The sequence below is a fragment of the Pleurodeles waltl genome, chromosome 8, assembly GCF_031143425.1.
Source record: "Pleurodeles waltl isolate 20211129_DDA chromosome 8, aPleWal1.hap1.20221129, whole genome shotgun sequence".
Taxonomy (NCBI): domain Eukaryota; kingdom Metazoa; phylum Chordata; class Amphibia; order Caudata; family Salamandridae; genus Pleurodeles; species Pleurodeles waltl.
In genome coordinates this window covers 1123522989-1123667167 of record NC_090447.1, presented here as the reverse complement: position 1 = coordinate 1123667167, position 144179 = coordinate 1123522989, and the positions used below count along the sequence as shown (strand labels likewise).

At 43.9% G+C, this 144179-nt stretch overlaps 1 protein-coding gene across 1 annotated transcript; it reads left to right on the top strand.

The window, feature by feature from the left end:
• The first annotated feature begins 50047 nt into the window (after positions 1-50047).
• On the top strand, positions 50048-141211 carry OLFM4 (olfactomedin 4). Its single transcript, XM_069205317.1, has 6 exons — positions 50048-50152; positions 74225-74281; positions 92902-93054; positions 96860-97072; positions 110826-110979; positions 139161-141211. The coding sequence occupies exons 1-6, from the start codon at positions 50069-50071 to the stop codon at positions 139961-139963; spliced, it is 1464 nt and encodes a 487-aa protein (XP_069061418.1). The 5' UTR covers positions 50048-50068; the 3' UTR covers positions 139964-141211.
• Positions 141212-144179: the final 2968 nt, after the last annotated feature.

Genomic DNA, 144179 nt, shown 5'->3' with positions numbered 1-144179 from the left:
ATAAACGAAAGTCTAAAATGAAAAATCTGAACAGGTGTAAATAAATCTGTTAAGGGAAACCATTAACTATATCTTGGAATCACTTCACGTGGCCATAAAAATCTGGAACATGCCAAGAATGTTTTTTTTTTTAATTTGTTTGGTAGGCTAGGGTGGAAGAACTCAGGAAAGAAAAAAGGAGTGAAGTTCTAAGAGGTGACGGGAAACACACCTTGTGTGTTCAGTTTGCAATGCATTGAAAACGTTGTAAATGCCACATTAACTGAAGCAGACCCACATTGCACAGCCAACACTGCACTTGCAAATTGAACGATACTGTAATTCTTAGGTCATTGGTGCTGAAATGCCATGGGCAGGGAGAGGTTTGATGCATGATGATAGGTGAGATACATATCTGCCTCGCTTAACAAATACAGTGAATCATGGGATTAGAGCACAAATTAAAATGCTCCCATTTTGAACGATTGCTTTGATAACTATAAAACAAAGTAAGCAAAGTATGTGAGCAGATCCCTTTCTTCAGAAGAGCTATCTTGATTATTCATGAAAGCAATTATTCAATCATCCTTTCATTCTTCCAACTATATTCATCTATAGCCACCATTATTTAAGCTTTACTTTCTCTTATACAGTCTTTAACCTAAATTCCCAATACATTATTTGTCCATTCATTATCCACTATCCACCCTTTCTTTCAATCATCCTTTCACCCATCCATCCATGTACCGAATCCTCACTCACTCACCCTTTCACCCACCCACATATCCTTTCCTTTCACTCATTTCATCTATCCTTTATTTTAACATTCTGTTCATACCTCTTTACATCAAGTCATAATTTTTAGCGTACATTTGTGTGCTTTTGCTGAGTAGCAGATAGAAGATCCCATAAACCAACCATCACTGTAGCTGGTAACATGGGGAGTTCATGATCACGACACCGCCCTTGTAGCTAGTGAGTATAACAGCAATTGTCAATAAGCATGCAATGTGACTTACCACCACCTGCCCCTGCTGCTGCTTCTCCCCCTACATTATCTCCTCCTGCAGCGGCACTTGAGCCAGTGCCACTGCTGGTCAGTGTGACTAAATAAAAACATTATACAGCTTTTAGATGTCAGGTACACCTCACCTCAATTTGTCTATCAAGAAAATGCAACCACAATACATCGTTACAGTTCATTTAGCACTGCAACATCTTCTATCAAAAATATCCCTCTGGTTATTTTGTTGGTTCATAATGTTAGAAAAGCCAGGTAGTCAAGCCAACCAAAACCTTTCTATAACGGAGGGGCAAAGCTAAAGTCTATGATGATGATGATGATTCAGAATCATTGAAGTGCAACGAAGGGGTGGATCAACATGATCAATGAAAAAAAGATAATGCAGAGATAACAGGAATTAAACAAAAAGTAGATAAAGGATTTGGAATAAAAGCACACAGTATAAAAAAAAAATCAGGGCAAAATTATAAGTAGTGTAATAGTGGACAAAGAGAAAAGTTAGGAAAATAGTAGTAATATTAATAATAATCATCATCATAATAATAATAATGCATAATAAAAGGACTTACTAGAATGAGCAGAGCCCTCATCTTTGGCTTTAATGGTCGGCACCTCCTCCCCAGCTCTTGACGGACCCACCTCTGTGCTGCCTCTCTTCTTGCCCTTGAGTGCTGATTTGAGAAATAAAAAAGATAAAATACTAGATTAGTGGCATAGTTAATCTCCACAAAATTATTATAACAGGCAAACGCAGTAAGATTGTATTTATCTAAATCAGATCGCCTATAGTACTAGTATGATCGACTATGGTTGAGTTGGCTATACTCCTAAAATCCCTATTGAAAAATTGCCTTGCCAAAAACTACATTTGGAACTAATGTACTGCAATGAATGAACTTTCATTCTATTCTAATTTCTCAACCCCCTTGATGGACCAACTAAGTCTCCCTTTTTTGCAATGCATAGAAGGATACTAGTAGTATTACACATCACTGTAAAACTGTTTGGGATTGTACGAGCTACATAGATAAAAGTCACAGAGAATGCTAATTCACTGATATCATTAATTCACTATTGGTACAGGAGGACAGAGGAGTCTCGATTGCAATGGCTTCTTTAGTATTCAGCCAAAGCGAGCACAGGTGACTATGATGAGGTAGCACCTAGCTCTTACTGGATCACATAATAATATCCTTATAGTAAACTAAAGATAACTTACCTCTAGTGTGAGCAACAGGCTGTTGGGAAAAAATAGCATTGTAGAACACAAACACAATAATCTAGTTGATGCTCAGAGAGCCCAGAAATCTCTATGCATAGCAGGACCTGCTCGCGATCGATAATATCTGCCCAGCGGTGCGCCAGCTGTTTGGTGGAGCGCTGCATCTATCTGGTGCTCAGCACACGCTGACGCACCCTCCACCAACGCAGCCAATGTTCCTGCAGTGGGTACCCGATGCCAGGCATGCTGCCTGCTGCCAGCATGGAGGGGCGGTGACACTGCACATAAAAAATAAGTGCTGCCACCTCTACCTCTCATGGACTGGGGCTGCACCCATTGGAACCAGTGCCACCCACGATGTAGGTGGCTCCTGCCTCTGGCTGCTTGGGTTGCTTGGCACCACCACTCCCCTGCTTTGACATGGCACTGGCCTGGGTGGGGTAAAGAAAATGAAAAACAACAGGGGAAGGAAGGAAGGAAAGAAGGAAGGAAGGGAGGAAGGAATTAAAATAAAATAAAGAAGTAAAGGGAAAATTAATAAAAAAACAAAGTCACAAAGCACGAACATTTTTAAAAAGAAATGTAAAATACACAGATGCAAAAATACACACTAATAATATATTAATTATGGGGATGGTGGATTGAAAAGATAATAGAAGGATTCAAACTCGGCCCAGCACCATGAACAGAGTAAGGAAAAGAAAATGGCCACACCCATGTGCAATTTTCATTTTGAATGAGAGAATGTACTTCACATTGCGTTTGACATAACCACAATGTGAACGGGTGTGACAGGGAACTCTACCCACCCACAAAAGTCTGCATAATTCAGTAGGGTTTTTGGGCCATTTCATGGAGTTCCATGTAGCACGACTCTTCACCCTCTGCCCAGGTATACTTCACACAAGGGGCTCATTTACCCCATACTCACTGTCTGTACCCAGGGCTGGGATGAAAGGGATCGAGGAACACTTCGAAGGGTTCCTTTGAAGTCACCTCTTCATCAAAGTATTTTTTGAGTATAAGTACTGGTTCTTTGACCACATGTTGGCTGAAGCACTTTTGGATCTGGAACTCAACCTCATTCAGAAGGTGTAAATTAAACAGAGTGCAGCAAGCTCATAGGGAGACGCATCAATCCCTAATAGTTTCCAAGTAATCACACTGAACGCCAACAGTGTTGAAAGAGAGAATATAGTGTGCACCTCCACCAAAGTTCCTGCTGCACCAAGGAACCACAGGGGTGCAAAACACACCCCAATTGTTAAAGAAGAAAAAAATGGGTGGTGCACCACTTAGGTTGTAGACATATTATTTGTATAGAGAAATCCCAAATAATTAGACAGGTGATAATACACGGTTTCTGTTCTTTTTTCTTCCAAAAGTTCTTTTTATTTGATCAAAAATGCTTTGATGAGAACAAGCAGCCAACGCGTTTCGCCCTATACAATTGGGCTTCTTCAGGGCTGCAAGAGTAACATATAACCATAAAAGAATTGAAATGACAGTGATGTTCCTAATGTCATACAATGTGTAAGACCAGACAAGAGATTTTACACAAAATACATAGTGCAAAGTATACAACAATATCTATATACAAGTGTGAAATGTATTCACCATAATTCTATGCATGAGTCAACCTCAGGTTGTAAATATAGAGTAGAACCGACAAGGAAAAAAGTAAGGAAAAAGAGGAACAGGAGGACGAGGGAAGGAAAGGAAAATAATAGGTAACAATAAGTGATGGGTAACAAAGATTTAACTAAAAATGAAATAGAATAAAAGAGGAAGAAGGAATATTGACACAATATCAGAACGCCACCAGTGATTTGGTGAACACTAAATAAAATAGCATCAGCATTACCATACCAGTCTCACTTTGGTCACACTACGAATAATTTCACTTTTCAGCTCCCATCAAGGGCTTCTTATTATTGCTTGCTAAGGATACTTTCTATATACACTGGTATGGTAATGCTGATGCTATTTTATTTAGTGTTCACCAAATCACTGGTGGCGTTCTGATATTGTGTCAATATTCCTTCTTCCTCTTTTATTCTATTTCATTTTTAGTTAAATCTTTGTTACCCATCACTTATTGTTACCTATTATTTTCCTTTCCTTCCCTCGTCCTCCTGTTCCTCTTTTTCCTTACTTTTTTCCTTGTCGGTTCTACTCTATATTTACAACCTGAGGTTGACTCATGCATAGAATTATGGTGAATACATTTCACACTTGTATATAGATATTGTTGTATACTTTGCACTATGTATTTTGTGTAAAATCTCTTGTCTGGTCTTACACATTGTATGACATTAGGAACATCACTGTCATTTCAATTCTTTTATGGTTATATGTTACTCTTGCAGCCCTGAAGAAGCCCAATTGTATAGGGCGAAACGCGTTGGCTGCTTGTTCTCATCAAAGCATTTTTGATCAAATAAAAAGAACTTTTGGAAGAAAAAAGAACAGAAACCGTGTATTATCACCTGTCTAATTATTTGGGATTTCTCTATACAAATAATATGTCTACAACCTAAGTGGTGCACCACCCATTTTTTTCTCATTCAGAAGGTCTGCAACACTGCTTAAAGGATTCATATGAACTGCTTTTCTGCTTGTTGCCCTGCTACCTGTTAACTGCTGTGCTTCTTAAAGAACTCAACTGGCCTGCTTTCTGCTTCTTGCCCTGCTGCCTGCTGCTTCCTGAATCTGGTCTAACCAGACACTACATGGGACTTGTAACCAGACACTTCTGACTCTACATGCTGCACATTGCCAGAGGACTGCTGTGTTGTCAAGAGGAACATCAATTGGGACTGTTGTTTGCTGTGTTAGCCTACAGGCTCTGACTGCTGGCCTGCAGGAGGGACTACAACTTTGCATCTTGCTTTATGTGCTAGCCTGCTGCTCACTTACTTGCATGGTGTGTCCCAATGCTCCCCATGGGTGGGATGGCTTATCCCCTTCCTGTTCTTGTAGTGGTTTCAGGGATTCATAAGTCTTCCATTAACCAAACTGGGAAATCGCCCATTGGACTTGTGAGTCCAGCCATCATAAACATTTCATTCAGTGCAGGGTGAACACATTATTGTCCAGGGATCTATTTGTCCCTGCCACACTTGTTTCCTTGGCTAAGCAACTCAGGTTTGGGCTGATTCACCTCTCGGGCACCCAGGCTCTCAGCCTCTTGCTGGTGGCTGCTAACAAGGTGCGTAGCCTCAGGAGGACTTCCCTGCTCCTCCGCACCCCCAGAGAGTCATCTGGCTGGTCACTGGCACTGCAGTCCCTGCTGCAGAACCCGCTGATGCTCAGAGGGATGAGTGACCAGTGAGGATCCACCTCTGATGGCTGACGCCCTGGTCGAAAGCAACCGCGGAGGCACCCAGGCTGAGAGATGCTGCACTTTACTTTCGGCAGCTGCATTGCATAGTCATAGGCAGCAGCATTGGGCTATGTTGGACACAGGGGACCCAGCAAGGATTCTACAGTGGGTGCCTCTCCCACCTCATGCTCTCCGTGCCAGGGAGATGAGTTTACAGAGCGGCTGTGACTGGATCCATCAAACAAGTCTCTGCCTGGAGGTTAGACCTGTGAGGACAGTATATCTTTAAAAAACAACAACAATGCGCTATGGTCAGGGGAAGTCGTACATCTGTCCCGCACCCCTCCATTCCCTTGGCAGGAGGGGGCCTCTGACGAGTCTACTGCTGGGGGACATTGGTTTATCCCTGATTCAGCCACCATCCCTGTGATGCCAGCAGTTGTCCTGCATGCTTGCCAGCAGCTGCATTTGGCAAATCTACATGCAGGTGGACCAAGCAAGGTCTCCACACTGGATACTACAGTCTGTGCCCCCAACCCCTTTTGAGACATAACCTGGGAGCCCTACCTCTGTGGAAGTACTGCAGGGCAGAACCTCAACCGAGGTCCCAGACACGGCCCGATCCAAGGATCCAATTACCGCATTTTAGGTAGTATACACGGAGGTGCTGCTGTGCCCTACATGTTATTGATAAGTGCACTTGTTTCAGTTAGGCCATAGTGATTACCGTAACCCTGCTAGTAGGAGTGCAGGTGTACCTAGATCCATGGTTACTTACTGATGTGCTTTTCTGCTGCATTTCCTTCACTACAGTAATAATATCTGTTGTTTTTGCCCTGCATTGACCAGGATAACAAGTAAAATCTGAGTGATTGCATTACGTGCACAGTATTTATGATCCATGTTGTTTTTTGTCTGCTTTTATGTACAATATACTATATATTGTTGTTATATAATCGCAGGTGGAGTCTCTTTTGTGGTGCGTTCATTATATTTCTTTGTGTTTTGCACAACCGCTTAACACGTTGCCTCTGATGATAAGCCTGTTCTGTGTCAGGCTACCAGAGGGTGAGGACAGGGTATCTTTGGTGTGTAACTTATTTGCCCTGACTGAAGTGGTGGTTTCTGCCTGGCTTAGGTGCATACCCCAGCCAACCAGAAACACAATTTCTAACAAATTAGATATACTATAACATTGATGTTCCCTTGAGAATTTCAGGGCCTCTTGTAATTGCTTTGACAGCTGCATTATGTGGCCTAATGATTGTAAAACACCACCACCACTCTGACAGTGTTGACTGTTGATGACAAACCTCCTTTCATTTGTTAATGTGGTGATCCTTTAACAAAGCCCACATTCTTGCCATATCCATTGATGTGGTCACTCTTTGACAAAGCCAGTAGGCTTGCATGCACTGCATAATGATGTGATCACCCTTTGACAAAGCCAATAGGCTGGTCTTCATATAATGATGTGGTGACCGCTTGACAAAGCCAATAGGCTTGCCAATCACATTGATGTGTTCTCATCTTCACAGAGCTATTAGGACAGCCTTTTATGTTTTGATGTGGTGACCACTTGAGCAAGACAGTAGATACATATTACTTAAAATGATACACCTTTATATTCTAATGAACACTCTGATTGGCTGGTTGTGTTGGAGGGGTGATTGGTTGTCTCCTGTTGCGGTTCGGTACATGGCTTGTCTGCCACAGACCAGTGAGGTTATTATAAGAAACGGTAGTAAGATCAAGCTCTGCATTTTAAGAACCTAGCCATTCTCTAAAAAAAATATTAAAGTGATGTTATAATTATGTTTGGTAATAATATCTTATTTTACATTACCAAAAACCTTACAAATTCACTGAAAAAAAGGGTTAAAGTGACATTATAGTTAGGTCTGTCAGTAACATCTTACTTTATGTTAACAAAACAAAGCCTTAGAATTTCACTGAAAAAACACGAGTTTAAAGTGACATCATAATTAGGTGAAAATGTTATTTAAAACACACCATTTAAAATGTTTCCAGCTATAGTTATCTAAGCTAACTATAGTGTGTGCCCTTGCTATGACTGCTTGTGACCTCACACATTACATCACTCATGAGATGCTCAATGGCATCATTAACAACATCACTGATACGTCATTAGTGACGCCATCTATCAAGCTGCTGTTGAATTTACTGTACAAACCAATACCACCTTTGAGATATGTAAATAAGTACAAAATGGGACAGAATCCTATAAAGCATAAATTAGATAAACACATCTCAATCAACCAGTCAATCAATCAATCAATCAGGATTTTTAAAGCACATCTAATCACCCGATAGGGTAACCAGGCACTTGCAGGTCCGGGAGTCTTATTCGAACAGCCAAGTCTTGAGGGCCATTTTAACTCCGGGAGCGAGGTGATGGTCCAGAGGTGTATGGGGAGGCTGTTCCAGGTTTTTGCTGCAATTTGAGAGAAGGAGCACCTGCTAATTCTGTTATGGTAGACGCAGGAAGTATGGAGAAGGGAAACGGAGGCAGAGCATAGTCTTCTCGACGATTGGTGGACGTTCAGGTCGTGGCTAATGTATGTGGATCCTTGGTTGTGTAGAGTCTTGTTTTCATGGGTCAGCAGCTTGAATTAGCATCTCTTCTGTACGGGGAGCCAGTGGAGTTACCTCAGGTGGGGTATGATGTGAGTTTGTCAGGGAATGCCGAGGATGGGTCTGGCTGGATGTTCTGTATTGTATGAAGTCTCTGTAGGTGGTGTGCAGTAATTCCTATATAGAGGGTGTTGCTGTAGTCCATTCAGCTGGTGATGAGGGCCTGTGTCATGGTGTGTCTCGTGTGTAGGGGTAGTCACTTGAAGATCTTACGCAGCATGAGCAAACTGAGGAAGCAAGTGGAGGAGACGTTGTTGATCTGTGATTTCATGGTGAACTTGTTGTCAATGACGATTCTGAGGTTTCTGGCATTGTCGGAGGGACTGGGTGCGGGTCTTAGGACTGATGGCCACCAGGAGTCATTACATGTGTTGCTGCTATTGCCAAAGATCAGTACTTCCCGATTCTCGGTGTTCAGCTGCAGGCAGTTGTTCTTCATTCAGTCAGCAATGCTTGTCATGCATCTGTGGAAGTTGGTTCTGGGGGTGGAGGGGTCATCAGTGAGTGAGAGGATGAGTTGGGTTCATCTGTGTAGGAAATTATGTTGAGACGTGGGATCTTGCAAAGCTGGCCAGCAGAGTCATATATGTGTTAAAGAAAGTGGAGTTGAGGGGTGTGCACTGGGGACACCACAGGTGACCTCCTTGGATTCAAATGTGAAAGGTGGGATGTGGATCCTCTGGGTTCTTCTGTTGAGGAAGGAGGTGATCCATCTCAACACGACCCCTTGGATGCCAATGTGGTGGAGTCTTTTGATCAGCATGTGGTGGGATTCGGTGTCGAAGGCTGCGGAGAGGCCGAGGAGGATCAAAGCTGGTGTTTCTCTTGGTAAAGGAGAGTTTCAGTGTCATCGGTGGCTGGGATTAGGGCAGTTTTGGTGCTGTGATTGCTGCAGAGTCCAGATTGAGAGGCAATGAGTAGCTGGTTCTCCTCCAGGCATGGCACGAGTTGCTTGTTGATGATCTTTTTCAGTATCTTCACTGGGAATCAGAGCAGGGAGATTGGCCTGTGGTTTTTAGGTTCACCGGTGTCAGCGCAGGAATTTTTGAGTAGTGGTCTGTCTTCAGCATGTTTCCAGGCATCAGAAAATGTTGCAGAGGTGATATAAATGTTAAGCAGGGTGGTGAGTTCCTGGCCGATCCTTTGATACCCAAGATTGAAGATGTGGTAATGGCATCGGCACGTAGGAGCTCCTGAATGGATGAATTTCATGGTGGGGGTGATGACCTGGTTGGAGAGAATGTTCCAGATGGTCAGTGTGTGGTTTGTGTCATTTACTGTGGTGGCATACCTGTCGTGAATGTCCACAGCTGTGGGTCCAGGTTCTAGATTTCTGTATATGGTTGCGATCTTGTCGTGGGAGAAATGGGCAAGGTTTGTCACAAAGCTCCTGTGAGTGAAGTTGTTTTTGCTAGCAGCTGGGTTGGAGAATTTCTTAATGATGCTGAAAAGTTCCTTGGTGTTGTTGGTGTTGGTTGCGATGCATGTGGCAAGGGCTGTCTTCTGCGTTGCCCTCAGCAGATGGTGGTAGAGGTTGAGAGGGGTCTTGAAGGCTGCTCTGTTGGAGGCATCTATGCTGGCACGCCTTCTCCTCTTCAGCTGTTTGCTGTCTAGTTTTGCTGTTCTGAGTTCTTGGGTGTACCAGCTGGCCTTTTTGGAGTATTTTCTCTGGTTGTTGCTTTCAATGGGGATAATACTTTTGGCACAATTGGTGATCCAGCTTTTGACGTTTTTCACTCCCTATTCGAGTTTGATAGCGGTAGTAGGGTTGGAGCTGCTAGGGGCGTTCCACCTTCTGTGGGGTGGCGCTGGTCATCTTGGAGGTGGAGGTGCGGGAGCTGGAGATGCTAAAGTGAATGATGGAGTGATTGGTCTATGTGAGTTCTGTGACATGGCTGTATTTGATGCAATTATTGGAGGTGAAAATGGGGTCTATTGTGTATCCTGTGGTGTGTGGGGTTGTGGATGATCTGGGTCAATTTGAGGCTGCTCATACTGTTGAGGATGTGTGCAGTGTTGTTGTTGAGGTTGGTGATGTGGATATTTATGACGCTAAGAAAGATGTACCTGTTGAAGTCTGTGATGATGTTGCAGAAGCTGGAGCGCAGGCCTGGTGGCCATATGCAAGGGTGTCTCTGATGTTTGTTTTATCCTCTGTCTAGAGCTTGAAATTGAGATGTTCCATGGTGTTGTTGGTGGTTGTGCACTGTATGATCTCTTTGTGGATGATGGCTGTTCCTCCTCCAGCCTTTTTGGTGCAGTCCTGGTGAGTAATTTTATATCCGTCATGGATTGCTGTGGCAATATCTGGGGGAGATGTGAGTTCCTTGGTGAGGAAGACAATGTCCATTGCGAGGGTGGCAATGAGGTCCCATAATTCAGTGGAATGCTTGCGTAGTGAGTGTATGCCGAGAAGAGTGCACGTGAGTTGGTGTTTTTGTTCAGGTGGTGTCTGTGGTGTGTTTGGGGTGGGAATGGTTGGTGGGCTTGTGTGCGTACAGTGTCAGGTGAAATGGCAATGGGTGCAGGTGAAAGGTCCTAACATGGAGCGTGGGTCGGCACGATGGTAGTGCTTGTTAGGAGTCGGGGTTGAGTGTGTGGAGCTCAGCGATGGTGTATCTTTGGGGGAGGGGAGATCAGTGGTTGTGGTGCTGGGCATGGTCCAGGCGTTGTCGTAGTTTGGACTCTTGCCCTGGGCAAGACTGCTGGTTTGGGGATGACAGTACTTATGTTTGTAGGTGACTATGCCTGTCCTACAACAAGTCGCCACTGTAGTCCCAACCCTTCCAGCTCACTAGAAGTGCCTCACCAACAACCTAAACAGTCAAAGTTGATTTGTGGCAGACTTTACGCATGGACTCAGAAGTATGACATCTCAGGGAATGTCGTGGTTAAACAGAGATTACCCCTTTCTCACAGATATATTATATCTCAACCAAACACAGGCAATAATAAAAGATGCAGTAATGTTTCAATAGTTTTTAGTCAACATAATGCGGTAAATCATATTTGCTGCAATGATTAGAATAATGAACAGTACAAGAGATAAGACTGTAAAGACGAGGGTCATGATTATGAATAGACCCACCATCTTGTAATAGCATAGGATGACATGAAACGTATCATGTGTCCGTGTACCCTATTATAACAGGCCTAACCTTCTACCTAGAAGAGAGCTGGTATGTTAAACCTAATCTGCCAATGCCAGGTCCCTGGAATAAGCCCCCACTCTGGTTACCTTGAATGGGGTCTCGAGCTCAGACTTCGGCAGAACGCAAACTCCGGGTCAGCGTCAAGGCGCCATGCAGCATCGATAACAGCAATGGTATCTGGTCGGAATCCCTCTGATTATCTGTCTAAAGTGTGATGTATTTACACAGATCTAATTGTACCCCTGACGTAGGTTGTTCCAAAACAATAGATCACGCTGCATGCTTGGGACGGTAATTTCTAATGTGAGCCCCTATACCTTGTTTGTCTTTGTTGTATGAGTTGACGCCTTAGCGAGGTGACACTGATAACATAACTCTAAATAAAAGAGGCCAACTATAAACACGACAACCATCTTAAGAAATGTAGTTAAATAAATGGTCTAAGACAGAGCAAGCTAAGTAGGTTAAAAGTCACTAGGTTACGTGTGCACGAGTCTGCAAGCGAAAGCTAAGCTAACTCCCATTATCCCATTAAAACAAACTAGGATTCTCTACACCCTCCCCATTGCCATAACAAGTATGACGCCAGTAGTGGCCACCACCGAAGGTGCAGTAATCCAAAGAGCTTAAAAAGCTGCTCTGAACTAAAAGCAAAGCGTAAAAACCAACGTTAAAAACATAGTTAAAAAATTGAACGTTTAAAACATACTACAGAGACTTAAAGTCAACCATGACAAGCACAGCAGGCCAAAGTATAACATTGTGGCGTGGAACTATAGTAATGATCTTGAAGACTAGCTCCGAAGTCATCTTGCAAAAAATCATCAAAAAATGAGGCCAAATAGTCTGATGTGAGATCGATCACTTGGGTGGGTGGATTCACTGAGCAAAAGTGTGCAATAGTCTCAAGTGCGGGTCTGCCTGTGTCAGTGCCATTGTCCATAGATGGTAGAACCAACTCTGAGCGTTCATAAGTGGCCTCGCGGATCAACCTCAGTCTCATGTGACACGACCTTGTATGAACCCTCATCGGGTACATCAGCAGTTCTGGGTCCACAGGAGAGACTGGCAGGACGGCAAGACACACAGTTGGCAAATGTTCGAAGAGGTGCCAAACGCAGCGAAAGACCGGCTGCACGCACCAGAGGAGTGGTTGAAATGACAATGACCAATTCCACTGTAGTTCCTCCAGCAAGGAAACATCGAAGATCTGAACCATGCGTTCACGGCACAGTTGTGCTGGTGGCAGTTGCTCCATTGCTATGTGTAGCTGTAAAGAGACAACCACTGCGAATCTGAAAAAACAGCAGCAGTATTCCGCCAAACAATACCAAAATTATAGGAAAGCCACCAAACACACTTGAAAAGAGTGAATGGATTGCCGATGGGATGACTTCGAAGATAGCCTGGAAGATGGATATAAATCCAGACCCGACAGCCTTAAAGAAGTGGACAATCCCAGTAGTGCTTGAAGCATTGAATATTCTGGATGCCAGCTCACCAAAGTGCTTGGAGAAGTTGGAATTTAATAGGCATTGTACCTCGGCTGATGATCTCACAATCTGGAGAGCATACGTCTCTCTAGTTGATGTCAACGTGACCTGTTTCTGAAACAGTAGCACCTTTAGCCTACTCAACTTGTCATAATTTACATTAATGGTATCAGTGTGAGGTCACATTTCTGATACTTTTATCTCTTGTGTGGGAGGAAATAAAACATGTCCACAACACGTAACGACCTTCATGACCGAAATTGTGTAGGCAATGCCCTGTCGCATACTGCAACAGCTTTGATCACTCAGCATCACATAACTGCCATTGATAAGTACATGAAATGGTGGTCGAATCAAAGAAATGGGAGTACCCTTAAGAAAACAGGCCAAGTTCATGACCTCCGCATTGCAGTGGCCGTGAAGGGACACCTGCTTGCAGATCAGAGAATGACTAACAGTGGTCTCACAGTTGCTGCCGATAAGAAAGACTTCTGTTTCGTTGTTCAGACATTTGTAATTAAAAGGCAACTCCCGCTCTTCCTTAATATAGCTATCACCCAAATGCTCATACCTGCTCACGGCAAGATGTTTCAAGCACTGTGAAAAACGAAAGGTAGATATGGGCAGATTAATAATACCATATATAAGCCAGACAGTCGAAGGACTCTCAGCTATAGTAAAAAGCAACTTTTGCAACTTCTCTAAACGAAGCATGGTGAAGCTTCTTCCCTTTTAGCAATTGTCAGTTGTTTCTCAAAGAGATTAAGAGCAGCAAACAGTTCACTACCGTTAATGTACTGCCATGGAACACGGCCATTTTTCAATGTTTGTAACGTCCAACCAAGCTGCATGATTGAACGCAGCTGACTTTGTCCATGGTATAAACGGGACATATCTGACTGAATAATATCAATCGTAGATGACACTATATTCGTGAGCGAATAAATTCTGTTGGACAGTGTGTTCATGCCATCATCGACAACTGCCAAAGTTCTTTCCAAGTTTTCCTTATCTATCAGCCTTAAGCGAGCAGCGGCTTCTATCTGAGAAAGTTTCCATATTTCATTGTACATCTCATATACAAATCTTTTAGTGCGCTGTTTCCTAGGACCTAACAGGAAGTCCTGCCAGTCTATATTTTCAGAAAGTGTGTTAAGGTGTTCTTTATCTGCGGCTTACGTGTTAGACTGTACCCATTGTTGACACAGTTTACCCACACTGTACATAGTCACTATTCCCGTGTGTTGACCCGAGATAAAGTGAGGATCCGGCTGGCTAATCTTAAAACCCCCTGAGGAATTTAAAAAACGAGCCTGACATCAATTGGTGTCTGTTGGCCAAACTAACCACCCGTCGGGACGGGAAAGTGAAGAATTATAGGTACCAGTCTGAACCTTTGCATCTAGCTCTTCTTCGGTGTTATTAAAAAATAATTGGCAACCATTAAATTTAGCCGGTGTGGGGATACTGGGCATGTTCATTTCTTTTATTTTTGCTAACCCAAGGCAGGATGTCTGTTGTACAGTGTCATTAAAAAAAAAAAAATGTTCAGGAATCAGGCATGCCCGATACAAGGCCTCCCTATCCTGCTTTTGCCAATCCTGTGTCCCCATACACTCTTTAAATCAATATTGTTCTTCCAGTGATAGTAACCTTCAAATGTAAGACGGGAAACAAAGGCCTCTGAATATATCCGTTTTGTATCAGTTAGCAAAATGTTCCTAATTTTTTAAAGAGGCAGTTAAAAAAAATATAGCTCAGAGTTTCTTGTATCATGCCCAGTAAAGTAAGTAACTTTGTCTAAATAAATTTTAGGACTCCCCACTGGTGGTGTGGAACAATGTTCCTATTGTGTGCAATTAAGAACTGGTCTATGTCTAGTTGCACAGGGTGCAGGTAGTAATGTCCCAAATTGTTGTAGCAGAACATTTCCCCATAATTCAATGTATTTACATGTGCATCATCACTTTCAAATACCAAGTAGTCCTTCATTTCAGTTAACATATTATCAACTGTCTGGACATCCCAATCATCAGAAACAACACCGGGTGTAATTACAGCTGTCATTGATATTTTAAATACATATGGAATTTGAATGATCTCAGTAGGCCTGTATATTTCTAAAGGAACTTAGTCCCACACAATCCCATCAGAAATGGGTACTGCTGAAATGTTCACCGGGGACAAGTCTCTGCGGACCTTGTGTGAGGAATGGTGTGGAGTCGAAACTTAATCTATTAGTGTTATAGTTGCACGTTCAGGGATGTAATGACCCTTTATAAGCAAGAAAAAAACAGTCACAAATCCAATACAAAAAGATAAAGTAATGAATGTCGAGCAGAACCAAAAATAGTTCCATGGATATATCAAGTAGCTCTTTGTAAGCCATTGATAGAGCTTGTGCGTCCTTCAATCAGTATCAATCGTATGAGTCGATGAGTCCGAAGAAATGTCATCAGTGTTGACAACGTACCCAGAGCCACTCTCTGCAAAAACAGGAGCAAGTCCAGTACTTGTAGATGTGTTGTATTCTCGTGGGGGCTCATGGTAAATTGTACCATCAGTCTGTGTTGTATTGGTGTATAAAACAGCCAACCCTTGACTAGAAGTTGTCATGGAATTGTTGACTGGAACCAGCAGCAGCTCATTCTTCGCCCTCCCCATGGTCGAGGAGGGACTCATAGCATTGTTGGCCATTATAACATAATCCAGAGTACCATTTGTTACGCGAGTCTGAAGAGGAATGTCCTGTTGGGTAGTGAGAGGGGATCGGGAACCACCCAAGGGACCTCTAGGTCTACTGTGGAGGATCGGCCACATTGTGTAATTTGACATTGTCAATTGAAACAAATCTGTTTCCTTGGGAGCCTGGCAACGGTGGCAAGATTACTGTTCTGGTACCTTGTATTCCCAAGACTGAGACTGGTGCTCTGTAGGATGGACCGAATTCCTTCTTCACAACAATCTTTTCACAAACCAGATCCCCTACTTTAGGAATCCAGCCAGTGGAAGTTGATGGAATATCCCTTATTCCTAAAGTGGCCGCACCAGTAGATGATTTTTCATCTTGAAATTGTTGAAGCTCCCGCAAGATAGTGAGGCGTTTATTTATGTCAAAAGGTGTTTCTGCTGCCACCATACCAGAACCATCAAGATCTGGGACATACATAGATATCCCAAAGAGAACCTCCTAGGGATTTCATCCCCCCAAGGACCGTCTTGGCAGATTATTCAGTGCTCTCTCAACCCCATATAGGTGATGAAGCCAGCTGTAGCCAGAACCTAATACTCCAGCCGTTAAGGACTGCTTTAGATCACAGTTCCGACTCTCCACAACCGAATTTCCCTCTGGATGGTAAGGTGAGGAGTAATGGAGTTCAACACCCATCGTTCCCATGGTGTCTCTGAATGCCTTAGAGGCAAATGCAGGGCCCTGGTCCGAATGGAATTCTGCAACCGCATCTGTATAAATAAAGATTAGCAAGTCTTTTATAACAGTCCGAGCGTCAGCCGACCGCTGCGGGCATACCCACAGGAATCTAGAACAAGAATCTACAGTGACTAAGATATATGTGTATGCACCATCAGGTTGAAGTGGACCACAATGGTCCAGGTACACACATTGTAATGGCCTACTGGACACTACAAGGGATGTCTGTGGTGGTTGTTTGATATTGGAGCCCTTAATTTGCTGGCAAATGTCCCAACAGAGAACGTATTGTTTTGTCCGTCTGCATAGACCAGGCCACCAGAAGCGTTTCTGTAAGAGAGTTATTATGGCCGAAATACCAGCATGAGCAGAAGCAACACCCTCATGCTCTGCTTTCACTAGATCTAACCTCTGGTCTTTGTTGGGGATCACCCAATCTCCAACCCCAGGAATTGTTGCGTAGGCAACATTCTGTGCACTGATGTGGTGAGAATAGTTTGTCGGGTACCCTTTCGGGAGAGACTTGCCCTCAGCTGAAGCTTTTACGGCAGTCAAAATTTCGTTATCCAACCTCGTATGGGAACGAGTCACTGCAGCCACAGAAGACGTAGCCACTGCAGATTTTGCTGCTTCATCAGCCAAAGTGTTACCGATAAAGTGTTCTCCTACACGTTGGTGGCCCAATGTATGTACTACATAGACACACAGTAGCTTCTCCTTAAGATCAGCCACCCTCCCCCACAATGTTTTGTATTTTATGGTGTTCCTTTTAGAATCTCTGAACCCATTCAGTTTCCAATGAGTAAGATAATCATTGTAGCACTGAACGCAATATTATGAATCACAGACTATCAAAGTCAGTCTTCCTGTCTCAGTTTTTTCTAATACTAAAATAAGGGCTTTAAGTTCAGCCAACTGAGCTGTGCAGTCCCCTAGGGTCTGTGTATAGATTTGTGAGGGTGGAAAATCCCATCCTTCATCACTCCACTCACGGCTGTGCAAGCGGCTGAGTATTGACGTTTTGTACCTACAGCTGGTTGGGCTGAGCTATCAGTATAAATGACAGTATCATAGTTGTCCAAAGGTAAAAGATGAAGAGGAGCGGGGCACTCTTGTTCATTTTGGAGAAATTCTTGTTTCTGAAGTTTGGGATCAAAAATATAATCCACATCGGTAGCTGTCAGAGAAGTCGCCCACTGAATTCAGCGTGGATGTAATGCTTTTGCGTTAGGAACGCTCGCTTTGGAGACTGCTTCAAGTGCCTGCACCGGGGTAACGACAATGATGCGTTTCCCCTGGGAAAGTGGCCTCTCTTTTATGACAGCTATCTAAACTGCAGTTAGAATCATTTCTATGGGCGCAAAGCGTTGCTCTGAATTCTAGTGTAGATGAGATTTATTTTCTATGGGCACCGTGTCATCCTCATTAAAGGTGAGATACGTGAACCCAAGGGCACCAGCAATTATTCTGATGACCAAATTCTTCCTGTTGTCGTGGGTGTGTAAGTGTTTAGCTTCCAGGATATACTGTTGCAAATCCCTAAGGATGCGTGTATGTTCAATTGTCCAGTGTCTGCTAGAAAAGTCTGTGTGTATTAAGTCATATATCGGCTTAATGCATTGTGCATCGTCAGGAATGTAAATTCTGCCAAAATTAAAGAAACCAAGCAGAGACTGTAGTTTCGTTAGCATATTCGGTGGGTGCAGTTGCGCACATTTTTCTAGGAAGTGTGGGGCCAGGCTCTTTCCTTCGTTCGATAGCTCATATCCCAGAAACAGTCCACTGAGAAAGGCGATCTTAGTTTTCTTAAAATTGAATTTATAACTGACTTTTGCAAACCCCAAAATTATGCGATCGACCCTTATAAGATGAACGTTCAGGTCGTCGTCCGTGAGGTAAATGTCATCCACACAGGATAACGCCTCAGAATCAATGTCATGTAATATTGACGTTACTCGGGCTGAAAAAAAACCTGGACTATTCTTATAGCCGTGGTTTAAACGGCAAAAGCGTTTTTGTGAGCCAAATGATAATGCACTCAGGTCCCTACTTTCTTCCGCCAAATTCTGACAGAAGAACCCATTGGATATATCCAACGTTGTTTTATATTTTTTCCTCACTATGTTATTTATTAGTGCTGTGCTTTGGGAGTTTTGTATAGCATATGTACGGGTATGGCTTTTTAAATGTCTGTAATCTAAGACTATCCTATAGGAATCTGGCTTCGCAACTGGGAATAACAGGTTATTCATTGCAGAGGCACAGGGCTCAACTACCCCGTGATATTCCAGCTGAGTGAGGATTTCCCTCACTGAAGCTTTGGCCTCGTGTTTGACTGGATATTGTGGCTGAGTCTGGGGTGTAGACCTGATAGGTATTAAATGACACAGAGAATCCCTGTTCCAACCTACATGATTGCAGTATAATGCAGGTGCCTGTGCGAGAGCCCAACTGACAGCGTAGGCCTCCTTTTTAGCCGCTGGAACAAGATTGGAGAAACAAGGCAAAATTACATTTTCCCCATGTGGGAGCTTACGGACGTGTTTGGGCGGCCAGTCTCTTTCGGCTAACAGGATGTCTCAATTAAGTTCATCCCAAAAGATCACACCAATGGTGCTTTCCACATCTCCCTCAATTTGGATCTTTAGGTCATAAAGTCTATCTGGCGGGAGTACACGCCCGTCTGTCATTTCAACTACAACAAAATCACTAGTTGCTGTCTCATCCAGATGTCCTTTCAGACTCTGGCGACATATCGTGACCTCTGCTGCGCTTTCTAGCAGTGTCACTGCCCATGTCTTGCTCTTCAGCAAAGTTCTCAAGTGTATTGGCATTTTTAAGCGATAGTGCTGCCACCTCTTTCTTTTTAAACTGTGGCTTTTGTTGCAAAGTCTGTTCTTCTTTATTTACTGTAGACTGTGGTGAGTCTTTCTTTTGTTTCATGTAGTCCGGACGTCGATCAGGTTGGCCCCCTTTCTCGCTAAGCCTATCCGGAACGAGAGGGACGTGAATCAGTATATCTATCAGGAGTTCTACTATTCTCCCTATTTCTGAGAGTATATCTCCTTTCGGAGTTCTCTGGATGTGGAGAATCTGCTCTCTTATTTTGTCTTTCTTTTAATTGTTTAGGCTTCTCCCAGCTCTTTTTTTAACTTTCTTGTGTCTGTTTAGTACCTTCCTTAGGGATGGTACTGTGCACTTCCAATTTCTTCGGCTTGACTCCCAAACCATCCCGTCCTATACTAGTATAGGTATCAGAAATAATTTCTGGTAGCTGTCTCTCTTGTTCCAAATGTGGAGTTTCTCAGAGGCGCTGGCGTATAGCCAGTGCTACTGCTTCCCCTTTAATATTACTAAGTATTATCGCGGATACTGCGTCAAAGTTACTCATCAATTTCGTCCCCAAATCTAGGGCAGGGGCATGCTCATTCTGAATTTGTTTTAACACTTCCGGTAAATTGGCAAGTGTCGGGGTACCATGCGTGGTAGTATATATTGCAGTGAAGACTGTACCCCATGTGGCACAGTCATCCACCGAGGGAACCATCCCAAAGGGCAAGCACATTGTTAGAATTCTATGTTTCTCCTGTGGTCCCATATGGGGAAACACAGCTTCCAGCTGATTAGTTTTCTGGGCTATCCAATAAGGTATTTTCTCCCTATCTGTGGGTACCTTACCCATAATAGTATGTACTGCTTGTGGGTTAATCCCAGTGGCCAATTGGTGTCCAGCAGGTGCTAGTGGTGTAAAACGTGCTGGTGTTGTGCTCAAAGTCTGCATTATGAAGTGAACAAGCCTTCTGTATAATGTTACAATTTCATTATATAAGTTTTGCAGATCTACTACTGGCATGTTCTTTATTTCTGGGTGCGGTGTGTATGTTGCAAACATAGGCCATGTTGGTCCATTGTTACTCAAAGGACCTAATCTTACTCGTTGTATAACATGTGGGAGGGCGCCTTCAAACCAATTGCGATGCTCTTGATAGGTGAGTGGTATTTTGTGATACTGGTATGCTAGGTACCGTTGAGGTACATTAGCGATCTTATATATGTGAAAGGTAGCTGACCTGGCGTCTTCCTCAGGAAAGGTGACCCAGGCATAGAACGATTCTGTTTGGTAAGCTTCATTAGCTTCTACTATGAAAGTGACGTCCCCGCCATCGTCTCTTAAGCCATGCACTACTAGATGTAAAGTTAATGCCTGTCTAGCATTCTCAGGAATGTCTAAGCCATTAACCAAAGTGAATAAATGGGTAAAGAGTTGGAACACCAAGTGGGGAGTGTTAAGTCCTTTTTTTGAGTTCGAGCTTGAACAACCTACAGCTTAATTAGGTGTTCCCTGTTCAGCTGAGGAGGATTTTCCCAAAGAGCAGGGACGTCTCTGTATAATGGTGCTTAGGGTACCTGTCGTCTGTGAGACATTGATAATCGGGGTATCCATAAATTAGTCCCTAAACACCATTGTTGGTGGCGCCATGTCATAGTTTGGACTCTTGCCCTGGGCCAGACTGCTGGTTTGGGGATGACAGTACTTATGTTTGTAGGTGACTATGCCTGTCCTACAATAAGTCGCAACTGTAGTCCCAACTCTTCTGGCTCACTAGCAGTACCTCACCAACAACCCAAACAGTCAAAGGTGATTTGTGGCAGCCTTTACGCATGGACTCAGAAGTATGACATCTCAGAGATTGTCATGGTTAAACGGAGATTACCCCTTTCTCACAGATATATTATATCTCAACCAAACACAGGCAATAACAAAAGATGCAGTAATGTTTCAACAGTTTTTATTCAACATAACACGGTAAATCATATTTGCTGCATTGATTAGGATAATGAACAGTACAAGAGATAAGACTGTAAAGATGAGGGTCATGATTATGAAGACCCCCACCATCTTGTAAAAGCATAGGATGACATGAAACGTATCATATGTCTGTGTACCCTATCATAATAGGCCTAACCTTCTACCTAGAAGAGAGCTGGGTATGTTAAACCTAAACTGCCAATGCCAGGTCCCTGGAAGGAGCCCCCAACCCTGGCTACCTTGAATGAGGTCTCGAGCTCAGACTTTGGCAAAACGCGAAGTCCGGGTCAGCGTCAAGGCGACGTGCAGCATCGATAGCAGCAATGGTATCTGGTCAGAATTCCTCTGATTATCTGTCTAAAGTGTGATGTATTTATACAGATCTTCTTGGACCCCTGACGTAGGTTGTTCCAAAACAATAGATAACGCTGCATGCTTGGGACGGTAATTTCTAATGTGAGGCCCTATAGCTTCTTTGTCTTTGTTGTATGAGTTGACGCCTTAGCGAGGTGACACTGATAACATAACTCTAAACAAAAGAGGCCAACTATAAACATGGCAGCCATCTTAAGAGATTTAATTAAATAAATGGTCTAAGACAGACCAAGCTAAGTAGGTTAAAAGTCACTAGGTGACGGGGCACAAGTCTGCAAGCGAAAGCTAAGCTAACTCCCGTTGTAGCATTAAAACATACTAGGATTCACTACAGCGTGGATTGATGCAGATGGTCTTGCCTTTCATGTGCCAGTGGCGCACCTGCTGTGCGTAGTCATTCTGTGGCCTGCATTAAGTAGGTCCTGTGATGGGTGGGGCTTTTGTGGGCAGGAAGAACAGTGAGTGGGATAACCCAGTCTGGAAAATCCTGGCTTGTACTTTTGTTTTGAGCTGTGATTGCTTGTCTAGGGATACCCTCCTATGGATTGCTGAATCCCTCAACAAAGAGCCACAGACAACAAACAGCCTTACTTGCCATCCATAGGACCAAGGCCTCATTGTCCTCTAGGCATTGTCGGAGATGGACAGTCAGGCTATGCTTAGCAGTTGGGTCTCTACATTGTTTCATGTTGATTCTTCAGCATTTGGTTGTTAGGGGTTACAAGGCCAAGGCCCAGAAGAAATTGTGTTGGGGCATGATCGGACAGCCCCCTTTTCAATATGCTACGGTCCTGTAATAGTGTTATCTTTGGGTGGTTCAAGAGGTAATAATCAATCAAGGGTCTGTCAGGCCAAAGTCTGACCATATATCAGTTAAAATCACACAGTCTCTGATGTTAGATTGGTCTAAGTTACCTGTGCAATCCACCATTGGTTTGAGGACAAAGTTCCAGTCTCCTCCTCCCACCACGTGCATTGTCCAAATGTCATCACAAGCTGGAACAAAGAGGAAAGGAAGGTGGCTCTATCAGTGCTGAGCATTTGACCCCAGAATCAGCTTTTCATCACTCATGATGATCTTAGTGAAGTCCACAGGATTGGATCTGTCAGATTGAAGCAACTCTGAGGTCACTGGGGTTGTTGGGGGTCATTATCCATCTGGGCTGGGTAGACCTGCCCTAATTGGCTGATGTAGGATGGGAGAGGCTCTGCAGGTGGGCCCCATACCGACTGCTGGCTGCCTCACTGCTCCAATGGAGCTTAGGCTGTAGCGAGTCGGCCTCCATAACACACGTGAGGTAATGGTGCTGAAGTCTGGGCACTGCGCAGGCCTTGACAGATCACAAGAGGCTTCTCACATAGTCATTACTCTCAGCAGAGTATTCCCATGCCATTTGTGCACTCTGATGTCTGGAGTTTTCTAGCAAAACACAGGCTCAGGAGATCCACTTACAGAAACCTAGCCATCTTGCTCACGGTGAGACTCCACCCCCCCCATAACATAAGTTTTTCAAAACATTTAAACAGATTTGCATTAAATCACAAACAGATCCTGTTAGGTTACACGTGCGCAATTCTGTTTATTTATGTTTTATGTAGTGGCGATCAAACATCTTACAGGACTTACTATGGAAACACAATTTTTATGGCCCTCTCCTTTAGCTTTTGGCCCAGCTAGATGTGCACATAACACAAAGATGAACTCGTCAATTGACTACTATGCCCAATGCAGAATCGTCAAAAGGTGCCAAAAATTGTTCACAAATAAAAATGTATTTGAACCCTTTTTACTGTTGTCTCCTTTAGATATAGATATGTGATAAATTGATGAAAACAGGATCCAAGCTAATTTGCTAAATATAAACTACATTTGGAACATGTTTAACATAAACGCAAGCAGTTAACATAGATTTTTTAGCTTTTTCTTTACTACCTTTAGCAGCTCATGTTAGGGCTTTGTCTCAAGAGTCACAATTGTACGTTGTCCTGGGGAGGGGTTTATTTCAGTTTGTTTAATTTATCTCTGTACTAGTGATTCCATCCCGGGTTCAGTTTTTTGCTCTGAGTAACACACCACCTTCATCATCAAATGTCATCACTATCTTGATTAAAGATAGCCTTGTGTATGTGTCCTGTGCAATCCTATACATCGGTCTTCAAACAATGACTGCTCATTGCCGGAATTATGTGATAGACTCTTTGTGGCTACCATTATTCGGTTGAATTCTCAACAAAAGTAAACACGTTGTAATTTATTACATTTACTTCTCAGGATCTTCTAACTATTTAACATACAGTTGTGTCAAATGGTTGAAACATTATTAGCACATCAGAAAATGCAATTTCAGTTTAATCTTAAAAATGTAATCTTAAAAGTAACAATTATATTGAGAAATTTTAATTTTTATAATTGTAATGTAATAAAAACACAAATGTTTAATTCAAATGTTGCCTATTTGCATTATTTAGATTTTTTTTTTGCTAAAGTCAAGTTTATTTAAAAGTGCATAGTTAATGAAAACCATTACACCATACAGAGTAAAAGGATTTAAAACACATAAATACATTCTTTTGAGTTTTTTTGCACCCATGTTGGGACTGCTGACTTTCAAAACCACAGTTCTCGAATATCCAAGTCTTGACTGATTTAAATCAGATTTGCAATAGGATAGCGTTTGACCTCATTTGACTCCTAGAAGTGCCTTTTTAAAGGAGAAAACCCTGTCTGCAAATTCATAAAACCAAAAAAAGAATTGCGAGTTGGATAAGGCCACAACCCATTGTAATTATTTGTAAAGCTGTGCAGCATTTATTGTTTTGCCTCTGAAAGATTATTTTACATTTCTCCTATAGAACTAACATTGGACAATACAGGATTGAACCATATATGTAACTTTCCCCCTCGATTGAGGCAACTCAATAAGCTCTCCAAGATCAAGTTTATGGGATGGACTCTTTTGGAAACATTTGCATATCTTTTCAAACAGTGTCGAAGTTGCTAAATATTCACATATCACACTTTCTATTGGGAGACCAAATTAAGCCATAACTATTGCTGATTCTGGAAATACAAATGTGAATTCACATTTGTGGGGCCATGGTTGGCACCTCACTGCACTGGAAATCTAATTGTTGGCCCCGTAATAACTTCGGCACACAAGGTTAGGGAAACTGCTTTGAAAAGTCAACCTTCTGAGTTCCTAATTCGATGCAGATTGGTCAAAACAGTCAAACATAAGAGGGGTACCAAAGTCAGTGACTTTTCCAATTCACACGGCAATCACTGCAGGTGACTTTCTTCATAAAGAACTCAAATGGGTGTAGCAGAAAAGTACACCAAACCTTGTCCATATTAATCGCCAGGGCGCAGGACCAGCTTCCAGCTTCTGTACGGCAGCTGAAAGATCATCTTAAACTGAGGGTAAAGGAGGTCTTTGGTAGGTGTCAGCTGCTGTGAAAGCCTGTGTGCAATAGCAAACAGGGAAATGAGGCAAGTGTCAAACGCCCTAGTCCTTGACCTGCAATATTTATGACCCAAAAACCGCTGGGACAGGTGTTTACAATTGCACACGTAACTCCCCCTTGAACCTCAAAGACATGAAGTGGAAGGATGCCTGGGGCAGCTTACATCTGCCCTGTTGCCTCTTGGCCCACACCATTATGTTATCCAACCAGAGGGTGACAGAAGCCCTAGTGGTCTGTTTGCAATTACATACATCACCCTAGGAGTCAGAAGCTTCAGTTCCCTTTCTGTGTCAACTATCAGATGCTCCATTCTCTATGGCATATTCAATTATAGAGCTCTGCACTTAGACATTGGTGCCTTAGGTGAAAGCCTTGCTACAAATTACAAATGAATCTCATGCAACCACTTGAGTCAACACTTCCAAAACAAAGATTTTCTCACGCCAAAACTGAACCCTGCATAATCATGTAAACACATCTCCCCCACTTTCTCCAACAGAGAAGTATCAAAAGGAATCATGGGGTGAATATGTACCTCAGCATATTTCTTCTTCCCAGATAAAAAGTTACTAAATGCTACTTCTTCACTACTCATTCCACTGTCACATTTTGCCTCTCTTTAGTCCAGACGGACATGCACTTCATTATCTTTTGTCGAGACTACACTAGTGGATGGTGTTATATCGAATATCACAGTTGTACCCATAATAATGGCTTCAGAATCTCGCCACAGTAGAGTTAATAATAGCAAAGCTACATATGCCATGGCTGTATTTTGGTAGTCCATCCTATGGTCACAATATATCTGGTACTGTAATATTGTGACCTACAAAACAATGCACTATATCTAGGGGAATCTGCCTTTGTACTTTACACATCATAGTACTTCTAGAACATTGTCACCTGACAGCTACTTTGACTGAATATTAAGAGCCAGATTTGCAAAGCCCTTGCATTGCCCTTGCATCACGCAAGGCAACGCATGGGCTAAAGTTAACTTTACTAGGCCACACAAATCCAATGTGCATGGCCCTGCTTTGCTTAGTAAATCCCCAGTAATGCAAGGTAGTGCAAGTTGTTGTCTTGCGTTTCTCTTCATTAGTAATATGTTCCATGGGTGAAGCATGGAAATTCCCATGCATCCACCTATGGATTTCGGTGCATTCCCAAATTTACAGACTTGTAAAGCTTGGAATGCGTCCAAATTGTACCCATTGGTTGCTGCATTGTGCAACACACATAGAAAGAGGCAAATGCCTCAAATTATTATTTTGGCACGAAGATTTCCCTTACTCCACAAAAACAATCCTACCTGTAATGCAGGCACCCTTGCACCAAGGCACAAGGGTGCCTTCTTCGGTGCTAGGCAGCACTCAGTATGCCAGCACTGTGAAGAGCAGGAATTACTCATATCGTAGTGGATCTAGCATATTCCTGCTGGCTCCCTGTCATGCAGCAGAGCAAGTTGTGTTGTTGCATTGGGTTGCGTGATCATATGATAAATATGCCCCAAATATCTTCACAAGATGCCCCATGCAAGATGTAAATACTTCAAGGCACTCTGCATCACCCACTGAGAAATTTCATGGCACTGCACTGTTCTTCTTTTAACACAATCTTTGCACCTACCACATAGGAAGGAGGAGCCTTAGATCCAGGGTGGCCCCATTTTTGACAAGTTGTAATCTGAGACAGGCCTCCATCAACTGGACCTTCAGATCTAAACTCTGGAATACTCTCCTAGCAAGGATAAGAAATGTTCAAAATTGCCTGGGTTTTGATAGAGCGTTCCGTCCTAATAAATTACCTGTATTTGGACGCTCTTCGGTCGATGAATCTTTTTACCAAGTGGGGCTCTCTTCACCCGAGATTAGTCAATTTAATCAAATCAATAATCAATAACGAACATAAGCAATGCCCTGATCAACATAACACTTCACAATTAATCCAGAAAACATTTCGGCGAACCATGACCTTTCGGTCATGAATAACCACACCAGTTCATTCAAAGTTAATTAATTTATTTCCCTATATTAACAAAGCTAGCACAATATAAATGTGTCTCAACACCAAATGATATATGTAAATGAACATTAATAGCTGTCCATAACGGCGAAAAAGATGCAATCTATGCAGCATTTGAATAACAATGCATTCGATAATAGCAACGCAAACCACTAAAACTATAATCTGTAATGGGCTAATTGCATACATTAGTCAGCATAACAAGGTCTCAAATTGCATCGTGCAACAAATGAATCCTCATCTAACCTCAAATTAGCATCTGCATGTGGGATTTCATGCAAAAACAATTTAGCAATATTGATTTGGAAAACTCCTAACTGGGGCTCTTATCAAAAATCAGCAGTTGGTTACCTAAAAAGAAACACAATGCAATTGTACATTTTCCTTTCATATTTACCAAATTCAATCAGCATTCAAGGAAGTCTTCGTCTCACAGGTACCAGTTTCGATCAGCATGGGACGGGGGCAAAGGGGCAGGGTGGACGGGGCAATTGCCTCACAGCGGCAAGATAAAAGGACAAAACTACTACATTATGCAAAGGGACGAATCAAAGTTAAAGTCTCTAGGGCGAGAATTACTTAAAGTCTCTTTCTCTCGATTAGAGAAAGCATCAAAGTCTCATTCAAAATGGCGTTGGACATCAATTGGCATCGTAGAAGATGGCAAAATGACGAGGTCGGCAAGATGGGCCATAATGGCTGCAATGTCCTGCAAATGGCGGGTAATGGCTAATGGCGAATAGCTAATGGCGAATGGCTAATGGCGAATGGCTAATGGCGCGCTTTCTTCTTGTGCACCAGGTTTAAATAGACAACAGTTCAAATCCAGTAGGGTCTTCCATTGGAGGGTTCATAGGTTGGCTTCAAATTGTCCAATCAAAAACAACAATTCACAAGCTTCTACCTAGGCATACATTATCCTTGGAGTCGGGAACGTAAGTTGCAACATATTTTACCAATTAACTCACTTTCAGAGCTTACATTGTCTGCACCTGCAGATTGACCTTGGAGCAAAGAAGAAGATGCCAGGCTGGCACGAAACCTTAAAGATAAGCATGTGAACCGATCTCACTGGAAAAGTACAGCTTCAAGCAAGAATACACGTTTTATTAGCACATTAGAAAAACACGAGCATCTAAACCGTGAGACAAGGCAACTAGGCCGAAGCCTCCACTAAAGTTATGCTAAGTTAAAACATTTCAAACAAGCAAATCATGGCACACGTTTACGGTTATGTCAGATTAGTACAATTCTAATACATCACGTTATATAAAGCACGCTTATAAATGTTGCCGAACTACTCTGAGGGCTCATTTGTCCCCGTACAATCTTTATTAGTTCGGTTAAAGTCACACTTGATTATTGCGCACTACGTTTATGCGCTAATAAATGTAAAACCTTCGTTTCTGCGTCATCAATCCCTCCTCTGATGACTATTTGTCATCACACAAAACCATTCCCACAAATTTTATTCCATTAAAATTCTGTCAGTTCTCTTTGCCTTTTAGTTCCCCTTGTTCTTGCCTTGTATTCTTCTGCCATTCTTTTCATCATTTTCTCTTCCTTCCTTCTCTTAATTCTTGCCATGATCATTAGTATTCCCCTCTTTATTCCCCAAATCCCAAAGATGCAAATTAGTACTATTAGTATTCCCTGTATTATTTTTAGTAATATTCCATTCCAAATGCCACCAAGCCAATTTCCCACTGAAGCAACTCCCTTTCCAACCTTCTCCCAAACTCCCGGTTCTTTCAATTCCTTCAAGTCTGCACTCTCTTTTGTTAGATTTGCAAGCATTGTTTTAATTTTCACACTGTTGTCTGGTATATACGTGCAACAGTGACGCGCACCAAGCATTTTGCAAACGCCGCCATCCTTTGCTAAAAGAATGTCTAGGGCAAGCCTGTTTTGAAGAGTCATAGCTCTTTCTGCTGCAAGTTCAGCATCCATCAGGATTATAGCACCTGAAAACTTTGTCAACATGTTATCCACTATAGTAGACAACTTTCTTATTTTGATGGAATTCAACACAACTCCCAATGAAGGAATCATGGCTCCAAATATATCTCCTTCCACAGCAGCTGCGGTCTCTCTTTTCTGGATACGATGAGATCCAGGCGTCTTTGGAATCACCGATAGGTCATCCAGTTGATAAACCTTTGGGAACACTATACCCAAATAACATCTCCCCCACCATCCCTTTGGAAGACGATAATAGGCATTATGCCCACAAATGTAATATACACCAGGTATGACAGGGTCAAGTCCGTTCAGCATGAATGTCCATTTGGCCTTAAAGATAAACGTATGTTTACATTCACTCGCTCCCACGAAAATGTTATCATAATAAGATTCACCACGATATATACAAAATGTCCATACATGCCAAGCGTCTAAAGCTATTTTTCCTTGTGTTTTTATTGCGACAAAAGCATAATTATCTACTGAAGTCCTCTTACTTAGCTCTTTTTCTAATTTCGCATTCATTTGTGCCCTTCTATCATCTGTGCGATCTAAAATGCTTATTTCTACTGCTGAGAGCGAGCAGGTAAGGTTTTCCCTATGAGCGTGAGCTGTTTCAAAAGGTTGCATTGGCTCGAAAAATTCCCTCATTATTTTAGCATCCCAATCTTTAGCAATCTGGCTTAGTTGCGTTATTATAGGAACATATGCAAAGGTAACATCATAATTTGAATAAAAATACTGTATGTTAGTTTGACCATAAAATGTAGAAGTTACTAAACTACATGTAATCCCATATGTAAGAGGCATGTGGTGATAAGTCACCCCTTCCGTTACCGATGTCGGTATCTGTGTACACACATAACAGTCTTTCGCATCCATAGTCTCAACATATTCTGTTAGCAGGCGATAGAAAACATTATACGAAAGTTCCTTCTTATCATGCAAGTGTCTCTCATCTAATTCTAATCTTTTCAATGCGGTTAGTTCAGTGACAGTAACAGGAGCAGAAGTAGAAGCATCAATTTTCTCATTCTCACCCTTACCACGCGTTGCAAGCACTATTGCCATTATTATTAGTACACATGCAGTTATCAAGCCTATACACGCATATTTACAATATTTCACTCTACTGTTTTGTGTAGCGTACTTAGTCATGATCTGTATAGAATCAGAGAGCTAGAAGCACTTATAAAGAAATGATTTAGCAATTAGTTACAAAGCTGAACGAGCGCAATGTTCACACAGTTTTCTTCAGGAGCCCAGTCACTTATCGGTTAGCAGCATTTGTCTCAATTCGGCAATAACTCAGTCTTTTATCAGTTAGCAACGTTGTCTCAAATCGGGTTTAACCCCTTCGCTGCCAGGCCTTTTCCCCCTCCTGTGCCAGGCCTTTTTTTGCCTATTTGGGGCAGTTCGCGCTTAGGCCCTCATAACTTTTTGTCCACATAAGCTAACCAAGCCAAATTTGCGTCCTTTTTTTCCAACATCCTAGGGATTCTAGAGGTACCCAGACTTTGTGGGTTCCCCTGAAGGAGGCCAAGAAATTGGCCAAAATACAGTGAAAATTTCGTTTTTTTCAAAAAAATTGGAAAAAGTGGCTGCAGAAGAAGGCTTGTGGTTTTTCCCCTGAAAATGGCATCAACAAAGGGTTTGCGGTGCTAAACTCAGCAGCTTCCCAGCTTTCAGGAACAGGCAAACTTGAATCAGAAAACCCAATTTTTCAACACAATTTTGGCATTTTACTGGGGCATACCCCATTTGTTCAATTTTTTGTGCTTTCAGCCTCCTTCCAGTCAGTGACAGGAATGGTCATGAAACCAATGCTGGATCCCAGAAACCTAAACATTTCTGAAAAGTAGACAAAATTCTGAATTCAGCAAGGGGTCATTTGTGTAGATCCTACAAGGTTTTCCTACAGAAAATAACAGCTGAAAAAGAAAAATATTGAAATTGAGGTGAAAAAACCATCAATTTTTCTCTACGTTTTACTCTGTAACTTTTCCCTGCAATGTCAGATTATCGAAAGCAACATACCGTTACGTCTGCTGGACTCCTCTGGTTGCGGGGATATATAGGGTTTGTAGGTTCATCAAGAACCCGAGGAACCCAGAGCCAATAAATGAGCTGCACCCTGCAGTGCGTTTTCATTCTATACCGGGTATACAGCAATTCATTTGCTGAAATATAAGGAGTAAAAAATTGCTATCAAGAAAACCTTTGCATTTCCAAAAAGGGCACAAGATAAGGTGTTGAGGAGCAGTGGTTATTTGCACATCTCTGAATTCCGGGGTAACCATAGTAGCACGTGAATTACAGGGAATTTCTCAAATACATGTCTTTTTTACACACACTCCTATATTTGGAAGGAAAAAATGTAGAGAAAGACAAGGGGCAATAGTACTTGTTTTGCTAATCTATGTTCCCCCAAGTCTCCCGATAAAAATGGTACCTCACTTGTGTGGGTAGGCCTAGCGCCCGCGACAGGATATGCCCCAAAACACAACGTGGACACATCACAGAAAACAGAGCTGTTTTTAGCAAAGTGACTACCTGTAGATTTTGGCCTCTAGCTCAGCCGCCACCTAAGAAAACCTACCAAACCTGTGCATTTCTGAAAACTAGAGACCTAGGGGAATCCAAGGAGGGGTGACTTGTGTGGCTCGGACCAGGTTCTGTTACCCAGAATCCTTTGCAAACCTCAAAATTTGGCTAAAAAAACACATGTTCCTCACATTTCTGTGGCAGAAAGTTCTGGAATCTGAGAGGAGCCACAAATTTCCTTCCACCCAGCGTTCCCCCACGTCTCCCGATAAAAATGATACCTCACTTGTGTGGGTAGGCCTAGCACCCGCGACAGGATATGCCCCAAAACACAATGTGGACACATCACAGAAAACAGAGCTGTTTTTAGCAAAGTGACTACCTGTAGATTTTGGCCTCTAGCTCAGCCGCCACCTAGGGAAACCTACCAAACCTGTGCATTTCTGAAAACTAGAGACCTAGGGGAATCCAAGGAGGGGTGACTTGTGTGGCTCGGACCAGGTTCTGTTACCCAGAATCCTTTGCAAACCTCAAAATTTGGCTAAAAAAACACATGTTCCTCACATTTCTGTGGCAGAAAGTTCTGGAATCTGAGAGGAGCCACAAATTTCCTTCCACCCAGCGTTCCCCCACGTCTCCCAATAAAAATGATACCTCACTTGTGTGGGTAGGCCTAGCGCCCGCGACAGGATATGCCCCAAAACACAACGTCGACATATCACAGAAAACAGAGCTGTTTTTAGCAAAGTGACTACCTGTAGATTTTGGCATCTAGCTCAGCCGCCACCTAGGGAAACCTACCAAACCTGTGCATTTCTGAAAACTAGAGACCTAGGGGAATCCACGGAGGAGTGACTTGCGGGGCTCGGACCAGGTTCTGTTACCCAGAATCCTTTGCAAACCTCAAAATTTGGCTAAAAAAACACATGTTCCTCACATTTCTGTGGCAGAAAGTTCTGGAATCTGAGAGGAGCCACAAATTCCCTTCCACCCAGCGTTCCCCCACGTCTCCCGATAAAAATGATACCTCACTTGTGTGGGTAGGCCTAGCGCCCGCGACAGGATATGCCCCAAAACACAACGTGGACATATCACAGAAAACAGAGCTGTTTTTAGCAAAGTGACTACCTGTAGATTTTGGCCTCTAGCTCAGCCGCCACCTAGGGAAACCTACCAAACCTGTGCATTTCTGAAAACTAGAGACCTAGGGGAATCCAAGGAGGGGTGACTTGTGTGGCTCGGACCAGGTTCTGTTACCCAGAATCCTTTGCAAACCTCAAAATTTGGCTAAAAAAACACATGTTCCTCACATTTCTGTGGCAGAAAGTTCTGGAATCTGAGAGGAGCCACAAATTTCCTTCCACCCAGCGTTCCCCCACGTCTCCCGATAAAAATGATACCTCACTTGTGTGGGTAGGCCTAGCGCCCGCGACAGGATATGCCCCAAAACACAACGTGGACATATCACAGAAAACAGAGCTGTTTTTAGCAAAGTGACTACCTGTAGATTTTGGCCTCTAGCTCAGCCGCCACCTAGGGAAACCTACCAAACCTGTGCATTTCTGAAAACTAGAGACCTAGGGGAATCCAAGGAGGGGTGACTTGTGTGGCTCGGACCAGGTTCTGTTACCCAGAATCCTTTGCAAACCTCAAAATTTGGCTAAAAAAACACATGTTCCTCACATTTCTGTGGCAGAAAGTTCTGGAATCTGAGAGGAGCCACAAATTTCCTTCCACCCAGCGTTCCCCCACGTCTCCCGATAAAAATGATACCTCACTTGTGTGGGTAGGCCTAGCGCCCGCGACAGGATATGCCCCAAAACACAACGTGGACATATCACAGAAAACAGAGCTGTTTTTAGCAAAGTGACTACCTGTAGATTTTGGCCTCTAGCTCAGCCGCCACCTAGGGAAACCTACCAAACCTGTGCATTTCTGAAAACTAGAGACCTAGGGGAATCCACGGAGGAGTGACTTGCGGGGTTCGGACCAGGTTCTGTTAGCCAGAATCCTTTGCAAACCTCAAAATTTGGCTAAAAAAACACATGTTCCTCACATTTCTGTGGCAGAAAGTTCTGGAATCTGAGAGGAGCCACAAATTTCCTTCCACCCAGCGTTCCCCCACGTCTCCCGATAAAAATGATACCTCACTTGTGTGGGTAGGCCTAGCGCCCGCGACAGGATATGCCCCAAAACACAACGTGGACATATCACAGAAAACAGAGCTGTTTTTAGCAAAGTGACTACCTGTAGATTTTGGCCTCTAGCTCAGCCGCCACCTAGGGAAACCTACCAAACCTGTGCATTTCTGAAAACTAGAGACCTAGGGGAATCCAAGGAGGGGTGACTTGTGTGGCTCGGACCAGGTTCTGTTACCCAGAATCCTTTGCAAACCTCAAAATTTGGCTAAAAAAACACATGTTCCTCACATTTCTGTGGCAGAAAGTTCTGGAATCTGAGAGGAGCCACAAATTTCCTTCCACACAGCGTTCCCCCACATCTCCCGATAAAAATGATACCTCACTTGTGTGGGTAGGCCTAGCGCCCGCGACAGGATATGCCCCAAAACACAACGTGGACATATCACAGAAAACAGAGCTGTTTTTAGCAAAGTGACTACCTGTAGATTTTGGCCTCTAGCTCAGCCGCCACCTAGGGAAACCTACCAAACCTGTGCATTTCTGAAAACTAGAGACCTAGGGGAATCCAAGGAGGGGTGACTTGTGTGGCTCGGACCAGGTTCTGTTACCCAGAATCCTTTGCAAACCTCAAAATTTGGCTAAAAAAACACATGTTCCTCACATTTCTGTGGCAGAAAGTTCTGGAATCTGAGAGGAGCCACAAATTTCCTTCCACCCAGCGTTCCCCCACGTCTCCCGATAAAAATGATACCTCACTTGTGTGGGTAGGCCTAGCGCCCGCGACAGGATATGCCCCAAAACACAACGTGGACATATCACAGAAAACAGAGCTGTTTTTAGCAAAGTGACTACCTGTAGATTTTGGCCTCTAGCTCAGCCGCCACCTAGGGAAACCTACCAAACCTGTGCATTTCTGAAAACTAGAGACCTAGGGGAATCCAAGATGGGGTGACTTGTGGGGCTCTGACCAGGTTCTGTTACCCAGAATCATTTGCAAAACACAAAATTTGGTTAAAAAAACACGTTTTCCTCACATTTCGGTGACAGAAAGTTCTGGAATCTGAGAGGAGCCACAAATTTCCTTCCACCCAGCGTTCCCCCAAGTCTCCCAATAAAAATTATACCTCACTTGTGTGGGTAGGCATAGCTCCCGCGACAGGATATGCCCCAAAACACAACGTGGACATATCACAGAAAACAGAGCTGTTTTTAGCAAAGTGACTACCTGTAGATTTTGGCCTCTAGCTCAGCCGGCACCTAGGGAAACCTACCAAACCTGTGCATTTCTGAAAACTAGAGACCTAGGGGAATCCAAGGAGGGGTGACTTGTGTGGCTCGGACCAGGTTCTGTTACACAGAATCCTTTGCAAACCTCAAAATTTGGCTAAAAAAACACATGTTCCTCACATTTCTGTGGCAGAAAGTTCTGGAATCTGAGAGGAGCCACAAATTTCCTTCTACCCAGCGTTCCCCCACGTCTCCCGATAAAAATGATACCTCACTTGTGTGGGTAGGCCTAGCACCCGCGACAGGATATGCCCCAAAACACAACGTGGACATATCACAGAAAACAGAGCTGTTTTTAGCAAAGTGACTACCTGTAGATTTTGGCCTCTAGCTCAGCCGGCACCTAGGGAACCCTACCAAACCTGTGCATTTCTGAAAACTAGAGACCTAGGGGAATCCAAGGAGGGGTGACTTGTGTGGCTCGGACCAGGTTCTGTTACCCAGAATCCTTTGCAAACCTCAAAATTTGGCTAAAAAAACACAGGTTCCTCAAATTTCTGTGGCAGAAAGTTCGGGAATCTGAGAGGAGCCACAAATTTCCTTCCACCCAGCGTTCCCCCACATCTCCCGATAAAAATGATACCTCACTTGTGTGGGTAGGCCTAGCGCCCGCGACAGGATATGCCACAAAACACAACGTGGACACATCACAGAAAACAGAGCTGTTTTTAGCAAAGTGACTACCTGTAGATTTTGGCCTCTAGCTCAGCCGCCACCTAGGGAAACCTACCAAACCTGTACATTTCTAAAAACTAGAGACCTAGGGGAATCCAAGGAGGGGTGACTTGCGGGGCTCGGACCAGGTTCTGTTACCCAGAATCCTTTGCAAACCTCAAAATGTGGCTAAAAAAACACATGTTCCTCACATTTCTGTGGCAGAAAGTTCTGGAATCTGAGAGGAGCCACAAATTTCCTTCTATCCAGCGTTCCCCCAAGTCTCCCGATAAAAATGATACCTCACTTGCGTGGGTAGGACTAGCGCCCACGAAAGGAAAGGGCCCAAAACACAACGTGGACACATCACATTTTTTTATAAAAAGCAGTGCCTACCTGTGGATTTTGGCCTGTAGCTCAGCCCGCACCTGGGGAAACCTAGCAAACCAGCACATTTTTTAAAACTAGAAACCCAGGGGAATCCAAGATGGGGTGACTTGCGGGGCTCTGAGCTGGTTATGTTACCCAGAATCCTTTGCAAACATCAAAATGTGGCACAAAAAACACTTTTTCCTCTCATTTCGGTGACAGAAAGTTCTGGAATCTGAGAGGAGCCACAAATTTCCTTCCACCCAGCGTTCCCCTAAGTCTCTCGATAAAAATGGTGCCTCACTTCTGTGGGTAGGCCTAGCGCCCACGAAAGGAAATGGCCCAAAACACAACATGGACACAACATATTTTTTCACAGAAAACAGAGGTGTTTTTTGCAAGGTGCCTACCTGTGGAGTTTGGCCTGTAGCTCAGCCGGCCCCAGGGGGGGGGGGGCAGAAATGGCCTAAAATAAATTTCTTCCCCCCAACCCCCACCCCCCCGGAGCGACCCTTGCCTACGGGGTCGCTCCCCCTGCGTGACATTGGCGCCAAAAAACAAATCCCAGGTGCCTAGTGGTTTCTGCCCCCTTGGGGGCAGATTGACCTAAAATCGGCCAATCTGCCCCCAAGGGGGGCAGAAATGGCCTAAATACAATTTGTCCCCCAGGGGAGCGACCCTTGCCTGATGGGTCGCTCCCCATCTCGAAAAAAACAAACAAACAAAAAAAAAAACACAACAAAAAAATTTGCCCTGGTGCCCTGAGGTTTCTGCCCCCCCCCCCTGGGGGCAGTTCAGCCTAATAATAGGCCGATCTGCCCCCAGGGGGGGCAGAAATGGCCTAAAATAAATTTGCCCCCCCCAGCCCCCACCCCTTCCCTGGAGCGACCCTTGCCTACGGGGTCGCTCCCCCTGCGTGACATTGGCGCCAAAAAACAAATCCCAGGTGCCTAGTGGTTTCTGCCCCCTTGGGGACAGATTGACCTAAAATCAGCCAATCTGCCCCCAAAGGGGGCAGAAATGGCCTAAATACAAGTTGCCCCCCAGGGGAGCGACCCTTGCCTGATGGGTCGCTCCCCATCTCGAAAAAAACAAACAAACAAAAAAAAAACACAAAAAAAAAAAATTGCCCTGGTGCCCTGAGGGTTCTGCCCCCCTCTGGGGGCAGTTCGGCCTGATAATAGGCCGATCTGCCCCTAGGGGGGGCAGAAATGGTCTAAAATAAATTTGACCCCCCCAACCCCCACCCCCCCCCGGGAGCGACCCTTGCCTACGGGGTCGCTCCCCCTGCGTGACATTGGCGCCAAAAAACAAATCCCCGGTGCCTAGTGGTTTCTGCCCCCTTGGGGGCAGATTGACCTAAAATCGGCCAATCTGCCCCCAGGGGGGCAGAAATGGTGTAAATACAATTTGCCCCCCCCAGGGGAGCGACCCTTGCCTGATGGGTCGCTCCCCATCTCTAAAAAAACAAACAAACAAAAAAAAGAACACAACAAAAAAAACTTGCCCTGGCGCCTATAGGTTTCTGCCCCCCCTGGGGGCAGATCGGACTAATAATAGGCCGATCTGCCCCCGGGGGGGCAGAAATGGCCTAAAATAAATTGCCCTCCCCCCCAGGGAGCGACCCTTGCCTAAGGGGTCGCTCCCTTTGCGTGAAATTCACGCAAAGAAAAAACTCCCTGGTGTCTAGTGGTTTCTACCCCCCTTGGGGGCAGATTGGCCTCATTAAAATAGGCCAATCTGCCCCCAAGGGGGGCAGAAATGGCCAAAATATAATTTTACCCCAAGGGGAGCGACCCTTGCCTAAGGGGTCGCTCCCCACCCAAAAAAATAAAATAACACATAAAAAAATAAAATAAAAAAAAATGGTCCCTGGTGCCCTAGAGGTTTCTGCCCCCCCTGGGGGCAGATCGGCCTAATAGTAGGCCGATCTGCCCCCAGGGGGGGCAGAAAAGGCCTTCCAGAAAAAATGCCCCCCATGGGAGCGACCCTTGCCCAAGGGGTCGCTCCCTTTTGTCAATATCATTAAAAAAAAAAAAATCCCTGGTGTCTAGTGGGGTTTCAAAAGCCGGATTGCAAGCAATCCGGCTTTTGAAACCCTCGGAGAGACTTCAAAGGGAAGGAAATACTTTTCCTTCCCTTTGAAGCCCCTCCGGGCCTCCCCGGTGATTGAAAGAGAAATGCTTTTGCATTTCTTTTTCAATCACGCTGGAAGCAGAGCTTCCAGCGCGACGAGGGAGGCCCCTGTGACACATCAGCGCGCGCGCGCGCGCGCGCGCGCTGACGTCACGGGGGGGCGGGGGGGGCGGGGGTGGAAGGGGAAGGTCTTCCCCTTCCATCCCCTCCTTGGGGGGGGAGGGGGGTGCACGGGGGGGCGCGCTAGCGCGCCCCCAAGTTCCCCTGTGCCATGGACGAGATGATCTCGTCCAAGGCACAGGGGAACTGTAGCCTTGGACGAGATCATCTCGTCCAAGGCACCCAAGAGGTTAAGAGTCAATCAGGTTATCAAAGTCTGATCAAGTTAGCAAATGTCTCATCCGGTTTAGCAATGTCTCAGCTGGTTGTATCACGTTAGATTATAGCAAGCAATGTCATTTATCAGTTTTTCAGTCAATAGTGTCCATAAAACTTTTCTTTTCTATTGGTATCTCTTCTTCTTCGTTCTCGAGGCTAAGCGATACAAATTCGTCGGTCCAATCGTCATTGACTACATATGCCCATTCTGGACCGGAATATCTCCTGTTTGGTATCCTTTTCCTTTTCAATTTTGCATCTCTCTTTGATTCTGCCTCACTGGTACTTTCCTCTTTGGCCAAGTCTTTTTCTTCACTTGATGTTGGTATCACGACAGACACTTCCTTTCTTTTCACTTTCACTCTTGGCCCTTCACTGTTGTTCAACGTTTCTCTAGTCCTTACTTTTACTGGTGATATACTTGGTCTTCTCTTTGCACTGTGTCCACTTGATGGACCTGCGATCTCTTCTGAAGAAGTTTGAACAGTTTCGTTCTGTTCTGCCTTGTCCCCTCCTTCTGGGGAGTCAATCAGGTTTTTCTTTTCTTTTTCTGTACCGTCTGCTTCTGGGAAAGCCCTCCTCTGATCAGGCTCTCCTGCTTCTTCACCTCTTTCGAGCCCTTTGTCACCGTTACTTTCTTCAGGCTCTTTGTCACTTTCAGCTGCTTCAGGCTCTTTGTTACCTTCAGCTGCTTCGTCGCTGTCTGAGGTTTCTCCTTGGTCTTCCCCAAGTGAATCGGTTGTTTCGTCCTCAGAGAATATTTCTCTCTCCTCTATTTCTGCCTGTTCGCTCCTAGTTCTGTTTTGCTCTGTCTCAGCGCTTGGCACTTTGTTATCAGGTACTGGCAGTTTCAGCGCTTCAACTTCCTCATCTGTGGGACACAACACTTTCTTTGTATGACTGGCGTGAATCCAGTTGGGAACTCCCGCACACTTCACAGCGGTAGTGGTCGTCAGGATCACTTGGAAAGGGCCTTTCCAACGGGGTTCCAGACACGACTTCCTCACGTGCTTCTTTATCACGACCCAGTCACCTGCTTTCAGTGTGTGTCCTGGACCTTGGATCGGTGACAAGGTGGTTGCTTCCACCTGGTGAGAGAAAGAGCGAACCACGTCAGCCAGACCTTTGCAGTAGTCTAACACCATATCATCTGTAATATTCAAAAGCGCGTTTGCGGGAACTGCAGGAAGTCTCATGGCCCTGCCCATGAGAATTTCGTGCGGGGACAATCCAGTCTTTCTGTCAGGGGTGTTTCTCATTGACATTAACACCAAAGGCAATGCGTCAGGCCATTTCAAATTTGTCGATGCACATATTTTCGCCATTCTTGATTTCAGTGTACCATTCATCTGTTCCACCAGTCCTGAGGCTTCAGGGCGATAGCTACAATGCAGTTTTTGCTCAATGTTCAGCGCTGTGCAAAGTAACTTTATCACCTCGTTATTGAAGTGACTTCCCCTATCCGATTCTAAAGAGATCGGGAATCCGAAACGTGGTATCAACTCCCTCAACAATAGTTTTGCAACTGTAAGGCTGTCATTTCTACGTGTGGGGTATGCTTCAATCCAGTGACTAAAAATGCACACAATCACCAACACATACTTCAGACCTCCATGCACAGGCATCTCAATAAAGTCCATCTGCATTCTGCTGAACGGGCCACCCGCCCTGCCAATGTGGCTCACGTTCACAACCGTTCCCTTTCCTGGGTTCATCTGTTGACAAATGACACAACGATGGCAAACTGCTTCTGCAACTTGACGGAATCTGGGGTTAAACCAATCAGTTTTGAACAATCTTATCATGGCATCTCTCCCTAGGTGAGCCTGCCCATGATAGAACCGCGCTAGCTGCGATAAGAGACTATTTGGTAAAACAAATTTCCCTTCATTTGAAACCCATAACTCATCTGGTCTTCTTGTACATTGTGACTTAATCCAGGAAACTCTTTCATCCTCCCTGACGCTATTCTGTAATGCTTTTAGTTCATCCATTGTATCCACGACCTTCAAGGCAAATGCTTCAGCTGGTTCGAGTTCTGGTTCACTTATCAAATTCCATTCATCCCTGAGCAATATACAGTTCAAGGCACAAAATCTTGCGACTTGATCCGCATATGCATTTCCCAGGGAAACATAGTCCTGTCCTTTTGTATGAGTACTACACTTTACCACTGCAATTTCGGCTGGCATCTGAATGGCGTGTAACAATTCCCTTATTCTCTCCCCGTTTTTCACTGGGGACCCTGAAGAGGTCAGGAAACCTCTCTGTGACCATAATTGCCCAAAGTCGTGCACAATTCCAAACCCGTACTGACTGTCAGTGTAAATGGTAACCTTCATCAATGTAGACAGTTGGCATGCTCTTGTAAGGGCTACAAGCTCTGCTACTTGTGCGGAATAGACTCCTTGAAGCCAGGACGCTTCCAAGACACCTGTTACAGTACATACAGGATATCCTGCTTTCAAAATTCCCAATGCATCTCTTAAACATGACCCATCAACAAAAATAATATGGTCATTTTCATCAAGCTTAGTATCCCTAATATCAGGTCGGGGTTTTGTGCAAAATTCAGTCACCTGAAGGCAGTCGTGCTCGACGTCTTCAGCGTTCTCATTTTCAGCATTTTCACCGGGAAGCAAGGTTGCTGGATTCAACGTAGTGCACCTTTTCAGCTGCACATTCGGTGAGCCCAGAATTATTGTTTCATACCTTGTGAGTCTTGCTCCAGTCATGTGTTGCGTTCGGGAGCGGGTCAAAAGTATCTCAACTGAGTGAGGGACCATGACTGTTAATGGGTGTCCCATCACTATTCCTTCACTCTGAGTGAGGCTGATACCAACTGCTGCTACGGCGCGCAAACACCCTGGCAGTGCTGCTGCGACCGGATCCAAAGTAGCTGAAAAATACGCTACTGGTCTGTTTATGCCACCATGGGCTTGGGTCAAGACAGAAAAAGAACATGCATCACGTTCATGACAAAACAATGTGAAAGGCTTTGTGTAATCAGGCATACCTAAAGCTGGAGCCCTGCACATGCATTCTTTCAATTCAATAAAAGCATCCATCTCATCTCCTTTCAACTCAATTTCATCCAAGGCATCCTTCTGGGTCAGTTTCAGTAAAGGCTTTGCTAGAGTTGAAAAGTTGGGAATCCACTGGCGACAGTAGCTCACCATCCCCAAAAACTTCCTCACCTCCCTCCTCGTCTTTGGTGGACTCATTTGAAGTACACTTGTTATTCTTTCCTTCATTATTCTCCGTAACCCTTTCTCTATTTGATGACCCAAGTATTTCACTTTCTTCTGACAGAACTGCAACTTTGAAGGAGACACCTTGTGTCCATTCCTTCCCAAATGGTTCAGCAGAGCAATGGTGTCGGCTGTGCAGCCACTTTCTGTCTTAGATGCAATCAGTAAGTCATCGATGTACTGTACTAGGGTTGACTCGAATGGCAATTCTAACGCTTCCAAGTTTTTCTTTAGAATCTGATTGAAAATTGACGGTGACTCAGAAAACCCTTGAGGAATTCGACACCAACTGTAAACTCTGTCTAAGAATTTGAAACAAAAGAGAAATTGGCTGTCCTCATGAAGAGGCACCAAAAAGAATGCTTGTGACAAGTCGATGACTGAGAACCACTCGGCATCGCAAGGGACTTGAAACATTATCACAGCTGGATTCGGTACTACAGGGCAGCATTTAATTATGATGTCATTTATTTTCCTCAAGTCCTGCACAATTCGGACTTTTCCACTCGGCTTTATTAGTCCCATGATTGGTGAATTACATGGACTGCTTAACACTTCTTTCAGTACTCCCTGTTTTACAAACTCGTCAATGAGTTGGGCGACTTTCATGAGGGTGTCTTGTGCCATGTGGTATTGTGGGGTCTGGGGAAAGGTTACATTGGGTTTTACGGTCACTTTCACTGGTTCCACTCCTTTCACCAATCCCACCTCTTTTCCTGTCATATCCCACACTTCCTTTCCGACTGTTTCCCGTAATTCAGCTGGAATATCTTCTTCAGTTATCATCGGAAAAAGGTTAATCAGAGGATATTCTTCATCGACAGTTTCCATCTCATCCCCTTCTACACTGTCCTCTTCTTCCCCATCACTGCTCGTCTGAATTCTAATTCCATCGTTCAAACACATAATCGAACATCCCAATTTGCACAATAGGTCTCTCCCTAACAGTGCTATAGGGCTTGAGTCACATACCACAAAATTATGTAGCCCTTGATAGTTACCAATTCTGACTTGTACTGGATCTGTGATTGGGTTCGTCAGGTGCCTGTTTGCTACTCCCACTACTTGAACTGTTCTCCCTGAGAGTGGCAAATTTGGTACTTCAGTGCTCCTAACAGTTGAACGTGTGGCTCCTGTGTCAACCAAGAATGAAACACGATGACCCATAACTCTTCCCTCCACATATGGACCATTTTGATCAACTTCCAAGGATGCTGCAAGCACACAATTTCCCTCCTCATCTGAACTTTCACTCTCCCATACATTGTTTATTCCATTCTCACTGTGTAATGGGAACTGTTGTACGGTGCCATTTGTATTCATCACCTGACCCGAGACCTGTGGAGGAACCATCAGTTGCTGCTGACTCACTGGTGCCAAAGGTATTTGCATTTGCTGATTAGGTACCATGGGAAACTGCTGTTGCATTGGCTGCATTTGCGTCATCTGCATACGGGGCATCTGCATCTGCTGCGGCTGCATGGGCTGTAATCCCTGCAGCTGATTTATGGTCTGAAAATTTGGGTTTGGACCTCTCATTTTCGGTCCCCTCATTGTCTGGAATGCATTGACATCATTGTTTTGCTGACCAACACCTGCACCTTCCTGCATCACCATCGGGCACTCGCGTTTCCAATGTCCGACGATTCCGCACACGTGACACGGCATCACCCTTTTCATTGCCTGCACACCATTCGGAATTGCAACAGTGTTCAAATACGGACCATTACTCCCAAAGCCTCCTCTGCCTCTGCCTCTGGCCTGTGGCTGAAACACCATATTTCCCTGCGGCTGCGGCTGCGGTATCTGCTGTTGGAACCCTTGCAACCCTTGCAGACCTGTCTGAGCTGCTTTAAGTTGCATCACCATCACTTTCTCTTTCAACCTTTTCTGTTTCACTTCAATTTCGTCGCTACAGTATTTCGCATAATTCAACACCTCATCAATAGGTTTCGACTGCCAACAAATCAAATGCGTCTTTATCATCTGACTTATCTCTGGTCTCAGCCCTTCCACAAATCTAAACACAAAATGAAGCATGTCCTTTGCCTCTATTGTTTCCGTGCCACTGTAGTTCTTGAACGCCTTCAACAACCTCTCATAGTAACCATGAATCGACTCTTTAGCCTCTTGGGCAGTTCGATCAATCTTCTGCCAATCCACATTTTTCGCGGCAACCTTCGTCTTCAAATGCTCAATCACCTTATAGTACAAGCTCATTACCAGAGGTGATGGTGCACCCGTATCCCTGTCTCTTTCTGGTTCACTTGTCAGCCAACCTACAGCCCTTTTGCAGTCTTCCCACAAATCTGCCGGAACCACAATCTCAAAGAGGGTGTTCAGGTCTTCCCAAAGACATTTTGCAAGCTTCACAAACCTATCAGTCTGTTGATACCATTCAATCGGTTTCTCTCTCAGTTTGGGAAAATCATCCGTAAAAGACTGAATGTCGCTTCTGTGCCACGGTACATGTATTAATTTCCCCCCTGCTGTCTCCCTCATTGGTAACATGGTTACTGCATCACTACTCTGTGATCTTTTCTCGTTGTGCTCTGGGACACTGTCTTTCCTCTTTTCCTTTTTCTTTGCCCATCTGCTTTCCCATTTGTCTAAGCACCTCCACACTTGTGCACTCTGCAGCAATTCTCTAAGGTGCGTTTTCATGCCTGCTGACCTCATGTGTTCAAAGTCTGTGGCCCCGAAATCCAATCTATAGCTCCTTCTCATGTGTTTTGTCTTGTCTATCTCAACCCCGTTTTTGTCAGCTATTTCTTGCAACCTTCTATGTACCTTGTTCACTTCTCTCGTAATCCTAGGACATAGATACCTCAGCTCTTCTTCCGAGTAGGACTCTAACCTATTCAAACCCATAGTCCCTTCCACCAATTCTTCTGCTTCCATGTTCAACCTGACCTTATTCAGATAGTCTTCTCCCTTCCCACTGGCTGAGCTTTGTGTGGAATTCAGACTGTTGAACCACTGTGTCAGCTGTTGCGCATTCAACCCCATCAGTGTAGCATTCACATCGACTGCCATTGATGGTTGCGGCAACTTTTCAGTGTTCGATGATAGCGGTATCATCAGTGGGGGACTCGACCTCACCACTGTTGACTGAGCACATATGGGACTAAACTCCATCAAGGACCCAGATCCAGTTGGCAGAGCCGCTATCGGAGTTGTCTCTGGAGTGTTTTCTATGCACCTCCTTTCCGTCCCACTCTGCACCATTGATCCTTGACCGCTCATACCTGAGTTAGGCTGAATGTACAAAGGTACCGGTGGACCTACAGTAATGGGTAGGGATATCGCATCTGGGTTCTGTCCATTCCCCAGGTTCTGAGGCATGTTCATTCCCACACTATGGGTCATCCTTGCCGGCATGCCCGTCTGACTCCCCGTCATCTGAGCATGTGCGGTCCCCCCCTGCATCTGCTTTTGAGGCATCAAAAACTGGGTTGATTCAGCTTGTGCCAATGTTGGGTTGCGACCATTCTGTACTCCCATTACGGTTGGATCTAGAATCATTCCCGTACTGTTGTCACTGCTGTAGTACCTTGGGACCTGCGGCTGATAATTTTCTGCTGTTTTCAATATAGGCACATCTGGATATATTCTCCTAACCTGCGGTATCTGCGGGGTGAACAGTAAACTAGGGTCCTTAGATCCCGATGGCGTTTCTGAACTCGGAGTTTCATTATTCTGTACCTGTGCCGGAGGGGCAGAACTGGTACTTGGACCTTGTTCACTCTCTGCATAAGGTGGTGGACGGTCGTTCAGCAATTGCATGATGAACTCCTCATCCTCTGACTCGTCTTCTCTCCTTAACTTTTCCTCGTCCTCTCTATCTTTGGAACACCTCCTGTTTGTCTTACAGGTAGCTTTCTTGCCTGTCGCCTCTTCTTCCTTAGCAATTGCGGGAAACAATTTTATCCCCTGCAATATATCTGACCTCCACACCTTCTGTGCATTATCCCACCTAGCGTCCGCTAGTGTCTTTTCTACATTTCTTATCCTGGCCTCGAACTTCTTTTGCTGTTGCTGTCTAGCCATTAGTTCCCAAATCGCTAGAGCCTCAAACTGTGCTGGCCTTGGAGGTACCTTCATGTCGTACATCGCGAATCTCAAATTCTCTAGGATCCTTATATTGAATGTCCCATGGATCGGGAACGCTACGCTCCCATGTCTCTCTGTCAGCTTGTGCCATTGCTTTAGCCAAAGGCACGGAGCTACCCCCCTTTCCTCCATTACAATGTAAGCTGGTGTACCTTCGGGTGGCGTGTCCTCTCCTACGCTCGCTTTAATGTAAGACTCCCCCTTCATCGCACTCTTTAATGCTTTAAAAAATTTCATTTTCTCGTCTTTTATTTCACAAAGTTTGTAATCAATAAGTGACTTTAATTCCCGGAATACTCTTCGCTTGCCTTTCCCCTTCCAATCGAGCCCCACGGACTGCGTCCAATCCGTGCGCGACCCTTCTCTGCAACCAACCTATCCCAGCGCGGCTCCTAGTGACGTCACACTCACACACACTGCGGCTGACAAAGCCTCGCGGCTTGTCCTCCTTCACTCCGCTCCTCTCGTAACAACTTCTGGCATGTATCGCGAGCAACCAAATAATAATAAAACAGATCTGTCGGTTTACTACAGGAAGGGTAACACAATCGCTTCAGGACCTTAGGGATTTTTCACTAGCCTCGGCAGTTATTCCATCTTTCTCGGTCCCCAATTTCGCAAGCAAATCTGACCCGCAGACTCTGCTCTCAACTTGTCAATGATCTATTCTAGTGCACTTAGAATTTGTCAAAGCCCGAAGTCGAAGTTTTCTTTCACTCCCTTAACACACGTACCGACTCGTTGACTACGCCCGGTCAACCTATTAAACCGACCAGCCCACAACATAAAACAAGTGTCTCATACACTTTTCAACATACTCCGGAGTCTCTTGACCTCGCAGGGCCCGTCTCAACAACAACAACCACGTGGACCTTTTTCTGCACAAAGCGCCACATGCACATGAAGTTCGACGACTTCCCTACTCTCACACTCGGAGTCGCACCTCCGCTATTCTCTAAAATCCTCGCAACCTTTTCAAACAATCTGCGGCAATAAGCTGTGCAAGCGCAAAACCCTGACTTCACTCATACCGTCACTAGTACCGCCAACGCCGATTTCACACCTCCATTCTCTCCATTCGCAAGCTCCGAGATCCCGGGAAAGTCGCGGGGGACTTAGGGCATCATCATTCTCTCAATCTGTTTTACCCAAGAAAAATCTAATTCAACACCATATACCTCTCGAGTGGGGTCTCAAAGAGCGTAACCGTTACCTCTCGAGCGGGGTCCCACAGGGCGAAACCGTTACCTCTCGAGTGGGGTCCCAAAGGGCGAAACCGTTACCTCTCGAGTGGGGTCCCCAAAGGGCGAAACCGTTACCTCTCGAGTGGGGTCCTAAAGGGCGAAACCCTCCTCTGCTACCATCTACTGATAGAGCGTTCCGTCCTAATAAATTACCTGTATTTGGACGCTCTTGGGTCGATGAATCTTTTGACCAAGTGGGGCTCTCTTCACCCGAGATTAGTCAATTTAATCAAATCAATAATCAATAACGAACATAAGCAATGCCCTGATCAACATAACACTTCACAATTAATCCAGAAAACATTTCGGCGAACCATGACCTTTCGGTCATGAATAACCACACCAGTTCATTCAAAGTTAATGAATTTATTTCCCTATATTAACAAAGCTAGCACAATATAAATGTGTCTCAACACCAAATGATATATGTAAATGAACATTAATAGCTGTCCATAACGGCGAAAAAGATGCAATCTATGCAGCATTTGAATAACAATGCATTCGATAATAGCAACGCAAACCACTAAAACTATAATCTGTAATGGGCTAATTGCATACATTAGTCAGCATAACAAGGTCTCAAATTGCATCGTGCAACAAATGAATCCTCATCTAACCTCAAATTAGCATCTGCATGTGGGATTTCATGCAAAAACAATTTAGCAACATTGATTTGGAAAACTCCTAACTGGGGCTCTTATCAAAAATCAGCAGTTGGTTACCTAAAAAGAAACACAATGCAATTGTACATTTTCCTTTCATATTTACCAAATTCAATCAGCATTCAAGGAAGTCTTCGTCTCACAGGTACCAGTTTCGATCAGCATGGGACGGGGGCAAAGGGGCAGGGTGGACGGGGCAATTGCCTCACAGCGGCAAGATAAAAGGACAAAACTACTACATTATGCAAAGGGACGAATCAAAGTTAAAGTCTCTAGGGCGAGAATTACTTAAAGTCTCTTTCTCTCGATTAGAGAAAGCATCAAAGTCTCATTCAAAATGGCGTCGGACATCAATTGGCATCGTAGAAGATGGCAAAATGACGAGGTCGGCAAGATGGGCCATAATGGCTGCAATGTCCTGCAAATGGCGGGTAATGGCTAATGGTGAATGGCTAATGGCGAATGGCTAATGGCGAATGGCTAATGGCGCGCTTTCTTCTTGTGCACCAGGTTTAAATAGACAACAGTTCAAATCCAGTAGGGTCTTCCATTGGAGGGTTCATAGGTTGGCTTCAAATTGTCCAATCAAAAACAACAATTCACAAGCTTCTACCCAGGCATACATTATCCTTGGAGTCGGGAACGTAAGTTGCAACATATTTTACCAATTAACTCACTTTCAGAGCTTCCATTGTCTGCACCTGCAGATTGACCTTGGAGCAAAGAAGAAGATGCCAGGCTGGCACGAAACCTTAAAGATAAGCATGTGAACCGATCTCACTGGAAAAGTACAGCTTCCAGCAAGAATAAACGTTTTATTAGCACATTAGAAAAACACGAGCATCTAAACCGTGAGACAAGGCAACTAGGCCGAAGCCTCCACTAAAGTTATGCTAAGTTAAAACATTTCAAACAAGCAAATCATGGCACACGTTTACGGTTATGTCAGATTAGTACAATTCTAATACATCACGTTATATAAAGCACGCTTATAAATGGTGGCGAACTACTCTGAGGGCTCATTTGTCCCCGTACAATCTTTATTAGTTCGGTTAAAGTCACACTTGATTATTGCGGCACTACGTTTATGCGCTAATAAATGTAAAACGTTCGTTTCTGCGTCATCAGTTTCCAAATAACTGTGAAGAACTAACTGCTCCCAAGCACCTGAACCCTCCTGTCTTGAAAGATTATCCCTCAATGTATGCGTGCTTCAGAAGCTGACATTGATCTGTCCATATCAGTCAGGAAATTTATGTAACATCCAATTTGGCTGGATTTACCTTGCAGCCTTTAGTATCACTTAGGCACCTAAGCACAGCACAAGGTGCACACAAGCAGGCTTTGGGCAGCTCTCCAGGGATCATGATCGCACCAACTAATACCCCTCACATGAATCACATTATAAACAAAACTCTCCCATTCATAGACAACAGTGCGGGTAGCCTTTTGTGTGGGAGCCTATCACTTTCAGACCACGTCAGTCGTATGAATACATAGTCAAATGTTACAGTACAAAGCATGAGAGGATATAGGCTTACGTTCCTTAAATTAAATTGCCTCTCTCGCTTCCAACGAAAATTAGAAACAGACTCGATTGGAAGAATTTTTTTTGTTTTCTAGGACCTAGCTAAACTTTACTTTCACCAGATTCTGAGTTTCATAAAGGAGCAACTGGACAATAAAGTATACTCCCTGTGTTTGTACACTGAACCTTTACACGTTGGCTGATTTTATACGTGATACTGTCACATTGCATGTTACATAATGGGCAGGGGCGTAGCGTGGCCAATATGATTGGGGGGGATTGTGTTAGCTTCAAATTGCCTGACAATCTTTCTGGTACGACATTAAAATACATTATACAACTAGCAAGACGCAGAGGGGAGAGGCTTAAAAGGCAGTGTAAAGGGAGAGGAATGCGGATTGGTAGGTGCATTAATTGAGAGAAAGTGTATTATTTTGTGAAATAACCAACGTTTTTGAAGTCTTTCCTAACAGAGAAAGTGTGTGTGTGCGTTTTTGTCTGTTTAAAAATTCCTGGTGAAATCCGACACTCCATACCATACCCTACTGGAAGCACCTGAACTCAACTATTTATCACAACATGCATTTATTAGGGAGTTGTAACACCCCACCCGCCCCCCACCCTCCTCCCCCCTGAATCAATGCCCATGATTCATGGGATGTCTGGCAATGACTGTAAATGTCATACTGTCTGTGGGCAAACATCCTGCTGCTCGCTTTTCAGGTTACTTACAGTTTGCAAACAAACGGAAAACAATGAGGAAATCACAGGGGACATCGACGGAACCATATAAAAGGCCCCGCTAAGAGCCCCGTCCAGTGCGCGTGCTGTGACTCTGAGAGACATGATGGCATGGTGCTCCTCAGCTGTCCTTATCCTTTTCTTGCAGGCTGCTTTGAATGTGGATGGGACCTCCTTGGCCCTGGCGGTGAGTCTACCTTCCCACACGAGTCCTCTTCATCGCCTTTTCTACAATGTTCTGTCTTTCCTTTGACATCGTACTAAACTATAAAGTAAGGGAGATATAAAGTGTTCGTGCGTGCGTGACATCGAGTATGTTACTTTTAGGCTTAAAATGTCACTTATTTGATTGACCCTGGAAGGATTCATAACAGATATGGAGTCAAAACTTTGATTTGAACATCACAAATAGATCAATATATTACCCCGCACAGTCAAACCTTTCTAGTATTAAATTGCATTATTTTCTTATGTTTTAATGGTCACACTGTTTAACGTGAAGGTTGAAATAGAAACCGCTAATGTTAGATAAAATACAGTAGTTGTTAGCCCATTACATCATTAGGGAAACGTCACTCTCTCCTGGAGAGATGTTGGCATAATTGTAATCCGTCATTTCTAGTCTCTACACGTGTCCTGCTGGTGGAACTACAGCTTTAACCCCTTAAACTAAGGTCCGAATATCGCTTGTCCCCATAGGGTGCTCCTTATATTTCCACACTTATATAGACAAACACACACTAACTAACGTTTGCAATATACCGAAGGATGGCTCTAAACAGAGTTGACGTTCTAAAGTTAAACTCAAATTCGGAACCTGGATTTTTTGTTTTCTGAAAATATTTCACTTGAACACTGGAGGGCTATAGGAAAAAAACAATGTGCCCAGAATCACAAAGTGCAGTGTGAAGTGAAGGGAGCAGATTAGTAGAGCAGAGAGGCCTATCCACAAAACATTTGTGACTGTTACTCTTACACGTGAAGCCAGACACAGTTTGGTGCGAGCACCTTTTACTACCGTATTATGAAAGGCTTCTCGATGTTGTAATGAATGGCAAGAATTATGGTGCATCTCGTTTGTTTTGTGCTGCATTTTGTTGTGATGGCGATGTTTGCTGTTATTTTCAGTGTCGTGATTTGTGTCGTATTACTGAATTGTGTTATAGGTTGTACTATGATTGATGTTCTGCCTTCCTCTTTGTTCCGTTTTGATGTGTTCTGTACTATCTTTTGTTGTGCTGTCAATTTGCTTTGTGATGAGTTATTTTGTTGTGACCTGTGTGCTGTTACACTGCCAGTCAAAAACAACACATTCCATTAAAGTTCCGATGACAAATAGGCATTTACCACTATACCAGTTGGTAAAATTGCTCTGCTCCATCTCTTCAACTGCTAATAGTGATTACAGAGCACAAGACATCATAGTTCAACAACAGAACATAACATAAAAACACAACAAAATAATACCAGAAGCCGAGCATCTGATTTTTTTCTTCAGTTTTTTGCCTTTGAGTTGCCCAAAGTTCAAACATATAACTCGGGGCTTCTCCTAGTTAATGCTTACACTTTATAAAGAAGAAGTCGAAATTGATCAAGGCAAACTCTGTTCACTATGTCTACCTTGTGATTTTTAAAGCGTATTCAATAACCCAAGAAGTTCCTAGTTACATATTTAAATTTTAGCCATCCAAGCACAAAAAAACAGGCGCTTGACTAGGCGCAGAGCCATCATGATAGGGCCCCAGGGCACAACGCAACAGTCAAAGCAGAGTGCAACACAACAATCAGGAAGCAACCAGCCAAAATGAATTAACTAAAGCAAACTGTAATTAAAGACATTTGTAATAAAATTATCAACACAAATTATCACTTGCACAAACCAGCTTTCATGATACAGTAGTAGCAGGTGTTTGCTGGAAGCACTTACCACCAATTACATGTTATAGCACCAGTCACAATAGTTTTGTGACTCAGCCAGAGTTCACCTGGATCCAATCAACCATATACCCACTGGGCTACATTTTCTTAAATATGTGTGCAGTCCAGAGGGAGTGGTGGAATTTTCACGTTCCCAGCAGGCGAAATGACACTTTAAAACTACCCTAAAGTTAGGTGAATATCTGAGCAGGGCTTCCACTCTTCATTAGATCACGACAGCATGAAACGGGAATGTTGTTTTTCCGTTCCTTCTCCTTTGCACTGTTACTTTCATTTGCTTCTCTTTTAAGTATGTGAAACATGATAACATGTATTAGACAGTAGTTTTGCTAGTCTGATGATAGCCCTTAATAAGGAGAAAACAAAACAATCCCTAGTCCTGTGATGTTTGTAAATGAGAATCTTCAAATTGGAACACACATTAAAAGGATATCAACAACGAAGGCAGTCATTACTTAAAATATGCACAATTCGACAGATGAAAAAATCATTTTCATTTGGATTCTCGTGACTTGAATAAAGTATAGGGGTAATAGAAGACACAGGCACCTGAAGCGATCTGGTAAAGAAGGCATACCAGATAGTGTTGAAATTATTATGCCTTATCACTTTGCAGGACACTGTGGGGCAGATTTAAGAAAAATGGCATTGCACCCAGTGCAGCGCCACTTTTCTTGCGTCCCTTAGCGCCCCCCCCCACTGCCACCATGTGTGTTCTGTATTGAAAATACATGGTAGGGGGCAATAGTGTCAACAGTTTTGACGCTATTGATGTACTGTTCGGGGTTAGCGCCAAAATGCTGGGGCTAACCTTGAACAGTACATAGGGACTCATTGTAACCAATGGTGTGCACCCTTTTAACACCTGCTCTGAGCAGGCGTTTAAAATGCTGAAAAAATGGCACAAAGAAATCTTCAAGATTTCTTTGCACCATTTTGTCTGCCTTCCCTAATGGGGATAACACCCCCCTTGCATACATTATGGGGGTCATTACGACCCTGGCGGTCATGGACCACCAGGGCCGGGGACCGCGGATGCACCGCCAACAAGCTGGCGGTGCATCCAGGCCTATTCTGACCGCGGCGGTAAAGCCGCAGTCAGAAAAGGGAAACCGGCGGTTTCCCGTCGGTTTTCCCCTGGCCTGAGGAATCCTCCATGGCGGCGCTGCAGGCAGCGCCGCCATGGGCATTTCGACCCCCTTACCGCCAGCCTGGTTCTGGCGGTTTTGACCGCCAGAACCTGGTTGGCGGTAACGGTTGTCGTGGGGCCCCCTAACAGGGCCCCACCAAGATTTTCAGTGTCTGCATAGCAGACACTGAAAATCGCGACGGGTGCAACTGCACCCGTCGCACCCTTTCCACTCCGCCGGCTCCATTCGGAGCCAGCATCCTCGTGGAAGGGGGTTTCCCGCTGGGCTGGCGGGCGGCCTTCTGGCGGTCGCCCGCCAGCCCAGCGGGAAACTCAGAATTACCGCGGCGGTCTTTTGACCGCGCAGCGGTATTCTGACGGTGGTACTTTGGCGGGCGGCCTCCGCCGCCCGCCAAAGTCAGCATGAGGCCCAATGTCTGGCGCAGGCATATTGTGGTGCAAGGGGTTACAAAGTGGTGCAGTGTATGCATTGCGCCACTTTGTAAATCTGGTGTGGCGATTTTGGCCTCGTTGAGCCACATCAGTGTTAAAAATATTTTGCTCTAATGTGGCGCAGGGAGGTGCTAAGCCCCTTAAATCAGGGCTTGTGTGTGTGCAAAGACACTGCACCTGCAGAGACCCTTTGCCCAGTTGCTTAGAATCTATAATTACCTAAATAAGGTGAAGAAATCCTCAATCACAAGTGATTGCATTGTGTCACTACAGCTCCCTCTCATAAAATTGAATCCCACCGTTGCCGGGCTGCTGCTTCTTACCAAGTGGTCTTGTCACTCTTTCCCACTTAAATAAAATAAGTCAAGTAGGGTATACTTGCATGTAAGGGGGAAGTATGTTGTACACGGAACCTTTAAGGGAGAAGTTACAGCACATCATGGGTCTGATTACAACTTTGAAGGAGGTGTTAATCCGTCCCAAAAGTGACGGTAAAGTGACGGATATACCACCAGCCGTATTACGAGTCCATTATATCCTATGGAACTCGTAATATGGCTGCTGGTATATCCGTCACATTTGGGACGGATTAACACCTCCTCCAAAGTTGTAATCAGGCCCCACGTGTCCTGCACAACACTGCTTTAGCAATACCTTTAACTCTAGGTATGCTAACATGTACACCGTGAGCACCTGCAGTAGCCCTTCTGTGCATTAACAGACCTAAAGGAAAATAAAGGCTGTTTGATGTATGCCAGTGGCCCTTTGTCTTAAACCCATTCCAGGACCACCAGAAAGTAGAACATTTGGCATCCTGCAATAGGTCTCTGAGGGGCGCACTTCAAAGAAGGGGCAACACATCAGAAACCAGAACACTTGACCATCCTAGACGGTTTACTACTCTTCGAATGCCATCCTGGTCATTTTGAAGATGAATGGAGGTCTGTTGGGAAAGATGATTATGAGAACCAACTAAAAAACTGCCCTGAAATTTGAGAGTGGTTACATAACACTGACTCAAGCATTCCCATGTATTTTTTCATTCTGTACTCATAAAACCTAAGTGGAGTGGGCATTCTCAGACTTGCGACCGGTTTCTCACTGTGCATGAAGATTGAGACTACACATCAATGACCTTGCCATAACATGTCACATTTTTGCAGTTTTGAGCAGGATTGTACAGGTTTCAATATGGGTGACTACACTTTCACTCCAGTCATGAAAGAGATACTCATATGGCACCTTCAAACATTTCTTGTTGAAATCAACACCCTTGGTCTTATAGACCCATTCGCCACACTATGCAAGCAGCGCTGCCCTGGCGGATTACATCCGCCGGGGCCATTGTGGCGGTAAACCGCCGGCCCCGGCAGTGCGACAGCGGCGCTACCACCGCGGTCAAAATACGCCGGGAGGCACCGCCAGCCTGTTGGCGGTGCTCCCGTCGTTTTGGCCCTGCGGTTATAATACCACCAGGGTCATAATGACCACCTATATGTTTGCAGTTATGCAGCATTCTGTGTCTTTGTGGTACCTTATATTTGTGTGCATTTGCATTTACTGGTGTATAATCTTCATGCAGGCTGATCTCAAGCCTCAAAAAATGTTGAGAAAGAAAGTACCATCTGACAGTTTCTTGACGCCTGGTTCCAGATCACCTCCAGTTTATCCAGGAATGGGTTCTGTTTATGTTTTGCTGTCTCTTCTCTCTGTCTCCAGATGGTGGTTACTGGCAAGCAGAAAGCCTGGAGAGGCACTGAAGATTTTGTTGTCTGTTTCTTCCATCAGGTCTGTCATTGCAGATAGTCAGAAAGCTTGTTTGCCTCCTTTGAAATACCAGAGTGTGGTGGAAAGTCTTCTGCACATACCATTAGTAGATGTTTAGGTCAACTATTTATATGACCTCATTTTTAGCCCATTAATAGCCAAGCACCCCTTAGGCAAGAGAGAAAGACAGAATCATACACTGAGGTCTGACAGGACCTCACCTGCCATTTGAAGGGAAGGAACATGGGATTTTCTGTGCATTGTACTATCTGTAGCAGATCCAGGGGTCGAACAAATTGCATTCTATGGGCTGCCCCCTTGCAAAAACAGGTTGTTTAGTTACAGGTAACTTTTATGTGTCCACCATACATTTTATGCACTTGGCCCACCCACACAAGCGGGGTAGCATTTTTATTGGGAGGCACGGGGGTGAACACTGGGTGGTAGGAAATGTGTGGCTCTCCTCAGATTCCAGAACTTTCCAGCACTGAAATATGAGAAAATATGTTTTTTAAGGCATAATGTGAGTTTTGGAAGGGATTCTGGATAACAGAACCTGGTGAGAGCCACATAAGTCACCCCATTCTGTATACCGCTGGGTGTCTACTTTGAAAAAAAATACAGGTTTGCTAGGTTTCCCTAACCGCCGGCTTAGCTAGGGCCCAAATTCCACAGCTGAGCACATTACAAAAACAAATGGGTCAGTTTTGGGTGGGGAAATGTGAAGTGCCCATGTTGCATTTTGGGCAGTTTTCTGTTGCGGGCACCAGGCTTACTCACACAAGCAAGATATCATTTTTATCGTGAGTCTTAGGGAAACACAGAATAGTAGAACAAGCGCTAGTACCAATTGTCTTTCTCTGCATTTGTGCCCTCCAAATGTAAGACAGTGTGCAAGAAATGTCATATTGAGAAATGCCCTCTAATTCACATGCTAGTATGGGACCCACAAATTCAATGATGACCTTATAACCACTACCTCTAAACTTTGTATCTTGTGCCAAATTCAGTAATACATAAGTGTCTATTTATTGTCTTTGCAAATGGCATCAACAAATGGTTTGTGGTGCTAAAATCAACATCTTCCCAGATTTCAGGAACAGGCAGACTTGAATCAGGAAACCACATTTTTCAACACAGTTTGGCATTTTATTGGGACATAGCCCATTTTTCCTATTTTGGTGCTTTCAGCCTCCTTCCAGTTAGTGCCTGAAATGTGTGTGAAACCACTGGTGGATCCTTGCAAGCTATACATTTCAGAAAAGTAGACAAAGTTCTGAATTCAGAGAGGGGCCATTTGTGTTGATCCTTTAAGGTTTTCCTATAGAAAGTATCAGTTGAAATAAAAAAAAATGAAATTGAGTTGAAAAACAGCCATTTGTGTCTATGTTTTAATTTAGCTTCTGTGACAGATTTTTAAAAACAATAATCTGTTACATCCACTGGACCCTTCTGGTTGTGGGGATATATACCACAACCAGAAGGGTCCAGTGGATGTAACAGATTATTGTTAGACACTTTAAAAAAAAAAAAAATCAAAACTTAGCTGTATTTTTGCTATTTTCTCAGTTCCTTCCAGGGGAATCCACAAACTCTGGGTACCCTTAAGAATCCCCGGGATGTTGTAAAAGAAGGAAGCAAATTTGGCGTTGAAAGCTTATGTGGACAAAATGTTTGGGGGCTTAGGAGTGAACTACCTCAAATAGCGCAGAAATGGCTTAGCAGAGGGGGGAGGCCTAGCAGTGAAAGGGTTAAATGAATATCAGCAGCAGAGGTTTTCCACCTGTGATGTGGACTTGATCTCATGAGTAAGAACTCTGTGGAAAAATAGTAATGAGAATTACTATTAAATAGTCTATACATTCCTAATGATGCGAGTCCGCCAACATTATTCGCCACTCTCCCAGTCCTGGCAAACATTCATGTCTTCCTACCCTCAGCTTTCTACCAAAATATGCTCCTCAAACAGGCTTCCATATGAATTAACTTGTTGGAATCAGTTATATGTATAGGGCTCACTATAAACCACATCAGACCATATAACGATATATATATATATATATATACATAGATAGATAGATAGATAGATAGATAGATAGATAGATAGATAGATAGATAGATAGAAAAGATAGAAATATTTACATAGAATGCATATCTGAGATGTGAGTTTAATATCTAATATAAGTGTTTATGTCTGTATACGTATAAGTATATGTGATATACATCTATTCATAATTGTTGGAAATGGCCTTTTCTGCAGAGTTATCCCCAAACTTTTTGTCTTCCGTCTCAAATTTTTCTGACCTTCTTTTGCTGGCTTTAGGACTCTGGGCACTTTACCACTGCTAATCAGAGCTAAAGTTCATGTGCTCTCTCCCCTAAAACATGGAATGATTGGATTATACCTGTTTGGCATATTTAATTTATCTCTAAATCCCTAGTAAAGTAGAATACCATATACCGAGGACCTGTAATTTAAACCCCACTAGTGGGCTTGCAGCGCTGATTGTGCCACCCACGGAAGTAGCCTTTCAAACCTGTCTCAGGCCTTCCACTGCAGTGCCTCTGTGCACAGATTACTGTATCTTGACTTGACATTTTAAACTACTTACCAAGGCCTAAATGCCCCTTTTTCTACACCTGTCACCCCTAAGGTAGTCCCTAGAGGCCCTCTGGGCAAGGTGCTTTGCAAGTAAAAGGTAGGTCATGAACTTTTATGTTTTGCATGCCCTAGTAGTGACAAGCAGTTTATTTAATGTTTTCACTACTGTGAGAGCTGCGCCTCTCATTGGCTAGCATTGGGAATTTACTAATATACTTTCAAGTGGTAATTTCTGATCTGAAAGGAGTAGCGTTGCCATGTTTGGGATTTTTGGAATGGTTCTGAGAAATCCTGCTTACTGGTGTAGTTGGGTTTTACATTACTATTTGAGAAATGCCACTTTTAGAAAGTGGGCATTTCTCTGTGCTTATAACTCTATGGGGCATATTTACAAGAAAATGATCCCAATGCACCACTTTTCTTGCATCACTGCTGCCCCACCTAACAACACCATGGTTGCGCTGTATTTACAACATGGCGCACCATGACGGTCATTATGATAATAGTGTCAAAATTGGTGCTTTGCTGAACTAGCGTCAAAAATGTTGACGCTAGTGCAGCAAAGTTCAGGGAGGCCCATTGATTAAAATGGGTGCATCATTTAAACACCTGCTCTGAGCAGGCATTAAAATAATGAAAAAAATGGCGCGGGAAGCATCCTTGTCCTGGATGGTGCCCACGCAAGGAATGATGTCCGATATGCTGATGCTGAGGCAAGTCGCACAGGGTATTTGTCTGCTGTACGCCTATGGCCGCTGCATTCTGTATGCCATATGTGGGGAGAACCAAGTGAGGTTTTCCCATGAGACCCGGTAATGGATAGGTGTCCCTCTCCTTTTTGTGAGGAGTGTCTGGGGTGCTTGGTAATTGGAGGGTGCAGTAGCAGTGTGAGGAGAATCCTCAAAAGAGGTCTTAACTCCCGATCTCACCGCAGTTGACAAATCACCGTAATGCTCTAGGTAGGCACCCAGGTGCTCCTGTGCAAGTATTGCATAGAGGTTCCTAACTACCGTATAGCAACTACTAGGAGTGTAGGCACTCCCGTGCCCCATTGTTTTCCATGTCTTCATTACCACAATCACTGTCCAGTATCTAAGGTTATCTAGTTAGACTGCAGTATCCATGCCGTTTACACAAATCATACATGCGGGGAGTGATGTATTCACTCACAGCTGTATTTCTTCATAAATAAACCATCAAAGCATACAAAATACAAACACAGGGTTAAAACATTGTAAGTACAATAAAAACCTAAAATAACTAAATACATAAAAAGCAGATCTATAATAATTCATACAAATAAAGATCAATCATTCCCTAAAAAGAACTTCTGCCTGTACAAAACAGCCTCTAAGAACTTGCTAACAGCAAATGCAATTACGTTTGAGGTATCACTCTTCAAAATGCTAGAGGCTACCTCATACTGCCTAACTTCTAATTTCTAGCACATTGAAAGAATCCACTTGCAATGAGGGGCAGCATATACTGGGCAGAAAAATAAAATATGTTTGCTAGTCTAAAAGCTGTACTACAAGCAGGACATTGATCTGACTGTGAACCATTTACCCAATGTTTTGTAAAAGACTTTAACAGCAAACAACCGAGCTGAAAACACACATAAAGAGTGCTATGAAAAAGTTTTGCAATACAATCCAAAAAAGGCTCAAAACTGGGAAACAGCTTTAATAAATAAACAAAAAAAATGATTAGCAGGATGCCCAATACGAGCATGTAATACATATTTTTCCCATAGAAATGCCCAGTAGCGAGTCTTCAGCGTTACAGCTTGCGCTTTATTTATGCCATTTGGATTATCCCAGTAGCACCTTAGCCCTACCTTATCTAACCATAAGAAAACATGCCTCAGCCGTGGAACTGTTGATGCATTTTGACTTACCATAAGATCCTTAAGACAATCTCTATATTCAACAAGTTCTGTAGTAGACCAAAGACAAATTCAAAATGTCGGAGGTCTCAGGGCAGCCAAGTCCGAGATTCTATTTAAACCTAAATCAAAATAAATTAGGCTCAATGGGGTACTGACTTGACATGCAAGCAGCGATATAACAAAATAATTTTCTGCTGCTGCCACTTTCTAAGTATTGCTGCATCCTGTACTTTTGCCTGATAAACTTTGAGCGTGGGAGATACTAGTTTTAAGCTTGTGCAGCTGCAAAAGCGCAGGATGGCATGAGGCGTATGCTAAATAAGAAGGGAGCTTTTAGAAAGCTGGTTATTCCAGCAGAATCTATCAGATACCCTAACACCCATATAGCCAAAAACAGCAAACTCTTTCAAGGGGAACACAGTGATAGTACAATTTTTAATGGGCCCTAAACTCAAAAACATTAACTGTTTTTTAGCAACATTCAGGTCAAAGCTTTCAGACCTACAAAAAATTTAAAACCTATCTATCTGAAAGCCACTAGGTGTTTTGGAAAACAAAAGGTAATTGTCAGCAAAAAAGCAAGATTTGAGTCTTCTTGTTGTTTAAAATTGGTGCATATTTCTGGCAGGTAAGCAATAATTGAACGACCTCATTAATATATAATGTAAACAAGGTAGGCACCAAACCACAACCTTGTCTGACACCACGTTGGATAGGGATACGATTGGTAAGTTCACCCTTGCTGCCCCACCGAACTTTGGCATAGGTATCCTCATTTAACCATGCTAATATACAAACCAAATTCTTTGGAACTCCTATACTACAAAGAACCTCTCTCAGATTCTCCCTAGGGACCAGATTGAATGTGGTCCGCTAGTCAACAAAAAACATGTACAGCTTCTGTTTAGAAAGAAACACATACTTCCAATAAACAAGAGCCAAGAAAAATACTTGTTCAGAGGTACTGGTCTTAGGTCTAAAGCCAGCTTGGAAAGGAGATATTAAAAATGTAGAGTGGGCACAGGATAGCAGCTTGTCAAGAACCTGCCATGCAGGTTATTGATCAAGCTGATTGGTCTATATTTTTAAGGGATTCTTGGGTCGCCCTTTTTGTAAACCGGGATAATTTCTGCCCCTCTCCAAGTATCAGGGATAGCACCACCTGCAGATACAGCATTATAAACCATATTAATATAACTAACTCAAATTAATGGTCCTGATTTATACAAATCATCAGGGATTTTATCAGGTCCTGGAGCCTTGTCTGGTTTTAGGAAAGCTACAGCTTTTTTGGTATCCTCAAGAGAAATAGACACAGGATCCTCCTAAGCATCCCAACCTTCCTCTTCATCTAAACCCCTGCAGTTCATCAAAGATTGAAGAGTAAAAAAAACAGAACTATTCTTCAAACATGGCTTAGCATATAAATTAGCAACACTGTCTACCCATTTCTCAGGTTGAATGTGATGAAGGTATGATTTAATAGATTCCCAGTTACCATGAGAAAGGATCTTCCAGAAAGACCCATCATCTTTCCGATGGTTAGCAGCCAGCAACACCAAATTGCATCTTCCCGAGCCCTCTTGGCCTGAGAAAGAGTATTTTAATACTTTTCTCTAGCATCCCTAATCAGTTCCTGTGTGGAATTCCTAACGGCATTTTTCAAAAGCAATTTTGCCACAGAACAATCAGAATTAAACCACTTCTTCTCTTTCCCAGCTGCAATCTGTTCAATAACCACCTTTTTCTAGAAAATATTGTGTAGCTTACCCACAAAAAGACAGTGAATCGTAAGAATTGGAATTTCCTAAGTGTTGTAGTTTTGAAATTGAGAAAACACAGAAACAAATTGTTCATAAATCCTCATAGCATAACTCTAAGCAAAGAAAATTGCTGATAGTTGCTAACCAATATAGGCTCAGGTACAACAATATTACACTTATTATCCAACCTTTGGAACATTTCACCCATTAGGGTCAACAGCTGGGAATTATAGTCACTGTCATGTAAATTATTCACCCACATATCATCCAGTATTGGCCTCAAACCTAATATCTAGAAAGATAAAATCAATAATACTAACATAGTTACCACATTTAAAGGTTGGAGCCCTGTTCAGGTCCGATCAAGTCCTGCCATTGCAGGCTCTCAGACCTCGCCCCAAAGTATATGCAGTTAACTGAAAGGCCACACAGAAGTGTAGATGCTGAGATCTCCCTGAAAACCTAGGTAAACCCCATATCTAGTCCTCAAAGTCACTAAGATCTTTACTATAAAAGAAGGTTCAAAATAGCAATTAAAATCACCCGCTAATAAGACATTACTACTCTGCTGTAAAACATCTACAAGCCCATCCACCTGGACAAGAGTTAGAGACTCCATACCAGATGAAACCGATCTGGCATACACATGAATCACACCCAGCTTAAAATCCTTTGAAAATGTAAGCTGAACACCCAAAATGTCTGGGGAGTATATTTTCACCAGAGCATGGGAGCATTGCAGCTTGTTGTTTAGTAGAATAAGCAGACCCCCTTTAGCATGACCACTGCTTCCCGTGAGTTGGGCCTCCCCGCTATATGTTAGAAAGCCTTCAATAAATATTCTCTCTGTAGTCCATGTTTCTTAGAATAGGCATATCTCAAAAATATTAATATAAGAGACCCATTCAGGGTCTAATAACTTGTTACTTACTCCAACCAAATTCCAAGAGATAATGGCAGGGTAGACTATCTCCCCCACTAAACCCAGGGTAAGAAATAGAAAGTTGAAAATGCCTGCTCAGTGTGGAATCGATTAAACAATTTTCAACAGTCCTCGTTTTTGGTGCTTCACAATCCCTTCTGGGTCCGTCACTTGCAATAGCCTTGATACCAAGCCCTAAGGACCCATCTGCACGCATGGGCCTTGGGGCGATAGGTAGTCAATCAATTTAATTCAGGGTGAAGCTCAGGTTAGGGGTTCCAATGTCATCTGCTGGAGTAAGAATACAAGATGGTTCACTAGAGAACTTCCTCCCAGACATAGCAAAGGTCACAGAATTAGGTGGATGCAACTTCAAACTTTTATTGGTTGTTAATGAGGAACTGCGATTACAAGTACGCAATTCATAAGGAATAAGTTAATTAACCAACATCTTATCTTTCATCTGTAGGGCAATAAAATCATAATCAGTCCCTTCCTGAGAGATTCTCTTTGCACTCACAATGTGAGATCTAATAATAGAAAGGCATTCCCGCTTAGACCTTAACCAATGCACAGCCGTATCAATCAGAGAATCCTCATTCTCAAAATACCCCGCTAAAACCTTTGGGACCTTAATCATATAAAGAGTTCTTTTCAGAAGTCCCTGATACTGTTGGTAAATGTAGCTTAATGTCTGCCTGGTCTTCAGCATGAGCCCAAGATTGAAGTTTCAATCTGATATTCACATCCTTAAAGGGCACACTAACAGGTCCACACACACTTGTTGGTGGGATTACCCCAGTTTGAGGGAGTGTACTCTGGGAAGTGAATTTAGGAGCACCTGGGCAATCTGATACACCGAATCGCAGTTGAGGCACATTGTCATTGGGTTGTGAATCCATGCTCACAAAAGAGTGCTGAGTATCCATACCATGTTGTAATTTATCAACACATCTGCATCAGTTTCTCTGGAAAAACCACCCCTATCATCTCTGTCATCAAGGATAAAAAAAGCCTTCCGCACTCGCAGCTGACTTATGGGCCAAATTCCCCATTGATTTTCTTAAGGATCAAATGCAAAAGATTCTTCATGGCATTTATTTTGGAGTGTAATAGTCTCAGGTCCTTGTTAGGACCTCCAGCAAGAGCATTAGAAGAGAGTAGTGGCACCTTCTCAAAGCTTTTCGATATTAACTCAACTCTTCCAATTGGGCAAATCTATTGGAGCATGGAATATTAGGACAGACAATAATCATAGGACTAAGGGGCAGTCTGGGGGGGGCTCAATGACATTTGCAGAACCCCCCTTGTTAGAAATTTAGAGATTACCTACAAAGGATTTTGACTCACCAAAGTAGAGGGAAATTATTAGTGATTAAAGACTTGTCCAATGATGGATTGCTAATAACTGAGGGAGCCTTCAATGCTTTGATAAACATTGCGGGGACTTTATCAGTGTGAGGCTTATTCACATTCACCCAGGCACAATGTCCTTTAGGATAGCCTCCACCTCCTCAATTAAACAGTCGATATCCTTTAGCGTACTCTGTGCACTAAATTCAGCCAATCACACAATTCAACCTTAAACAGACTTGAGCAATTTATCAGATTTATCAAATTTGTCAGGTTTTCTCAATTTCTTAATGTCGCTAGGAGGCAGAGGAGGGTCCACAGCCTTCCGCTCCCCCATCGCTTGAAAATAAATACTAATGATGGTAACAGTCAATAACAGCCCAGCATCAAGTCAAGCAAGTCGAGCAATGAGCAGCGGACAACAAACAAGCTGCAGTAACCGGGTAGATAATCAACTTACCACAGCAACTTTACAATTCACTTAAAAAAGGAGTGGCCCAGCCTCCTCCAGGTAATGACGGGCAAAGACCGGGCCAGGTCTTGGCCCAGGCATGCCCCCGGGTGTGTACGGTTCGCATCCTGCTCAGCAGAGCCCCGGGCTTCCTTATCAAGCGCCTCTGGGCACAAAAGTGATGACAGCCCCACTCACTGTCGCTATCCCTGCTGGTACATGTAGTCCCCAGGGCAACAGCACGTCCCACGCAACAGAGCCCGGGGTTTCCTTATCAAGTGCTTCCAGGCACAAAATTGATGACAGGCCCCCTCACAGATGCTTTCTTCGCTGATACGTGAAATCCCCAAGGCTAAAGCCTGTGATGTGTTTAGGGCATTCAATGGTGATTCCTATGTCCCTTTTTCATAACCTGATTTGTGTTCTTACACTCATGTGATGATTCCTGTTTTTATTCCATAACCTGTTGCATTTCATACTCGGATATACTGTATGACGTTTTGGATTCCTGCATTGCCAGGATAACAAGTACTATTCCAGTGACTGCATAATATGCACAGTATTCCTAGTTATGTCATTTTGGACTATGTTATATACAATATACTATATATTTTAAATATAACCCTGTGTGAAATCTTTTTTGTGGTGTACTCATTGTGATACTGGTGTGAGTGTGTTGTTTAAGTGCATAGTAACATTGTCCCTGAGGATATGCCTGACTGCTCTACTGCAAGCTACCAGAGGCTAAGCACAGGTTTCTTTGGTGTGTAATGTACTTGCCCTGTCTAGAGTGGTGGGTTCTGCCTGGCTTAGGTACGTGCCCTAGCCAACCAGAAACCCCATTTCTAACACGAATTCATCTGTTCAGCTTGTTTCTAAGTGTTTTGAATTCTCCAGATAGGAAACCATGGCAGTGGGAGTGAACGTGATTTGTCCTAGATTGCATACATTTGAACACTTGAGCAAAAAAGGATTAAAAGAAAAGCTGTTTGGTTTTCATGCCTTCAGACCACATCTCCCCCCATCCTGAATCAGTGTAGCATTGTAAAATCCTGACACTGGAACTCTATGTTCAAGCCCTAGTAAACTTGTGAAGGTCAGTCTAAACAGTCAGCTATTAATTGACAATAATTGAATTATTTCCAATCTGAAGTGATTTACATAAATGTTCACGGAAGCATGACTTGTTGTTTTATGTGCTTTCAAAGTCTTACAACAAAAGGTCACATTGAATTTCCTGAGAGTTGTACACTGAGGTATTATTATTGATTTAGTTTTACATCAAGGTCTATAAGTAGTTCAAGTCAAACCTTTAGCCTAGACAATCAAATTAATCTTATCGCTATTGCAAAACGGTTTTTATTTATAAGCCTTTTATTGGAATATGTCTTATTGTGCAGAAAGTAGCAAATCTAGTTTGGCATTTTAGGAATGTTAATGAAGAAGGTTTGTCTTTCCACTGGATTTGGAAAAATATAGTTTCTAAATATGTTTGTATTTACTCTTTTTTCTGATACTTTTGGTAAATCCCACGCCATTCATCCCACTTATCAGAGTTGACATTTTGCTTGATCATTTAGAAATGACATTACTCTAATGCTGCTTTACTTATGTTGATGAAATTGCATTTATAGTCGACATATAAACACAACCAATAAGCGTCTCTCTGTGTTCCTCAGGGATCATCCCGGGTCTTTGTCTATTATTGCAAAATTCTAAGAATGTTGATGCAGAACCATGCTTCAGCAGGAAGAAAATTAATATATGGTGGAGCTGCATGCTCATTTACAAAGAGACTGGTCTGCTCGTAAAAACGTGTATGTATTTTAAATCATATTCAACAACTAGAACATTCATTTTTCAGGGAAGCCTCTCCCTTAACTGTCCTCATTTTACCAGCTCTGCCTCCATAATGGATTGCCTGTTAAGGATGTTGTTTCATTTTCCATGGTGTGATAATAGTACTTTTGATGCCAACCTACCTCAAGTTTCACCTGCTTGTGTTGTTGTTATTTTAGAGTGTGCAGGCCCGATTTGCAAAGATTAGTGATGAATAGCTGTAACTAAGTCTTGTACTCTTGTTTTGCTCATAATGTTTAGGAATACCTTCTCTTGCTTACTTCTGGCTTACTCCTGGAATTCATGAACAAGTCACGGCACAATTTGTGTACATTTATGTCTCTCACAGCACAAGAGAGGCTGTCAATCAGGCTTCCCTAATCTATACTTTCATTTTTAAAAACACGTGTTTTTAAAGCCAACTCACAGTCATACTAAACTCAATAGTCACCAATAAAGAATTTGTTACTCACAGACACATTAATCTCTGTTTGGGATGTCAAATCCTAAATTGTGTCATACTCATACCAATAGCAAAGTATACACTAATCAATAGTGATTAATTTACTAAAATAAATGTATCTCAAATTCTGTTATAAAAAGATATGCGTACCTCAGCGGTACATTTTATTCAATCACAGTCCCACAAACCTGGCAATAAAAATGTCTCAAAACTTCAAATATTAATAAAGCAGAACATTTCTAAGCAATGTCATTTAAAACCCTAAATTTCAATCTGTGACTTCAGGTACAATCTGTTTCGATATGGTATGTCTGCCTACAGATGTAGAGAATCCAGTAATACCTGATTCAAATTAGGTGATAATGTGGGCAGTTCTGTCAATTTATGCAACAAAAACACATAGGCAGTCACCATACCACCACGGCGACGACCATCCGTCCGCCAGATTATGAGCACTGCCTGACTTCTGCCACAAAGGGCAGAAATCCGGCAGTGTTCATACTGGCGGACGGTGGTGACCTGGTACCACCAGCACCGCCTGGCAGTAGAACACTGCTTGCCGTATTTTGAGCCGAAATACAGCCTGGCGGTGTTCTGCTGTCGGGGTGCTGATGGCATTAGCAGCGCCCCTTCCCTTTCCCTCCTTGAAGACGTCCTTGCCAAAGGTAAGTCGGGCTTCCATCAGGGGAAGGGGGTGGGAGGGTGGGGGGGTGTTGTGTGTGTGTCTGAGTGTGTGAGTGCTTGTGTAAATGCGTCTGTGTGTGTTGTGTTGTATGTGTGTGGGTGGGTGAATGAATGTAAGAATGGTGAAGTGAGTGTGTGTCTGCATTTCAGTGTGCCTGTGTGTAAGAATGTGTGTGAGTATGTCTGGATGAATGCGTGCATGGCAGTAAATGAGTGAATGCATGTGTGGTTGTGCAGGGTGGAAGCAAGTGTGTGGTGGGTGCGTGTCTGCGTGTGCGTGCGTTTTGGGGTGTAGGGGAGGGCAAATGTTTTTATCGGAGGGGGTGGGGATGTTTGAATCCAGGGGTGCGTGGGGATGGGTGTATGGATGGAAGGGGGTTTCAGGTGTGTGTTAGGGGGTGGGGGAGCCAGCTACCGGTGACAGAGAAGGAGTTCCCTGTCACCGGTAGGGCCTACCGCCATGGTTTTCATGGCTTTGCTAATGCCACGGAAACCATGGCGGCAGGCAGGCTCATAATGCCGCCGGCGGTACTCTGTGGGCAACAGGGTCGGAGACTGATATCTCCAGCATTGTGGCTCATACCGCCATGGCAGTATGAGTGCAGAAGTGGTGGGTTGGCTGCAGCCAACCCGCCACACTCATAATGTGGCGGTATATACCGCCAGCCTGTTGGCGGTACTACTGCCACATTAACCCTGGCGGTCGAAAGACCACCAGGGTTTAAATGAGGGCCATTGTGACTGTTAGACCTGGCATCCTTGGTGTGGTTTCCCCTGTCTTTTTGCCTCTGCTTCCTGTATTTTTGACTGTGTGCTGGCCTTTATTTTTGCTGTTTTTGGTACTCTGGGCACTTTACTACTGCTGACCAGAGCTAAAGTGCACGTGCTCCTTCTATAATTTGTGATTATAATTGGTTAGCCCTGGTTGGCATATATGATTTACTAATAAGTCCCTAGTAAAGTGCACTAGAGGTGACCTGGGCCTGTAAATCAAATAGAACTAGTGGGGCTGCAGCACTGATTGAGCCACCCATATGAGTAGCCCTGTAAACATGTCTCAGACCAGCCACTGCAGTGTCTGTGTGTGCAGTCTTGCACTGCCAATTCGACCAGACAAATGTACCCCCTTGCCAGGCCCAAACCTTCCCTTTCACTACATGCAAGTCACCCCTAAAGTACGCCCTAGGTAGCCCCATGGACAGGCTACAGTGTATTTAAAAGGTAGGACATGTACTGGTATGTTGTACATATCCTAATAGTAAAATACTGCCAATGTTGGCAAGGGCAGGATCTTGAGAACAACAAAGACTTTCCTTCGAATTTTGCCTACTTCAAAGATAGAAATGAGTATAAGTAGTGGACCCAACCCCCCAGATTTCTATAACATATCTGGATCAAAAGGAACCTCTGACAAGGAGAGGAGCTGAAGAGCTAGAGGTGGAGTACTGCCCCTTTGCTGTGTGTGTTTTGCTGGGTTGGTCTGCAGTTGCTGCTTCTGCCTTAAAGAGGACAAAGACTGGACTTTGCTGTGTATCCTGCCTGTGAAATTTCTCCAAGGGGTTGCACTGAGTTTGCCTCCTGTTAAGAAGTCTGAGGGACATCAAATACTTCATCTGCCAGCACCTGTGCTCTCTTGCTGAGGCCTCGTGACTTTTCAAGTGGTGCCACATCTGGCCCCCTGGCCCCTGGAAGGGAAAGTTGGCAGGACCAGAGTGAAAATCCACATGCCGAAGCTGAGTGGCAGAAAAACTGGTGCAGCGCCTGCACCATGACCGAAAAATAGATGCAGAGCCAGTGAAAACGACGCATCGGCAGCTCAGCGCAGATTCATCGCTGCCTTGCATCTGGATTTTCTGCGCATCATCCTTTGGCATCAACTCTTCAGCACCACCTCACAGACCCAATGCTGATGGTCTGAAAACACATTGGTTGCTCAGCAGAGAAGAAAACCATGCATGGTCTCACTTACGAGTAAGAAATCGATGCATCACTTGCTTTTCCAATGCACTCTCACCTATGCGGCATTATTTTTCACGCCTTCCAGGTACTTTTTGGTATTGTTGGATGTACTATAAAATGTTTCTTCATGCTATTGCTTTTTCAATCCCTGTTCTCTGATGGATTAAAACTACGTATTTTGAAAAGGAAAGTACAGATTAGCAAAGTAAATGTGTATTTGGTGGCTACATTGCTGTGACTGCCGGAAAAAAAAAATATTCTTCAACTTTCATACTCCAGTTTTTACTTGAGGTTTATCCATTATTTAGTTGACAAGCTTAAGAAGAATTATGAAAATATCTACAGATTTGAACACAATGGAGATAAATTAAATTCTGAAGGATAGGCAATAGGTCATTGGTGGTCCTGGTCTCCACTGCACTGCTGAGAACCGCCTGCCTCATGGAGAGATCCCAACACAAAAATTTGGGATCCCTCTGTCTTAAGGGCATCCATCAGTGAGGTGGATGAACTTGGGACATAGCTGAACCTCAAGTGCTACAATTTGTTTTGACACTCAACATTTGTTCATTGTAATTTCATAAATAACTCTGAAATAATAAATGTGTCTTAAAAAAAATCAATGGCCTCAAAGCACAAGGGGTTTTCTCTCTTTGTGTCAGGGTCATTGACAATTTTTTTGGGCTGGGATTCCCATACCTTAAATGGCTGTCCAGAGCAAAGTAATCAGTTGAGTGTTCCCCACATTGTAAGGGGCATGGCTCCCCCCTCTGTATCAGTCATCTGTTGTTGCTGTCTCAGTCCAATTTTTTCTGCAATGATAACTCACCTTTTGAGGGTCCCAGGATCTCTTTGAGAGCACTCCCAGGCTCACCAAACACACATGCAAATCTGTGCACCAAGCCTTTTTCCTTTGTCCTGCATTGCAGCGGTGGTAGCGGCCTGAAGACTTTGGGGTACCAACTTGCCCTGGCAGGCTTCTTCAGATGTTGTGTTCCTGTGCTGCAAACAGGAGGCCAGTCAGCTGGCCCTTGGGGTACCTTTGGCTTGACTGGGCTCTGGAGACAGCTTCTCCTTGAGCAGGACACAGCAGGCATTGTCTTTTTCTTTGCTAGCCACAAGGTGCAGTCTTTGATGATGCAGCCTCTCTTTGCTGGTTCTTCAGTGGAGCAGGGCAGTCCTTCTCCAGTCCTTCTTCCACATTGGTTGAGATCTGAGGTCTGGGTGCCCCTCTTTATGCTAAGAAAGGGCCCTTAGAGCAGAACGTGGTTGGTAGCCAATGAGCTACCAGATTCCCTCCCAACTGGCGACCTCTTCTTCTGTAGTATGGCATCTGGCTATCCCAGAATGCACCATTCTGCTTACTCCCAAGATGGTGAGACCCTAGCTGGGTGTACAGACCTCACTAGCCCACCCTGGGTGTGGCTATCTCAGGGGTACATGCCACTGGGGCAATTGGTTTAGTGACTAGTTTCCCCTCTCTGCCTCCTGTCTAGCCTGTCCACCATAACAGTGGGTCAGCCCTTCCCACTGGTGCTACACATCTCCCTTTCAAATGCAGCTTCACCATTGAAGCCTGCATTTTGGGGCTAACACCCAAGTGACTTCCTTCAGGAGAGAGGTGATACATCCTTGGCCTGCAATCCCTCATTTGTTCTCCTTCCTGAGAATCATTAGCACATTTCTCCAGGAGAGCAGAAAGATGTCTAGTAAAATAGGCTCCATGTGTGCCTCGGATGACAGAAGAGTTTTAAAGGTAGCAAAGAGGCAGATTGTAAGACTTTGGTCAGACCGTTTAGGAGTTAGCATAGCTGAGGGATGTGTGTATAAACCTATACTTCCCAGTTGGGTGACCAAAGTTTTTCCACAGTAAAAAATGGTTGTTTCATATGTTTTGCTGGCCGGACATGCAAACTGCATGTCCTGCCTGTGTCTTATGTTGCACCCTGTCTTTAGGGCTCAGTAGACTTTCCAGAAAGGTGACTTACACACATGCCAAGTGAAAGTGCTGGTTTTGCGATGCTTTCAATGGCAAAGTAAGGCTAGCAGTGCACAATTGCTCTATCAGTCTTTAGTGGCAGACTGGAGGACTTGGTTTACATGGGGGACTTCCAGGGTGGCACAATCAGTGCTGCAAGCCCTGGGGTACCCTTCTAACTTACATGCTGTGGGTCCCACAGTACCAATTCGACATACACATTAGGGCCAGGGCACTGGCACTGAGGTCTAGTTATCAGGCCTCAGTGAACTCTCAGGGTCAAAAAAGCAGCAGTACCAGCCAAAAAATGTGGGGGTGACCATACAAAAAGAGGCATTTCCTTATACCCTGGTTTCGCGATCTTTACGTGAGTGTATATCACAAAGACCTTTGAGAATGATCAAAAGCATTGCTTTCAGACTGTGAAGAATGAAACTAATATTCAAAGAAATTCCCACACTGATGTATAAAAAGGACATAATATACAAAGTATATTTGAGAACTACCACAAAGAAGATAAGAGGTGAGAATAAAAATGCTATAAAGTTTAGAAATGTTAAATCACCAGTGATAATCTATTACACATTATTTAGACACACAAAGGGACAAAAATGTGTTTAGCTGTTTTCAAAATATTACAAAGAATTGATGGGGGAGTAATGTGCTCAAACTTAAGCAGAGAGGAGCAACTTTGATCACTAAATTGAGCAGTACAAATCGAGGTAGAAACAGAGGCTTTCTAGATTTGAATTGTTATTTATAATAGTTTGTGTGAGAAGTAGTTTTAACCTGCTCCAGTGCAATGGTTATCCGACCACACAGGAAAAAGCCCATTTTTACCTTTTGTGCACTCCCCCATTCCTAACAGCAAGGCCATTGGAGGAGCCATTTGTTTCGATCTATAATGCCCTCTTGATGCATCTTGTAACTTTAATTTCAGACCAGCCCTGGGCATGAGGCCACTAAGTTAAGTATTATTTGTATATTTGCTTTTGAATAAGTGAAGCTTCACGCAACAAAGGACTGAGTTTAGTGTTCTATGTACTAAACATTGCTATTAGGTAGCACAAAGGAAGTTTAGAGGTAGGTGTCTTTTTCTATTGCAGTAAAAAGAATACAAGTTATTTTAAGTGTAGTAATGTTGAAAATGAAAACTAGACATGATTTCTTTTGATTTACTTATAATCTCATGAGTTGTCCACACGAAATAGGGCAAATCTTGAAACATATACATTGAAAGGTAGCTCTATATGCGTGCATGAAAATTATTAATATTTGGTTGAAATAAACAGAACATTGGGTAGTTACTCCAAACCCTATTTACTATGGAATTGTGGTGCTGCAGTAACGCACAATTTATTTGCAAATTAGTGGTGCAGAAACACGTATCGGTTTAAAATATGTAAGTTCAAACAGGTTCAAAACATGGACCACTTAGTACTCAATTCATGAGTTTGGCACCTCCTCTTTAATTAAAAGTACCAGTTGGCGTGAATGAAGATGACATGTCAGAATGCATACTTCACCCCTGGCTGCAAGTGGTGTAAAAAAGTTGAACCGCAAATGTTTGCTACTACACAATCGTGGACCCTTCTCTCATGCAATAGCTTTTAAATTAGCATACCCCTCCTGTGATAATGAATCCCTTTTGTTGTCGTTGACAACAAACACGATGCTCAGCTTCCCTCGCGTTAACCTAATCATCTGGGAATCATCATCCTAATTCCCCCTATGCCTAAAGTTAAACCTAATCCTATCCTCGATCATTAATACCCTTTCTTGTTCTTTTATCTGGAGCGTAAAACTATTTGCTACTTTCCCTAAATTAACTTGTTACGTTTCCCTAGCACTTGCCTCTATTTTACTTATTTTTATCCCTTAACTCTAATCCAGATAGCAGGAACCTAAAACTGACACCAACCTTAATCTTAACACTAATCATAATGCTTTCTGTAGCCCAATCCTCCCCTTCTTCACAAAGAATAGTCTCCATTGCTTCTAGGGAAAGTCAAAATTGCATTACACTGATTTCTTTAATCTTAACTATCCATTGTTGAAAGTTCCTTTTCTGGTTTTCCAGGTTTTTACAAAATGCATGGCTGTGTTGAGGTAACTCACATCATAGGATCTTTTGTTGAGAGCACCTTCAGAGAGGCATATAAAAGCAGCAGGGTCAAATGTTGGACAGAACGCAACACATTGACATTAAACAAGGACCACATGCATATTATTATACGTGTAAGCAGAGGCAGGAGTGTGCCTGAAAGATTACGGATTTAGAGGCTGGTTCGCCACAGAAAACAGAAATTTTGCTCGTTGCCCACTAGCAGCACTGTGTCCCTTTGGTTTCTTCTTGTGGGATCCAACTTCAAGACTGAACATGGAATTCCTGGTACTCATGCAAGTCCCCGTTGACTAGGTGTAAGAAAGTAGTTATTCATAGCATGCACACATCACTGGACTACAGATATAGAAGATGTTATTACAAAGCAGTTAATTAGGTACAAGTGCACGAGTCAGTGCTGCTACAGGAGCTAAATGTTGTAGGTCAGAGCTTGGATAGCTACTGAACAAAACAATTCAACGGACACCCTGAGAATCCCAAGGTAGACATTGTGACGTTACACTTACAAGGCACATGGTCAAGACAAAATAAAGAACACAAATGTGCTGGGGGCATCAAGTTACAACAATAGGGCATACGTAATTTACCCACTGTTACTTGTTGGCACAATTTACTCAGCTCTACTATCAATCTGTGTTCTCACCACACAAAGAAATAAAGACATGGTGTATCTCACAAATAGTTTAGATAATCTTCCATTCAAACATGCAGACAAGTTTTCAAAAACAGCTAAAACATCTTCAAAGAATATTAATGTGTCTCTGTTATTGTGTAGTTGTAATTGCTTAGAAGTATATTTCATGTTAATAAACTCAGCATTACATTCTCATTTAGATAGTGCTTGTTGTACTTGTAAGAATGTGACCTGTTTCACTTGTGAACTTGTATTCTATGAATATAGTAGTATTCAATCAGATTTAACAAGGTATATTTTCCTTTTTTCAGGACCATACAACTCTAGGCAGCTCCAACACTGTAATTCTACGAGAGCCTCCATCGAAGGTAACTACTATGAAGAAAATTTGCTTTTGAACAAACTTGACCTTGTAAAGTGTCACAACCAGGGTAAGGTTGCATTGTTAAGGATCATGGTTGCAGGCAAATAATTACAAAATGATATTCTGGGTCACAGAATGTTAAGAAAGGTACTCATTATTTTTCTAATACACAGTCCACATTTCTGAAAAGTAAATTATTTTCCATTTCAAAACTGAGTGAGGTTCATAGTCAAAATTATTATGTGTATAGATATATCAGAATTAATATAGAAGTTCTAGAATTGTGTTCAGACCAGAACAATCTTGGACACAATTCTGGCTAAAATGATTACCTCTGACCAGCACACCTGAACTTCCACCATATGTAACCTAAAAAATATTGCAAATATTGAAGAGAAACAAACAGCTCTGGTGGGTTAGTAAGGTAACATCATTGGCACTGTATGAAACTTGAACTAAATAATTGATTAGATGCAAAAAATAATTTCTAATTCACATTCTTGAACTAGCAACTCTGAATTTTTCATAATCAATAACTTGCCTCTACTGCCTACCCAACAGAATATTTAGTACAATTAAAAAAGCTGCACAATTGCAATGATTGGAATCTGAGGTTTAGTGTGGTATGTAAATCGGAGTTGTGGTGCTGACTTGGAAATCTATTTTAAAATCAAAATATAGACCGTAGAAGAACTCAGAATCTAACCAAACCACTCAATCTTGCATGCCTCCAGTATCAAGATAGGACAATGAACAGTCCTATCCTAAAGTATAGTAATACAAAGCCATCTATCTAACATGATCAGTTGCTGGCCAATTTATCTTGTCTGCCTAAACATCAAGGCATAAACAGAACCCTTTGTTCAAGTTTATCAACTGGTCTATGCTCTACAAAGGATTGAGTAATGTGAGAAATTGGGTTACTGGTTCACTGGGATGTGAGCCCTGGTCAAGCAGCAACCACAACCCTTGTCAGGGTAAGGGACAAGCAAACCCCAAATTAAGCTGTGTTCAGCCCCCTGGTAACTTTGTACAAAGCAGTCAGGCTTCATTAGAGGCAATGTTCAGAACTCTGTAAGCTGGGCCACAGTGTTGGCATCCATGTTGGCAAGCTCAAACTCCATTTTTACAGGTGTGGTCTCAAGGAAAACAGTCAGAGCGAGAACTTAGAAAAAGCAAAAAGGCCAGTCAGAGAGAATTTAAAGTTGAAGTGGTCTTAGATATGGGATGTTAGTGTACACCAAATCACTGTACGGCACTGCAAAACACAAGTCCTGTCCTCACTACTAATCACGAATGTTAGAAATTGGGCTACTGGTTGAGCTCTGGCCAAACACCAATCACAATCCATTGCAGGGTAAGGCATAAGTTAACCCCAAATTAACCTGTGCCCAACTCCTTGGTATCTTGGTACAAAACAGAGAGGCTTAACTTAGAAACAATGTTAAAGTATTCATGCAACACTTCAAACAGTAAAACAGTGAAAACACCACACATTAAACAATCCTGCAACAAGTTAGAAAAATAGACCAACATTCAATAAATGTGACAAGACCAAAACGGCAACAATCCAATCCGTAAAACCAGAGTTATGCATTTTTAAAGAATAAACTGTAAAATAGCACCTAAAAGCAGAAAATGACAACCATGAATATCTGGTCACATTGGACCAGGGCAAAGTCAAATTTTCAGATTGACCACAATGGTGCGCAGGTCAGACACAGTCCCAGATTAGTCCCGCTGCAGGTTTACCTTCTCAAGTTTTGTGCCAAGAGCCCGGTTTGTGTTGGAGAGGTTTGTGGTGAGCTAAGAAAGCATCACAGGTGGTTGTTAGCATGGTGCGAAGGGCAAGACAGGCTTCACAGATGAAAGTACTGGCACTTCCTGTTGGCAGTTCTTCACATGTGTGATGAGATGGGCTGGAGCCAGCTCTAGCTGATTTTCAGTGCAAGCAGAACAGTCTGAGTGTGTACAGGCCCATTCTCAGTCATGAAGACTCCAAAAGCTTGATTGTGAGAGCCAGTGAGCCACAACAAAAGTCCCGTAGCTGAGGGGCACCACATGGGGGACAGGAACTCACTGCAGCTGGGTTTAGAAACTGGTTGGGGAGTCGGACTCTTTTATGTCCCTGAGGCTCAGATCAGGAGGCTAGCAGACTAGACCTTGAAGCCACTCTGGGGTCCTGGGATAAATATGAGGTTGCAGGCACCTGTTCTTTTTCCCCAGGCAAGAGGGCAGCAGGAAGCAGGTCAGTGCAACAGGGCAGCAGTTCCTTCAGAGCAGCAGTCCAGCAGAGTGTTAGTCCTTGTAGCACCACATCAGTCATTCTTCCTGCAGCATATTCACAGGTCCAGAAGTGGACTGAAGACTCAGAGGCAGATTTATCACTCTTTCATCCAACGCAACACAGCAAGCCACTGTGCTGTGCCACGCTGCTTGAAAGGGAATTGACAGGAATGCACTGTATTTAATGTTATACTATACATTCTTGTCCTTTCCTAATGCTGGAGCACTTTTGACTACGTAGCGCCAAAGCAGGCACCCTTTGTCTCATGATACAAGGGTGCCTGCATTGAAGAAAGGATAGCTCTTATGCAAGAAAGGACACCTTTCTGCACAAAAACAATACTGAGAAGTTTTGTCCTCTTTCTATGTGTGCAGCATAATGTAGTACATGTATAATGAGCAAAGAACGAGGAGAAACAAAGATATTTCTCCTCATTATGCCTCACCTGGGGAGGAATAGCATTTTGATGCATTCCCAGGTCCACCACTAATGGTAACTCTGGGAATGCTCCAAATCCATGGGTGGATGCATGGGTACACTAATACTCGAGCCATGGAATGCCTCCCTGGGGCAGAGTAACGCAAGGCAGTGATTTACACTGCCTTGCGTTACTCTAGTTTTATCAAGCCACGCAGGGCCCTGCAAGCTGTGGCTTGATAAATCTCACTTAGGTTTTGGGATGCCTTTGTGCTCCTCCTTGTGTGGTGCAAGGGTGATGAAAAACCTTGATGAGTCTGGTTCTTGGTGTCTAAGGTCCAGTAGTTATAGCCAGTTGAGCCTTTGAAGTGGGGAAGAAGTTTCTAGAGGTTTCTATTTGAAGTCATCAGGCATCCTTCCTTCCCTGTCCTGGCTCCAGATTCACTACAGGGGGTATGTAGCCCTTTGAGTGGAGGCTGGACACAGCCTAATCAGGTGTATTTGGGGCCGTGCCCTGCTTGTCCTTCCCATCCTGCCAGTGATGCCCCATCCAGGCACCCCTAAGCTCCCTACTGTGTGTGGCTGCCTATGAGGAATACACAAAGCTCATCTGTCATTTACCCCCACGTCATGTGACCAAAGGCAGGCTGCAGACACTAAATGGCTAAGGCAACAAAATACCAGCTTTCTAAAATTGGCCTTTTCAGAACTACAACTTAAAATTTGACTTCACCATAAGTTAGTTTTTTAATGTATTTATTTGACCAATATAGTTGATAATTAAAACAAAAACAATACAGTAGATAAAATAAAATATAAATACATTATAAAAATAGTCATTGATAAAAACCACAAAAGATAAATAGCTACATATTAAAAAAATACAGTACAGTACTCATCAAACCACTTACAATAGCACCAAGACTAAAGAAACTAGCATATAATCATTATGCAATAAAGCAAAAGAATGGATTTGCCATGCATACATCAAATAGCGAGTAAAAGCAAATGTGAGCCACTCCGTTGTATCAGATTAAAAATACAAATGGCCTCAGTTGGGCGAGTAATCAATAAAAGCCTACAGGCAGGAATCATCCGTGTTCTCCTACTATCCCTGTAGGCTGGACATAAAAATAGGAAATGTTCCAGAGATTCAGGGGAAACATTACATGCCGGGAAAAAGCAAGATACCAAATTTGTTTTCCAACTTTCTTTTATACTATTCACTGAAATACATTTTAGGTACAGAGATCTGGCATAAACTGGTTCAATGCGATCAATAAACATTTCAAATACTAAATCGTTTTTAAAAATAAGAACATGATTAATCAAAAAGCCATAGCTAGAAGAGTTAAGCCAATGGTTCATAACATACTCCGAGTACCTTCCTTCTAATGTAACCATTGAACCCCTAGTCATATTTTGTGGGTTCTTCAAGAAGTCTTCTAATACCAATTTAAATAACCTGCTTCTCACAAATCTTAACCATGGACTAGTAACGTCCTTGTATTACATCATCAAGCGCCTGTTTAACAGGGATCCGGGACTTCCCCATCAAAATCTTAACCCAATATTTACGTGGTTTGAGGCCAACAGCATGTGACATGGTCTTTAGCCCTAAATCAAGTCGCATCGGAATGGCTGGGGCACTCTGCGACATTGAAAATAACATTTTTATTTTCAGTTCTATTTAACTTCTTCACTGACCCAACCCCCCCAAAGTTCTGCTCCATACAGGGCTGCACCCAAACCTTTCGCACGGTACACTTCTAAGACTGGGGCAATTGGACGAGAGACAGATTGTTTCCATTCCCTCAAAATTGCTGATTCGACATGACATGCTGTATAGGCTTCTGACTCTTTAGGATCTGGGCTGGCCAAGATTGATTGCTAGACAGACTCACAACCAAATAGGCAAATTGTTTAACTTGTTCAAGGACTTTATCTCCAAGCCTGATTTCTCCTTTAAAAGACTTATGTGGTTTAAAGACCATGAATTTAGTTTTCGTACCATTTATTAGCATCCCCGACAATTCACATGCTTTAATAAATGTATTCAATTATTTTGCAATCCCATCGGGGTCTTGGAAATCAGAAGCGTATTGTCTGCAAAAAGAAGGACAGGTATTAAATGACCTGCCAGTTGGGGAGAATCACCAGTACAATCATCCAACATCCTTTTAATCCTATTCATAGATAATGTAAACAACGTGGGGGCTAAGACACAACTCTGACGTCCCCCATTAGAAACATTAATACCATCAGTTCGTTTCTCACGTTTGTCAGATCCTATGTTGGTAAAATTTATTTCATGCACGCACATTACTAAATCCAATAAGCCTTTAGGCATACCCAGCTTGCCAAGAGCAGACCATGGCTTAACTCTGGGAATTAAATCAAAAGCTGATTTGAGGTCTACAAAAACCACATAAAAATGACATTTTTTATTGGAGACCCCTTTTGAAATCAGTAAAAAGTGGAAAACCTGGTCAGTCGTACCCATATTAAATCTAAAACCTGTCTGAAGGTGATATAAAATCTGCATTTCAAACATCCACAACACTCATACTTGGATACACACATGCATACACACTTGCATGCATACATATGCTCACTTCTGCATTCAGCCATGCATACAACCACGCTCACACATGTACACACACAACACACCCCACCATCCCACCCCCCTCCTGTCCGACGATCAACTTGCCTGTTCTGAGGAGGAGGTACTCCGGCAGGGAATAGGAAAGGGCACTTCCACCTCCGGCAGCGCCCTGCCATCTGTACACCACCAGGCCGTATTATTGCACATAATACGGTGGGTGGAGTCCTTCTGGTGGAGCGGGGCTGGTGGTAGAACTGCCCCAACACCTCTGCCCGTCAGCGCGACTACTGCTAGATTTCCGGCCAAAATGTGGCAGAAATATATCAGTACCCGTAATATGGTGGGCGGAAGACTGCCAACACTAGCGGTTGTCTGGCGCCCGTTGCTTTGGCGGTCTTGCTCAAGGACCACTAAAGTCATAATGAGGGTCTAAATCATCTATTATGCTCACAAGTGATTTGGCAGGTACTCCTGGCAACCTCATTGCACGCCCCATAAGGATTTCATGCAATGACAATGCTGTCTTCCTGCCAGGGGCTCAAGGCATGCTCATCAGGACAAGTGGTAATGCATCAGACGACTTCAACATTGTAGAGGCACAAATCTTTGTGCCATTCAAGCTTTCAGTGTTCCATTCGTTTGCTCAACCAAATCAGATGCCTCTGATCCGTACCTGCATTGCAACTTTTGCTCAATGTTTAGTGCTGCACACAACAATTTTATAATCTCGTTATTCAAATGAGACTCTTTATCTGATTCCAACAAAGTCAGGAAACTGGACCAAGGTCTTAGTTCCCTGAGCAGTAGCTTCGCTACAGTAAGACTGTCATTCCTGCGTTTTGGATAGGCCTCTATCCAATATGAAAACACACAATAACCAGCACTCATATCAATCCATTACAGGCAGGCATTTCAATAAAATCAAGTTGCATTCTGTTAAATGGACCTCCTGATCTCCCTATATGGCTCAAATTAACCACAGTGCGTTATCCCACATTCATTTGCTGACATGTAACACATCTGTGTCTTACTGCTTCTGCAATTAACCTAAATCTGGGGTTTTACCATGCCTGTTTAAATTTGCAAACCATTGCATCTCTGCCAAGATGAACTTGACCATGGTAATATCTAGCCATAGGAGTCAACAAACAATTTGCCAACACTACTTTACCCTCATTTGAAATCCAGACATCATCTTTGTACACAACCTGCTCTACTCCAACATACGTGTTCTTCCTCTGTCGCCTCTTCTTGTAATCTCTTAATCTCATCCTAGGACCAACATTAAGAAACTTTGATTTGCCTCACCGGTGTCACTTCCACCACCACACTCTTCTTTGAAGGTGACGGAATGGAGCACACAATATTTGGCAATTTGGTCAGCATAGGCATTGCCTAACGACAAATAATCATTGGATCTCTGATGTGCAGTACACTTCACAAGTGCAATTTTCTCCAGTAATTGTAATGTACTTAATAAACTGTGTATTCTTTCACCATTTCAAATGGGTGATCCTAAAGAGGTCATAAAACCTCTCTGGTGCCATAACTGCCCAAAGTCATGCACAACACCAAACCCATATTGGCTATCTATGAATATTGTCAGTTTGAGCTGCTCAGATACACAGCATGCTCTTGTAAGGGCAACCAATTTGGCTACTTGGGCTGAAATTACTCCTTGAAGCCATGAAGCTTTGACTACTCCAGAGATGGCGCAAACTGCATAACCAGCTCTCAGGCTTTCCTCATTATCTCTTAAATAGGAGCCATCGACAAATACAACTTGATAACTTTCCTCTAAAGGAGTATCTTGAATATCAGGTCTAGGTTTGGTGCATAATAGGCAGTCATGTTCCACTTCATTAACATCATTTGGACCATCAACATTAACAGATAACAATATGGTAGGATTTAAAGCTGAGCATTTTTTGATAGATACATTGGGAGAACCAAGAATTAATAACTCATAATGGGTAAGACAGGCATTTGTCAGGTACTGGGTTTTTGTTTGGGTCAAAAGGACCTCAACTGAATGAGGAACATTGATAGTTAAAAGATGTCCCATCACAACACCTATGCATTTATTAAGACTTACACCAAAGGCAACCACATTCTTTAAACCCTTCGCTCAGGTGCCAGGCCTTTTTTTGGCTATTTGGGGCAGGGCGCGCTTAGGCCCTCATAACATTTTGTCCACATAAGCTACCCACGCCAATTTGCGTCCTTTTTCCCAACATCCTAGGGATTCTAGAGGTACCCAGACTTTGTGGGTTCCACTGAAGGAGACCAAGAAACTAGCCAAAATACAGTTAAAATTTCATTCTTTTTTTAAAAAAAGGGAAAAAAGGGCTGCAGATGAAGGCTTGTGGTTTTTTCCGCGAAATTGGCATCAACAAAGGGTTTGCAGTGCTAAAATCACCAGCTTCCCAGCTTTCAGGAACAGGCAGACTTGAATCAGAAAACCCAATCTTTCAACACAATTTTGGCATTTTACTGGGACATACCCCATTTGTACGATTTTTTGTGCTTTTAGCCTCCTTCCAGTCAGTGACAGAAATGGGTGTGAAACCTATGCTGGATCCAAGAAACCTAAACATTTCTGAAAAGTAGACAGAATTCTGAATTCAGCAGTGGGTAATATGTGTAGATCATACAAGGGTTTCCTACAGAAAATAACAACTGAAATAAAACCATATTGAAATTGAGGTGAAAAAAACAGCCATTTTCTCTACGTTTTAATCTGTAACTTTTTCCTGCAATGTCAGAGTTTTGAAAAGCAATATACTGTTACGTCTGCTAGACTCTTCTGGTTGCTGGGATATATAGGGCTTGTGGGTTCATCAAGAAACCTAGGTACCCAGAGCCAATAAATGAGCTGCAACTTGCAGTGGGTTATCATTCTACACAGGGTATACAGCAATTAATTTGCTTAAATATAAAGAGTGAAAAATAGGTATCAAGAAAACCTTTGTATTTCCAAAATGGGCACAACATAAGGTGTTGAGGAGCAGTGGTTATTTGCACATCCCTGAATTCTGGGGTGCCCATACTAGCATGTGAATTACAGGACATTTCTGAAATAGACGTCTTTTTTACACACTATCTTATATTTAGAAGGAAAAAATGTAGAGAAAGACAAGGGGAAATAACACTTGTTTTGCTATTCTATGGTCCCCCGAGTCTCCCGACAAAAATGCTACCTCCAGACAGAAAATGCCAAAACACAACGTGGACATATCACATTTTCCCAAAGAAAACAGAGGTGTTTTTTGCAAATTGTCTACCTGTGGATTTTGGCATCTAGCTAAGCCGGCACCTATGGAAACCTACCAAACCTGTGCATTTTTTAAAACTAGAGACCTAGGGGAATCCAAGCCGGGATGACTTGTGGGGCTCTCACCAGGTTTTGTTACCCAGAATCCTTTGCAAACCTCAAAATGTGGCTAAAAAAACACTTTTTCCTCACATTTCGGTGACAGAAAGTTCTGGAATATGAGAGGAGCCACAAACTTCCTTCCACCCAGCGTTCCCCCAAGTCTCTCGAAAAAAATGATACCTCACTTGTGTGGGTAGGCCTAGTGCCCGCGACAGGAAATGCCCCAAAACACAACGTGGACATATCACATTTTTCCACAGAAAACAGAGGTGTTTTTTGCAAAGTGCCTACTTGTGGATTGTGGCCTCTAGCTCAGCCAGCACCTAGGGAAACCTACCAAACCTGTGGATTTTTTTAAAACTAGAGACCTAGAGGAATCCAAGACGGCGTGACTTGTGGGGCTCTCACCAGGTTCTGTTACCCAGAATCCTTTGCAAACCTCAAAATTTGGCTAAAAAACACTTTTTCCTCACATTTCGGTGACAGAAAGTTCTGGAATCTGAGAGAAGCCACAAATTTCCTTCCACCCAGCATTCCCCCAAGTCTCCCGATAAAAATGGTATCTCACTTGTGTGGGTAGGCCTAGTGCTCGCAACAGGAAATGCCCCAAAACACTATCTGGACAAATCAAAATTATCAAATAGAAAACTACGTGTACCCAAGGGGGGCAGAAATGGGCTAGAAATAATTTGGCCCCCCGGGAGCGACCCTTGCCTAAAGGGTCGCTCCCCAAACATAAAAAAATAAAATTAAACAAAAAAAAAATGATCCCTGGCGTCTAGTGGTTTTCTCGGCCTAATAATTTTAGGCTGATCTTCCCACAGAGGGGGCAGAAATGGCCTAAAAATCATTTGCCCCCCTGGGGAGCAGCCCTTGTCCAAGGGGCTGCTCCCCTTATGTGCAAGTACGAAAAAAAAAATCCCTGGTGTTTAGTGGTTTCTGCCCCCCCGGGGGTAGATCACAAGGCCGATCTGCCCCCGGGGGGGCAGAAATGGCCGAAAAAAAATCCTCCCCCCGGGAGTGACCCTTGCCCAAGGGGTTGCGCCCCAAACATATAAAAAAAAAAAAAAGAACTATCCCTGGTGTCTAGTGGATTTCTGCCTAGATATAATTTGCCCCCCCGAGGAGCGGCCCTTGCCCAAGGGGCCGCTCCCCCTATTTGAAATAAGAAAAAAAAAAAAAAATGGTGTCTAGTGGGATGCGATCGGGCTGCAGAAATGCTCAGAGAGACTTTCATGCCTCTCTGCCTCCTCCACGTGATCGGAGGAGAAATGCTTTTGCATTTCTCCTTCGATCAGGCGCTGGAAACTGAGCTTCCAGTGCCGGCGGGAAGGCCTCTGATGAGGTCAGCGCGCTTTCGCGCACTGACGTCATCAGACGCCACAGGGGGTCGGGGAGGCAGGGCGGAAGGGGAAGCGATTACCCTTCCATCCCTGACCAGGGGAGGGGGCTGCCCGGTCATCTGGGGGAGCACTAGCGCTCCCCCCGTGGGCCCAAAGCAGGACAAGCCAGTCTGGTCCTCGGCAGCGGGCAACCAGTGCCGAGGGCGAGACCAGCTCATCCTGGGCACCCAAGCGGTTAAGCAGCCTGGCAAAACTGCAGCAACAGGATCCAATGTGGCGCATCATATGCCACAGGTCTGTTTGATCCTCCATTCAACTGTGTCAAAACAGAAAGAGCACAACCATCACGTGCAAGGCAAACAGTGAAAAACATTTTGTGTAATCAGGCTTTCCCAGAGCTGGAGCTCTGCACAAACTCTCTCTCAACTCAGTGAAAGCTTTCATGCACTTTTCATCAAACGGGACTTGGTCAGTAATATTGTTGTGCTTTAATTTCTGCAGAAGTTTGGAAATTATTGAAAAATTTGGGATCCATTAGTGACAGTAACTCACCATGTTCAAAAACATTCTGACATCTCTCTGATTAACTGGGAGGCTTATCTGCATAATGATCGAAGCCTCTCTTGAGACACTTTCCTTGCACCTTTCTCAATCTGGTGACCCAAATACTTTGCTTCCTTTTGGCAATTCTGTAATTTGGTAGGGGAAACCCTGTGTCTGTTTTCGTCCAAATAGTTCAACAATGCTATGGTATCCTGTCTGCAGTCTTCATATGTATTAGATGCAACCATCAAATCATCAATGTATTGTACCAAAGCGGGGTGAAATGGCATATTTAAGGACTCCAAGTTCTTTTTCAGTATCTGATTAAAAATGGACAGTGATTCTGAGAATCACTTGGAGTACGGCACCACAAATACACACAGTTGCCAAATTTTAATGAGAAAAGGAGCTGGCTGCTTCATGTAGGGGCACTGAAAAAAAATGCTTGGAATAAACCAGTAACAGAAAATCACTCTGCTTCACATGGAATTTGGAATAAAATTACTGCTGGATATGGCACCACGGGACATGATACCACAATTTCCTTCACCTTTCTTAAATCCTGCATTATGCAGTCTTTTATACTTGGCTTTCACAGTCCCATAATAGGAGAATTACAAGATTTACCCATCACTTCTTTTAGAACTCTGTGCTCAACAAAGTCTGCAATTATTGGAGTAATTCCCTCAATTACTACTGGGATCATGTTATACTGTGGTATTCTGGGAAAGACTGCATTTGGCTTTGTAGTCACTTTGCATGAGTCCAGTATCTTTTCCAGAGAGATCCCAAACTCTCAACATTACTGTGTCTTGTAATTTATAAGACAGGTCATTGTAAGCTAATATTATTACCTCAAGATATAGTTTGCTCCTGAGCCAGCACAGATGAACTTACAGAGCATGGGGAATGTGTCAAATCAGTCATAGGACCTATTTTATCATATATCCTGTTAGAACCGGAAGAATTAATTGGGGTCATGACTGGCACAATTTCGCTCAGTCTTTCCATTTCTGCATTAGTTCCAAAAGGAGAATGTACTGCTTATACCAGATTTGGGGTTTGTTGTCCACTCCCCTAATTACTTTGGGCATACAATGGGAGGACTGGAACTATTGTCACAGGAACTGTCAATGCATCTTTACCTGACAAATTTGTTTGACTTGGTGGGAACATCAGACCTGTACCTTGACCAGTTGATACTGTACCAAAGGTCTGATTTGACTGATTTGGGGCAATATTCTGTGATGTCATTACTGGGGAATACATGGGCATTGTCTGTCTCTGAATCACAATTTGTGCAGGTATCATTACATTAGGTGTACACTCTATTTGAGTCACTCCTGAATTTTAATTGGCTGTGGCATAACTGGAACTGTTGGATAAACCACTGGTGCCTGTGCAACAGTAGCAGTAGTGGCATTTGGAGCTACTTGAACCTGGTTTTACGCAACTGGAGCTGTGGCTATATCCAAGGCTACATTCTGATTTACTGGTTCAATTGCTTTATACGGTGGGGGACGATTCTGCAAAAGCAGGATTATAAATTAATCATCTGAATCACTTTCAGTAGCTGTTGTCTTTTTATGTTCATCTAACTTCTGCTCTAGGTCTTCTGCGGGCTTCTTTTTGGTTTTAGATCTAACACTTCCATCACCTTCCTGTGGTATTGCAGGGAATAATTTCACTCTGTGTAACATGTCTGCTCTCCTAATTTTCTTTTCTGCATCCCATCTGCCTTCTGCCAATGTCTTTTCTGCTTTCCTCATTCTCCTCTCAAATTTCTGAGCCTCTTTCTGTCTCGCAACTAATTCCCAAAGGGCAGGTGCTTTAAATTGTGCACATCTAGAAAGAGGTTATGATTCATACAACACCCTCTTCAGATTCTCCAATACTCTTATATTGAAAGTTCCATGACAGGGAAAAGCTAAGTTACATTCCTTCTCAGTGATTTTGCAACACTTTTTTACCTGTAGACATGGTGAAACTCCTCACTTCTCCATCACCTCAAATGCTGGTGTACCCTTCTCTAAACTGGAATAAAAAACATCTCTTAACGCACTCCTTAAAGCTTTGAAAAACTTCATTTTTACACAAATTTAATTAACAAACACTAATTCTACAAATCCAGGAAATACTCTTGGACTCAGTGAAGAGTGGGTAATCAGATTTAATTACAAATTAATAACATGAGAAGTGGAAACAATTTAAACATCATGACTGCTCTGGCCACGAAAACAAGACTCCAAAATGAATTAAGTTTAACGTTTTATTACAACCACAGAGCTAATATAATGTAAATGGTACACAAAACTAAGTTATAAACATACATGAAAACCATAGGATGACTGAAACATCTAAAGAGATTAAGCGTACTAAACATCAATATGATTAAACACTCCAGGAGAATAACACAAATTTACAGAACTGCAATATACACATCAAAAACAGTTTCACAGCAGATGATGGGGACATCAGTAAATCATCAAATTCAGTTGCTAACAATCAGTCTTCGGAGCTGGGCCATCCTTATCTCTATTATGAATTTGGACTTGCATGTGTCGGGACGGACTAACACATGGGGACAAAAACAAAAGAAAAGACAAAAATAAATTGGAAAATAATCTAACTAGGGTGACTCACTATAAAAATACACTGGTGTAATCATCTAAGCTAAAGAGGAAACAAAAAAACTACATTGCAGATTATATACCTCCCCTCATGGGACAGCAGACAGGAAGGGTTCGTCGGTACAGAGTGCTCACAGCTTCTAAGCATCAGTAGACCGCAGCATCGGGGACAGTGCAGAAAAGGAGATGCATGTGGGGCATGACAGCAGTTCAGAATTTATTGGGCATATGAGTACTGAACAGCATATGTAAATAGGGGATAAACTACTATAAAGAAACTCATAACTTGAACAGCTAGAAATAGTAGAAAGAAAGAAACAGAAAGTGACAGCTCCAACGCTCAAACAAGAAAACACTCTTGTTACAAAAGCCTCTCCCTAGCTAGAAATGTGCATAGAGTGCTGATTGGTCTTCGGAGTGGACCCATATTGCGCAAAAAGATCAATAACCAATGAAAATTATAGACACCCACCAGATTCACAACTATTCCGGATTTTCTCGCGGAAGGTGCGAAGTCATCGCGATGAATTCATACAGTTCCACCAAAATCTAACTTTTAGATAATTCTGGAATATTGAGTTCCTTTCACAGGTTTGTATAAGATGATTCTAACTGTTCTCATGTGAAGTTGATAATGATTTCTGTCTTGTTCGACAGCTAGAACAAATATTGTTACCTTTGTTGTTAGTAAAGCCATGGTCTCTGTCTTCAATACAATAGGACATTCTCTGACACATCAGCAACCCAGGAAATAATTCAGGTCAAAGGAAACAGAATGAATTAGCACTTCTCACTATAGTAGCAAAATGAATTCTCAGGCCTAGTCTGGCTAAGTAAGCCTAAATACATAGCCTAAATGCATAGTTCTAATTACTAAACACTTACACTAATTCCTCCCCCATTCTGCTCGGAGGCCACCAAAATCATCTGCGGCGTACCCCAGGGTTCGTCCCTCAGCCTGACCCTCTTCAACGTCTACATCGCCCCACTCGCTAACATTGCCCGATCCCACAACCACAACATCATCTCATATGCCGACGCACCCAGCTGATCCTCTCCCTCACCAAGGACTCCGGCAAGACCTACCTCTATGAAGGAATGAAGGCCATTGCTGAATGGATGAAGAGCAGCTGCCTCAAACTCAATTCTGACAAGACGGATGTCCTCATCTCTGGCTCAACCCCCTCCACATGGGTTGACTCCTGGTGGCCTACCACTCTCAGAATCACTCCGACTCCCACCGACCACGCACGCAACCTAGGATTCATCTTGAACCCCTCACTATCCATGACCCAGCAAGCCAACGCCATCTCCTCCTCCTTCTTCAACACCTTCTGCATGCTCCAAAAGATCTACAAATGGATACCGACTGGACTATTGTAATTCCCTCTACGCAGGAACCAAGGCCAAACTCCAGCAGAGGCTGCAACGCATCCAGAAAGCCTCTGCACGCCTCATCCTGGACATCCCCCGCACCTGCCACATCACAGACCACCTGAAAACCCTGCACTGGCTCCCAGTCAACAAGAGAATCACCCTCAAACTCCTCACCCACACTCACAAAGCACTGTACAACACCGGACCAGAATACCTCAACAGACGACTCTCCTTCTACACCCCGACCTGGCACTGCCGCTCTGCCAACCTCACCGTCGCAACTGTCTCATGCGTCCGCAGAACTACAACCAGTGGTAGATCATTCTCGCACCTCGCCACCAAAACGTGGAACACTCTACCCACCCAGCTGTGCCAGACCAAGGACCTCCTTACCTTCAGGAAACTTTTCAAGATCTGGCTATTCAAGCAGTAGCAGCACTTCCCCCACCTTCTCCCCCCTCCCCTACTCAGTGCCTTGAGACTCTCAGGGGTGAGTAGTGTGCTTTACAAATTCCTGATTGACTGATTGATTGATTGATTGATTGGCTAATTTGTGCCATGCAACCAGAATTCATTTTATTTGCAGACATCATTAGTGTATTACGCAAAAAATTGAAATGTATACTTATTTCTCTTCACACAACCCTAAAATTAAAAAAAATCCATAAATATATCAGTATAAGTATGGTTAATTCATCTTTATTCAATGTTCCTAATATATTTTTCATCACTACTGTATCTCTAAAATAATACTTTTAACATTAATTCATGTCAGTAGTTCACTAAAATATAAATGCACAATATCATTCCATGGCGTAACGCGATGTTCCAAATAAGTGGAGGACATAATGTCTGCCATATTTCAAACATTTCATATTTATTTCTCTGTTAGGCTTTTAAACAAAGATTTGTAAGTCACCACATGCTAACTTTTATGTCAATAATGTATTAGTAAAATCTGATTTCTATCATATGTGAATTGACATCATTGTGTTTTCATCTGTTAGGGTCCCAAACTTCATAAAAGAAAAGATCTTAGGGGTTTTACTTTTCCATGTACATACATTCAGCTTGTCTACATCTCATTCTATGACTTGAGAGTGTCACAATTTATTAAAGTGATTCTAATGCCTAAGGTTTCTTGGCAGATGTTGGAGTTACAGGAAAGGTCATGGCCTGATTGATGCCTTATATGCCTCACTTACTGCATATTTGCCAGATGTTGCGACAAGGGCTGGCAAGCTTAGCTTTGAAATGCAGACTAGATAGATTTGATTTGAAAGGCATCTGGGATAGCAGGAATTGATCACCAATAGTAAAAGTTTCAAGATTAATACAAGCATACCCTTTTCAAATAACAGAACATATGACAATATTGCAAAGTCAGTCACAGCAGTGGTGATGACAAAGTAAGATTATTCATTGTAGAAGAGTTGACAAAAAGGAGTGATACAGATCCTGTTTTATGAGGTTTATTTAGGACACATTAATCATTACTCTGAGAGCATGTACAAAGTATTGGAATGACAGGAGGTGCCCAATGGAGAATTGTTTTCTTACTATACACTTGAAAAATAAAGTTACAATAGCTCTCTCAAGCAGTGACTGATCTATCCATTGCATTCGACTCAAACCTTTTTACATTGCCGAGCAGCACTTACATTTTAATCTCTAATTTCTTTTGCAAGAAAATTGCATGATAAAATGATTTACAAAATACAACAGATTAACAAGAATGCTAGTACTTTATAAGAAGATGTCTTTCTTGGACAGTCATATTGCAATCACTCCTCAACAAATCGCTCTCCAAACTGGGAGGTGAGAATCTTGTCAATCAAGTTCTATTTTGCTTGACATGCCTCAGTCACTTGTCATCTCTCATACCACTTCTGATAAAAGAAAACCCCTAATACAACACTCTCTGCCTAATCCACAACAATTCACACTATCTTGTCAAACTGGTTGCTTCCTATCAATTATCTCAAAGCCTAAGGTTAGCTAAACATAACTTCTTACCTTATGAAAGACCAGATGTAGGAAATGTGGTGGCAGCTCTCTATATGTACATGCTTCATAACTTAGAAATACCACTTCTGGGACTTTCTCAAACTCAGTGGGCCTTTTCAAACGCATATCTTTATGCTTGCTTATCGTTAATAACCTGCTGCCAAAACTCTCAGAACTTGCTCTGCAGATGTTACATTTCATGCACTGATTTGAATCTGAGATTTTGCTCCCTTACTAGTTAGACACTGAAAACTAGTGTTGATGCATAACCCAAAACACATTTCCTGCCTCAGTGGGTTTAACTACCCAAGGCTTTGATGTTGTCTCACATTAGGAAGTAGAATAACTACCTATTGACTCCAGATCTCAGCTGGTCATTTGACTGGAGTTTAATCTCTTCTCTGTGCTTTTGTATCCCCTCTTTAAGCACACTGAGGCTAACCTTGGTGTACTATCTATGAGGTTATTAGGTAATGCAAGTTTCTCATGAATGTTAACAGCTATCATTGCCACAATCTGCTTTTACGTACCGACAATTAATCTATTGTAATTGTCCATAACTAGGTGCAATAAAGCTATGTGCATCAGCTTGCTCCACTCCCTCCACAAGTGGCATGCAAAAGATGACCTGTTGAAAGAACTACTGCAGATGATGTGACATCTTGCCTGTACAATCAAGTTCCATGCCCTCAAAACTGCCTCAGTATAAGCAAAACCACCTCTTCAAAGTAGACGTAGTTCTTGTTGCCCTTAAACCCTTCAATCCTTGAATGTACAACATTTAAATGTTTTTAACAATGAGGCATAGCAGCCTGCAATTGCTGTTCTTACTCTAGATCAGTGATGTAGGTGAGGTTTGCAGAGGAAATTGCAGTATTACTTTCAGCTGAGTTGGAACCAACCTTGTTTTATGTGCAATATATGTATGTATTTATAAAGCAAGAACCTAGCCAAAAGATATCAGAGCCCTGTAAGCGGTCAAAGGGAAGCAAACAGTCAATGGGTGATAAGATAGATCACTGGCTATTGAATTGCCACTGCATTGTGATGCAGTGTTTTTCAAAGAGGTGTGATATCAACTGTTTCCTAAATTGGAGTAGTGATGGGGCAGGCTTTTTTGATACAGTAATTCTGTTCCTGTTCCTGAGTGCAGAAAAGGAAAATGCCTATTTTTTTTTTTTTCTTCCTTGTTTGTAGTTTTTAATCTTTGAATTCTGATGCCTTAGCCTTTGGGAAAAAGGATGTCTGTGTGTGTGAGGATGTGAGAGTGAACCATGTTTCTATGATGAGGGTGCCAAGCATGTGATAAGTGATGAGGTCTGCAATATCTTCTGGCACATGGTGTACTGCAGAGTGAGCATTAATGAGCATGAGTGGGATATGTATTCTGTGGTTTGTCGGTGTGTGGTAATTAGGGGTTATGTACGAGGTTTGGTCCTTGTGTTTGAATTTGCTAGAGTGTGTGTGTGTCAACTTAGTCTGGCTGTGATTTTGGGAATTGCCAGATAAGGGTGCTGGGTAAGGTACGTGATTACATCAGGTTTCAGTGTAACAAGAGTTTTGGCCCAAAGTACTTCTTGCCCCTAAAAGGCCCAAACAGGCAATGTTGTTATCTGTGTCCACCCCTTCTGAAGGATGATTGGATAGTTGGAAGCCCTAAGGAGGTGAATCAAATAAAGAGGAGTTCACTGAAGTAAGCATGACAAGAAGCAATGTCACTTCCTGTGCAGATGGATAATGGAAAGTGCAGTGATGTTGCTTTTATGAAGTTGGTTGATGGGGAATGAAGTCCCATTGCCTGGCCTTTTCTTTTAAAGGGGGTTTTCACTGGAAACCAGTGATATCACATTGTGTGTAGATAGGTGTTAAAATTAGGTCCTCTCGCCTGGCTTCTTCTTTTAAAGGTGGTTTTGTCAGTTAACCAGAAATGTACCTTTGTGTACTGATGAGCCAATCATTTTACCAAGTCACCACTGTTGTAAATGGACAGCGCATTTAGTAACCATTCATTTGATCCTGCATGTCACATTGTATTGCAGCTTTTTACCAACATCTCTGGTATGGTGGATAACCATGGGATGTGCCAGTGTTCCGTTTATCTGCCTGATAACAGCTTTCCAGCACAGCAAGTAGAAAAATTGGAAATTACCACTGAGGCACTGTCAATCCGGGTTGAAACAGAATTATCTAAAGTAAGTACTTTTGACACATGAATGGCAAAATAATATGTATCTTATATCAAAGAGATTAATTTAGGAAGAATTATGAAAATATTTACACAGAATGTAGTTCTGCACTCAATACTATGTTTTAGTTCACAAAGTCAAAAATATTATAAAGAAATATAAGAAATAGTGTCCACATCGCAATATTTCTTTATTTTGTAAAATGTTAAAAAGTACACTACATATTGTCTTCAAACAACATTAGGCATTAAAATAACATGTTCCCATACATTCCCACCAACCTCATTTGTAACCAGAGTATCCCTGTAGTGTAATTATCAAAGATGTCTTTTGTTATTTTGGGGCTGTAATCTTTGGGAATCGCATTGGACTGAAATTTCCAAATAGAGAGGCGGAGAGAAGGAAAGAGAGGAAAAGTGGTATAGAACAACAGTCAAAAGAGATGGTGAGAGACAAGAATGAAAGGAACAATGGGGAAAAAGAGCATGAAAGAAAGTAATAAAAGGACCTTCACATCTGTGCTTGTTCTATTATTACATTAGATTTCAGCAGATGAGATATCCGTCACCATTGTGACAGTGTAACCCATCCGCCGAGTTCTAAATCAGGCCCTTTTTAATTTGAATGGTAGAAGTAAACCTGTATGCAAGATGGGCATGGAGATTAAATGCCTCCTAAGTGGAGGACTTTATTAAAAATTGTTTCTCCACTCAACAAAAACAAAATATTAGACAGTGCACTTACATTTGGGTAGAACAAACTGTGGCTTTTGCAGCTTCCAAGTTCCAAGTTGTAATACTCAAAGAATCCCAAAAAAGTTACCCCAGATACATCCTTAAATCTACAAGATTAAGGGCCAGATGTACGAAGCATTTTTCAAGTTGCAAAGGGGCCGAATCGCAGAATCGGCCCGTTTGTGACTTGAAAAATGCTTTTTGGGAGGTACAAAACCCAAACTGTGATTCAGTAACTTGTTACCGAATCGCAGTTTGGGTTTTGTGATTCGGTATTAGGAAGGGGCATGTCAAGGGCATCAAAACAATCGCAGTTAGCACCAGTTTCAAACTGGTGCTAACCCATTCACAAACGGGAAGCGGCCCCCATGGGACCCCTTCCCCTTTGTGAATCGCAGCAAAAACATCTTTTCAGAGCAGAAAGTGGTCCCACACAACTGCCTGCTCTGAAAAAATGAAAAGAACACTTTTCATTTTTGTTTTTGAAATGCATTTCGTTTTCCTTTAAGGAAAACAGGCTGCCTTTGAAAAAAAAACGGCTTTATTTAAAAGCAGTCACAGACATGGCAGTCTGCTGTCTCCAGCAGGCCACCATCCCTGTGACGGCGGCCATTCCCAATGGGGTCGCAAATTGCGACCTAACTCATGAATATTCATGAGGTAGGTAATTTGCGACCCCATTGGGAATCGCAAACAATGTAAAGTACACTGTTGTACATCCGGTTTTGCGACTCGCAGTTTGCGACTCGCAAAAACGGATCTTTGTACATGTGGCCCTAAATTTCCATCTTTGATCAAACTCGCTTCAAGCATGAACTCAATTAGGTGTGATAGTCTCCTTCATGCAAGGTCCCTATGATGGGATGACTCCCTATTTCCAGGTAATTTATGCACACTGTTGTCAGTCCTGAACTTTCATATGATCTTCCAAGGTGTTGTAGCCTTGGTTTGCTTCTATTGAAATAATTAGACTAACACATCTCTAAACAATGATGTGTAGATGAAAAGCACATGGTTATAAACAGTGCCCATAATGACCTGAAGTGAGATGGTCATCCTACTCTATGACTTTACCCATTCAGGTTTTCAGCTATCCAAGACAATTCCACTTGCATGTTTGTTCTGCGCATCAAGGTGATGTCACTTGGATCAAGTGTCTCTTTTTGTTTATTATAAACGTCAGGTGGACAAGACAAGCCCTAGGTGCTTTAGTATGAAATGCAGTGTCACTTCTAAAGGAATGTGTTTTCTTTTTTAAAGTGTCCTCCTCTTAGCAGTTCTTTTGGAATTATTGCACTAAATGAGTCATCTGAGAGAGAACCAATATGTTCTGCTTTAATGTAATCTCTCGACTGATAAAAAAGAGAGACAATTTACAATGTTTCATTGCTAGGTGGCAAGATGTTGCAATATAAAAATCACTTATACATCATAATTTATCAAAACACCCAGATGTAAAAGGGTGTAGACACATTAGCGAATTTGTTTTTACGCTAATGTGACATTAGACGGTCAAAAACACAGCACCAGATTTACAAAGTGGTGCAATGCTTCCATTGCAACACTTTGTAATTACTTTTGTCACATAATGCCTGCGTCAGGTATAATGTATGCCAGGGGGCTTTCTGCCATTGGAGGGGAATGGCGCAAAGAAATCTAAAAGATTTCTTTGCATCATTTTTTCAGGCATTTTTAAGATCAGAGAAAAAGAAAAAAAAGAAGGCGCCCATTGGTTTCAAGGGGCCTCTGGACGCTTTGCAGGATTAGCGTCATCATTTTTTATTCGAATCCTGCAGAGCACTAAACTAGTGTCAAACATTTTGAAGCTAGTTCCCTAAGTACTAACTATATTAAATATGGGCCACACAAGGTGGCATTGGAGGGTGCTAAGGGACTCAAGAAAAGTGGTGCTGCACTAAGTGCAGTGCCACTTTTCATAACTGTGCCCCTAAGTGTATGAATCATAAATATCACTTATGGTGGTGGCAGAAGCAAAGCCAAAAATGCACATAAAAGCTCATGATTGTTTTAGACATATAATGGTATTGCATTGATGATCAACCTATATTAACAAATGCAAAGACATGCTCCTCAAATTTTATCAAGTGTACAAAGTTTAACATAAACATCAGAGAAATCTTGAGTAAAAAGTAGGTCTGTTGGCAAAAACTCAATGAAACCTCTGATTAAAGGAAATGTTTTGCTAGAAAATGTGCTTGCAAAAATGTTTTTGGCTTCACGCATCCCGATTTTGGGTGATGTTGGGTTACTGTGCAACCTTAAAAAACTGTGTGAAATATCTGTTCCATTCAAAGTTAAAAGACACATTTGTAACTTCACACAGCCCTTTTAAGAAATAGGAATCCATTAGTTCTCACATCTGTAGCTTACACTTCAATAGTCAATGGAAGGTGTGAAAAAGTATTATGTTTCTCCTTATTGTCCTCCTCACAATCTCTGATTATCAAATCTCTGCAATTTGTTTTAAGTAGATTAATTTTTATAAATTCTGCACACCAGACTCTATTGATATCCTCAATTGAACAGCAACATAGGTGGCCTTGGTGGAAAACCTTAGAACCAAGGGTATAATTTTTTATATTATCCCTCACAGAGATTACAAATAAAACTGAGACTATACAACAGCTTATATTTAGGAATAATAGCTGTCAGCATAAATCTTAGATTATTCCTTCCCTTCAGTTACATCATACCGACCAGAACTATGAAAGTTTTATACCAAATACACTTGAAATGTAGGTCAGGAAAGAAGACCTGTGGAAGTCAGGGTTACAAATTATTTATCAACCTTTGGAATAGCATGCACATTCTGTCTTTATTGAAATACATCGCTACACATCAGAATGCACTGTCCATTGTTTTCTCTAGTTGATCTGTATAATCTGAACCATTTGCACCTCTCAACAAACATCTGCTGAAGCACTATTATCAATCACCATACACATATTTGAAATTTACTTCAAACTCTGATTTGACATTATATAAAACAGAATCCACTTACCTAGACATGGAATCATTACATTTTCATGAAACTACATGTGTTACCTTTTTTTCAGATCAGAGAATTTAGTAAAGCAATCGAAGTGTATGAACTGAAGATTCAGAATTTAACTATGAAAGTGGAAAGTATGGAAAAGAGCAGCGTTTCGTACACTGAATTGGAATTTGAACTGTTGAAAGTCGAAATCACAGAGATGGAGAGACTGGTTTCTCAGTTGAAAGATACTGTTATTGGAAGCAATCACATTGTTGTTCAGCTGTATCAAGAGGTAAGATTTCTGAAATAAACTTGTGGTGGGGAACAGTGGCTTAAAATAGTTCACACCTCTCTGGAATGTCTTATGGGTTATAGTTGGGAAAGGAAACGTACTCTTTCTTACTGTTCGACGTAGGGTCTGGTTCCTTGTATAAGGCCATTGAGAAAATCATGTGTTGTTCTTGAAAACCAGCTGATGTGTATAATCACTGTGATTTAATTAACATTTTGCAAAACAATCTGATGGGAAAACACTTACTTACAGGGAAGATGCAATGCACTGAAGTGAGCACCAAACTTAAATGTACAAAAAATTATGATTAAGTTAGGTAACAGGAATAGTTTGATGGTATACACATAATATGAGCTTATTTCAGTTGGTGCAGTGCTCATACTAGCTTAGAACACTTCACAGCATCATCAAGTGGTGGCACTGGTGAGCACAGAATCTGAGTATTCACCTGAGACTATTCCAATACTTTTGTGAGAGAAGAGTGCACTTGTGTGTGTTCTAAATGATTCCAGTGTGATAAATCAGTAGTAAAGGTGAAGTCAATATGCAGTTGAGTTGTAATCAGCTATGTTGCATTATCAGCTGCCAAGTGAATTTTGCTTTTCTTTTGTGATTGTGATCTTTTGGAGTTTAGGAGCCATACAGGTGCAGGCAGAACATTACACAACAATGGGTTGGGTGTATGCTCAGAACAGGGCCAAATGTGCCTTCATTTATATTTTCTGTCTCTGAACTTTCCTTCATTTAATGTAGGCTATGCCACAGACGCATTTGCTTTCGCGGTCGCAAATGGAATTGCATCGCATTGCGAGTCGCAAATAGGAAGGGAACACCCCTTCCTATTTGCAAGTCGAAAATGCATTTTGCGAGTCGGTTCCGACTCGCAAAATGCATTTCTACATAGCAAAGTGGCTTTAGCGACTCGCAAACGGCGATTTCCACCGTTTGCGACTCGCTAAACCTTTGCTACATCTGGCCCTAAATTCTCCTCGCTGTCAATTAGAAGGGGCGAGTTTGATAGGAAATGATTGCCCGCCATTGAGGAAGTGACATATTCCAGATATTTGTATTAGATTACAAATGTTTTAGATGCAAACTAAATGTGCACCAAAATAAGTTGATGCATTGTTATATCATTCAAGAACATGAAGATTAAGGCACCTGTCCATAAATAACAGAATTAAAGTGAAGAGCTACTTGAATTTTAATATACAACAATCGCCACAATCATACACTGAAAATACTTTTGATGGATTGTGGAATAACCCCTTTAACCCCTTGGGTGCCGTGGATGTAACGGTTACGTCCTGCACCTGGCCCTCGCTTCCCCTTCCACCCCGCCCCCCCCAGTGACGTCTGAACATGTCAGCGCACAATCATTAGAAGTCACCCTCATTGCACTGAAAGTTCAGCTTCCAGCGCAATCGGAAGAGAAAATACTTACAAGGCTTTTCCTTTCCTTTCATGTCTTTCTGAGCATTCCTGCAGCCCGATCACATAGCGATCGGGCTGCAGGAATGCCCACTACACACCAGGGATATTGTTTACATAAAGTAAACACATGAGGGAAGCAGCCCCTTGGGCACGGGCCGCTCCCCAAGGGGGGCATTCTTTTATTAGGCATTTTCTGCCCCCCCCCCGGGCCAGATCGGCCTATTTTAATCCACTAGCCACCAGGGATCTTTTTTTTTTTACTTTGTTACTTGTGGGGAGCGACCCCTTAGGCAAATTATTTTTAGGCCATTTCTGCCCCCCTTGGGGGCCGATCAGCCTATTTTTATTTGGCCAATCTTACCCCAAGGGGGCAGAAACCACTAAACACCAGGGATTTTGTATGTTTAAATCAATTTCACACAAGGGGAGCAACCCTCTAGGCAAGGGTCCCTCCCCTGGGGGCAAATTTATTTTAGGCCATGCAGATTGGCCTATTTTAATTAGGTTGATCTGCCCCCCAAAGTGGGGCAAAAACCACTAGGCACCAGGGATTTTTTTTTTTTTTGTACCGATGGGGAGCGACCCCTTAGGCAAGAATCACTCCCCTGGGGGGTCAATTTTATTTTAGGGCATTTCTGCCCACCTTGGAGGCAGATCAGCCTATTTTTCCTAGGCCAAACTGACCCCAAGGAGGGCAGAATCCACTAGCCACCAGGGATTTATTTTTACTTTGTTACATGTGGGGAGTGACCCCTTAGGCAAGGGTCGCTCCCCTGGGGGGCAAATGTATTTTAGGCCATTTCTGCCCATCCCCCTTGGGGGCAGATCAGCCTATTCTAAATAGGCCGATCTGCCCTCAAGTGGGTCAAAAACCACTAGGTCAAGGGATTTTATTAAAATTATTTTTTCACAGATGGGGAGCGACCCCTTAGGCAAGGGTCGCTCCCCTGGGAGGCAAATGTATTTCAGGCCATTTCTGCCGCCCCCCCTTGGGGGCAGATCGGCCTATTCTAATTAGGCTGAAACCACTTAGGCACCTGGAATTGGTGTGAGTGTGTTTTGTTTGGGGGGCAGCCCCTTGGGCAAGGGTCGCCTCCCATGGAGCCCATTACTGTTGGCCATTTCTGCCCTCTTTGGGGGCATATCAGTCTATTTTTGGAAGGCTCATCTGCCCCCAAGGGGCGCAGAAAGCCCACCAGACACCAGGGAAGATTGTTTTCCAAAAAAAGCTTGTGGGGGTATGGTCAAACCCCCCAGTTGTTCTGCCCGCTGGTGGGCAGATAAGGCAATTACCCCCGGCCTACTCCCCGGAGGGGCAGAAAGCCTACTAGATGAAAGGGAAATAAAAAAAGTAAAAAAATAGTGGGGTGGTGGCTACCAACCAGTATGGGCATAGTTATGCCCCCACCTCAACTGAAGGGGGTAACAGTCTTCCAGCTCCCCTCCTCACATTAAAAGATCTTATCCCAACAGCAAGCAAGAGTACATTTGATTATTTTGGGTTTTGGTTTTACATTTGGGCCATGAGAGCTTGTCTAACTCTTAAAATCATCCCACTTGAAATGGTGAGGGCTGCACTTTTGGACTTTGGGGTGGTGCCATGTGAAAAATCTACAAGACATAGACCCATCTGAAAACTAAACATCTGGGTGAGTCCAGGGTGGTGTGCTTCACATGCACCCCACACCATTTTCTTAACCACAATGCCCTGCAAACCCCCAACATTGCTTGAACTCACTTATCTTTCCCACATTTTTGTGATGGAACCTTCCGGGATCTGCAGGAATCCTCAAAATTCCTGCCACCCAGCATTGTCGCATGTATACGGATAACAATTCTGCCCCACACAGTCTAAAAACATTTTTTTCCAAACTGCCGTTTTGGACCCGCTTTGGTTTCCCTTCATTTTCAACATGTTTTTGGCTCTTCCCTGTCACAGTCACTTGGCCCACCTAGACAGGTGAGGTATAATTTTTATTAGGAGACTGAGGGGAACGTAGGGTTGTAGGAAATGTGTGCCAGTGTGATGATTCCAATCAGAAATGTAGGGAAAATGTGATTTTGTAGCTAAATTTGAGGTTTGGTGAGGATTCTGGGTAAGAAAACACTGAGGGATCCATGCAAGTCACACCTCCCTAGACTCCCTCAGGTGTTTTTCTTCCGGAAGTGTCTGGGTTTAGTAGGTTTTCCTAGATGGCTGCTGAGTCCAGGACCAAAAACGCAGATGCCCCCCGCAAAACCAGGTAGTTTTGTATTTGATAATTTTGATGTGTCCACGTAGTGTTTTGTGGCATTTCCTGTTGCGGGCACTAGGCCTACCTACACAAGTGAGGTACTATTTTTTTGGGGAGACTTGTGGAAATGCTGGGTGGAAGGAAATTTGTGGCTCTTCTCAGATTCTAGAACTTTTGATCACCGAAATGTGAGGAAAAAGTGTTTTGTTTGCCAAATTTTGATGTTTGCAAAGGATTCTGGGTAATAGAACCTGGTGAGAGCCACACAGGTCATTCTATGCTGGGTTCCCCTACATGTCTAGTTTTGAAAAATTCACAGGTTTGGTAGGTTTCCCTAGGTGCCAGCTGAGCTAGAGGACAAAATCCACACCTAGGCACTTTCCAAAAAACACACCAGATTTCAATGTAAAAATGTGATGTGTCCATGTTGCGTTTCCTGTTGCGGGCACTAGGCCTACCCACACAAGTGAGGTACCATTTTTATCAGGGGACTTGGGGGAATACAGAATAGAAGAACAAGTGTTATTGCCCCTTGTCTTTCTCTACATTTTTTCCTTCCAAATGTAAGAAAATGTGTAAAAAAGACGTCTATTTGAGAAATGCCCTGTAATTCACATGCTAGTATGGGGACCCCAGAATTAAGAGATGTGGAAATAACCATGGCTTCTCTACACCTTATCTTGTGCCCATTTTAGAAATGCAAAGGTTTCCTTGCTACCTATTTTTCACTCTTTATATTTCAGAAAATGAATTGCTTTATACCCGGTATACAATGAAAACCCACTGCAAGGGGATGCTCATTTACTGGCTCTGGGTACCTAGGGTTCTTGATGAGCCTACAAGCCCTATATATGCCCGCAACCAGAAGAGTCCAGCAGACGTAATAGTATATTGCTTTTAAAAATGTGCCTTAGCTGGAAAAAGTTATAGAAGAAAAGATGGACAGAAGTGGCTCTTTTTCACCTCAATGTCAGTTTTGTTTTTATTTTAGCTGTTAATTTCTGTAGTAAAACCTTGAAGGATCTACACAAATGACCCCTTGCTGTATTTAGGATTTTGTCTACTTTTCAGAAATGTTTAGCTGTTTGGGATCCAGTATTGGTTTGACACCCATTTCTAACACTAACTGGAAGGCGGCTGAAAGCACAAAAAATATTAAAAATGAGGTATGTCCCAGTAAAATGCCAAAATTGTGTTGCAAAATGTGGTTTTCTGATTCAAGTCTGCCTGTTCCTGAAAGCTGGGAAGATGGTGATTTTCGCACCACAAACCCTTTGTTGATGTCATTTTCAGGGAAAAAAACACAAGCTTTCGTCTGCAGCCCTTCTTCTCCATTTTTTTTTTTTTAATGAAATTTTAGCTGTATTTTGGCTAATTTCTTGGTTTTCTCCAGGGGAACCCACAAACTCTGGGTACCGCTAGAATCCCTAGAATGTTGGAAAACAAAGATGCAAATTTGGTGTGGGTAGCTTATGTGGACTAAACGTTATGAGGCCTAAGCGCAAACTGCCACAAATAGCCAAAAAAAAAGGCTTGGCACCTGAGGGGAAAAGGCCTGGCAGCGAAGGGGTTAAAAAGTGCTCCTTGCCCTCGTGTGCGTGATCTCGCTTAAATATTTTCTTAAGATAATTGTTCAAATAGATGGAATAAGCAAGACTTGCAGAGTTAGTTCTTTAAGTGTGACATACAAGAATATGTTTTGATGAGTGTTATTTTCGCAGTAAGACCGTTTCTCCAAGACCTTGTGCTTTTGTAAGAAAGTGGTCCCACAGAACATCTTGATACTTGGTGAGTTGGATCATAATCTGAAAGAGATAAAAAAAACTAGACAGTGCAATGAAGACACCAACCCTGTCCTCAGGAACTCAGCTGATAAATTATTATGTGTAATGGGAAATTATGTGTGTTTTTACTAAATATCATCTAACATTTCCAGAAGCCTCTCATGCTGTTCGGTGCTAAGTTATGCAACATGAGGATGCTTGGGTCCTGAGATCCTCAGCTTCAGCTACTGTTTTTTGTACCCTTAATTTAATTGTGTTATTTTATCCAGAGAACATTTTAATTGTATGGTCTATACCACAGTATCAGAATAAGCCTCTCTGCTTGCAGTTCCATGAGAAACAAGATAAAGATGCAGATATTCTGCAAAACAGCATATATAAAAAAAAAATCACCAAAATTGTTTTTATTTATGGAGCGCCAGCTCCCTGTAATCCATGCAAAGGAGGAAAAATTACACAGGAACAGCACAAACACCAACAGATTTTCATGGAAAGCCAAATTGTGTTTAAAAAACTAACCCCAGCAGCATCCAGATGCAAACAAGAGGGAAGTAGAATATTGCATAATATTCCTTTGCGTAAAATGTGAAATTGGAAAATTACACATTTCATTTTCTTGTTTGAATCTGTTTATGGTTATTTTTTTTCCTTCTGTTGGTAACTGTAACATCATTTGCAAAGCCTTGCAACGTACAAGGATGACATTACATAAGATGTTTTCACAAAAATTGCTTCTGACAGTTCTATCGGGATGAGTACATCAAGGTCGAACAATCGAATCAAAATAGCTAAGCAAATATCTGGGGTTATTGTACATGATATTGGAGGATTCAATAGTATTCAACTATAAGAAAAGAATAAGGAATGCAACAATTTTACCTTTAACTTATGTGGCCCATACCAGCTATCCCTCAATCCAATTAGATGTGGTAGTGCATGGCAACAGGTTAAGGGGAATTGATGATTCGTTCAAGGGGACAGTTGATGAGCTGGGGGGAGGGTGGACCTGCATCACACAGATGTGGAGAAATGGAAGGCGCTTCTTGTGCATCTGCCCCATCACGTTGGGTTCAGGTGGGTTCCAAGGCAGATTTAAAATCAATCAGTATGGTGTCCCAGTTGATGGCAATGAGATATTTGTGCAGTACTAGGGTTTCCGCTTGTGCCCATATAGTAGTGGTTTGTAACCAGGCCATAAGTGTCCTTGACACTGGTGATTTCTATTTCCTGGTAATTGGGCACTTGGCCAATAACATGCCCCAGGTCAATGAAGTGGGAGGTAGCTGTGTGTTTTTTGTCTCTCTGCTATAAGCCCAGGAAACATAACTCCCATTTGTGCATGGGCGCCGCATGCTGTGGATAGGTGCTTGGTAACCGCCTGCCAGTACTGATGCAGTAAAGGGCAGGCCTACAGCATTTGTAGGAAGTCTGCATCTACTAGGTTGCAGTGGGGGCAGGCGGAATCTACCCAATGAAAGTAGCAATTAATCTTATCAGGCGCAAGATGGGCTCTGTGGAGAGTGTAAAATTGGATGAGTATGAAACAAGCATTCCGCAGGACACAGACAGGGCTCTCCATCATGGTGGACCATTCCTTGTGAGTACAGGGACGCATCATGTCCACAGCGCATGTGTGCGTAGTGAGTCTGTGAACCAGCAGATTAAGGCCCATATTTATACTTTTTAGCGCCGCATTTGCGTCATTTTTTTACGCAAAAGCAGCGCAAACTTATAAAATACAATTGTATTTTGTAAGTTTGTGCTGCTTTTGCGTGAAAAAAACAACGCAAATGTGGAGCTAAAAAAGTATAAATATGGCCTAAGTGTTCACCTGCACCATCACATGTAAGAATTGTAGTGTCAGGTGTGTCAGTGGTTCCTGTGAGAAATCACCCTACCTACTCCTTAGTGCACAGAGTAACAAATTATAGAGAAGGAAGTGGCCAGAGTGATGCTCCTTGTTCCTCATCAGGGAATCAAATGGCACGAGTGAAGTTTGGGATTGATAGGCTGCCCCTCTCTGTAGATAGATAAAGTTCTGAAAGCTCAACCCTGCATCAGGAATTATGCCAGATGTCCCTCATCAGTGATTCAAGGGATGGGGAGAAGGACCATGGAATGTAAAGGGCAAGGTTAGTGAAGTAATACAGGAGGCATGGTAGCATGACCATTTTGAGGAGGGCCACATGGCCAGCCACAGATAGCAGTCATGTTTTCCAGAAATTTGCCAGTGTGGTGTACCTGCACAAAAGAGACTGCAGTCAAACAGATCTATAGGTGAGTGATCTCTTTGAAGGCCTAAATACATGTTTGGTTGCCATGCTATCCTAACTCCACTGAGGCTGAAGGCAGGGTCCTGTGTTGTTGGCGTGAAAGGAAAAGATAGGTTTTGGTCCAATTTACCTTACAGGCCTGAGAGGTTAAGTGTTAGGGCAACTGCTGTAGGGATCATGCTTACATCTCCGAGGTGCAAGAGTAAGTCATCAGGCTTTAGCAAAATTTAGTGGAGCCCATCCCCCAAATGTATCCTCCATCCTTCCCCTGATGGTGCAGGGCAAGTGCAAGCAGTTCTAATGCAGGGAAAAGAGCAAAAGGGAGAGCAGGCAGCTCTGGTGGGTGCTTCCATTTATCTGAATTGGGTCTGATGAATGCCTGTTCTAACCCTGGCGAATGGTAGGGTATATAAAAGTTTCATCAATTTGACAAAACAGCTCCCCAGGCCATAGCGTGGCAATGTGTCAAATGGAAAGGCCCGTTCCAGTGAATCAAAGGCTTTTTCAAGATCTAGTACCAGGCATCCTGCCTGGGGCCACCATCGACGAGCATATTCCAGGACTCTGAAGCTTCTCCGTAAATTGAGGGATTTTCTGCATTCCAGGACGGTTGCACCAGTGTCAGCACCAAAGGGTGCCAGCCAGTAGGCTAGTATCTTGGCTAGTACGTTATAATCTGTATTGAGTAATGCCAATGGCCTGTATGAGTCCAATGTGATGGGGTCTGGTTTAGGAAGGGAAATAAGTAGTGCTTCCCAGAGAGTGTCAGGGAGACATGAGGCTGCTAAAACCTCATCATATAATTTTTGCAGATGGAGGGCTAAGAGCGGTGCATATGTTTTATAAAATTCAGATGGTGGGCCGTATGGTTCAGACATTTTACATGTTTTTAGGGCACGTATGGCCTCCTGGATCTCAAAGAGTGTAATAGGATCATCTAGTTCCGCACTCTGTTCTGGAGTGACAAGGTGCAGGTTCACAGTGGCAAAGAAGGGAGCAATGTCTTCCATGGTTATGGTAGACACCAACTGGTATAAGGCTGTGAAGTGGCATGCAGGCTCCTCATGTATTTCATACTGAGTATGGAGTAGGGCACATGTTTCAGCTCACAGTGCCAGTAGAGGGTGCCTCAGCTGATCTTGGCATATAAGCCACTCCAGTAACGACTCAGACCTATTGGCATTGTGTATGTTCTGGCAGAGTGAGCGGCATAGTTGAGGCAACACAGCCGTTTCAATAGCTCAGTGTATTCACATTGTGCCATTGAAAGAAGGGAATAACCTGCAGGGTTATACACTGCTCAGGCGTCTTGGTATAGTATTTAGTTTGAGTTGCTAGATGTCCCTATTGAGCTGTTGGCATATGTTCCACTGGATGCCCAAAAAGTGTCCCCTGATGGCCTATCTTAACTGCATTCCACTCAGTTATTCTGGATGTCGCTGTATTCGTGTTAATCTCAAAATGGTCTGTGATAGCAGCATCTACCAATAACCGGAATGAGGAGGGTCTTCTAATGTTGCAGACTGCAATGCACGGGGGGAAATCAGGAGGGATATCATCCTGACCGAGTCGTAGGTGTTGTGGGTTAGGATCGGAGTGGGTGCGGCCTTAGTAAGCAATATGTGTTGAAAGTGAGTAAGTCAGGAGTCCCAACAAGCCTATCATGTAGGTTGTGTGGAGCAGAGAAGAAGGAGTATATTTTCGCATTGGCGTTATGTAGGCACTAGATATCCATTAGCTGTAAATGCCGAAGCCAATCTGTTAGCTCCTGAGCATTAGATGTGGTAGGCATATAAGGCAGTGAGGGCAATGAACGGTCTAGGTCAAAACATAGCACACTGTGGAAGTCTCCTACTATCCAGGTCTTGTCTGCACAAATTACATTATTCTCAAAATTGATTATTAGGCTTTCAGTTTTTGTCTGCACGATTTTCTCAAGGATCTTAACTCTCTATTTTTCTGTCATTTCACCATTCATCCCTCTCAGCTTTTGTCCCTGCCCATCCGCATGTATTCTTTGACTGTACCCTGATGACCATCAAAACCCATGGTGGGATAACACCCCAAATAATACACCTCACGGAATACCTTTTCATGTTCTCTAAACAGCACCTGAAATATTGGTTTGAGGCCTGGGTGAAGTTTAAATTATGTAGTGGCCAGGAAGAACTTTGGTATGGTTTATCAAACTGAACTGGGTGTCAGACCATATTGTGCAGACACAAATGCAAGTAATCTATACGTTTACTCAGTACTAACAAAACCTCTATGACTCTCATTAGGGGAAGTGTACATAGGAAATTAATGGTTATCTTGAGAAAACTACTTTAGCTAGCAAAATAATGAAAGGGAAGCTCTTTCTGCACCCCTCACTGTGGAAGAAATTAAAAACGATATTGAGATCTGAAAAATGCGAAAGCACTAGGCGGTGATGGACTACCGTGGGAATTTTACAAAAACTATGTAGAGCAGTTTGCAACTCACAAATTGAGAATGTGCTGTGAAGCAATTCAGGAAGGTGAACTCCCCGTTGTTCTGCCGGATCCATCCAGATTTATACCAGGACAATCAACTGAAGATAATCTGAGAACCTTGTCCTCTGTTGTCCAGCAGACAAGACTGAATTTTAGGGCAACAATAGTATATTTATGGGCCATAAAGGCATACATTTCGGTTGAATGGCCAACATCACAACACAGTCTAAAATGGACTACTCACTACAATAGCAAACAGACCCTGTAAGATATAGGGATATACATTTCCATGGTGATACATAAGTGATCATTCGTATAAACTACGGGACAACTATGAGTAGGATAGCAACCAACATCGACAAGGGGATTCACATTTGTCTGATATTGGCTGACAGAATAGCATTGAGGAAGATAGTGATGTTACCGGAGTTATATTTATTAATGAATATACCAGTGCCACTGGAGTGTAGCTTATTTATGCAGCCTAGCACACAACTTACAAAACTTGACTAAGGCCGGGAAACAGCCATGTATTACTCTGAAAACAATGTGAAATCCTAATGAACAGCGTGGATCTGCTTTGCCCAACTTAGAAGCATACATTCCCGTAGCCCAGGCAAAAATTCCAACACAATGGTTTCACAACATGAGACACGCACCACACAGGAGGTTGGAAGTGTACCTGGCGGACCCATGCCCACTTGAAACTTTATTGAAACCTACTACTCAACCTCGAGGCAAAATCTACACCGAGTACTGTACTTTCTGAGTAGACGGCCAGACTTGTGCAGAGGTGTAAGCTGTTGATGCTGTACTCACGATATATACTCATTTGCAACCCTAGAGTGGCGATCATGTGAAGGACATATGGTTAATAACCTACAATCAAGACAACTTTACAGGTTAGGAGATCTGTGTAAAGATAAACAACTGATCCCAGAACCAACTATCTGAGCAAGGGAAGACCCTCTCCCCTTGAAGTCTTTCATTAACATAGATGAAGAAAATCAATCTGCCATGCATTTTCAACCTTTCTACAAGAGCCAGAAGAATGGAACCTTCTGATTCTGGTAGCGGTAGGATCAGCCTCTGGAAAGCTTGTCACGCTGATGTATAATATGGAGGTGAGGGACATGAAATCTGAAGATAACAGGGGCAGAGAGCGCTGGATGAAGGACATGGGGAATTACATTTTGACCGAGAAATGTGAATACTGCTGCCAGCAAATAAACATGTGTCTATGAATGATAGGCATAGATTGATTCACTATGAATAAATACACCGATTGCACCATACGCCGGTGAGCAGGGTAAAAAAAAGGTATGCAACATCACATATTCCAACAAAGCTCTTTATCACTTAACATTTCTACTGCACCCTTAGTGGTGTGATGCAGGTGTTAATGACACTGTTATTAGCTATTAACATTGTGGGGAATCACAGGCGCAAATACTATTTGTATGTTATTTCTGGAGCACCATGGCATGCATGGCCCATCATAAACGATAGGAACTGTTTGTACTAGTCCATACATACTAAGAAATAAGCTATAATTGTGTTCATTTTCTGATAGATTTGAAAGGGGTTGCAAAAACTGTTTGCACCTGATTTTACTCAAGGGCCTAGATAACTTCTAAAATGCCTTAACACTACATTCTTCACACTCCATGTCAATTCAGCACGACCAATACAATATTATGGTACGACAGACTATGGGAACAGGTACGCCATCACAAATGTAAGGGATATCCCATCTGCCTCATTACAGATACATTATAATATAATGCACTCGTAAATAAAGCTGTGACGCAGTCACCTGTCTACAGAAAAGTAAGGCTCAAATTACTGAAAAATTCACGCAGCACAGCACAGCAACTAAGACTAAGGCACTGTGTTGCGTGACTGGGAGAGAACAGCCTTATATCTATTGACATATGGCGCTGCTTCTCCATCTTCCTGTGCTGGCGCACTTTAGGCTGACATGCGACAATGCACAGAACCTTCCACTATAATGCAAGGGTTTGTGCATTCTGTAAGGAATAGTTATTGTCCTGAAAGGTCCAGTCTAAAAACTATCCTTTAACACTTTTCCTGCTTTGCATTTGTGCTGTACAATGCAGCAGGTATACAAAGTAGGAACAACGAGGAGAAATGAAAGTATTCCTCCTCGTTACACTGCCTCGGCGAGCCATAAAATGTTGGGACAAGTTCTTGTCCACAAATGATTGTTGATAGGTATTTGCATCAAACCCCCTGGGTGGTTGCATATGAATGCCCATGTACCACCAATGGAATGCCTCCTTGAGGCAAAGTAATAACGAAAGGCAATACATAGCAAACTTAGAGGCTAATTTCCAAGCCCCTTGCACCACCGTAGCATCATTATTTTTGGCGCTATGGAGGCGCAAACAGTCTTCCACACAGCGCTGCATTTACAGACTGGGTCAATGGGACCATTTCATCAGTTTGTAAAGCCTTGCGCCATTTATACCAGCGCCAGGTATAATGTAGGCAAGGAAGGAGTTTCCCCGCAAAAAGGCCCGCAGAACTGGCGCAATAAAATCACTGCATTATTCTGTGCTGTTACAGCGTCATTTGTTTAACCCCTATTTAGGGCAGGCATTAAAGTGACACTGTGGTGTTTTCAATGGGGCCCCCCTAGCATTGCTGGACTTGCATTTTGATGGTAATCCATCAATGCTACAGAATTTCTGATGCAGCTGGGAACACTGCGCGCCATGGAGAAGTGTAGTATAAATACAGGGCTCCCATGGCATTGTTACGAGGGTGCAGGGCAGTGCAATAAAACTGGTGCATTAACTCAGGATGCACCAGATCTTCTGAATGAGGCCCTTAGACCCAGATTTAGTAGAAAATGACAGAGCGCTGTGCTGCATAAAATTTGGCAGCGCCGCACTCCATCATTTTCAAAATGCAGGGATGTGCTGTATTTAATAGAATATGACACCCCCCCTGTGTTTCCTCCTGCATCGGTGCTAAATTTGCTGCTGAGCGCCAACACAGACACCCTTGCGCCATGGTGCAAGGATGGCTGCATTGAGAGGGAGATTGTTTTTATGCAGGAAGGGACACTTTCCTGCACAAAAACAATATTAAAAGGCGATTTGCTCTTTCGATGTGTGCTGCAGAATGTGGCACAGGGCATTGCGCCACCAGGGCGACACAAAAAGTGATGCTTCGGTGGTGACAGGGCCTTGTAAATCTGCCCCTTAGTGTTATTTGGAGAAACTATCCAGCACATACTCTAATTTCATTTGGATAGTAAATCCCAGCACAGCACTTTGCACAGGGATTGTGTTTCAGAATTGATGCAAAGAGAGCACAATTAAATTTAGGCTAAAATCAGTCCCTTTTTCAATGCGTTCATCTGCTTCTCTCTCACCTACCTTGGACTCAAAGCAGTACAAGCATCGCATTTCCAAAGTCGACAGAAAATCAGACAGTATTTCTTGTGTTTTGCAAATAAACTATAGAACAAAACGAGAAAGCAGCAATCTGTTATGATCAGTAATTGTTGTTGTGTTTTTCGGCAGATCACCAACATGAGCGCCACAGTACAAAAGCTCGAAAGTCTTGATAAAAACAACCTCCTTGCAATCCGCCGAGAAATTGTGGCTCTGAGGAAGCGACTGAAGGAGTGTGAAGAAAACAGAAATGAAGGGACAGCTCACGTGCATGTCCCAGCGGGTAAGTCTGTTTAATTGTTTAGCACAGCAGGAAAGGAGGGCGAGAGAAGGAAGGAGGAAGGAGAGAAATTACCTGAGGGGGCTCGCAGAGGAAGGAGGAAGGACAGAAATTACGTGAGGGGGCTGGCAGCGATGGAAAAAACGTCCGCCACGTCTTCCTCGTTACAGACGTTGCTTCGCCGAGCAGCATCCCCATGCCTTCATTTATTATTTATATAATACAACACATTTACCTATTTATGTAAACGTGCCAAAACATTATCAAATTGGAGGCACACTGATTTTCAATGAAAGGCCCACAGACACTCTAATATCATAAACGTGGGGGCTTAAGACAGGCATCTGTTATTGAGGGAATGAAAAGGAATTAACTTGTCAATGCTTTATAATTATTACCTGCATCTAAATAAACAAGGTTTCATATGATTGGATGTTGCAGGCAGTAGAACAGAAAAATATAAAAGAGCAGGGACTTCCATATAAAAAATGCAACACTCAGCCGAAAGTTCTCTTTCATACACCCTTACAATGACATCACTAATATTAGCCTCTCAACAACCACCAATTTTCTGGTGAGGGGTTAGACAAAGGTGGAAGATTGGAAACCACAGAAAGTAAAGCAGGGGTTTAGAGCCATGTTATTCTTAGGACGATGCTGTGCCCGGGCCAATAAAGCATAGCAATTCCAAATGCAAACCATACCCACACCTAAATGAGATACATGTAAAAGAAGTGCCTATCCAAAATCCAGTCTCGAGAAAATTAGTGGGCCTTGTTCATTAATGGAAAAGCATAAAAGTGATGGGTGGAATACTTGCAAAAGTCTCATTCAGTAGCACAATTTTAGTAGCAATTGCTTGTGTCCTATTTCAATCCCTCATTTCTCTTACAGAGACCAGCCATAAGCAAATCAGCCTTGGTCTCATGGCAATAGCAGCAGTCCAGCTGAAACTGCCAGTTCTGTTCTGCTCTGAACAAGCAATGCCAGATCAGTTTCCCCAATATATTGAAGCCAGTGCTTAACCCATACACTTCACACATCCCATATACACAAGTGAGACTGCTTGTCAAATAATCATACACCAATGTTAAAAAAACAATATTCACAGGGATATAGCAGGATTTCTAAGCACCAGGAACTGAGATTAACACTCTACAATGCTTTGCACATTCACTATTATTAGCCTGGTTTGTGGAAATGAAATATGGACTTAGGGTTCCTCACAGGCAGTAGTGCACATTATGCTTACTGTTGGGCATAAGAATTGAATAGTCACAGTGTAGATTCTTTTCATAGCATGGCCCAGCTCAGATTGAGATGGGTTTTTGATTAAGAGGCAGTTTAAGTGGAGTTACATGCAACACATTGTTATTGATTCTCAGACTATTTGTTGCAACCTATGTATGTTTACACAACTTCTTATTGCAGCACCTTTGTCATATGAGGTCAACATAATGAGTGCATCATTATATTGGGTGTCAGGTTTGCACATGGCAAATACCTATTTTATGAAGAATGGTTTAGTGTTTCTTCTAGTTCAGCTGTAGTGTTTGTGAGTGGTGGTCTGATAAGGTGAGAATAATGCCTCAGAAATACACACACATGTGTTTCTGGGGTGAATGTTTGATTTGTTCTGCATTCCGTCCATCAACTGTTCTTTTTGCAATGTTCTTTTTGCATCAGAAATACACACTAGCACAAAAATACATATACACATAGCACATCATATTTTCAAAAAGTTATAAAAGCCTAAAGAAGCACAACACACAAAGGCTTTCTTCTGTGTATATGTGTCAAATGCAGCTGGCAGGTTATGGGGAAGAGACCATAGCTGTGATTCGATCAGTGACTGATCTCTCAATCTATATAAACAGAAAAGCAAAAAACAGCAAAGAGATTTCACTATGGGCACACACACAGCTAAAAGTGATCGGTGAAACACTTCAATCAATCAATCAATCAACAAATTTATTAAGCGCGCTACTCACCTGGTACGGTCTCAAGGCGCTGTGGGGGGGGGGTGGTGGAGGTGCAGAGTTACTATTCAAAAATACATGTTTTGAGGTTTTTTCTGAAGGTCAGGAGGTCCTAGGTCTTGCGTAGGCTGGTGGGGAGGGAGTTCCAGGTCTTGGAGGCAAGGTAGGAGAAGGATCTGCCTTCAGAGGTGGTACGACGGATGCTAGGGACTGTGGCGAGGGAGAGGTCAGCCAAACGGAGGAGACGAGTAGGTGCATGGAAGTTCACTCTTTCGTTGAGGTAGACTGGTCCAGTGTTGTGGAGAGATTTGTGGGCGTGGATGAGGATTTTGAAGGAGATCCTTTTGCTGATGGGTAGCCAGTGAAGGAGTCTGAGGTGGGCGGAGATGTGTTTGTGGCGTGGGAGGTTAAGGATGAGGCGTGTGGCTGCATTCTGGATCCGCTGGAGTTTCTGTTGGAGCTTGACTGTGAAGCCAGCGTACAGGGCGTTTCTGTAGTCTAGTCTGCTGCTGATGAGTGCATGGGTGATGGTTTTCCTTGTTTCTATGGGGATCCATTTGAAGGTCTTATGCAGCATGCAGAGGGTGTTGAAACATGAGGAAGTTATAGAGTTGATTTGCTGGGTCATGGAGAGAGAGGAGTCTAAGATGATGCTGAGATTGCGTGCGTGGGTGGAGGGTGTTGGGGGTGGTCCTAGGGGGGTGGGCCACCAGGAGTCGTACCATACTGTCCTGTGGGTCCGAAGATGATGATTTCAGTTTTGTTGGAGTTGATTTTGAGGTGGCTTGCTGTCATCCATTTGGCAGTGGCGAGGATTCCGGCGTGGAGGTTTGTCTTGGCGGTGGTGGGGTTCCTGGTGAGTGAGATGACGAGCTGGGTGTCGTCTGCGTAGAATATGATGGTGATTCCGTGTGGGCGGAGGATGTTGGCTAGTGGGGCCATGTACATTTGGAAGAGGGTGGGGCTGAGGGAGGATCCCTGGGGTCCTCGCAGATGATCTTGGTTGCTGGGGACTGGAACAGGGGGAGGCAAACTTTCTAGGTTCTTTCGGTGAGGAAGGAGGTGAGCCAGTCCAGGGCCTTGTGTCGGATTCCTGCGTTGAAGAGGCGTGTTCGGAGGATTTGGTGGCAGACAGTGTTGAAGGCTGTGAAAAGGTCCAGGAGGATGAGTGCGACGGTCTTGCCCTTGTCAACTCTGGTTCTGATGTCGACAGTGCAGGCGATGAGGGCGGTCTCAGTGCTGTGGTTCTTGCAAAATCCAGACTGGGAGGTGTTGAGTGCGTGTTTTCCTCAAGGAAGTGAGACAGGCGGGCGTGCACTAGCTTCTCAGCAACCTTGGCGGGGAAAGGGAGTAGAGAAATGGGGCGGTAGTTTGTGATGTCATCCGGGTCTGCTTTGAGTTTTTTGAGGAGTGCAGTTACTTTTGCATGCTTTCCAAGAGTCCGGGAAGGTGGCGGTGTCGAAGGAGCTGTTGATAATGGAGCGGAGATGGGGAGCGATGATTGGGCTGGCCCTGTTGAAGACGTGATGGGGGCAGGGGTCCGTGGGGGAGCCCGAGTGGATGGAGTTCATGGTTGTTTCAGTTTCTTAGTCGTTAGTAGGGGCCCATGTGTGCAGTTGGTTGGAGTGTGGGGGGTGTTGTGTTGTAGGTCGTGTCGGTGGGGGTGATAGTGGATGCAGGTCGTGTGAAGCTGTTGTGTATGTCTAGGTGTTGCAGGGTTTGGGTTCAGTGAGATCTTTGATGATTGTAAAAAGTTCCTTGCTGTTATGTGAGTTACTATCTATGCGTTCTTTGTAGTAGGCTCTTTTGGTGGCTCTAATTAGTTGGTGGAGTTTGCGTATGGTGGTTTTGAGTGTAGAGAAGTTGGATATGGAGGGTTCTTGTTGTCAAGCTTTCTTGGTCTTGCGGCATTCACGCTTGGAGGCTTGAAGTTCAGTGGTGAACCAAGGTGCGGTCTTGATGTTGCGGGTGGTGTTGTTACTTTTCAGAGGGGTGAGAGAGTCTGCGCAGATTGTGATCCATTGTGTGAGGTTGTGGACGGCAACGTTGGGGTCGTTGGCGAAGGGGGGGTTTGTGAGAGTTTGGTGAGCAGGTGTTCTGTGGGGATCTTGTCCCACTTACGGTATGATGTGGTGTGCTGTTGGTAGTGGGTGGGGGGTTTCATGAAGGAGAAGTGGATGCAGTGGTGGTCGGTCCAGTGGAGTTCGGTGGTGTGTGTGAATATTATGTGGTTACTGGCGGTGAAGATTGCATCTAGCGTGTGTCCTGCTGAGTGTGTGGGTGAGGCGACCAGTTGTTTGAGTCCTAGGTTTGTGAGGTTGTCTAGCAGGGTGGTGGAGTTATGGTCGTGGGGGTTTTCTAGGTGGAAGTTGATGTCACCAGGGAGGATGTAGTCTGTGGAGGTGAGGGCTGATGGTGTCAGTGATGGCGTAGCAGAAGGGGGTGAGGTCTTGGTGGTCTATAAATGAGGGTTCCTCTAAGGGTGGTGTTGGCGTTTACGTGAATTAGGAAGTGTAGGTGCTTTGCGCTATCTAGGCTGTCGTGGGTGTTGGTGGTGATCTTGATGGTGCTTTTATGTATGATGGCGATACCTCCTCCTGGATTGTTCAGACTGTCCCTACGAGAGATTTTGTAGCCTTCTTGGATGGCTATTGCTATGTCGGGTTCGGCTGATGGGTTCATCCAGGTTGCCGCAAGGAAGGCGATGTCAGGGGAGTGTGTTGTGATCAGGTCCCAGAGCTCGATGGCGTGCTTGTGTACGGAGCAAGTGTTTAGGAGTATGCAGTTAAGGTGGCTGCGGGGCTGTTGTTGTTGTGGAGTGAGTTGGTGTTGTCGTGGTGTGTGTTGGTGTTGTTGTGGGGTGCATTGGTGTTGTTGTAGAGCATGTTAGTGTAGTTGTGGAGTGTGTGTTGGTGTGGGGTGTGTTAGTGTTGTTGCGGGCATGTTATGGTAAGTGTGTGGTGTGTTAGAGTCGGTGTGGAACGTGTTGGTGTGGTTGGTGTTTGTGGGGGTGCAAGAGAAATGGCATGCATGACATGTGAAGGGTCAGTGTGTGTGCTTGGGGTTGGCTTGGGCGCAGGAAAGGTGTTGACCTGGGTTGAGGGCGTGGAGTGTAGAGGAGGGGTAGTATTGCCTACGGGGGTCGGGGCGGCGAGAGCCAGGGGGACTGGCGCTGGGCGCGGTCCAGGCGCAGACAGGTGCAGATGGGCTTGCCTCTGGCGCGCCGGCACGTCCGCGCAGCGGCCGCCATTAAGAGGGGAAGGTGGGAGGGTGGAGCAGCTGGGAGGTGGGAGGGAAGGGCCAATGGGTGTGCGAGGGGGGCGGGGCCGCAGGGGACGCAGAGGCAGGAAGAGTGTGACCGGCGAGAGCTGGTAGAAACGGGCAGAGACACTTACACAGAGAACGAAATACAGGTGGGGGCACAGGGGCAGAGAAAACAATGCAAACAATGCAAAAACAAGCACAACTGGTCAGACTAAGAAATAAGCTTTAAGATTAAAATGAAAAACATAAAAGCGAGCACTTGAAAAAACACAAAGGAGTACTTATGCAACAACAGGAAATGCCTACCACTGGGCACCAGGGATGAGGCGCAGGCAGGTGCCTGCGGGTGGTGGAGGGCCTCGAACTACAGTCCAGGTGGCTGTCAGCGGGATCAGGGGCACGAGGACAAGCTGGTGGAGCCAAGTGGACTCCTAGCCAAAACCAAATCAGGGAGTCACCTTGACTTAATCTCAGTCAGTGTTAATCATACTGAGTTGCATTCCAGGCCATCATTTTATAGTTTGTCTGAATCATTAGGCACAGGGTCAAACAAAACTCAAATTAGCCTTGAATTCACACCAAAAGACAAAGTCCACACTGAACTATTAAGCCACAATTCCTTTTAAACTAACACAAGCAAAGCTGCAACAATTTTGTATTCATTGAGTATCAAAAACATCAATTCATTGAGCATCAACTTGAGTCCTAAGGCATATATTGAAATAAAATATATGTAGTAAATCTGCCTTTTTTGCATGATCTCACCAGATTTTCACCTTTCATTGGCCTTCTGTGGTTGCTGGATTTATGACTCTGTGCCGTTTAATACTTCTAAACAATAGCTAACAGTCTGCGCTTTCCTTCCAGTCGTTTGCAAATGGTAACTAAAGTATGTTTAAGGCCTAGAAATGTAAATGGCATATATGGGCTGCAATGTACATTTACACCACCCACAGAAGTGCCAAAAATATATATCTGCAGGAGCATTACTGTGCTCTGGCTAATCTGAACTTTACGTGCAATCCAGTGGCACCTGACAGGGAAAATGCTTTTCCTATGTAGAAAAGACCTATTTTAAATGTCCATAAGCCCTTAGAGCTATGAGCTAATATATAAAAATTGGACATATGAAATATTTTGTGGTTATTGCGGCCTCATAGTGAAATAAAAGTCAACTGTTGTTTCACTGTGTTGGTCTTGGAGACCTGCTCATAAGTAATCTTAGATTGGATAAAATTCCTAGTTCTCTTTCTTTACTAAAGAAAGGCCTAGCAACATGTTGCAAAATGATTTCCTACTTATATTTCAACATTGAATTTGATGGTGCCATTGGATTTTTGATAACCTAAAACGAAAAGTGTAGGCTTTAGGCTGCCTGAGCAAGAACTGGCTTGAAAGCCACCCATCACACTGCCAGAGATGAAATACACATCATTGGCTGGGACAGTTGACAACCGTGGCCCAAGGACAATGGCCGGCTCTAAACTCAGGAAAACCTAATGGGCATTACTCGCTGATCATTTATCAGAAACTAGCTATCTGGGTGTGAAAAAGAATACATAACAGAGCAAAGAGCAGCTTTATCACTATCATTTACATAGAAATGCCAAGGAGGGCTTCTCCTATTTATTTATACGACCCTCCCACAAAGCATGTTCTCATGCCACAGGAGGATCAAAACCAGTTCTGACACTGTCAGTTGAGAGATAGCCCACCTTATTAGGGAGTTTAGAAGATAAAGCCTGGCCTGTCTGAAGTCTGCTTGGTTTGCCTACTTGAAATTGTGGCTTCTGGGTACTTTTATTTTAAGGCAAAATGGAAATCCTGCCAAATGAGGTGAGGGACTGCAATAAAATAAGCAGGATTGGATGGTAGAATGTCTCCAAAAAGTGGAGTGTACAGGAAAAACCTTGCACTTCTACACCACCTCCTCAGCATATTACTCTATCAGTGAAGACTCCATCCAAAATAAAAGAGTCTTCTGGATAACAATTCTGACTTCCAACTCCTGCTTGTAGAACAAGCACTCATACAAAGAATCAAGGACACCTGAATCCTGCTAGCACCCAGGGACTAGAACTGCTCCCTAATAGTAAAGTGGTTGGCCTCCATTTCACCTGCTTAATGGACAGAAAAATCAGGTCTCCTGATTTCAAGACAGCTTAGCACACTAAAGATGTATAGACCCTGCAGGAAACCTGGCTGGAATGAGACCAGGTGCCCAGAAGCCTACAAGGAAGAGCTGCTTTCCCAGAGGTTGGTGACCAAGAGATTAATTTAGAGTTTGGCAAATGTATTACCATCACAAATATAATGGAGATTTTGTCCATGTTATTACACGTGCATTTGCACCATGGCACTTGCAATACAGCAAACATGATATCCATGACATTTGTGATGGAGTAACGCATTTGCCAAACTGTAAATCAGGTCCTAAGGCTAAAGGGATCACCTTTGATCGAGACAAACTGCTTGGTGTTTCTGACCTCCTTTTCAATACAGTCCTTCCTTTGGGAACAAATATTTAGGTCTTTGGATGAACAAACATGGCAATTTGAGACTGCATGCAGAGGCAATAAAAATAACAGTTCCAGCTCTTGACACCTCCTTTTCGTGTATTATTAGTAATCTGCTAGATCCATCTTAATTTTCAATCACCCAGGAGCAAACTAATGTCTCCACTAACATGCTTGTTAACATACCACGGGAAACTTTCAGTGGTCGGATACTGTGAAATGCCGTTTTCGCATAAATTTCTTTCCAGACCTCGCAACAGCACACACACAATCTGGTGTGCTTCGAATTCACTTTTTATAAACTGTAGGCCATCCTAAATCCTTTTACAAATTTTACTGTTCAAAACACAGGATGGTCCGAGAAGAAACTCTAAAAAGTTCTATGTGGCAAGGAATAAATAATCTATTTAACACAAACCATTGAGGTTTATACCGAGGGGACTCTATAAAAGTAATTGAAGTTGATATGCATGGATTTACCACCACCACAAAAAAATAGCAATAAAACAGCCAAAACTTAGATCTCTTTCCAAAGACAACTTTGTTTGGAACAAAAGAGTCATAGTTCGATAGTTCTAAGCACATATAAAAATGATGCAAGGCAAAAGGACACTGAAGTGCCAAAAATTTATTAGAGTAATGTTCTTTTTCCAGCCCTTAAAACTCTTTCAATAGGTCTCCTAAAAGGTGAAACAGATCCCACATGCAGAATTTGCACAGCTGTGGAACATACATTACTTAATATAATTTGTATTTCTTGCGAATTTACAATATTGTGGCAGAAACTTTAAGGCAGGTCTTTCTTTGATGAAATGTTAGAAAGTGTACAGGAAGCAGCAAACAAATGTTTAAGCTATGGCAACTCTCAATTAACAGGTCATTTTTCAATAGTTATGAACATAGTTATAAGTATGTTAATTGTTTCTGAGCACAATGATCTTTCCCATGATGATTTTATTAAGTTTTACTGCCTGTAAACGGAAATTGCAATGGTTTAAATAATTGTGCAATGCATTCCTATTTAGACTGGTTTTGGCTTTATTGGGTTTCTTCTGTGAGGTGAAGCATGAGTCGTATGTCACTGCAAGCTGAGACTCAGGTGGTCATTACAACCCTGGTGGTCGGTGTTAAAGCGGCGGTAAGACCGCCAACAGGCCGGCAGTAAATATTTTGCCATTACGACCGTGGCGGAAACCGCCCACAAAGACAGCCACTTTAACACTCCGACCGCCACGGTGGTACAAACAAACAGCGCGGCGGTCACCGGCAACACACAGGCGGAGGACAATGTACTGCCCACAGTATCACGACAGGCCAATCCGCCACCTTTTCCGGGGCGGATTCACCGCAGATAAAAACACGGCGGAAACAGGACTTCGAAGGGAAAACGCTTACCTCTACACACCCCACGAGGACACCATGGACCCGGAACTCCACATACTCCCTGCAATTGTCTTCCTGCTCCTCTACCAGGAGCATGAATGCCGGCGGCGAAGACCACGGTGAGTACTGCACCTACGACACAGGGGAGGGGGGAGGGAAAAAACAGGGACACACACACGCAACACCCCCACCCACTACAACACACACACTAATACAGCATGATACATCACAGTTACACCCCCAAGCCCCCCAGAAGAATGCAAAGACAATAGAAAATGAGTGTAACCATTGTAATATATTAAAAGCAAGTAGGCAAAAATATATGTATACACCATGTACAAAATATATACCAAGCATAGCAGTCCAGGTAGTGCTCCAATTAAGTCCGTGGAACACTAGGCCCACACGGTATGGGCGAGGCCCACACAAGATCCCCGACCATGATGGAGAGAACACTGCAGGGGCATCAGAGAGCAACAAAACAGGCACCTCAGGGGGAGGGAAGGGGGGGCACCTCAGCTGGTTGAGTGCACAACACCAAATCCACGAAAGGACCACATGCCCACTGTTCAATCCTGGGGAGTGCAAAGCCACAGTCTCTCAAGTCTCTACAGTGGGTGGGTTGCCCACTGTTCAATCCTGGGGAGTGCAAAGCCACAGTCTCTCAAGTGGATAACAGTCTCCACTGGTTCTGGAGGGGGCCAGAGTGCTTCATCCTGCTAAGGACAGAGGTAGTGGATGGATCTCTCCACTGGTTCTGGAGGGGGCATGGTGCCCAGAGTGCTTCATCCTGCTAAGGACAGAGGTAGTGGATAGATCTCTACACTGGTTCTGGAGGGGGCATGGTGCCGAGAGTGCTTCATCCTGCTAAGGACAGAGGTAGTGGATGACAGTCTCCACTGGTTCTGGAGGGGGCATGGTGCCCAGAGTGCTTCATCCTGCTAAGGACAGAGGTAGTGGATGGATCTCTCCACTGGTTCTGGAGGGGGCATGGTGCCCAGAGTGCTTCATCCTGCTAAGGACATAGGTAGTGGATGACAGTCTCCACTGGTTCTGGAGGGGGGAGGGGGCATGGGGCCCAGAGTGCTTCATCCTGCTAAGGACAGAGGTAGTGGATGGATCTCTCCACTGGTTCTGGAGGGGGCAATGTGCCCAGAGTGCTTCATCCTGCTAAGGACAGAGGTAGTGGATGGATCTCTCCACTGGTTCTGGAGGGGGCATGGTGCCCAGAGTGCTTCATCCTGCTAAGGACATAGGTAGTGGATGACAGTCTCCACTGGTTCTGGAGGGGGCACGGTGCCCAGAGTGCTTCATCCTGCTAAGGGCAGAGGTAGTGGATGACAGTCTTCACTGGTTCTGGAGGGGGCATGGTGCCCAGAGTGCTTCATCCTGCTAAGGACAGAGGTAGTGGATGGATCTCTCCACTGGTTCTGGAGGGGGCATGGTGCCCAGACTGCTTCATCCTGCTAAGGACAGAGGTAGTGGATGACAGTCTCCACTAGTTCTGGAGGGGGCAATGTGCCCAGAGTGCTTCATCCTGCTAAGGACAGAGGTAGTGGATGGATCTCTCAACTGGTTCTGGAGGGGGCATGGTGCCCAGAGTGCTTCATCCTGCTAAGGACAGAGGTAGTGGATAACAGTCTCCACTGGTTCTGCAGGGGGCATGGTGCCCAGAGTGCTTCATCCTGCTAAGGACAGAGGTAGTGGATGAGAGTCTCCACTGGTTCTGAAGGCGGCATGGTGCCCAGAGTGCTTCATCCTGCTAAGGACAGAGGTAGTGGATGGATCTCTCCTCTGGTTCTGGAGGGGGCATGGTGCCCAGAGTGCTTCATCCTGCCGGTGACAGAGTCAGTAGCGTCAGTGCCCTTGGTGCTCCTGGGCCAGCGGTGTTTGAAACGGTGGTGCCCTGTTCAGCGGTGCTTGAGACGGCGGTGCCCTGTTCAGCGGTGCTTGAAACGGCGGTGCCCTGTTCAGCGGTGCTTGAGACGGCGGTGCCCTGTTCAGCGGTGCTTGAGACGGTGGTGCCTTGTTCAGGAGTGCTTGAGACGGCGGTGCCCTGTTCAGCGGTGTTTGGAGCGGCAGCCTCCTTTGCAGTGACTCAGCTGCTGGCGGTCATTCATGGCCCAGCGGGGCTTTTGCTTGCGGTCCTTCATGGCCCAGCGGGGCTTTTGCTGGCAGTCCTTCATGGCCCAGCGGGGGTTTTGCTGGCGGTCCTTCATGGCCCAGCGGGGCTTTTTCTCGTGGTCCTTCATGGACCAGCGGGGCTTTTGCTGGCGGTCCTCCATGGCCCAGCGGGGCTTTTGCTGGCGGTCCTTCATGGCCCAGCGGGGCAGGTGCTGGCGGTGGCCTCCTCAGTAGCTGGGCATGTGCTGGCGGTGGCCTCCTGGGCAGCTGGGCTTGTGCTGGCGGTGGCCTCCTGGGCAACTGGGCTTGTGCTGGCAGTGGCCTCCTGGGCAGCTGGGCTTGTGCTGGCGGTTGCCTCCTGGCGGTGGCCTCCTGGGCAGCTGAGCTTGTGCTGGCGGTGGCCTCCTGGGCAGCTGGGCGTGTGCTGGCAGTGGCCTTCTGGGCAGCTGGGATGATGGCGGTCTTCTCCGCTGTGCTGCTCCTCCCAGACTTGCTGACTTTCTTGTGCCCCTTCCCCACCTTGGAAGGTGTCGCAGCAGACTCCACACTCCCACCTGTACCCCTGGGAGCGGCTTTGGTGGCTGGAGTCTTCCCCCTCTCCCGCTGGGCACTGGCCAACTTCTGATGCTTCACAGGTGGGGGACTGTCTGTGCGGTGGCTCCGTGCCACACTGGCTGCCCTGGTGGCCGGTGCACTCCAGATTCCGGTGACTACAGGCACCACTGGTCCTGGAGATGTTGTGGCTGAGGTGCTAGTTCGGGCACTAGGAGACGGACGGGGTGGGGGAGGTGTGGGAAAGAGGTCAAGGTTGGACAGGAAAAGTTTTTGGGACACACTGGGATGGGTAGCTGGAGGGGGTTTGGGAGTGGTGGAAGAGGATTTGGTTGTAGGAGGTGTACGTTTGCTGACTTTGGGTGAAGGTGAATGCCCTGGAGGCTGTCGTGAGGTGGATGGCTGTTGGGTGGGTGTGTGCCTGCATGTGTGTATCTTGGGAGGGGGCGTCACAGACACACTGGGAGAGGACACAGGGGACGTGTGAATGGTAGTGGGGGTGGTGACTGCACGTGAGCGGGGTGTGGTGGTGGGTGTGCTGGTGATGGTAGTAGTGGCTGTAGAAGTAGTGCATGCAGGTGTGAGTGTAGACAAGACAGGGAGGGAGGAGGGAGACGAGGAGGAGGGGGACACAGTGGAGGCAGTGGATGTTGGTGTGTCTGCATGTGTGTGATGCTTGCGTGAGTGCCTGTGGAATGTGTGGTGCTTATGTTTGCCAGAGCTACCCTTGTGTGTTGAGGTGTGTGTCTGCTGGTCTGTAGGTGTGCTTGGGATAGGCTGAGGTACAGGGGATTGGGTCTGGGTGGAGGAAGTTGGAGGGGGGAAGCTACACACAGGGACAATGGCTGCCATCAGTGCTGAGGCCAGAGTCTGAAATGCTCGCTGAAGGGCCGCCTGACCAGAATGAATGCCCTCCAGGAATGCATTTGTTTGTTGCAACTGCCTTTCTATACCCTGGATGGCATTCAAAATGGTAGACTGCCCAACAGTGAGGGACCTGAGGAAGTCAATGGCCTCCTCACTGAGGGCAGCAGGGGTGACTGGGGCAGGGCCTGAGGTGCCTGGGGCGAAGGTTATGCCCACCCTCCTGGGTGAGCGGGCACGGGGCAAAGGCTGAGGGGCTGCTGGAAGGGGGGGTGGTGGCTGTACCTGTAGATGGGGGGGCACAGATGTTGCCGCCACCACAAGGGAGCTCCCATCAGAGGACAAGTCCGTGTCACTGGTGTCAGCTCCTGTCCCCGCCGTGGAGCTCCCTTCGCCCCTCGCCCTCCATCCCACTGGTGAAGTCCGAGTCTGTAGTGTGGCCCTCCATGGCTATGTGGGATGCAGCCCCCTCGTGCTCCGGTGCCACTGCTCCTCTGCCTGATGATGCTAATGCACACAAGAACAGGGAGACCACAAAAAGGGGGGGGGGGCGACAGAAGAAAGACATGTTGAGTGCATGCATTACCGCTACCGTTGGCGGACACGACAGACACACAAGCCCCCTGCACTACGCCGCTCTCTTAGGCTCCACTGTTCAATTCCTGGGAAATAGCCTACTAAGCTATGGACGACATCTGCACACATGGATGACACAGGGGCATGACCAGGTGTACTTGGCACTCTACAGAGGTGGGGCGCCACATGGCCTGCCTTACGGAGAGACCTTGCCTACGTAACTCGCCCTGGCCTAGGGAAACCCACAGCCCACCTCCCCACCTAGACCCCTCCACTGCGTGCAAAATCAGCAGAATGAGAGTGTACTCACCCCCTTGTGGCTGCTGTGATGCCCTCAAGCGCCCATCCAACTCCGGGTACGCCACCGCCAGGATCCTGAACATCAGGGGGATCATGGTGTGACGGGCACCCTTCCCACGTTGGGAGGCCATCCCCAGCTGAGCCTCTGCCATCTTCTTGCTCCAGTGGCGAATGTCCTCCCATCATTTCCGGCAGTGGGTGCTCCGTCTGTGGTAGACCCCCTGGGTCCGGACGTCCTTGGCGATGGCACCCAAATATGTTTTTTCTGGTGGGTGCTGACCTTCATGATTTGTACAGGGGGAAGAGAAAGTTATTACCAACTGCACCGTCAAAGTGATTGGCCCCCATCCCTACCCTTGCCATGTGGCACATGCACTCACCGTCGTTTCATGCATGCCGCACTCTCCCCCCTTTCTTCTTACATCCACCCCTCTCCACACAGGCATAGCCCATACAGCATGCTCCCACTGTACTTACCTGTTTGTCTGGAGGACCGTAGAGTATCATGTACTGGTGGAGGACCACGTCCACGAGTTTCTCCAACTCCTCCGATGTGAAGGCAGGTGCCCTTTCCCCAGACACTCGAGCCATTGTCTCTTCCAGACCGAGGTCACAGCAGCACTTGCAGTGTAGGTCCTCTCCTGTCGAAGATCAGGTATTGAGTGATTGAACAGTTAGAAAATGGCGGTCACGTCCACGGCGGTGCGTACAATCACCGCCGGCGTACATCGTCATTGGCTCCTTGGACCCACAGGGTCCAATGTTAACCAACGCAGCATTGCGCCGTGGTCTTCGACCGCCTGCTGCGACGGTGTACAACGCCAGCGCAGTTACCTCACATCCCACATCACATCGCCATTTCAGGGGCCCACATGCCTACAATTTCAACTGCGTCACACATACCTAGGCCTAGACTCAACACACATACAGGCCACTTTTTAGATTATGAATGGTGTTCTGTGTAAGCTGTGGGTACGTACCTCTGAGTTGTTTGACAATGTGCTCGCTGTTGTCCTTCATAGGCACCGTCCGCTGAGACATGTGAGAAGATGGCGGCATCCTCCGGTGTACTGACTGTTGGTGGACCTGTCGACAATGGAGGAAGGACATGTGATTATCACATACAGGCTTGACCGTGCCACAGTCCAGGAACTGTGTGCCCAGTTGGAGCCAGACCTGATGTCAGCTATCCGCCATCCCACAGGAATCCCCCCTCAAGTGCAGGTGCTGTCAGTACTCCATTTCCTGGCAAGTGGGTCATTTCAAACAACAGTGGCCGTAGCATCAGGGATGTCCCAGCCTATGTTTTCCAACGTGTTGTCCAGAGTGTTGTCTGCCCTGCTGAAACACATGCGGAGCTACATCGTTTTCCCTCAGGAGGAGGATTTGCCTACAGTGAAAGGTGATTTCTATGCCCTGGGACATATCCCCAACATCATAGGTGCCATTGACACATGTGGCTTTGGTCCCCCCCCCCACAGGAGTGAACAGGTGTACAGAAACCGGAATAGTTATCATTCGATGAATGTACAGATGGTATGTTTGGCAGACCAGTACATCTCCCATGTGAATGCCATGTTCCCTGGCTCAGTGCATGACGCCTACATCCTGCGGAATAGCAGCATCCCTTATGTGATGGGTCAACTCCAGGGGCACTGTGTGTGGCTATTAGGTGAGCACCTGGAAGCTAGTCAGTGGGAATGGTTGTGTGGGTCTGGGGATATCCCTACAGGTCAGTGTGTGTCTAACAGCCATTTGCAGGTGACTCTGGTTACCCCAACCTGTCATGGCTACTGACCCCAGTGAGGAATCCCAGGACAAGGGCAGAGGAACGCTACATTGAGGCCCATGGGCGAACTAGGAGGGTGATCGAGCAGACCTTCGGCCTCCTGAAGGCCAGGTTCAGGTGCCTCCATATGACAGGTGGATCCCTATTCTACTCACCATAGAAGGTGTGCCAGATCATTGTGGCCTGCTGTATGCTTCACAACTTGGCTTTGCAACGACAGGTGCCTTTTCTGCAGGAGGATGGTCCAGATGGCGGTGTTGTTGCAGCTGTGGAGCCTGTGGACAGTGAAGACGAGGAAGCAGAGGAAGAAGACATGGACAACAGGGACTCAGTGATCCAGCAATATTTCCAGTGACACACAGGTAAGAATACAGACCTGCCTACTACATGTATTTAAACACTACTACCTCTCTACTCTCTGTCGTTTTCACCCAGTGTACGGTCACTGAGTTGTCACTTTCCCTTACGATTTCACAGATCTGGGTTCCACAGTGTGACATCTGCTTTGATTCCTCATGGACTAGAGCTGTGTGACATAGGTATGTTGACATTATCAATGAAAAAGCTTTTTGACACCATTATTGCTAATACAGTATTCCGAAATCACAGACAGACTCCAGTTTGTTTTGTGCTTTAAGGGTGTTTATTTAAGTGCTCAATATTGGAGGGTGCTTTAAAATGGTGAGGGGTGATGCTGGAGGAATGTCCATGGCAGAGTCCAGTCTATTAGTCTCACAGGTGCATTGCCCATATGGGCATAGGAAGTGGAGCTGGGGCAGTTTAAGGATGAACAGGGTGACAAAGTGGGACAGTAGGATGACAATCAGGGTGGTCTCATTTTTTGGCAGGGTCTTGGCATCGTTCTCTGTCTTGTTCCTGGATCTCAGGGACTGTTTGCGAGGTGGTTCTCCCTCTGTAGGGGGTGGGGTGCTGGTGTGGTGGTCCTGTGGTGGGGCATCCTGTCCACTAGTCCCGGGGGAGGTGGTGGGCAGTTCATCGTCCAGGCTAGTGTCAGGGGCCCCTTGTAGTGCCACAGTGTCCCTCCTGGTGTTAACGAGTTCCTTCAGCACCCCTACGATGGTGCCCAGGGTGGAGTTGATGGTTCTGAGTTCCTCCCTGAAGCCCATATACTGTTCCTCCTGGTAGGCTCCCATGATGGAGGAGAGGGCCTCATGGAGAGTGAGTTCCCTGGGCCTGTCCACCCCCTGTCGCACAGCAGCCCTCCCAGTTCCCCTGTGTTCCTGGGCCTCTGTCCCCTGGACCACGTGCCCACTACCACTGCCCCCAGGTCCCTGTTGTTTGGGTGGTGGGTTAGCCTGGGCTCCCTGTAGTGGTGGACACACTGCTGATTGACGTGTCCTGGGGACAGAGGTATGGGCCCGCTGGGTGGGTGCTGTGCTGGAGTTTCCAGAGGGGGGAAGCTCTGTAGTGGTCTGTGACTGTGTCAGGGGAACCGACTGTCCAGAGGTCCCCGATGGGCCGGGCTGGTCATCGAGATTCAGTTGGACAGAGCTGCTGTCATCACTGTGGGCCTCTTCTGTTGGTGGTGTGGACATGTGTGGACCCTCCTGTCTGGTGACATTGGGTTGGGGGTCCTGCAGGGGTATAAAAGGATGGTTATTACATCTGTGTGTGCCATGGAGTGCAATGGGTGGGTGACCGTGTACCCCAGTACTTGCATTCTTGTGTGGGACCTCGTGTGATGATGGTTTAGGGGGGTGTATGGGTATGTGCAGTGGCCATGCTTTAGTGATGGGTGTCCATGCTTTGTTGTTACATGGAGGGCTTGGTGTTAGGATGTGTGGTTTGTGATGTTGGGACATTTGTGAGGAGTTAGAGTGATGGGAGTGAGGGTGGGGGTATGTGCTGGCATGCAGGTAGGGTGGGGGATGTAATAGTTAAGATCTAACTTACCAGAGTCCATTCATCCACCTACTCCTGGGAGGCCCTCAGGATGCAGAATCGCCAAGACCTGCTCCTCCCATGTTGTTAGTTGTGGGGGAGGAGGTGGGGGTCCGCCGCCAGTTCGCTGAACCGCCAGGTGGTGTCTTGATACCACGGAACGCACCTTCCCCCGTAGGTCGTTCCACCTCTTCCTGATCTCATCCTGATTTCTTGGGTGCTGTCCCACTGCGTTGACCCTGTCCACTATTCTTCGCCATAGCTCCATCTTCCTTGCAATTGAGGTGTGCTGCACCTGTGATCTGAATAGCTGTGGCTCTACCCGGACGATTTCCTCCACCATGACCCTGAGCTCCTCCTCCGAGGACCTGGGGTGTCTTTGCCGTGCCTTGGGGTGGTGTAAGTGATGTGTGGGGTGATAAGTGTGCTGATATGTAGTGGTGTGTAGGGTGTGGTGCGTGGAAGTTATGTGGGTGATGGTGTTGCCTGCCTGTGGATGCTAGTATTGTCGATGGTGGTGTCTCTCTCTGTGCTTCTTTCTCAATTGTTGACATAGGGGTTTGTGGGTGATGTGGGTGTGTGTTTTATATTGTATTGGGTGTGTGGGAGTGGTGTGTGTATGTGTATCAGGTGTGTGTATTTAGAATTTTCTAATGTGGCTGTGTTTTGTAAATGTGTGTGTATTTTGAGCGCGGCGGTCTGTACCGCTAATGGAATACCACGTTTGAAAGACCGCCACGTGGATTTGTGTGTTGTGTAAGTGTGGGCATATTTCTGTTGGCGTGACGGTGGAGGTTTTGTAATCGGCAGTTTATCACTGACCTTTGGTGTGGCGGACTTGTGTGGGTGTCTGATTTTTGGAGGATTCCGAGCTGTGGGTCATAATAGCTGTGGCGGATTTCCACAGCCGCGGCAGTGTGTTGGCGGTCTTCTGCACGGCGGTAAGTGGCTTTTACCACCAATATTGTAATGACCGCCTCTGTCTTTTGGACGTGCACCTTCTATTTTGGGGTAGTTGTAAAGCCAGCGGAGCCAGCAGCATATGTCAAGAGAGGAGAGCAGGGACAACGATGGGGGAAACATAATTTAAAAAAAAACAGAAAAAAAAAAACCTTGCTCCTCCGTCTCCTGCCACCTCACTCTTCTTGTGGTGTCCCAGTATTCACTGGGAAATCAGCACAGGCTCCCCAGCAATCCTGCTGCTGCTGACATGCTAACCATAGTATATAAGCAGCGTCAGGACTGGTCTAGGGTCTGTGCTGTTTCTCCAGCCCGGCTGTGTATACAGGCGGGTTGGAGAAAACTAAGGGGGTTATTCCAACTTTGGAGGAGGTGGTAATCCGTCCCAAATGTGACGGATTTACCACCAGCAGTATTACGAGTTCCATAGGATATAATGGACTTGTAATACGGCTGGTGGTATATCCGTCACTTTACTGTCACTTTTGGGACGGATTACCACTTCCTCCAAAGTTGGAATAACCCCCTAAGTGTGCATGTTTGTTTGTACAGCCTCAGACGGCTGGCCAAACACACATGCGCACTTAGGGCACTCTGCCCTCCTCCCCCCTCTGACCTCATGTGGCCCAGCCTTACCCCTCCCTGTACACATTGCTGTCTGAGCTAACAGGTGAAAAATTATGAAAGAAAAACCGATAGCAAGCTATTGTTTTATTTTTCATCTGCTGGCTCAGCCAGGGGGTGATGCCCCTCCGCCAACGAGGAGGAGTCGCTCCTGTATACAGCACAATTTTTTTTCTTCTGAAATACTTAAATTGATCTCTGCTACCGGTAATCATTGCATGCTGGTTATCGGTCCATTGTTTTTTAGCTCATCGTTGCCCTTACAGACAAGGGTTAACCATTTGCAAATGATTTGTGGTCTCTTTCCAAAACTGACAATCTAACCGCAACCTGCTAGACAATATGCCCTCTAACTACGGATAACATTGTCTCGCCTTGGCTTGCCATTTTCATTTTATTTAGATAACAGAGTATTCTGTGAATAACGTGGTATATATGAATAATTCCAAAATCAAATTTCAGCTAGAGGTGTTCATTTTAAAGAACTATTTTGTGCAAAAATGTGCTGTTGCTTCATATTGGAGACCCAATTTCTATAGTTTTAATCTGTTTCTAAAAGAGGCTGGTTATTCAGTTACCACTGTGGACCCTCATTTCAGCATGGGGTGTAATCTTACCCTCACTTGTAAAAATACAATGTAAACTCATGGCTTGATTAGGAAAGAATCTTTTGGCAGTGGCAACAAATTATCAAAATCGATTTTTGGGTATACACAACTTCCATTAATTATTTGTTTAATTTGTGAGATTTTTATAAAGAATGCGTTACCATAGTGTTCTCTGATAGAAGCATCAAGATTTTGTTTCAATGGATGGGCTTACCAGGTTCAGTAAAAACTATATAAAATGAATTGTGGAACACCCTCAGGCTGGTTGTCATGCATGTATTGTGCTGATTTTTCAAAGTTTGGGCTATGCATTGAAAACCTGCTGCCAAACGGAATTTAGATAGACACCCATATTAGTAGGTCAGCTTTGAGGCTTAGACATGCAACTACAATACAGGGAATATATCTTGATTTGATTCCCTGATCCTGGACATCAGCAGTCAGGTAAAATCTGTTAAATTGTGTAGTGACTCCTCACATGTAACAGTATTTCAAGTCAAGTTTATTGTATATAATCTGGTAGGGTAACAATCTACCATCCTTGCCAGCCTCTTGATACCGCACTTCACAGCCTCTTGATTCGGTCTCCCAATCTGTCTTCGAATATCATTATCTCAGGATTCTAACTTGACATCATGAAGGCATAACGTTATGTAATAGTGTCTTGAGCCTACATCTTCTACAGATTTACTAATATTCTTAATAACTAATGTGCTAACTAACATACTGTATTTAAAAACCTATACAACACATCACCCACTCCTATAGGTTGTTTTAAGGGGAAGCATCCCGAACAATGAGTCCTGAACAACGAAGTAATGGAAAATGCTTTCTTTTTCCACGACTTCCTTGTTCAGGGCCTTAACCATGCATATGCTGAACCACGTACATGCGTGGTTAAGGCACAGAAGAAGGGAGTCGGCTGAGGAGTATGACGCGATCAAGGAGGAGGTAAGTTGGGCTAGGACTGGGGCCGTTTTAAGGGTAGGGGGGTCGGGGTATTTTTAGTATTAGATGTGGGGTGGGGTGAGGGGCTCGGGGTGATTAAGGTTTAGGGACGGGGTGGGGGGTCAGAGTTTTGGTTTTAGGAGTGGGGTGGGGGTTGGGGCACTTTAGGTTTTAGGGGCAGGGTGGGGAGTCGGTATTTTTAGTTTTTGGGGGTGGGGGCTCGGGCTGATTAAGGTTTAGGGGTGGGGAGGGAGGTCAGGGTTTAGGTTTTAGGGGTGTGGTGGGGTTGGGGTGCTTTAGGTTTTAGGGGAGGGGGTTGGTGTTGCGGTAATTTTTGAGGTGGGAGTTGGGGTAGTTGTGGGGGTGGGGGGGTCGCTGTAATTTTTATGGGTGAGGGGCCAGGGGGGACGCATGCTGGAACCATGCATGCGGCTCACTAATGCCTTTACCAGGAATGCCTTTACAATGAAAAATCGATGTTAAGGCATTTGTGATAAAGGCCAGAGTGGTAACAATGAGGTCGTTGTTCCAATCTCGTTGTTCAGGCATGGGTGGTGCGAGCACTCGTTGTTCCGACATATAACTTGTTTTAAGTGCATACTTGATGGATACATATATGAATCTAACTAATAAAACTAAATCTTTAGGCCCTCATTACAACCTTGGCGGTCGGCGGAGGCTGCCCGCCAAGGTTTTACCGCTGAGCGGGCGCCTATGCAGGCGCAATCCCGCCGGCCGCATTATGACATCCCTGCTGGGCCGGCGGGGATGTCGGCCGTAACATTGGAGCCGGCTTCTAATGGAGCCGGCGGTGTTGTGGCCGTGCGATGGGTGCAGCTGCACCCGTCTCGCTTTTCACTGTCTGCTGTGCAGACAGTGAAAAGCAGGGTGGGGTTGTACCTGGGGGCCCCTGCACTGCCCATGCCAAGTGCATGGGCATTGCTGTGGCCACCAGGGGCCCCGTGACTCCCCTTCCTGCCTGGTGGGAAGGGGACTCGTAATCCCCTGGGTAGCGCTGCAAGCAGCGCTGCCCTGGCAGATTAAAACCGCCAGGACAACCATGGAGGGAAACCTCCGTTCCCGGTGGTGCAACCGCAGTGCTACCGCCACAGTCGTAGGATGCCAGATTGTACCGCCAGCCTGTTGGCAGTACAATCACTGAAACAGCCCTGGTGGACTTTGACCGCCAGGGTTGTAATGAGGGCCATCATTTTCTAAGTTGTTGATGCATGTAACATAAATAACATTAATATGTGGTTGAGGTGGAATCGAGTAAGGATTGATAACCACATCACTGTTCATAAATATAACCATACAACCGCTGTGGTTGGTTCACCCTCCTGCCAAATCTTCCAAACCACCCCCTTGACTCTCTCTTATCACCAACATTATGTTGGTTGTCTGTCCTTGTCTCATGTGAGAAGATACATTTTCATTACTTAAGAGAAGATGCATTTTCATTTCCCTGTACCATGGAATTTTCTTTTCCCACATTATTTTTTTCCTGTGTTAACCAGCTTTAATTGAAACCTGGATGTGAATTTATTAAACATCTTCCCTCCTTGCACACAGAGATGCAACTCATATGCCAGATTTTACCATCACTCAGAAGAAGCGAATTACAAAACACTTTTTCCTCTCTCAAAAGTTTTTAACATTTGTACTCCCCTTTAGCAATTATACCTGCTTTTTCCACTCTTACCAAATCCCCTACTGCCATCACAACTTGTTGGCAGTGGTTCTTACCATCATAGTATTCTTTATACACCTCCTATGCCTTGATCAATCTGCGTCTTACTGCAGTAGGTGACGATCTATGTTTCTTGATCCTGTCATCCACCTTAAGTCATTTTTGGAAATTGCCATTCTTCCTATCATGAGTTCAAAAGGGCTATATCCTGTTATGTTACAACCTGTAATCCTATATGCCCACACCATATGCCTAACCTCCTTCTCCCAATTCACTCCAGCATTTGCAACTAATTGTATAGTACCTTTTATCACTCTGTTGAGTCATTCACCTGCTCCATTTCCTGCTGGGTGATATACAGACGTGGTTGCATGTGTTATTCCACACCTTTTCACAAATGCTTTGAATGTATCTGAGAAAAATTCTGGTCCACTGTCACTGAGAATAGTGTTTGGCAAACCTTCCCTTAGTAGAACCTTATCAAGGAATTTTACTATCCTTTCTGAATCAGTCCTGGAAACAATTTGTATTTCTGGCCATTTTGAAAAATGATCAGTTATGAATACAATATACCTTTGTGTAACTTCTGCTTTTATGGGACCCATAATGTATGTGCCTATTTTCTTCAAGGTATTTTCAGTGCACTTACAGGATAAAAAGAGGGTTTAATGGTTGCCTTAGTTTTATCAGCCTCATTGCATGACAAACATTCTCTCACTACAACCTCTATATCCTTGTCCATGCCAGGCCACCAATATGAGTGTTGCATCCTCATTTTAGTTTTTACAATTCCTAAATGGCCTTCATGGCACAATTTAAATAGATTGCTCCAAAGATCATTAGGTGTTATTAACCTACCATTCCTTAACCTCTTCTCTTGTAATAAAGAGACTTCATGCCTTAGTTCCCAAATTTTGCACACATCCTTACTCAGAACTCTTTTCTCAGACCATCCTTCCAGTACCCACTTCTCTACTCTCAAAAGAGGGTTTTTATTCTGTACATGCACTCATTCCTCTTGCGAAATACCCCCAGTCTTATCCACAATGTAATATTCCTCCTGTTCACTCATTGATACTTACTTGAAAGGTAAAGGGAACCCCAATCAGGGAATCTGCTGTCCTGCTTTTTACCTCAGGCACATATTGGACTGTGTAATTATATCCTAATATCCTCACTGAAAATAGGGCTAACCTTGGGGATGCATTCACCATACCTTTCATGGTTAACACTTTTCTGAGGGGCCTATGATCACTATGTAACTTTACACATGCCCACCCACACATGTTGCCTAAAATGCTCAAGACCCCACACACATGTGTGTGTGCCTCCCATTCGATGATGGAGTACTTTTTCTCCGACTGAGACATTGCACAGGATGCCAACGCTATTACCACCTCCTTACCATTAGGATCAATCTGCATCAAAACAGCACTCAATCCCTTTCATCTATCGTAACCACACTTTGGAGATTTGCATCAAATCCTTGTGAGGATGGAGCTTTACAAATGGCCTCTTTCAAATCTTGGAATGCTACCTGGCATTCTTCTGACCACTTAAACTTTGTCTCACCCTTTAAAAATTGCGTGATAGGGTATGTCTTGCTGGAAAAAAATTCTTACACATTTTGAATAGTATTCAACGTGGCCTCACTTCATCCTTTATTTGGGGTGATGGGGAATTCCTGATGAAGTCTACCAATTCTCTTTTAGGTTTTATACCTTCCGGACTCACCTCATGGTACATGACTTCCTCCCTTCCTATTTTCCATTTGCTCATTTCTGCAGTAAGACCTTTCTCTTCAAACATATGTAAGTCTTCTTTAAGTCTTTGGTCATGTTCTTTCCTAGTTTTGCCTATGATAAGAATATCATTTTGAAAGAACAAGACTATCGTTAACTCCTTAAATATTGCATACATCAGCCTTTGAAGCATGGCTGCTGCTGATGCTAATCCACAGGGTACCCTCAAACATTTGAAACATCCAAAGGGTGTGACAAAAGCAGTCAACCTTCTGTTATCCAGGTGCAATTGAACCTGATGATAGGCTGTCATTAAATCTATAGTGCTGACCACTTAACACCCTTGGTCATGGATAACATTTCATTGATCTTTGGTAGGGGAAACCTGCAGCTTGTAGTTTCTCTAACTCTTTTGCAACTTCTTCTCTTATCGCCATAGGAATATTCCTTGCTTTGTGAAAACAAGGTTCAGCATCATCCCATTAATTTGACTTTCTGTTGGAATCTGACAAGTTTCCTAATTACACCAGAAAAAAGTTTTAGAAAAGTTTCTTGACTCAAACTCATTCTGAATGCATAACAATAACTGGTTCCTCAGTGTTCGGATCTAATATCATTCCTAGGCTCCCAATATCCATCCATCCCAATACAGATGTCCCTTCTTTAGATACGTACAATTTGCCTTCCGCTCTTCTGTTCTTAAATCCAAACATTAATTTCCTAAATTCCACCATGTTTATATTATCCTCCATAACATGTTTTGGCATGATATCAGGTGGTTCTCTGACTTGTCCTACAGAAGGTACACATTTCTCAAACCATAGATTTCTATTTACAATTGTATAGGGGGATCCTGAAACAGCTGCTGTCTTCAGTTAGACACCCGCAAAATCCATTTCACATAGAGGTTTCCTTTTTTCCCAGTTTCTCTTGCTTAGGAGGTGCTGTGTCATCTGAGGTGTGACCATCTGCTTGCTTTGGAGAAACTATATCATCTGAGATTTGTCCATTTGAACTCTTGTCTCCTCTAATATCCAATACACACATATTAGTGTCATTAAAATCTGAATCTTCAGAATCAGGTTCCACCTCCTCCTCTAAGACTTGTGCTACATTGTCTTTCCTTCTCCTGCATACCTTGTGGAAATGATCTACAATGGCACAAACTGAGAATTTTTGATTGCGTGTGGGACACTTCTAATCATTTGCAAAATGACCAGGCGTACGGACAAGGCAGTGGCAGTTTAGTGTATGATGACTTCCTGTACTACAATTGTCACGCATCAGGTGACATGTGCAAATTTGACGTCACCACCAACAAACTGGTTCTAAGGAAAAAACCTACCAGGCGCTGTGTTTGAAACTGCTTCACCTATGCTGAAGTTGCATGGCAAGATATATATTTAGCAGTTGATGAGAGTGGGTTGTGGGTCATTTACTCAACAGAAGTAAGCACAGGGAACATTGTGATCAGAAAGCTGAATTAAACTACACTTACTGTGTAAAAGGCCTAGCAAACCAGGCAGTACAAGCCCTCAGTCACCACTGTGTTCATTGTGTGTGGAGTCCTCTATGCTGTCCGCCCTATAAACACAAGAAAGGAAGAACTGTTTTATTTCTTTGACACAAAAATAGAGCAAGAGGGAATGCTCAGCATACACTCTCTGAAAAACCAACTGTCACCATGAAAGGGGGACACATTTATATCATGAATAATCAATACATTGACATAATCTGCTACATCAAAAATGTACTAAGCATGGATTTGGGGGCCTTGCAGTCACATATCTCCTGAGATCTGTTCCAACAAGATACTTAGTGATTCTGGTAAGTTGGAAAATAGCTCAATTACAATTAATTAACTAATTCTGATTCTTTACAAATGATTGCTGATTTTGTTTGTTCTCAAGAAATTTTTGGTAACACCCTAATTATCTAATTGCTGCATATTGGGAAACTATATTGACATAGTTCAGGTAGGCACTAGGATGAACATTTGCCACCCAGGATAGATGAAATGTATGCCATTGATTTCCCATAACATCCTAATCAGAGAGAAGTTAGAGGACACATTAAGGCTACTTGGGCATCTTCTCTCAATGTTGTCATTTTAAATGGACAGTTCATAGGTGATGTTCCCAGAAGGCTAATGATAAAAATGGGGAAAAAACCCAGCAATAGGGTTCTTATCATTTTCATACATGGCATAGGTTATGATGGTCAGTTTAACTGTATTGGATTCTGATCTGAGTGATCATAATCCAATCCATTTGACTCTAAATGTTTATAATCCTTTTCTGTCCCTGACTCTGCAAACTCTTTTAAAAGATGTAATTCATAACTAGAAGAAGACTGGTATTCCTGGCTAAACTCTTGTTGTGATATCGCAGAACCATTTAGTAATTTATGGTGATTTGGTGCATTGTGAAAGGTAGTACTTTATAAAATAGTATTAGGTCTACGTTGGATCCTGTATGGGTAATTCTGTGTAGTAAATCAAGTAGAAAAATTAGTTTCATCAGTTTAACTTGAGATGAGAGAAAATGTGTGAGAGAAATTACTAATTAGGTGATCATTTTTCAACAAAGTGACTTTCAATTATGCTCCAGCACTATTGATAAAGCTAGGATTCTATGTATGATAACGAATAAGTATGTGAACAGCAGAAACAAAGCTATATATCACTTTTATTGGCTTCTCTTGAACTGTCAACATGTTTGACTCCAGCACACACTGGTGTCAACTGAAACCTAGTGATATTCCTCAAATCTATTGAATATTCTTATTGTCTTTTACTTCAACAACTGAAGTTATGTTTTTAAACAGTTACAAGAGTAAATTTACTTCAAATTAGGGTGAACAATGAGCTGAAACAGGTTATGAATTGAACCCATGCTGCTCTTCCTATATTCAGTTGATCTTCCAGAATTGTTAATTTCTATTCAATGGCTCCCTTCTTCCTAAGGTGTGTACTGTCTATCCATTATTGCATATGTTGATGATTTAATTCTGTTAGACCTCACTGAAACTTGTCCACATAGACAGCCAGATAACGTATCTATATATGTTGCAAGCAATAGCTTACAAATAAATGTGCAACTAAATTATGGTAGCTGGGGTATGAAAATTTTAAAAACTGAGATGATGATAGTTAAACTGACAAAATGTTAAAATAGTCAAAGTATATTGTTGCTTATGAGCTTTAATATCTAGTAATGTCTCCTTTTCAAGGCATATTGGGGAACAAAAGCTTAGGCCTTTTGTTGGTATTGGACTACTGTAATTATTATAGGCAGTGGGGAAACATCATGGTCACAATTCACATATATAAACTTAGACCAAAGGTCTACGTTTGTACCTAAAGTCTAACTTTACTCATAGTAAAGGTAGACTTTTGGTCTAAGTTCAGATGATCAGTAAACTTAGACCAAAAGTCTAACTTTACTTCAAGTAAAGTTAGACTTTCGGTCTGAGTTTAGACTTCTGGTATGTTGTGATTCAGGCCCTGCATTTACAAATCGAAGACTATTATGGGCTAATCTATTATTAGTTCAGAGCATCCTAGTAGAAGGTGTTTTGCTTGATCTGAGGCTGTTACATCTGCTGCTTTGTGGATTTGCGTAGGTCTTGTGTTACGTGTATGAGATATCAATTATTCATCTGCAGGGACTTTACATATTTTTACAGCTAGAGAAATGCAGCAGGATACATAACTTTGTTGGGCTTTTACATGTTTAGTGGCCCATTCATTTAATACATTATTAATGTTAAAAAATGGAAAATAATCTTCAGCTATAGTAAAATCACAAAGCTATGATGTAGGTCTTACAACTTGCTCAGTAAATATGTGTTTGCTGTATATTTGCTGTACTAACCAACAAGCTCATATGCAATTTTATTACAGAGTTAAATTAGACCTGAGGTGCATCGATTCAATATCAATTTCCCTATAGATGGTTTGTCAATTTGGGAAAACAAGTGGTCAAGAAATGAAGAGGGCCTAATAGATGTCATGGAATTTGTGTAAATGTAACATGCTGAATGTCACAAATTTACTTTTTATCTGTACACTTTAGGATGCATATAGTAAAGAACTTCTAGATCTGATGTTTGTTAAACTTAATGTATGTACAGTAATCAATACTATCAAAATGCTGTTATTTGCCTGGTTCAATTGATATTTGGCATCTTTTTTTAAATGTTGTATTTATTTTTTATGTTATGTTGGATAATTTTCTATGATTAGTGTTGGGATAAATCTGTGGAATTATTCTGGGAGGTGTTAAATGTTTAAATACATACATAAGAACTGCTCGAACTATTCATTGGTTCCAACGTTTTCTTTGTTCTTTTTGTGTTGCAGGAAGCTGTAACCATGGAGGCATTTATAACATCAGCAAACCGTATGTAATACAGCTGAACTGGAGAGGTTTTGCCTACAGATTTGGTGGGTGGGGTAGGGGGTACTCTTCACGGGATCCCCAGAAGGAGCTCTACTGGACAGCCCCACTGAATCCAGATGGTAGATATCTTGAATATTACCGAATTTTTACCTCACATGATGATCTCCTGCTGTACAAAAATTATAAAGAGTACAGGTTGGAGTATGGACAAGGCAGTGGCAGTGCAGTGTATGATGACTTCCTGTACTACAATTGTCATGCATCAGGTGACATGTGCAAAGTCGACATTACCAACAACAAACTGGTTGTAAGGAAAAACCTTCCAGGCGCTGTGTTTAACAACCGCTTCTCCTATGCTGGAGTTGCATGGCAAGACATAGATTTTGCAGTCGATGAGAGTGGGTTGTGGGTCATTTACTCAACAGAAGTGAGCACAGGGAACATTGTGATCAGCAAGCTGAATGAAACTACACTTACTGTGGAAAAGACCTGGCAAACAAGACAGTATAAGCCCTCAGTCACCAACGCGTTCATTGTGTGTGGAGTCCTCTATGCTGTCCGCCCTATCAACACAAGAAAAGAGGAACTGTTTTATTTTTTTGACACAAAAACAGAGCAAGAGGGGACACTCAGCATCCTGATTGAAAAAACCTTAGAAACAATACAAAGCATCAACTACTGCCCCTCGGATCATAAACTCTATGTCTTCAATGACGGATATCAAGTCACATATGATTCAGCTTTTCTTCCTGCCTTGAGTTAACTTTTGCATGGATTTAAAAAACATAAATTGCTAAATGTTCTTGTGGTGAAGGGTAGTTTTTGCTATTCATGTAAGTGTTGAATAGAAACTCATGAACAGCTCTGTGTAAATCTGCAAATGCTTTTTTTTAAATGGACTTGATACTAAAATGCATACATGGACTTGATACTAAAATGCAACATTGTAATCTGATGAGAATACGCATCAGACTTTGTACTCCTTCGCTTAGTGATGCACCTATTCTTAGATACAGAAGGACTTACATCCTGCCATTGAAAAAGTAAAGCAGTGTATTTTTTCTTCCTGTTTGGTGCTACCTACCTTACCATACCTCCAGGATTCACTCTTCATCCAATTCCTATTGCTATTATTTCCCAAATAATGTCACCATTATCCTGAGTACGATTTCTCATCACTCTATTGCACATGATGTATTTTTCTTTTAGTTTTCACCATCATTGTGAAGTCATGAATTCAGATAGCACAGATTTCTTCTTACAACTAAGGAGGCAGCAGTCCCCACAAAATCCCACAAAACCTAAGTTAATGGTTTCAGCAAATCAACCAAACAATGGGATAAGCAGATGTTGATGATGTTCCATTCTGTCTAGGTGTGATCTTTGCACCTTCTGGTACAGGTCACTCCCAATGTGGGGCACTGAAGTGAAACTCTGGAATGGCTGCTTCATTCAAGAAAGAAGTTCTTTGCCTGTTGTATGTCAGAGTATCAAGTTTTAAATGTTGTAGCAAAAATATAGACAGACAAAATATTGATGAGGTAAGTGTGTACAGATACGTGTAAACATACCATTCTTACGCCACAGCTATGTATCTTGAAGTTATGTACAGTTTTAGGATACATACATAAGGAGATATGTAGGGTAAACCTATCCACTACTAGATAGGCTTACCCACTGATATGTTGGTTGCCAGTATTTTTTCTATGACAGAGGGTGGCACGTTATTTTAACTTCATAATGGAAGATGTTCCCTTTTCTTTCTAAAACACTTATAAATAGGAGGGGGAATCATTTTTTAACCCACATTTTCCAGTGGCCCGGTAATCCGAGATTTCAAGCATCTGTTATGGTGCTAAAATGATCTTATGTCATAGCCTTCTGTCTTTTAATACTGATAGATATTTTCCTAGACATGCCTTTCTAGTTAGGCATCATAGTTTTGCACTGCTTAATGTTATGCAGTGATGACTAACACTCGCAATTGATATTAAAAAATATATGACAGAAATGGTTTTGTCAAACTCATTATTTTGCTAAAAGATGTAAGACTCTGGCTTTTGAAGTTAAAAAAGCAGGTTTAACTACTAGATCACTGGAACCACAGTTATGGTCGTTTCTGTCTGGTGGCTCAGCCGTTCTGAACAAACTGTTGAGCAACTGCGCTTCAGTACATTCTATCTACTGCTGCAGTTGCAAGAATGAAGCAGCCCTATGTAATTTTCAAAATGCACAAGCCTTCCAATCTTGTTAGGCAATCTATCTACAATAACATAATAATTTGTGAATGTCCTCCCATTATTCTTGAATCCTACCTATGATGAATGTCTTATATTGCAGTTTTATAGAACAAAGACTTGATACAGAGGCATCAGAGCACTTTATATGAGCACAAATGCCAGTACACAAGGTCAGTTTTTTTAATGACATGGGAAGATTAAGTAATTTGCTCAAAATGGCAGAATGTTAAGTCCAAGCAGGGACTCCATCCTCGTTCTCTAGTTCCAAAGTCACTGGCTATTAGAAATGGGGTCTCTAGTTGGCAGGGCTAGGCATCCTGTCCAAGTAGGGACCACAATACACACACACCCTAAATTAACCTGTGCTCACCCTCTAGTAGCTTGGCACAGAGCAGGGAGGCTCAATTTAAGATGCAAGGTGTAGAATACTTGTGTAACACTAAAAACACTAACACAGTGAAAACACCACAAAAAGACTCCACACAAGTTAGAATAATAGATTACATGTTTGGAGTAATTATTCAAATGCATTGTAATGCTTAGAAGCATAAAGCATCAACAGATGATATCTGGCCATGCTAGACCGAAGTGAATCTAAAGGTTTAGGACAACAGCAATGGAGTGCAGGTCGGATAGAGTCCCAGATAGTCCTTCTGCAGTTTTACCATCTCAATATTGAGCCAAGAGTCCCATTCATGGGGAAGAAGTTCGACAGGTACAAGGAGAGCATTGACGGCAGTGATCCATGGGTGTAAAGAGTCAGCCAGGTGTCTGTGATGAGTGGACTGGAGCCTTGCAGCAATGCTTGCTGTGCAAAATGATGTGAGCAGTGTGCTTCTAGTGTGAGCGGGCCTGCACCCAGTCAGGAAGAGCCTAAAAGCTGCAGTTCAGGAGCCACAAAACCACTTTAAGGTCCCAGGACTGGAGGGGCACCTCTTGGAGGTCAGGAGCTGGTTGAAGACAGGTCCAGGAGCTATAAAAGGAGTTTTGGAAGTCTTTTGTGCCCCTGGAACTTCAGACAACAGCAGGCAGGCCAGCAAGCTCCTGGAGTCACTTTGGTTCTGGGATGGGGAGATGCAGGTCCAGTCCTTCACACTCCCAAGTAAGAGGGCAACAGGCAGCAGGTCAGCCCAGCAAAGCCCCCCTCCTCTGTGAATTGATTTTCCTGCTCTCCCATCTCCCTTGCTGACTGCACCCCCGCCTCCCTCCCCTTCTGAATGGCAGCCGCAGTGCTGTGGGAGGTCGACTCCTCTAACCTCCTAGTCAGCTTCTGTTGCGATCCCCATTGCAGCCCCTCCTGCTCCTGCTGACTCTGCTGTAGTTGAACTGAGAGCCTCCCTGACTCTCAGTTTGAGGCCCTCCTCCACCAGCAGGCTCCTGCCTGCTCCTCAACCCTGGTGGCCTAGTGGCCATCTGCCAGTAAGTATCTTCTGTCTCTCTGTCTCTCTTTACTGTTGCCTTTTACTTCTGCCTTTACTTCTGTTTTACTTCATTTTTCCTTTTCCGTCTCTTCCTTCATTTTCTTACTCTTGCCTCCTCTCCCTCCTGTGTTCTCCCTGCACCGCTGCTGCTCCTGCGGCCCTCCCCACCCCAGCAAGCACTTTTCCCACCCTCCCATCTCTATGCTGACAGGACCCCCCACCTCCCTCTCCTTCTTAATGGTGGCTGCAGCGGTGTGAGAGGGTGACTCCTCTGACCTCATGGTCTGCATCTGTTGCCCTGCCCAGTGCAGCTCCTCCTGCTGCTGCCTCTGCTTTGGTCGAATGGAAAGCATGCCTGACTTTCAGTTCGATGACCACCTCCACCCGCAGGCTCCTACCTGCATCTCATCCCTGGTGGCTTCCCTCATCCCTGGTAAGTATCCTCTGTCTCTCTTTACTCCTGCCTTTTATTTCTGCCTTTACTTCTGTTTTACTTTGTTTTTCCTGTTCTGTCTCTTCCTTCATTTTCACCCTCTTACCTCTTCTCCCTCCTGTGTTCTCCCCACACCACTGCTGCCCCTGTGGCCCCACACCCCTCGCAAAATGATTTTCCCACCCTCCTGCCTCCCAGCTGACTGGACCCCCCACCTCCCTTCCCTTCTTAATGGCAGCTGCAGCGCTGTGAAAGGGTGACTCCTCTGACCTCCTGGTCAGAGTCTGTTGCCCTCTTCCTGCTGCTGCTGCCTCTGCTTTGGTCGAACTGAGAGCCTGCCTGACTCTCAGTTGGAGGCCCTCCTCCACTTGCAGGCTCCTGCCTGCACCGCATCCCGGGTGGCCTAGTGGCCAACTGCCATTATCTTCTGTCTCCCTTTACTCCTGACTTTTACTTCTGCCTTTTCTTCTGTTTTACTTTGTTTTTTCCTTTTCTGTCTCTTCCTTCATTTTCTCCCTCTTGCCTCTTCTCCCTTCTGCGTTATCCCTATGCCGCTGCTGCCCCTGTGGCCCTGCCCCTCTCTGGCATGCCAAAGGCAAGCCCATCTGCGCCTCTGCACACCTGGAACACTCCCAGTGCCACAGACCCAGGTTCTCGCCCCATCTGCCGTTTCGACGCAAGCACTCTATGTGCCCTCAACCAGGGAAGATCATCAGCCTACCACCAAGCTGACCCCAGGAACACCCATGGGCCTTTTTCTAGCTGTGCCTGCTCCAGCACCCTCCAAGAACCACCCCATGATCCTGCACCAAGAACAGACAGCCACCTCAAGCGCATACTCCTCATCACATGCTTCCTCGTCAAACATTAGGTGGAAGTCTGGGA

Excerpts from the sequence above, each read along its gene's own strand:
- OLFM4 (XM_069205317.1), top strand. The coding sequence starts at position 50,069 with ATGATGGCATGGTGCTCCTCAGCTGTCCTTATCCTTTTCTTGCAGGCT. Across the intron at positions 50,153-74,224 it reads GGACCTCCTTGGCCCTGGCG|GACCATACAACTCTAGGCAG; the intron begins GTGAGTCTACCT and ends TCCTTTTTTCAG. Across the intron at positions 110,980-139,160 it reads TCACGTGCATGTCCCAGCGG|GAAGCTGTAACCATGGAGGC; the intron begins GTAAGTCTGTTT and ends TTTGTGTTGCAG.